Source organism: Coloeus monedula, assembly GCF_965178545.1.
Source record: "Coloeus monedula genome assembly, chromosome: 10".
Classification (NCBI taxonomy): domain Eukaryota; kingdom Metazoa; phylum Chordata; class Aves; order Passeriformes; family Corvidae; genus Coloeus; species Coloeus monedula.
The window spans coordinates 25,277,644-25,420,172 of NC_138790.1; the positions used below are offsets into that span (position 1 = coordinate 25,277,644).

Genomic DNA, 142,529 nt, shown 5'->3' on the forward strand with positions numbered 1-142,529 from the left:
GGAGTCAGTGAGCTCAGCCCTTTCCCGAACCTCCCTAAAGGGACAATGAGCTGGGATGAGCTGGGGGCTGCTGGGATGTGCTGGGATCAGCTGGGACATGCTGATGAGCAAGGGTGTGCTGGGATGTGCTTGGAGATGCTGGGATGTGCTGGGATCAGCTGGGACATCCTGGCGCCTGCTGGGATGAGCTGGGATGTGCTGGGATGAACTGGGATGTGCTGGGATGAACTAGGATGTACTGTGATGACCTGTGACATCCCAGCACATGCTGGGATCAGCTGGGATGTGCTGGGATGTGCTGAGACATCCTGGCACATGCTTGGGATGTTCACCACCATGCTCAGCTCCCCAGTCCACACCAAAGCTGGCTGCAAAGGTCAGGGGCATGGCTCTGTCCCAGCATCCGCTTTTCCCACCGTCTCTTTATTCCCAGTCACACTTCCCACAGGCACACACAGGCATTAGGGTCTGACTGCTGCTCGCAGATTCCAGGAAAAGGGAGGGAAGCAGGATTCTGGCAGAGCACCTTCATTTTGGGAACTCCTACATCGCCATCAATCACAGCACACGAAACGTTGGAATTTTATGGCAACAACAATTTTGGAATTGTTACCAAAAACACTCTTGAAGGTTTTCCCCAAATTTCTCTGAAGATCCATGGGATCAGGCTCTATTTTCCAAGCAGGCTGAGTTTTACTGGCGTGCTCTGCTCAGCAAACGAGCGAATCCGATAGCGCTGGGCCGGGAGGATGTATTGATCCCAGCACTGAGAGTGCCTTGGCTCCGGGTGGATGAGGGCATGCAAAATGCAGATTGATTTTAGAAAGAGCTGCCAGGAAGAGCTGGGATAGCTCAGGGATGGCACAGGCACCTGGTTCATTCCTCAAATATTTGTCCACAACCATGGACATGGCCAGAGGACGCCACTCCAGGGGAGGGATGAAGTTGGGAGATGCTGAGATGCGTGGCCTGAGCACCCCTGGTGGTGATGGGACCAGGGAAGGGGCTGATTCCACACATCCTGTAAGCTCTTGGTGGGGTTGGAGCATCCCCGTCCCTCCTTGGGGTCTCCCACACCCTTCACTGCTCCAGGCCCAGGAGCTGGACTTGATTCTTGTGGGTCCAACTCAGGATATTCTGTGATTCTGTGATTCAGGGATTCAGGGATTCAGGGATTCTGTGATTCAGGGATTCTGTGATTCTGTGATTCTGTGATTCTGTGATTCAGGGATTCTGTGATTCTGTGATTCTGTGATTCTGTGATTCAGGGATTCAGGGATTCTGTGATTCAGGGATTCTGTGATTCTGTGATTCTGTGATTCAGTGATTCAGGGATTCTGTGATTCAGGGATTCTGTGATTCAGGGATTCTGTGATTCAGGGATTCAGTGATTCTGCGATTCTGTGATTCAGGGATTCAGTGATTCTGTGATTCTGTGATTCAGTGATTCTGTGATTCAGGGATTCAGTGATTCTGTGATTCTGTGATTCAGGGATTCTGTGATTCAGGGATTCAGTGATTCTGCGATTCTGTGATTCAGGGATTCAGTGATTCTGTGATTCTGTGATTCTGTGATTCAGGGATTCTGTGATTCAGGGATTCAGGGATTCAGGGATTCAGGGATTCAGGGATTCTGTGATTCTGTGATTCAGTGATTCGGGGATTCTGTGATTCAGAGATTCAGTGGTTCTGTGATTCAGGGATTCAGTGATTCTGTGATTCAGGGATTCTGTGATTCTGTGATTCTGTGATTCTGTGATTCTGTGATTCTGTGATTCAGGGATTCTGTGATTCTGTGATTCTGTGATTCTGTGATTCTGCGATTCTGTGGCTGACTCCCTCATGTTCCATTAAACCCCTCACAATTCCCAATTCTTGCTCTTCTCCAGGCCCTGATTTGCTTTCTCTTCCTTACATGGATACTGAAGACATCCCAGGGAGATAACATGGAGCAGGGGCAATACAAAACCCAGACTTTGAAGGCAGCACAAACCATATTCCTCCTGACACACACTCATCACACTTAATTTGCATGTGCTAATTTCCAGTGCACACAGAAAACGTGGCGAGCAGGGCACCCTCAAAGCTCAGGTCTCCATCCAGTCTTCCCAGACTGCTGGGAATTCTCCTCTGGCTACAGGGACCAAAGAACCATCAAAACCCAAGGGAAACAACAACAAAAAAAGCCATGGCAGTTGTTAAAATGTCTTGTGTTTCTTTCCTGCATGAGAGAAACTATTTAAACTGGCACAAAATAAATTTAAGGAGCATATTCTTGGAATTACATAGAAAAATACCCCATACATTTTGGCAGCAGCTAAACATATCCTTAATGGAATTCATATGGGGCCTGGAGTGATCACAATGTTTGGAGAGGAGCCAGATAGTAAGTAATTTAAACATCACAGGAAATTAAATTTTAGAATTCAATTTTGCATAAAGTTTTCTGTAATGAAAATGTCACACATAAATTATGAAGTCTGATTATATTCTTTTTTGACTTTTTAATAAAATAATAGAGGCACTTGACAGTCAAGAACAAATGCATATTTTATGTGAGGAGCATTACGTTAAAGCAACGTCCTGTGGAAATAATGGAACAGATGTTAACACTGCTCTATCAGTTATCAGGTGCTCTGTTCAACAGCTTCAAACACAAGTATTTATTAAAAATGCTAACGGGATTGTCTCCCAGGGTTTTCTAATTGTGGGCTTAAAATGGAGGTCTTTAATGTAATTAATTATAGCTGTGGAATTATAGAGTTAGGCCATAATTTATTGGATGTGTGGATGTGTCCACATATAAATTATATGCTGCTGTTAATAGAGAATTAATTCGGGGCAGGGGGAGAAGGACCTTGGTGAAAACACAAAGTTGGTCATAACAGAGCCGTAAATCAAAACTAATCCAAACTGTCCCTTCGTTTCCATGGAGGGACTCAACACTGGCACGTTTCAAACTTCACCCACCCTGGGGGCCACCGAGCTGGGCTGGGCTGAGACCCTGGGGGGACACAGAGACAGCCCTGAGACCCCGCTCCACTGCTGGTCCTGCAGGGCGGTGGACATCCCAGTGGGCATCCCGGTGGGCATCGTGGTGGGCATCACAGTGGAGACTGCATGGGCATCATGGTGGGAACTGTGGTGGGTGTTACAGTGGGAGTCTCAGTGGGGACATGGGGGACATCATGATGGGCGCTGCTGTGGTCATCATGTTGGACATCATGGTGGACATTGTGGCAGACGTCGTGGTGAGCATTGCTGTGGTCATCATGGTGGACACGGTGGTGGACACTGCAGTGGGCATCGCAGCAGGCTACATGTCCATCTGTAAAACCCAGCCCTGCCCGAGCCACCAGAGGCAGCTTTAGATCAGCAAAACCGTATCGATTATCAACAAAGCCGATTTTCGGCCAAGGACATTGCTCTGCAGCCTTTCTATAATAACACCAGCTTGGCTTTGTGGGTTTTTCCATATCCTGACAAAGTCCTTGGTGGCTCTTTCCGCCCAGCAGCACCGGATGGGTGTTCTGGCTGGGGCTGGCACCTGGGGCTGGGTGGGATCCTTGTCCTCCTCCTCACCTTGGGGTCAAAGGGATGCAATGTTCTCCCAGCTGAGAATGTTGGGAGGTATCAGGATGCGACCCCAGTGCTGGCTGTATCCCAAAAAATTATCTTTGCACGGAGCAGACAGAGGGATATCTTCACTCCTAGCACGGAGATGTCAAAAAAAGCTGCATCCCTCTGACAGGGGATGTTAAAAGAAGCCGGGCTCAGCAGCCACGGGAGCTGACCCAGCCTTGAGGATGGCTGGAGATTCCAGAGGGAATGTGCCAGGGGTTCTCCTTGGGCTTCCCATACCGTCCCCCATGCATCCCTGTCCCTAAGAGGTTATAAATGTGCCAGGTACAGGCTGAAGGAAGTAAAACAGATCAGTGGGTTTGCAGTTTGTGCTCAGACCCAGTTCCCAGTCCCTGACTCCTTACTGGTTGGGAATGGGATGTGGGATGGGTGGTAGGGTTGGGGACACCTGCAGCAGCAGCAGTTGGGGGAACAGGAGTCATGCAGGTGGCTGTCCTGAGGAGTTCAGGGTTCAGGGCTGGGGTTTTGGGGGGCTGGTGGGGGACAGGAATACCTTGGGGAGAAACCTCTGCTCCTCTCAGAGATTGCCTGGAGACGCCTTGTCCCCTCTTTGGGTGTCCCTGGGGCACAGAGGGCTTCCAGCATGAACCAGCACTAAAGGCTGACAAACCCCCACTCCCAGGGTTGGTGGCAGAGACATTTTGTCCCTGCAAGAGCAGAACAACCCCCTTCCTGCTCCCACGGCACAACCACACCGGGTGATCCCAGTTTTGGGACTGGTGTCTGCTGCAGCGGCAGCTGGGACCATTCCCACGCTGAATCCTCCTGCCAGTGTGAGGAGAAACTGGGGGCATGTGTGGCATGTCCCTGGGGCATGTCCCCACTGCCATCCCCATGAGGGGACCTGGATTCCTGCAAGGAGGATCCCCAGCTCCTGCAAACCCACGGCCGCAACAGGCTGCAGCCTCTTCCAAACGGCTTGGAAAAATACAGTGGGATTTGTTTGCTTGGATTTAAATGGGTAAATTATTTGAATTTCTCCACCCCCAGGTGAATGATTTAGATGGCCTTGACCCCAGGCTGACTGCAGGGATTAATGTGGGATAATGATTGCTGAGGCTATCATTGCAGCAGGCATCATTAATTATCCTTATTGATTGGAGCTTTCAAAGATAAAGCATTATGCTGACTGGAAAATACCCTCTTCCTGCAAGGTCAAGGCTAAAATAGGGCAGCTAAATAATTGCATTAACAAACAAAGAAATAAAAATAACCTCTCGCAGAGTTGTGTAATTAAGATCCAATTACAGCATTTGGCCATGCTGGCGGAGCGGCCTTGCCTTGTGTGGGATGTGGGATAGAGGATGGGGGACCTCATGGGATCCTGCCAGGTTCACCTGCAGCCCTACACGGCTGGGGATCCCTTGGAAATACTCCTGGGATAGGAAATTAAAAGGGTCAGATGGAGAAAATGATAAATGGCCCCAAGTCCTATTACATCACTTTGGGGTCAGGGAGTGGAGTTCAGAGCTGTCCCGGGGATGTTGCTGCTGATGTCCCTCACTCCCCCTTTCCACTCCTGCAGCATTCCTGACCACACCGAGCACCTGGCTGCAGTTTGCTCCCATGTTTGTCCTGCATCACTGGGCACCCATTGCCCCAAAAATCTCTGGCTTCCCCTGGATCCCTGGCAGTGTCCAAGGCCAGGCTGGATGGGACTTGGAGCACCCTGGGACAGTGGGAGGTGTCCCTGCCCATGGCAGGGGGTGGCACCGGCTGAGCTTTCAGATCCCTCCCAACCCAAACTGTTTGATGATTCTGTGATCCCAGGCCACCACTCCAAAGAAAAAATCATCCAAATCCAACCCTTAAAACCACCTTGGGTGGGAGGAGAGCAAACCTTGGTCTTCGGTTCCGTGTGTGCTGGGTGAGAGTGAAGATTCCCATCTCTGGCAGCTCACGTGGGCTTCAGATGCTCATCAGTGTTTGGCGAGAGCCAGGAGAGCTGAAACCCAAAAAATCCACATGATGTCAGAGTTATTAAAGCCCCAGAAGTGGCTTTGGTTTGGTGCAGGTGACTCCTGGCCCTGCCACCCCTCCGGCTGCGAATTACCGCTGCTCTTTGAGGAACATTTGCCTAAAGGTCTCAGTTTATTTTGTGTTTTGTCATGTGCTCCGCTGCCTGATAGGATGTGATGTGAGGTTGTGAAGTGCGTTTCGAACTGAAACATTTTTTTGACATCCATTTAATTAGAATTATTTTAATTCAAACATTTGTCATTAGGAAGGCAGACGATCTGGCACGCGCTCCAGCAGCCCTCCTGCTCCTCGTCATTAGGAATTCTTAAACCAATAAAATAATTTATTTAAACACGAATATCAATTTCCATTTAAGGAATTTTACAACTTGGTTTTGAGCTGAGGGAGCCCCGTCTGTATCAGCAGGAAAGATCACTGGAAAATTGCTCTGGACGTGGGGTTACTCATCCCTTACAATGGGTTTCATGAAAGCCAGATTCCCGAGGATGGGAGCATGGGGTTGAGCACTGCCAGGGGGAGGTTTCTCAGGAGCGGGACCAACTCCTCAGGGTGTTTCCCCACTGCTGGAACAGGGATGGGAACTTGACCATAGGTCATAGGAAATGAGTGGTGTGTTGGTGCAGGGACCTGCCCATCCTCCGCCCTCTGGCACCCAGGCAAGGGATCCTGCTCCTATCCCTGGCACAATATCAAATTCATTCCATGTGTCTTCTCCAGAGCCCCGCAGGAGCACACAGAGAACCTGCAGGGGCCTGAGGTCACACCCTGCAAGGATCAAAGCTCTGGTTCCTCCTGTTGCAGGTTTAACCTCAAGGATTAATAGATGAGACGGAATAGTTTTGATTTCCAGCTGGTTTTTTCGCTGAGGCAATCCAGAAGTGCTGGAAGATGGTCCTGTTGAGGTGACAATGGGAGCAACGAGGGCTGGATCCTGTTCCTGTGCTGCCATGGGATCGCTGGCTTGGGCTGGGAGCAGCAGGAGCTGTGCTGGCCATGGGCCAGTGCCCACGGCAGGGCGGCACCAGCACGGAGCCTGCCCTGACAGCTTCATTAGCCAGAGACGATCTTTGCAGAGTTAGAGATGTCACGTTGGGTAATTAATACATCCCCAGATATGCAGATTTTCCTGGGCTTCTCGAGCAGAATAACCCAGCGAGCAGCATGGTGTGAGCTGGGGGGGAATCTCTCCAAGAATTGTGCTGTTCTTCAGAGTTATCACTCATTATAGGTTGCAAAAGGGGGGAACACAGTGAAAAGGCAACTCCAAGAGCAAAAAGAGTTTGCATTATTGTTCACCCGGTGAAAAGCAAGGTGCAGGATGTAAAGCACTGGGGGAAAGCTGCCAACAATAGACCCCATGGCAACAACAACTTCTAAGGGGGAGCGGGTGGCTGCACATCCCACTGCCCATTCCTTGATCTTGGTGTTCCAGCCCCGGGAGCCACGCAGCCCCGTGGGGACAAAGGCTCCCTGCTGCCGGCAGACAAAGGCAGCTCCTTCCCCCAGCACAATGCACCCAGCACGGGGGGCTGGCACACGGCACAGCTGCACCCCGCACCCCAGAACCACCGCACCCACACCGGGGGCACCTGGAGGGGTGCCTGGGCAGGAGCAGGGGGCTGCAGGGCGTTGGAATGCAGGGGAGCCCATGGGGGTCCTGTTCCAGTCAGAACGGCCGTGGTGCTCATCAGGGTCCCATCCCAGCTGTCGAGGCCCATGGTGTCTGTCATGGGGGTCCTGTCCCAGTTAGCACGGATCATGATGCCCATCAGGGTGCCCGTTGGGATCCCATCCCAGTTGGCACGGCCCGTGATCAGCATCCTGGGACATCACCAGCAGCATCCTGAGCAAAGGCACAGCCGATCCCTCACTCGCTCCCCCCCCCACCATCTCCTCCCCTGCCCTCCCCTGTGGGAGCTATTTTTAGCTTTTGGGGGCCTGCTGGTGCCTTTGAGCACAAACCATGGGGTTCAAACCACATTTCCCTCGTTGCATTAGTGAGAAGCGGAGTAATTTTGACTCAATTTTTGCATGCAAAGGTCACCATTAAAAAGTCATCATTCAGCTGCTCCCAGAGCTGGGTTGTGCCTGTGCTGTCATTAGAGCAGAACTTCAGGAGGTTCTGCCTGAAACGAGTGGGTATTTTTAGCTGGCAGTATCAGAGAGGGAGCTGGGGGTGCGTGGGGAGATAAGGGCATGGTTTAGATTTCTGCCTTTACGCTCACTGTCACATTCAAAAAAAATAAATCATAATTTTGATTTTCCACGTCCCTGAGGGAGAGATTGACAAGAGCATCCAGTGCTCGTAATTGGATCATTCCTCTGGGAAAGTTGGCTCCTCCGCTGAAATCCTTACATGCTCTAAGGAAAATTGCTCTCAACGTTATTGAAAATATTTTAGGAGACTGAAGATTGTGGGGCCTTTCCAATTCGAGTGCTCCGGTCAGTCATGCCAAAGGAAGACAATAATGGGAACCAAATCTGGAGAGCATTGCACTTAATTGGAGCCCGATCCTGTGAGCTTGGAAGGCCCAGCACCCCCGGGGGCTCTGAGCCCTCCTCTGGTGGGGACTTGCAGGAAGGAGCCGTTCGGACGCGTTCCAAAATAGATGCCTGAAATAAATTCTTGAAAATCTTTGGGGTTTTTTTTTTTGATAATGAAAAATTCGAGTGTTTTGACATGGGTAAGTGCTGGAGAACGGGGCTGCAAGAGGCTGGTGCAAAACCTCTCCTGTACAATACTTTTCCCAGCTGCTGTAGGATTTTGGAGACAAAGCTTTGGGATGTGTTTGAGCAGTGGTTTGCAGCCCCTGTTTGCCTGCTCAGGGTGATGAAGCTCCTTGTAGAGACTCTCTGTCATCCTCACCCTCCAACTGAAGGACACTGAAGCCAGGTGGGGGTCGGGCTCTTCTCTGAGGGAACAAGTGACGGGACAGGAAACAACCTCAAGTTGCACTAGGGGAGGTTTAGGTTGGATATTAGGGAAAAATTCTTTGTGGAAAGGGTTGTCAAGGCCTGGAACAGGGCAGTGGTGGAATCCCCATCCCTTGGGGGGATTTAACAGCCCTGGGGCTGTGGCACTTGGGGACATGGGCTAGTGGTCTTGGCACTGCTGAAGGAATGGTTGGACTTGATCTTAGAGAGCTTTTCCAACCTAAGGGATTCTGGGGTTCTGTCGGCACCCGGCACCGTGGGGGCCGTGCTGGGGACTCTCCATCATTCCCGGTGGAAACAATGGTGACATGCACAGTTTTACCCAGCTCACTTTTGGAGGACGAGGCTAAAAGGGAAGGTTTTGATGAGATATAGCCTTCCCTGCCTCCACATAAATGAATTGCACAGTTTAATAAACTAACAGGTGGTTCCACTTCAGAGTGAGCAGATGTTACCCTGAATGAGCCGAGTCCCCCCTCGCCATCCCCTCGTCCCCCAGCTATTCCTTCCTTTCTATCTTCCCCTTTCTCCTCACCTCTTCCCTTTCCCCTTTTTCTCCCTCTGATTTATGAGCAGCTCCAATATGAAATGTTTTGTCTGGGCTCTATGAATATTGATGCTGGGGCTGTGCTGATTTGAGCTGTGTTCATAACTTCCTGTGTTTCCTGGGAGCATCCCTTGTCCCCGGCTCCGGTGCTGCTCTTCCATCCCAATTTATTCCATGGAGTTTTCGGGAGGCAGCCCCATTTGTTAAAGCTGCCTCTTGCCTGCACATTTGTCTTGGATTATCTCCCGAGGAGAAGACGATAAGTACTTACACAAACCTACGCCGAAATTAAACACACAAAACAAATGAGCCTGGCGTGTTCACATTCTTTCATTTCCAGGGATAATGCCCGGGAGGAAACACTTGTGTGACCGCAGATGGAGGATGGGTTGGGAGCCCCAGGAGGATCTGGGCTGCCCTCTTTAGAGGAAAGCTCTCCTCTACTTCCCATATGGAGAGAAAAAATGATAGCCCTGCTAATGGCTGGGGCATGGCTGGGCACCAAAGGGAAGGAGGAGGTAGCTGGGGATGGAGGGAAGACTGGAAAATAATAGTGGGAAATGTTTTGATAAGAAGCGTTGTGGTCTTATACAAATATTCCAAAACTTCTGGAGCCCATTTATGCCTCGATTGAACCCAGATGACAGCAAGCTGTTTGCATGGGCTGGAATGTGCCTCCAACAGACACCCAGTTCTCCAGGCTGGGGACCCAGGGGGGAACGTGGGGGCAGCCCTGGGTGGTTCATTCCCCCCTCGCCTCCTCCAGAGCCCCAAACATCTCTGTCCGACCATGGCTGGGTGCTCCCGCTCCCCTGGGAGCCACCTGCAGTCACTCACATCCCTTCTGTGGTCAAAGGAGAGGCCCCAAATAGGGGCACAGTCCTGGAAACTGTGAATGGCACATGGAAAGCACCTTAAGCTTTTCAAAGGTTGGAGAGGGCCCAGCCCACTCCAAAAGCCCACAGTAGCCTGGCACATCCCTGTGCCCTGGGGAACATCTAAAACAGAGCAACTGAGCATTTCCACCTCTCCCTTGGCCACCCTCCCTTTTGCCTCCTCTTTGTCTAGCAGGCACCACCACTGAAATTTCCTTTACATGCCTCCTAAGCTGCTTCTGATGTCGAGGAACAAGTGGCAATAAAAAACGTTAAACACTAATCACTAATTTCCTCCTGGAAGTTTAAAGTGTGATCCTGGTGTTTATTTTCCCTGGAGCAGCCACAGGGCTGGGAGCATCCAGCAAGGGCCACAGCACCGTTCCCTGCTGGGGTTTGGCTCTTTACCTCTGCATGGGCAAAGTCTGGAACTTGCAGTTTTAGTACGAAAGTCAGCAAGAAAATCCAGTGGCACTGCAGAAGATCCATTCCTTTGTCAGCAGTCAGCACTGGCTTCTGCCTTCAGCCTCTGCAGAGCATTTGAGAAGGATGAACTCTAAACATTGCAGCACTCCGGCCATTTCTTTGCTCCATCCAGGGAAAATTTCCAAGGAAAGGATTGTCCAGCCTGGCACAGCTGCCCAGGGTGATGGTGGAGTCCCCATCCCTGGAGGGATTTAAAAGCTGTGTGGATGTGGCACTTGGGGACATGGGTTAGTGGTAGCCTTGGCAGCACTGGGGGAATGGTTGAACTCAATCTTAGATTTTTCCAAGCTATACAGTTCCATGGCTTTATGATTTTGTGGGCTGGCATTGGCCCCAGAGGCTGGGGCTTGTTGCACAAACAGCGTTGGCTGATGCAGAGCAGCTCCTGGAGAGCATCGATAGCGATCGGCAACAGCAGGAATGAACTGGGGATGTGTAATTCCCATCCAGCAGGAATAATCTTCAAAGTCCTGCTGGGGTGCTTTTGGACAACAGCGGAGTTTTCCCTGCTGTAAATAGGATGCGAAAGAATTAACTGAAGTTGGAATGTTATTGTTTGTGTCAGACTCTGTTAACCACGTTAAAACTATATATAATACTTCAATTTCCTATGTCAAAACTCTCTAATGGGCAATATTCCGAAATCAAAGTCTTATGGAGCGGTTAATCTTCCACACGGACAACGCCAAGTTTAAATCCAGTCCAAATGCCACTTCTCAGTCACAGCTTTAAAGGATTATAAATGATTATAATGGTATTTGTCTACTTGCCTGATACATAAGTTCACGTCAATGTTATCTCGAAAATTGACATTCGGTTTCATCTCGGAGGTGAGAGAATAAACTGTTGACTACCAGCTTCAGAGAGGAAAATGGATTAGCTCTAATGTAATTAGGGCTCCATTCACAGATGATTATTTTCGGCGGGCGCACAAACGGCGCTGATAAGGAGCGCGCTCGGCAGGGGCGACCAGGGGAGGCTGGGCTGGGTTTGCTCTTTATCCTGCACAGGGTGATGGGTCCCTGTGAGCAGCTCCTGCTTCAGACCTGCACGGTGTTTGTGCAGTGCCCAAAGGCAGCTGGGGCTCCAGGACTTGAATTCCTGTGTGGGTGTTGATGGGGATGAAGGTTTGCTGCCAGTCTCGCTCTGACAGGCCAGGTCTCACGGGACACGGTCTCTGTTCTGGTGCCTCTCTTCTTCCTGGGTCCTACTCAGTGTGCCAACACCAACACCAACATCAATGCCAATGCCAACATCAACACCAATGCCAACACAAACACCAACATCAGCATCGGTGCCAATGCCAACATCAACACCAAAGCCAAAATCAACACCAAAGCCAAAATTAACGTCAACATCAACGCCAACACCAATACCAACGCCAACATCAATGCCAAAATCAACATCGATGCCAAATCAACACCAATGTCAACATCGATGCCATAGTCAATGCCACCACCACCACCACCACGGTGGCCTGCTCCAGCTCATGGTTTTTAACTCCTTCCAGCACTCTGAACCCAGAGACAACTAAAGCAACTGCACCTTTTTAATCCATTATTTGTCCATATGAGTCTTTAGCTTTTAGAAACACATGAAAGGATAAGGGTTGTCCCCAGGATAATGGAACAATGGGAAGCAGCGAGAAGTTAATAAAAATAAATAAATGAATCTGTATACACTGGTGCTAATACAAATGATTTGTGAACAGCATGAAAGATTTTGCATTATTTTCAAAAAAAGCACAAAACCCTTTTCTTTTGCATTAAAAACTCAATTTAAGTCACAGGATAAATGGTGGCAAATTGAACTTTATTACAAATTCATGAAGGAAGTTTAATACAATTGTTCTTTCTGGCCTCTGTGCTTTGAAGACAGTCCCTTCTGCCACGATGTTATTTTTCAATGTGCCACTTCAGCAGTGATGACCTGTGGTCTCCGTGGCCCGCGGGGTTCGGTGCCGGCAGAGCCACGCTCCGTGTCTGGCAGGATTCACTTTGGGATCGCTGGCTGTGGAAGAGCTTCTGCTGCCTTCCCATCCCCTGGCTTGGCAGGAAAGACCCTCATGTGGAGAACTATGGGGGAATTACGGAGCGGGGATTATTTTCTGAAGACAATGCAAACTCGGAGGCATGAATGTCACTGCAGCGCCGCTCCGGTGCGGAGCCTTCGCCGCAGCAGCCTTGGCAGCTGGATAATGGCACAGCCAGCCCAGCCTCCAAGCCAGGCTCCAGGGAACCATCCCAGAAAACGCTGAGACGTCTTGTTTTGGGCACTGAATTGTTCTGTTCCGGCGTCAGCCTGGCCAAGTCCTCCTTATCCCCCGCCTGCCACCCCTCAGCAAGGGGAGCTCAAGGACAGGCCTGAGGAGTTTGTCCCTCCTGTCCCCTCACCACTGCCCTGCGCTGTCACAGTGTCCCCATCATGGAGCCACCAAAGGAGGTGACATCTGCACATCCAGTATTCACCTGCTATGAGGAATATTAAAACTCCCACTCCTTTGTGTGATTAAAAGGAGCCATCGTGCCGGCTTTTTAACAGCATAAAAAACGGACAGATAAAAATTATTAAAATCATTAAATAGATCTGTGCAAACAACAGAAGTGCAATTTGTAGAAAAATCTGCGTGTACACTCTGGGTGTTTCTGTGGGCAGAGCAGAGCAGAGTCTGTGCCTGCAGGAAAGGAATGCCCAGTCCTAACACAGCCCCAGCTCCAGCGCTGGGCTGAGATTTCTTGCAGAGACTTTGGCAGTAAAATAACCACAGTTACTTAGGAAAACTTTTCCTCTTCTTGCTGGATACTGTCTAAATTTAGAAGAATTTCAGATGGACAAATTAAAAAGTACATTTGAGATAAAAATACACAGTCAGATGCAGATTTGAACTCCAGATCTAACTCCAAAACCACTTGCAGCCTGACACGGCAAAATGATTTACTGTGCTCATGATTATATCCTGTAGGTAGCAGCTCTGCAAGTGGGAAATAATTCAGGCAGGGATGTGGAAAGAGAATAACTTCTCTTCTGAGTGTGGGACTTCAAGAGGAGCGGCACAAAGCCAAAGCCCCACAGTTTCCAGTACTTGAAGGGAGCTTATAAGAAAGAAGGAAAGCAACTTTTTACACAGGCAGATAGTGATAGGATAAGGGGGAATGGCCTTAAAATGAAGGGAGTGAGATTTGGATTAGATGTTGGGAGAAATCCCTCCCTGGGAGGGTGGGCAGGCCCTGGCACAGGGTGCCCAGAGCAGCTGGGGCTGCCCCTGGATCCCTGGCAGTGCCCAAGGCCAGGCTGGACATTGGGGCTGGGAGCAGCCTGGGACAGTGGAAGGTGTCCCTGCCCATGGCAGGGGTGGCACTGGATGGGCTTTAAGGTCCTTCCAACCCAAACCATTCTGGGATTCTGAGTGATTCCAGCAGCAATTCCATCGGAGGCTGCTCCATGGGATGGAGGAGGTGCAGGTCCCTTTGGCACCCCTCAAGCTCCTGGGCTGAAACCTCTGCCCAGTGACTGTGGGGTATTAAAGAATTAACCAGCAGCTGTGCAGGGTGGTGATGATGATGATGATGATGATGATGGTGCTGATGATGACAATGATGATGATGATGATGTGCATTTGGGATCCTGACCCCTCAGAGAGCTTTTTCCCTGTTGTGCACTGAAAATGGTATAACCATATATAAAATAAACTCTCCTACCCCCTTCCTCCACACACCAGGAAACGTTCTGTGAAGGCCCTTCATAAACAGCCTGTCCCACCTTCTCAGATTTAATTATAAAAATACTTGAAACACAATAGTCCTTCACATGCAGGGCTCATTTTCTAATTGAGTTTTGATATGGATATGCACCCAGGAGACCCTCGGCTGATGCACACAACAGATGGAGGGACCGAGCCCTCTCTCCCCTCTCCCTGAAGCAAAGCCACAGCAGAAGGATGTGTCAGATGTCCGGGCTCATCTCTCCAGCCCCACCTGCCCAGCAGAGATGGAGCTTGTTCAGGTGCAATGGACTGGTCCTGAAACGTCCCCGCAGTGGCCAAGGGGGAACGGGGACAGAGTGGGGGTTCCTGGGCACTGCAGCACCCGCTCCTCCCTGGGAACAGTGTCCTTAAGCCTCTGTGAGAGACCTGTCACCAACACTTCCCTGCCTGGTTAGGCTACACTGGCAAAATTAATTCTGAGCAAAGGTTCAAACACTAAATTAGAAGCTGAGCCAAGCGGAGCGAGGAGTCCCTGACTCGCGCCGGCGCGGTGCTGGTGGGCAGCACATCAAGGGGGGGATGACACCCCGGTGATGAATTACTCACTCCTCTAACATTGCCCAGCTGGAGTGGCTGGAGCAAGCCTTAATTTACTATTTATAAACCTCTGCAGCTGTATTTTCCTAGGCAGAGCAGCTGGCTCGTTGCGGGAGTGTGAAGGAGAGGATGTTAACAGGTTGGCTGGCCGGACTCTGGAGAGCGTTTGCAGCGGCACAGGGAAGGGGTTCATGTGCAGGACAGCACTGAAAATCCTCCTCCAGCCAGGCCAGGGCTGCAACCCCCCCGGGGCCAGCCTGGCGAGGGGGATCTGGACAGTTACTGGTTAAAGATGATATTCCTGTGATGATTATGGTGAGAAAACAGCTCAGGAAGGCTGAGCCCAGGGTTGGGGGTGCCAGCCTGGTACCCTCCATGCGAATGGGGGAAAACCCCTCGTTTTGTCACCCTCACTGTCCTGCTGAACCCCAGCCTGGGCAGCCTCTCCCCATCCTTCTCCTGCTCTCCCACCTCACTCACTCCTGTAGCACTTAACCCCAGCAGGGACTCGTGGGACTGGGAGCTCCCACACACCTGGCCCGTCCCACTGGGGAAAACCCCACAGAGGAGCAGCAAAACCCAGTAGAAATAGAGGCAAACCCCACCCACGGCCCTTCCCTGTGTCAGAGCCACCCGAGGGTGTGCAACTGCTGAGCTTTGTGCTGGGTGACACATCCCCACACTCTGCATAGGCTTCTCCCGCCGCTGCTAATGCAAACATTTAATTTTGATGATTTATAGCACAGCTATAAAATAACTCTGGATTACGCTTTGGAGTCGAGGTCTCAGCTCGAGAGCACATTTTTATAGAGTCAGCATCTCTGTTTTTAAAAGTTATACTTCAATATTAAATATGACTTTTTTTTTCAGCAAGTCAATAAAATCCCTTTAGAGCAGATAATAAACTCATTTCTTCTGGGCTGGCTGTTGTTTCTAGCTTGGGTCATATCCTGAAGCCTTTAAGGCTGTTCTTTAGCCTCTCTGATGAGGAATTTTGAGTTCAAACCCTCCCAGGCACTGCCTGAGCAGGCACAGACTCCCAAACCAAGCCTTCCCTCAGCCAGGCTCTGGTCCTCAGTGCAATGTGGTTTGCAGAAGAAACCACCAAGGTTTGGTATAATCAGCTCTCCAAGCTCTGATCCCTCTCCCATGGCTGCTCCTGGGCCTAAAACCCCACCTAGCCCAAGGAGCAGCAAGAGAGAGGGAGTTATGGACTGTGGGTCCTGCCTTGCCTGGGCTGAGCCTGCTCCTGCAGCTGCTGATGCTCACCCTTGTCCCAGGGCATCCCCATCCCATCCTCACCCCACCCCCCATCCAACCCTTCCCCATCCCCTCTCTGCCGTGCCTGACAGCAGAGCTGGGCTGGGAATGGGGCTGGGATGCAGCCCAGAGCTCCCTGCACCAGGATCGTGGCCCTGGACTGCAGAGAGATGCCCATGGTGGGGCAGTTGATGGTACCAGTCCCTGCAGGAGGCAATCCCATGTCTGGGAGCGGATGGAATCACTGTGGAAGTGCTGCTCAATAAAACACAACTTGTGCCTTTAAGGGCAGACAAGTGTTTTATGTTTTTACAGCTCTCAGAATTACCCTGTAATCTTATTTATTTTCTAATACAAGTTTCTGTGGAAAAGGGTATCACAAGATAAATAGAAATTAACTGATTATGAGGATTGTCATTCTTTAAGTACATATTTATCAGGCCATTTGCTCATTCTCTTCTAATATCTTGACATAAGAGTGTCAAATTAAACACTCCCCAGATGAGGATAATACCCAGCACTTTTGTAGCTTTCCTATCTGATTTGCAAAGCTTTCTTCTCCACAAATGCACTTGAAGTTGGTGCTTTACAGGGCTTGATAGAATTAATTTCAGGATTAATAAGTCTTCTCTGAACCATTTAACAAAATCTCTGCAGCATCCTCGTCTTGAATGGGGAATAGATTCCAAAGAGCGCTTTAATTAATTTGTCTAATTAATGGAGGGAAATGGAAGTTGGTTCTTTGCTGCAAATTGGTTCATGTTCACGGCAGCAAATGTCAGCTCAGTTCCAGGGGTGGCCCAGCCCCAGCTCCCAGCACACGGGGTTATCTGGGGGGGTTCAGCTGTACACGGAATTCGGCGTCTGGGCCCACGTGAGGCTCTAATTACTTTTGCCACGTTGCCTTTGTGCAGTCATTCATCCCCAGCCCGTCCTTATCTTGTCATCCCCGGTGTCATTAGCGATGTTCGAATGCATTAGTGACCGAAGGCAGGTTGGGCAGGCAGCGATTAGAGCGGCGGGGCCTGAGTGATGTTTGAAATATTGGAATTGTTCTGCTCATTTCTATCCAAACAGGAGAGGGAGGCGTCGGCGGCCAGCCCGGTGCTGCTCCGAGGGGGAAGCGCTCCCCGCTTTCATCGCGGCGCGATCGCTCTCCCAATTACTCTCCCAATTACTCTCCCAATTACTCTCCCAATTACTCTCCCAATTAACCTCGCGCACCGGGGCTCCGGGGCCGCGGTGTCCGGTGAAACGGGACACGCGGTGCCAGGGCTGCAAAGCTTTGTTTGAACAAGGAATGTGCTCAGGAAAGCAGCGTTTCCCCCCCTTCACGGCTCCCTAAAAGCTGCTTCTGCTGCTGCCAGGGTGTGTCTGCACACCCAGCACCTCCAAATGCACCCCAGCCTCGCCGTGTGTGTCACTGATCCCAGAATGGTGGGGTGGGAGAGACCTCAAAGCTCATCCAGTGCCACCCCTGCCATGGCAGGGACACCTCCCACTGTCCCAGGCTGCTCCCAGCCCCAATGTCCAGCCTGGCCTTGGGCACTGCCAGGGATCCAGGGGCAGCCACAGCTGCTCTGGGCACCCTGTGCCAGGGCCTGCCCACCCTCCCAGGGAACAATTCCTTCCCAATCTCCCATCCAGCCCTGCCCTCTGGCACTGGGAAGCCATTCACGTGCAGCTGTGGCAAGCCCTGCTCAGCTCAGCATCCTCTTCAAGAGATGTCGTGGTGGAGGAGGAGGAGGCATCAAGGGCTGGGTGTGGAGAAGAGCTCAGGAGACCACACTGGCTGTGCAATCCCGCCAGGAAATGGAGCTTTCCAGGCTGAAGGACATCCTTAACCCAAGAACAAGTCTGTGGAGTGTGTACGGACAGAGTCTGTGGTGTTCTGATTTCTGTGGTGTGCAGTAGTCCTGCAGCACCCGTCCAGACACTGGGGAGCATGGGGGAAGGAAGGGGAAGCAGCCTTGGGGGCTTTGAATAGGGCTCAAATTTATGGAATGGATTCTATCCCATGGCTGCCTAAGTACAGAGCATTCTCCTGGCCCAAACTCACAGTGAAATCCCTGAAGTAGGAATTCTGTGCTCCTTGCTGGCTCCCACGGCAAATTAAATCAAATACTTGGACAATTAGTACAATCCTCGTGTCAAGGGAACAGCCTCCAGACACAGCAAACACACTGGATGTCTGATAGATCTGAAAAATCTTTATAGTCAAGATATTTTACACTGAGCCACATTGATTTCCCGTCCATTTTTTTTTATATCAGTGTGTGCAACACCAGTCCAGCAAGGAATACAATAAATACCAGCAGTGATTTATCCAAATGGCATTCAGCAGGCACTTTGCAGTCACTCAGTTCATAGCCTCAGCATAAATAAATCAACACGCAAACAAAAGCCAGCACGTAAATCCAATGTACAACCTGCACCCTTCTTGGGATGGAAAATCCAAGGGGAAAACAGAGCCAGCATGAGCTGTTCCTGCTGGAGAAGCTGCACATCTGGCTCCCCTTGCTCAGTTAAGAATTTGCTTTTCTCCTTTCATTAATTTTTGCAAAGATATTCCAGCATTTCATCTGCCAGTCCTAATAGCAAAGGGCCTTTTTCACCCACGTATTACCTGGGCCCTGTCTCCTGGAAACTCAGATGAGACCAGGCAGGAGCAGCTCCAAAGAGGCACAGAAATGTTCTGTGCTTGGAGTCTGGTGGATGGAAAGGGGCAGGAAGAGATGGGAAGGAGGAATGGGAAGGCTGGAAATTAAAAATACTGATACAAAGGAGAAGAGGAAGGAGAAGAAGGAGAAGAAGGAGAAGGGGAAGAAGGGGAAGAAGGGGAAGAAGGAGAAGGAGAAGGAGAAAGAGAAAGAGAAAGAGAAAGAGAAAGAGAAAGAGAAAGAGAAAGAGAAAGAGAAAGAGGATGAACAAAATCCTCTACATCTCTGTAAAATACAGAATCACAGGATCACTAATACTGGGAAAGGCCTTTAAGACCATCAGATCCAGCCATTAGCCTAACACAGACACATCCATACAGGTACACTTAATTAATGCCGTGGTGGTGCATTTTAGCTGAGTTTAAAACCTCCACATTCAGTGTTTCATTTAACCTCTTGCAATATTTAAGATGTTGCAGGTGCCCCGTTGCAGCAGATGTTGGTGCTCCCACAGTTTCCTGCAGCTGTGCATGGAAGTTACTTCTTCCAATTGATTTTCTAGTTAATTTAAAATAGCCAGACTAACAGCCTGTGTGCTAAATTCAGTGTAAAAGTGCATACTTTAAAATGGACTTAAAGCAATTTTAACTGGAGATATTTCTTCAGTCTGCCCGTAGGAAAAAAAAATAAAATCAATCCTAACTTAATTGGAGGCCACAAACCAACTTCCCCGTTCACTGCTTGCTGTGAGGAACATGAGAGGCTGGATTTACAAACAGGATTTGGGGCAGGGAGCCTGAGAAACCTGTTGCACATCAAGCAATTTTCATTTTTGCTCCTTTAAAAGCCCGATGGCTCTGATGCTCCCACAGATCCAAGGGGATCACCAGAGCCAGTTGCTGTTTCAGGGCTCTGGATATGAGCAGCAGTCCTAGAAACACTGGAGAGTCCCTAGAAGCCCTGTGGAAGTGTGAAGGATTATTAGTATCAGATCAGTGCTCGTATATCTGCTCCGAGCCATGTTTATTGTGCAGCGGCTGCGGCGGGGCCGCAGGGAATCGGGATCAATGGGTCAATCCCGCCCGCCCAGCACCGCCTTCCAGGAGAATTCAGGATCCCCAGGCTCAGCAGCACCTCGGGGGGCTCTGAGCCAGCGTTTGCACCCCAAGCCACAGCCCACGAGCCAGGAGCGTGGGCTCAGGCAAACCCCTTGGAGTGCTGGCTCATGGCCGGGGCAGGGGCAGGGCTGTGGAAGGACGTGCTCTCCCTCTTCAAGGAAACAAATATTTTCTTTCCCAGTTCTCCTGAACGTGGGAAGTTTCTCCCCGAGTGCTTTCTCCCCACCTGCAGGGAGGGAGGTTAATCCTCTCTGCATCCTGAGGCAGGGGAGCAGAGCGGGGCTGCCGGGTGCTGGGGCAGACGCCTGAGCCCGAGTTTCTTTCCTCACCAAAATAAACCCAAACAGAGATTACAGGGATGGGGCGTGAAAACCTCAGTCCGAGAGGCAAAACTCTCCACCTCATTATATCATTATATCCACCCTCACAGATGTTGTGTTCCGGTTTGTGGAGCACGAAGTGGGACGAGGCTTCTCCCTTTCTCCGGGGGAGCGTGGCGCCAGCTTTCCCTGGTAATGAGGAGCCATCAAACCTCTGTTTGAAATGAACTCACAATATGAGTGTAAAAGCCACCAGGCTGGGGGGAAAAGAAAGAGAATAAAAATCATATTAGTGCTGGAAACTCAACTTTCTACTTTTCTTCCTCTCGCAGAATTTAATAAAGCCTTGTCCGGGCCCAGCGCCGCTGAAAGCCACACAAGCCCCAAGCAGGCAACCTCGGGGCGCAGACACCACGGCAAGGCTTTATTAAAGCCAGGCCTAGAGAAAAACGTGTGTTCCTGCAAAGGTGAGTCACAAACAGTGCTCACAGAAGCTCCAAACAACGCCCCCTCCTGAGCTGAGAGGCTTTTTTAGCAAGGCACATCCACTGACGTGAAACTCTGAGGGAAAAAGGGGGGAATGGCTCAGGATGGAGGTGGCAGCAGCCACATCTGGGGTTGGGTGTGGAACCTCTGCTCTCATGGTGGTGTTAGAGTGGAACTGACAAGAGTGACCAATAACCAGAGACCACTCCAACAGGGTGGGTATTGCTGATGCCAAAATTCAGGTTTAAGACAAGCAACCCCCTTCTTCTTAACCTTTTGGGGAATTTTGAGGGTTTCTTTTCACTTGTGTGAATTTAATTAGTAGAGGTTCTGAGGCTTTAATGGGGAAAGCATTCTCCTGCAGCCACAGCAGCCTGATGTGCTGGGCTGAGAGGCTGTTGGGGTTTGAGACTAGATTTGGGTTGGGTTGAAGTTCAGGTTTGGGTTGGGTTGGAGTTTGTGGAGGAGCTTTATTGGTTTGAGTTTGGGTTTGGGTTTGGGTTTGGTTGGAGGTTAGCTTAGGGTTGGGTTTTAGTTTGGGTTGGGCCCAGATTCTGGTTTAGGTGTGGGACTGAGTTAGGCTCCGCTTTGTGTTTGGGTTGGGCTCAGCTTTGGGTTTGGTTTAGTCTTGGTGTTGGGCTGTGATTTGGGTTTTGGTTGGGTTCAGGTTAGGACTGGGTTGCTTTCAGTTCAGGTTCAGGTTCAGGTTCAGGTTTGCTTTGGCTTTGGCTTTGAGCTCACGCTCATGTTTTGGTTTGAGCTCATGCTGGGTCCCAGTCCAAGCGTGAGTTCAAGTTTGGGACAGGAGTCCAGGCCCCTTTCCAGAGCTGCCCCCAGCTCCAGAGGGTCTGGAGCTCGGAGTGGGAGCAGGACCAGGGCTGAGGATCCCACTCCTGCTGGGATGGAAGGGGTTTGCAGTCGGAGCAGGACTTTCCCAGGGCACTCCTGAAGCAGAGCCTGTCGGAAGATGAGTTTTGTAAATGACTTTCCTGACTTCTCTTTTGGCTCCCGTTGGTAATTGGTTCATTTCCAGGTACTTGCAAGAATGTAAATATGGAATGAATCAACTTTTTCCACATTTTCTTTAGCAGCCCTTTTATGAAGAACAGATTTTCCACAGAGGAAATTAAAAAGTACATAAAACTGAGAAATCATGGTGTTGTTGAGAACAGCATCAGCTTTCAATGTCACTTTGTAACTGGCAGCACATACTGTATTCCAATGGCATTAATAGAAACTACAAAGTTTGTTTCAATTAGCTTCGTTTTTCTTTCAGAAAAGGAATTATCATAAATCCCTGAAATAACATTTGTCCAAAAGAGATGTGTAGCGTTACTTTAGAAATCTTTTATGCCTGTTTTTAAATTACACTTCCTTGTAAAAATGATTATACATTGATTTAATAAATGCACTTGATTTGTGTATATTGCTGAAATTAAAAAAAGCCACGACACAGCTCTGGTTTCCTGTACAAGGCTGTCAAACAGCTTTTCTGCAGTAAATTCTGAGAGAAGGCGCTTGGCAACTTGTTCTGTGCATGGGCACGTTAGTGAGGAGAAGATGGGGCTGCATTAGGATTTGGACAGATTCTTTTGGAACACTTCTAAAGCAATCTTCCTTCTCAGTGCATCAGTCCTCGTGGGAGGCCCTGGACCTTGTGGAGGGTGATGGGTGTGGACAGCTCAGAGGGTAGGACTGACCAATCCAACCCCACACCTGGATCCTGGAGGGTCCTTCTGCATCAACTTCGCAGCTGAAGCACCATTTATCCCACACAGGTCGCCAGGCTCTGGGCCAGAGGGTGCCCAGGCACTGCAGCACTGGAAATAATCTGCCTTTAAGAGTCTAAACAAACCTTTTGTTGGGGCTCTGTGCCAGGGAGAAGCTTACAGCACAGTTAGCCAGCTAAAGGTGATTTTTATATCTGATTATCTCCGTTGTGGTGATGCTTTGCTGACAGCTTTGACAGAGGTGGTGCCCATGTAAAACACAGCATTTTGTGGTCTTGTTTCACACCAAACAAATACAGGCACTAATTTTGGGGTGCATGAGGGAAACCCTGAATCTCTGTGGTGTGGGAAGGAGGTTGGATGGTTGGGGAAGAGGTTGGATGGTTGGGGAAGAGGTTGGATGGTTGGGAAGGAGGTTGGATGTGGGGGAGGAGGTTGGATGGGGTGGTTGCCGTGTGGCACCGGTGCTGATGGCTCCAGCCCCGCTCTGGGGAAGATTCACTGGGGCTGGGGTGGGGCTGGTCTTAATTAAAATATCCCAAAGGTCTCTCCATGCAGCTGACAACAGATATAATTTATCTTGTCAGCTGTGCCCACATCAGAAGTGCACTCTTTGAGCAATAGTAATAATAACATTAATAAAAATCATCCCTGCCTACAATGTGGAGCAAGTTGTGGCTGCTCCCCTGCCTGAGCCTGCCTGGGTGGTGGAGCAGCTCCGGGCTCTGCTCCCGGGGACCCCCTCGCTATTTCTGCTCCAAGAAAAATGGATTTTCCCAGGCATTTTGTGACTTTTCTCAGGAGACCATCCCATATTCCCTGGGCTCACCCTCACCACCCCAAATGGCCCCGCCCCGCGCTGAGATGTTCTGAGGAAAAGAGCAATAATTGTACATTTGCTGGGAATTACTCAGGATGAAGACAATTATAGGATGAAGACAATTAGGGCATGAAGCAGATCTGATCCTGTTTCCGCTCCCCAAATCACATTTCCTAGTTTGCTTTCGTGGTGCTCAGAGTCCATCTCATGTGTGAAGTGCTGCTCACGGTGTGCCCTCCACCCGGGAGCAGAATGAAAACCTCACCCAGGGCTCTCCAAACCCAACCCCTGCTTTGGGTTTCTCTCCCTTTACAGTGGGAGAAGACAAACTCCTCCCATCGTCAGTGCCTCAAGAAAGTTGTAGAATTTAAATCATGGCTGAACTTTTGGATTTCACTTCCAGGGGAGCAGGAGGACGAACCCCGCGGGCACTTGGGCTGTGTTCCACGTGGGATTTTCCATAATCTCCCCAACTACCCAGGGCCGCGGCAGTTCCAGCCCGGTCTCCCTTCCCCTGCCTCCATCGCCTCCTCTCCAGCGCGCACCGCAATTATCATGCAAACCAGCACCTCGCACCTCGTTAATGCCTTTCAAACCTGAACTTCCTTGAAGTTCTGAGGGGTTTCAAAACCCTGCTCCCCATTAGCAGCGTTTTTGCCCGCGCCACAAACGCGCAGGGCGCGCTGGAAGGTTTGCTGGAGCAGCAAACGCCACGTCGGGAATGTTTACACGGCTGTTGTGGAAAACGCCGCCGCGCTAATTTATTCCTGTTCCTTAAATTCTGTTAGCAGTTGTAAGACAGTCGGATCCCACCCATGGGAGCGTGTGCCCTCATGAAACACAATTACAATGAGAATATCTCATTATCTCATTGGCTTTAGCTTACTCTTCTGTTACCATGGTTTCAAATACACAGAGGAGCCTGAAACTAAGCGCGCTGCTAACAAAGAACATCTCCTTGTACAATGACATCAGATCGTGTCAGACAGAACAGACTTAATTAAATACCCCCCGACGCAGGGCAAATGCAGAAGTTGGGGGCACTTTTAAACCCGGCATCTCCCGGGTGCTGCGGGACGCTCCGCCGAGGAGCAGCCGGGTGGTTCCTGTCGGAGCGGCAAACACGGGCAGCTCTGGCAATAAAATTGGTTATGAAATGATCTCTGTCCACCCGGAGCCCTCTCCCACCTCTCCACGGCCCCTCCCCTGCCCTGCCACGGCGCTGTCCCGGTGCGGGTGACGCCGAGTGACTTTGGGTGATGCTCCGGGAAGGACGCGAGGGGCACCGGGCCGGCCCAGCCCACTGTCGGTGACCTCTCCCCGGGGAAGGGCAGAGCCGGGCAGTGCCCGGACCCCCGGCCAGCCGCTCCCACCGCCCGGGTGGCTCAGCCGCGGCTTTCCAGCGGCGGCATTAAAAATTCCACAAATCATTTATTTACCCTGGAGTATATCCGGTGACATAATGTGACAATAATGACATCCCTGGTGGTGTTAATTGATTTTGTCCTGGTAGAGGAGGTAATTTGGCGTCCACAGCAGCTTCTAGATCACGGACCTACTGATTGTCTGCCGAGGTAATATTACTGTTAATGAAGAGAAAACACGCTTTCCTCTTTAAGAGACAATATGCTAATTAAGACAGACAATAGAGAGTCAGGGGTCATTTTTTATTTTTAAACAGAGACTTAATGCTAAACGACTGGCATGGAAGTGCAAAACGACTGTAAATTAATAAGTGCAATTCCTGGCTCATAAAATCCATCGTCGCTGTTAAATAAAAAGAAGGGCATTCATGAAATATTCCGACCATCGGAATACTTGAAGGTGTGAATAATTAACAGCCACAAGTTAACATCCACCAGCTTGTAAAAGGTCTGATTAAAGGCAGTGTTCATCAGCCACCAAACTATCACAGCTCGTCGGGTCAACATCTCCTAATTAATGATTTCTTATTAGAGAGATAAAACGTGTTTTCTGAGGAGAATTATTTTTAAAAAGGAATGAGTGTTTTCAGTGCAATGTGTGGAATAATTAAAACTCGTTTAATGGGGCTGAGCTGGCTGGGCTCCTCAGGGGGTGTTGCTGCGGGCACTGGCGGCTCTGGTGACACCAGGGGCTGCTGGAGAGGTCCCTGGGCAGATGCTACACCTGGAGCCTCCAGCTCAGAGCTGAACGCTGCTAAAAACCAACCCCAAAATCCGTATTTTCAACTTTCCCAGCAAATACATCACAGCAGCACCCAAACCAGCAGGCAGCTCTCTCCCACAAGCACAAACTGAGTGAGGCAGGGGCAGGAGGAGAGGTTGGATACAGGAGCCCAACCCTGCAGCCTTGGCTCTTTCGCTGTGTTTGTGCCATTTCAATGAGTTTAATACAGAATTAGTGGAATACAGGGGAAGGGACCCGACCTTTGCTGCTCTTTGTTGGAAAATTTTGAAAAATTCTTTACAGGCCATGGTTGAGGTGCCCCTGTGACCTTCACCTCACCCTGCCTCTCCTGCTCCTGTCACATCTCACTGAGGCCTCATGTGCAGAACCAGAGCTCACCTGGAGCTGCCCCCTCCACTCCAACTCACAAGGTTGGATTTTAGCTCAACCACTCTGAAAACCAAACTGCCCTTACCTTTCTCTATATTTTAGAAGACCTCCTGGGCACTTTCTTTGCCATTTTACAGTGTTTTCTTCACAGGAATGAAGGACACTTTTCTTGCTCTATTTTAACCTGCCCCACTGAATTTGTGCATTTATTTCTCTCCAGAAACAGGGACTCTTTGCTTTCACCTGTTGCAAAATTCTCAGCAGCAGAAAGAACTGTCATCATCCCAAACTCAGCATCACCACTGAGCTGCTGTTTTCTTGACTTCTACTCCTTTTGCTGCTACATTAATATAAAAAAGCTTATTTTCAAAAATAATTTGGTTAATGGCTCCGGGAATGGGTTTGGAGTTGGGGATTTGTGTTTAGACAGTGGTTATAGCACTATAAGACTTTTTTTTAAATTAAAAAAGTATCCCTGGAAGGGTGAAGGAAATACCCTATAAATTCAGAGTGTTGGTCACTGGGATGCTACAAACCATGGCAGCCTGAACACTGCAGTTGAGGAAATACCATTTTAGTGCATTAAAAATCATCACAGGGTGAGTAACTACCTCACAGGATGACCATGTCCTGTTGCACCCCGTTCAGGGATTTTAGGGTGATTGTTTTCCCATAAATACCCAGCTTGGAGGGCTCTGCTCCAGGGGCCATCACTGGGGGGAATAAACAGCCCCAGTCTGCCCAGTGAGCCACATCCATGGGGTTGGACAAGCACCGGGACTGGGATGAGCTGCTGCCTGCACGGCCACGGGAGCCTGGCTGCAGTGACCTCGGGAAGAGGAAAGCCAGGAGGATCCCAGTGTTCCCTCAAACCCTCTGGTGCCACCCATGGTCCTCACTGGACCAGGATCAGAGGAAAATGAGTGGTGGCAGAGCTGGGAATTCAGGCCTGAACCCCCCCGGGGGAGGGAGGTGCAGCTTTATCACCACATAAACAACAACAAAGAGCTCTGGTGACAGCGTGGCCCCGGAGCTTTGGGGGTTTGGGCTTTAATTTACCTTTTAAACACCGATTTCTGAGCGGGGACCTGCATTAAAAGCATCTCCTGGCGCTCATTTGCATTTAAAGAAGAGAAGTTCAAGCTCTCAAACCTCCAAATTCTGCATGAAGCAGGGGCTGGAGAACCAATATTTACTCTGGCTTCATTTTGGGGCCTAAATGGCATTTTAGGAGCTGTTTTAATGAGGGAGCACTGCGCATGCCCCCGTGCTGTTTTGGACTTGCTCTAATGATCTGGAGGTGTGGCTTTGCTTTAATGATCCGCTTTAATAATTTATCAATAGAGTTTGTAAGTGCTAATTTGCACTTTTAGGTGCACATTCTCCTTTTGAAGCTGCCACACAACCCCCTATTAATGTTAATGGGAGTTGTGCTCACATTAAAAGGAGATTATACCCCTAAGGTGTTGAACATCTGACTTAGCCAGGTCTGAAATTGCATTGCTGAATGTCACTGCTTTCATTTCGGGAGATGGCTTGTGGTGGGGCTGTCACCACACGAGCGCAAAGGCAAAGACGACTTCAAACGAGGACAAAAACTGGGCAGTGGTTAAGTCAGTGCACCAGCCCTGACTTCTTAGGCTTGGGCTTAAATCCACCAGCAGGGCGAGGTCAGCGATGAAGCAGCTCCAGAGGGTGCTGGTGTCACCCAGCGCTGTCACCGGAGCCACCGAGGTGTGTGCAGGGGTTAATTTGTGCCCAGGAAAGAGTGGAAGGGCCAATAGTCTGGGAAACAGATTTCCTCCACCAGTTTAAGAGAGGCTCTAATCACTTCTGGGGGCAATTTTTTGCCGTGGCATCAAATTCCGGCGTTTATGAATTGACATCTAATTAACGGGAAGGAGGTGAGGGCCTGTATTTATCTCCTGACTTAACAAATCGCTTCAGCAGAAATTTAAATCCTATTTACTGCGCTGGAATTAATTGGGTTAAATGACACGGCCAAGGATCGATGCAGGAGGGTTTCACCTCTTAACCCTTTCCTCAGCCCACAGCTCCCAATAACCGGGGTCTGGGGAGATGAGTGGAGCAGCCCCGAGTTATTTGGGTGCAGCGAGGTTTGCACAGGGATGTGCTGGCTGACACAGAGAGGAGTGTGTGGACACAGGAAAGGGGGATATTTAATTACGAAAACCCATCTTCTCCCCCAGAAATGGTGGAGAGCTGTCCCCAACTCAACCGCTCACCTGCATCCCCTCACTGAGGTTTTCGGGTTCACTCTTAGCTCCTTCAGAGGGATTCGGGGAGGGATCAAATGATATCCCTGGGGTCAGCCAGGGCCAGCTCCCCGGGCTGGGTCCCCCCAGCTCCTTGTGCACCCCCAGCTCTGCAGCAAAGGCCTCGATGCTGTGTGAGCCCCGCTCAGCAAGAACAAAACCAGCCCTGGGTTATCAGCAGTGCTCCCAGCACAAACCCCAACCCCAGCCCCATCGCAGCCACTGCGAGGAGAATTAACCCTCCCGCAGCCAGAGCCGACACACGTTCATCAGGAGCGAGGCAGAGGCAGCCTGCTGATGAATTATGCATCTGCCCCACCTGGGAGTTCATATTTACCATCTCTTGCTGAAATCCATTAGGAAGAACAAACACTGTGTTTATCCAACACGCTCCAAAGCCGCTCCTTTGCACCCCTGCTGTGAGGAGAGGGAACCAGGGCGGCTGCAGGCTCCGAAGGGCCCTGTCCAGCTCCAGGCTCAGCTGGATGGGATGCTGAGGGTGCTGGAGGTGCTGGAGGTGACTCTGGATGCAGGTGACGGGCAGGGACGAGGGTGGAAGGGCTGAGACCTCGGTGCACCCCGAGCTGCTGCACCCCAGCACCCCCAGAACCCCCAGAACCCCCAGAACCCCCTAGGCATCCTCAGCACCTCAGCATCCCCAGCACCTCGAGAATCCCAGTACTCCCAGCACCTCCAGCACCCTCAGCATCCCAATACCCCCAGCACCTCCAGCACCTCCGGCACCCCCAGCACCCCCATAACCCCAGTGCTCCCAGTGCCCTCAGCACCCCCAGCACCCCCAGAACCCCCTAGGCATCCTCAGCACCTCAGCATCCTCAGCACCTCGAGAATCCCAGTACTCCCAGCACCTCCAGCACCCTCAGCATCCCAATACCCCCAGCACCTCCAGCACCCCCATAACCTCAGTGCTCCCAGTGCCCTCAGCACCCCCAGCACCCCAATAACCCCCAGCACTGCCAGCACCCCAACACCCAGCGTGGCTGATGCCAGCCTGGGGAGCCCCCCAGCTCCCCCAGCCCGCACAGGCGAAGGCCGGGTTTGGGAAGCCAGGGCAGCAGAGGAATCCTGTTTTGAAAGGACCGATGGCGGCGGCAGAGGAAGGGGAGGCCCAGGCTTTGAGGAGAGGAGCGCATCTCCTGCGTTTCATCTCGGCTCCCGGCCCGTCCCTGCAGGACCGCGCCTCCCACACCCCGGCGTTTCAATCGCTCTGCCAGCGCCGTGTTTGAAGATGTCAGGGGAGAACGGGGCTCTCTCTGAAGCGAGTTGCAAGAAAAGAGACCGTTCGCTGTCCCTGCTCAAAGAAGAGCTCTTTAAAGCCTTCAGGAACGCCCCAAACCGGCCCCGCTTCCCTTCCCGGAGCGCTCCATCCCGGCTCTCACCTGCCTGCATGCTCCAGCAGGGGAAGGAGCGGTGGTGGGGAGGCTCGGGAGTCCACAGGAGCACTCAAATAACCCTTTCCCGTCTTTCTTCCTACTTAATAACAAAAATAAAAAAACCAAACCCAAAAAAACAAAACAAAAAAAATCCCACAAAAAAAAAAAAAAAAAAAAAAAAAACAAAAAAAAACCCCACCCCAAAAACAAAAAAAAAGAAGAACTTCTTCCTTTTTTCTGACAAGGTATCAAAAGGTGTTTTCTGCAAAGCAGGAGCTCCAGCAGCCCCCAGGGTCTCCTCTGCCCACCCAGGCAAATCCTGGGCAGGAACATGCTGGGCTGAGATGATCCCCATCCTCAGCAGCCTGGGGGAGCTCTGCAGTGATGGAACGCAGGAAGAAAGTGGGAAAACTCCTTCCTGAATACCTGGGATGACCCATGACTGAGGTGGGGTCTCTGTAGAGCAAATCCATGAGAAATGGGAATGGCTTCACATGGAGAGAGGGCAGGGATAGGTGGGATATTGGGAAGGAATTGTTCCCTGGGAGGGTGGGCAGGCCCTGGCACAGGGTGCCCAGAGCAGCTGTGGCTGCCCCTGGATCCCTGGCAGTGCCCAAGGCCAGGCTGGACATTGGGGCTGGGAGCAGCCTGGGACAGTGGGAGGTGTCCCTGTCCGTGGAACATTGGATGAGCTTTAAGGTCCCTCCCAACCCAAACCCTTCCATGATTCTGTGATTGATGCTGCTGAAACAAGAAGTTAAATATTGATATAAATATTTAAACTTCACTTACGGCCTTCAGCGTCTATTTACTCCAAAGCATCCTCTTGGAAAGTTTTGTCGACATGATCTGCAAGTTAAACAACTTTTCAAAAGACACTCCAGGGGCCGCACAAAGGCCCCAAACTCTCTGTATTGTCACGGGCCTGTGCTTTAAGCCGGGTTTAAAAGGGGCGGTGAGTGCGGGGCGGGGCAGCGCCGGGCTAGGGGCCGGCGGGCCGGGGTGGCCGTGGCCGGGGTGGCCGTGGCCGGGCTGCCACCAGCGCCGCGGTGGCTCCCGGCAGGGCTGGGCACTCGCCACAGCCCGCGGAGAGAGGAGCACATGAAAGCCGGGCTGGATTTGCCTTGCAATGACAGCTGCATATTAATCTAAAGAATTTCTGAAAAATCAAAAAGACATTTTTCAGCAAAATACACCCCTAGAGCCTCAATCGTAAAGCAAGGGAATAAACTTGAAACAGGATTGATTTCATCTTAAAGGGAATAGCTCTTTGAAATGCTACCAGCTGCAGTTGTCTTATTTGGTTTTCAATACTATAACAAAATTGTGCCATATTGTGTCAAATAAGGAGATAATATAACAGCTTTAAACAAATTTTGTAATTATGGGATCAATCAGAAACGAATTAAATCCGTGTGCATTAGGTAAGTGGTGCCACTGAATACTGAGTAGCTCCAAACAGCAGCTCCGAGCCCGTCTCCAGCGGCAGCCCCAGACCTGAGAGGGTGGTGGGACACCAGCCAGGGGACACGGGGGACGTGGCAGCCCCCAGCCAGTGCTCGCGGGCTGGGGAAGGAGCACAAGGCCCCACGGTGTGATTAAAGCTAAAAGAGTGAAAAGGGAACTCCCCCCGCAGCCTGTGCCGACAGAGCAGTGCCCAGCAGCAGCAGCTGCCCCCTGAGCCAGGGCCTGGGAGCACTTGGGGCTCCAAAAGTGGGGTTTGTTCCTGGGAATGGCAGCGCTGATCCCACACAGGGGTGGGTGACACTCGGCTGCCCAGGACGTTCTCCCTGCCCTCGTCCAAGTGGTTCAAGGATGGGTTGGCATTCCTGCAGCCAGCTTGGATGGCAAGCCACTCTCCATTAAAGCTGCGTGCCCCACACCACCCCGAGCTCCTGGGGATTCACCTCTGGCTGGTTGGAGTTACACCAAAGCAGAAATCTTCCCCAGGGCAGCCGGTGCCAGTCCCATCCCGCGGGAAGGGCCGGGGCCAGAGCTGCTCTCCCGTCCCAGCCGGGTCTGTGCCGTCACTCCCAGCCCCTGTGGCCAAGGCGCAGCACCCAAACCCTGCTCACTGATAACAGGACTGATAAGAACCTACAAACCACGGTTCGGGTGCATCACAGAGATGGTTTGGCAAAAGCACACATCAAACAGGGTCAGGGTTACCAGGAGAAGCTCTTTGGCTCCTCCACCAGACCCTGCCCATCCTCAGCCGCTCAGGGGTGTGGGGGCCCTCACTCCTGCCATTTAATTACTTGTTAATGAACTTCTTATGCAAATGAAGCACCAAGTGGCCCTTCCAGCTGTGATGTCACCCCAGGACCTGTGGGAGAGGGGTCCCGGATGCTGCGTGGAGCAGGATTGGATCCCAGCGGATCAGCGTGATCCCACCAGGGACTAATAAAACTATTATTTGGAAAAGCTTTTGCATATTTAATATTCTTATATAAACTGGAGCATTCCAAATCAGGCCTTTCTGCTCTTTCAAAGAACGAGGAATGCTGTTAGGGAATAATACATTAATAGCTGAGATGCTGCACACACTCTTTTCTGAGGCTGTTTCTGCACCACTTGAATAATTCTGTTGATTCCTCCACTTGAACATCAAATTTGTATTTGAGCCGCTCTCTTGGAAGCTGCTGCCACAGCTGGAGCTACAGGATGAGTCAAAACAAGAGTCTGTGAACACAGGCAGCACAGGAGGGGGGGACTGTGTGCAGGAGTGCTCATCATCCCTCCCCAAAATCAGGCTCTTCATTTCTTTGTACTCTGTTTGATTTCCCTTTTCCCACACTTCCTTCCAATTCCCGTTTTCCTTCAGGGCAGCATCGAAGAGCTCGGCTGGGACAGGGTTTGTATCGAGTATCAGGAGCCTGAGTTTTGTGTGGCTGGGAAATGCAAACCCCGTTTTCTCTTTTGGAAAGCAAACTCCAGCAGTGTGGGGGATCAGGAGCTGAGAAATTTTGCAAACCCTGAAATTTTCAATACAATTATCCAAAAAATGACTCTCCTAAATGCATTGCTCCCCAGCCCTTCACCCCAAGCAGAATCCAGTGACCCAAACTCCTGGAGATGTGGGGACCAAGGGAGCACTACAAGCATGAAGAGAAGCAACCATTCCCCTAGAAACTGGAAATTTAATGTCTTAAAACCCCTCAAAATTATCTTTTTGTTGTTGTTTTTTAAAGGATTTAAAGGATTTTTTCCTTCCTGGGCAGGCCTGGGCTCCTGGGCACAGCACCCCCCCGTACCTCTGCAGCTACTCCCCAGTGCTCCAAACACCCTGGAGGAGAATTCTGAGAGCAGCTGGATCTTTTCCAAAGGAATTTCCAAATCTCCTCCTCTTCTATGTGTCTTACTGATAGTGGCCTTATTATCTAAAAGGCTTTATGAGGAGCTTGGGCTGATGCTCCTCTCTGAGCAACACCTTCTGATGGTTTAATTACGGCTTTGAAGACAAACCTCAGCTCTGACCACTCTCCTCTGGCTGGTGGCTCCACATCCCCATTTTCAGTAAAAAACTGGGAATTTTCAGGAAATGTGTATTTGAAGTGCTCCTGAGCAGGCTGTCAGTAATGGAAAGGCTTTTCCTCTGGAATACCTGCAGGCCTGGTGGGTGTCCCTGCCCGCGGCAAGGGGTCAGAACGGGACGGGATTTAAGTTCCCTTCCAACCATTCCATGATTTTCTGGCATCAGCCGGGAGGCAGCAGAGCTCGCCAGCCATGGAGGAACCTTGGCAGAGCAGATTGGCTTTGTGAGGAGCTAAACTGGGCTGTGGGGATGGACAGAGAGCGAGTGTGCCCTGGTTTGGCACAGATGGGAGACACGAGCAGCCTTTGGGGGCTCCTCTGCTCGTCGGCTGCGCTCCCACCAGCCCTGCTCTGCTGCTGCTCCAGGGAATGAGGGACAGGGAATGAGGGGCAGGGAATGAGGGACAGGGAATGAGGGACAGGGAATGAGGGGCAGGGGATGAGGGGCAGGGGGTGAGGGGCAGGGGATGAGGGGCAGGGGGTGAGGGGCAGGGGATGAGGGGCAGGGAATGAGGGGTGGAGGATGAGGGACTGGGAATGAGGGACAGGGAATGAGGGGCAGGGGATGAGGGGCAGGGGATGAGGGGCAGGGGATGAGGGACAGGGAATGAGGTGCAGGGGATGAGGGGCAGGGGGTGAGGGACGGAATGAGGGACTGGGAATGCAACTGCAGGAATGCTGTGCAGGGAATGCTGGGCAGGGAATGAGGGGCAGGGAATGCTGGTGCAGGAATGCTGTGTAGGGAATGCTGTGCAGGGAATGCTGCGTAGGGAATGCTGTGTAGGGAACGCTGTGCAAGGAACGCTGTGCAGGGAATGCTGGGCAGGGAATGCCGGTGTAGGGAATGCCGGAGATCCACACATGTTTTGGATGAAGGGTGATCACGTGCAGCTCGTGCTCACAACATTTTACATCGCTCCGGATTATCCGTCTGTCACGTTGGGCATTAAGTCACCCTGGATTACGCTGCATTCCCACTTAACTCAGGGATGTACGGAAAAGCAGGAGAGCGCCCTCCCCACCGCAGCAGAGGACCGTGTTTTCCCATATTTGCCCTGGAAGATCACCCATTATAATCGCTGTGTACACTGCACCACGTAAAATGATCCCCATTTATTCCGTACAGCAGATCCGGTGTCGTTTAATTAATTTCGGCTGCAGAGGAATAATCAAACATTTGCCAACAACTTCACCTTTGGGACCGTCAGTGAGAAACCCTCGTGCTGTGCAGCAGCCAGAGCTGGGGCAGCATTCCTGGAGGGAAGTTTTGCATGGAGAGGAGACTGTCCCTGTGCCCCTTGCTGCCACCAGGTCACCTTAGGGACACCAGCGAGTGTAGACCAGCAGTGCTGGGCTGGCAGGACAAGTCTTTCTGTATCAGAGCAGTGGATTTATTAAAGCTAACAAAGAACTTAAAGAAAAGAAGTCCTGGACAGCCCCACACCGGGCACGGGACAGACCCATGGAGGAGCCACACACGATTCCAGGAGGAACCAGCAGAGCTGGTAGCAGCAGAGCTGCTTTACTTCCCAACACCTGGACTGTTCCAGGCTCTTTTTTGTTCTTAAGCGGAGTACAACAGGAAGGTGTAAAGAGACAGTGCAGGGAGCAGCCAGCCCAGCTGCCTGCAGTGCTGCTGCCTCCCCTCAGCACCCCATCCCTGCGGGATCCAGCCCTGCCTCACGGACACTGCTGCAGACTCAGGCCAGGAGCGCTGCCCAGCGCTCACCTCTGCAGCTCCTCACTGACCCGCAGCACCATGCAGGCTGCTTTGGGACATAAAGCACCACTGAGAGCCCTGTGTCACTCCAAGATGTTGGTCACCCCTGTGCTCCAGGAGACTTTTAAACTTGCCGCTAATTAGGAGCGTGCTAATGAGGCCAAGGCCCAGTCAGATATCACAGCTCCGTGTTCATCGCTCCTGTTGGAGGCTTTCCCTGGATCCTGCCTGAACTGGGCGTGGAGTGTTCACATCCATGTGGATGTGGCCACTGGGACCACGGGTCAGTGGTGGCCTCAGCAGTGCTGGGTTGGACTCGGTGATCCCAGAGGGTTTTCCCAGTCCCAATCCCAATCCCTGGCAGGTGCTGTGGTCCAGCCTCTGCTTTGTCACTGATTGTTCTGCTGGCGCACAGCCCCTGCCCTGCCCAACGAGGTGACACCACCACAGACCCCAAGACATGACTGCAAACCTCTGTACCTTCTCCCTCACTCTCTGCTTCTCTTCCCACACTTCCATCTCTGTGCACTTTCTGCAGGAACTGTTTCCAGCATCCATAGTGTGAAGTACCTTAATCACAACTAGCAGAGCTCCTCGCTCCGAAATAATTATTCTTGGGAGAGATGCTGTGCCCTGGATCAGCTCCCACCACGCTTCTGGGTGAACCAGCCATGGAAAAGTCCTTCCTGCAGCCCTGAGCAGCTGGAGCAGCTACACACAGCCACACAGCTCTCGCTGGGTGCCACAACAGATCCAATAAAAGATCCTCCTTGCGCTGCTGGGTTTGACAGGAATGGTTTCCTCTGCCGTGGATCTCAGCTCCTCTCATGCCTGGCGATGCAGCGACAGCCCCAGCTGCGCAGGGAGGTCGAGGACAGCCACTGATTGCTTTAAACAAATGCTGCTGTTAATTCGAGGTGGGCTCACCCTGGAGTTCCTGCCCTTCCTGGGCACGGACACGGCCCAAAGCCGGCACCAGCAGCTCTCTCCTGGAGCCATTGGTCACTGGGGGGGATCCCAGGTGCCCTGACCACAGGATGAGGAAGGGGTGGGGGATCCACCAGGGGACACCCCCACTGGGCTTCCCCCAGCTCAGCTCCAGCCAGGACAACCTCAAGGACAACCTCAGGACAGCCTCAAGGACAACCCCTGCTGTCTCAGCACCTTCGATCCACTTCCCATCAATCCCCTTCCCACATCTTTTTCTCCTTTCCTGTTTCGAGCCTCGCCAATTCCTTTTACAGGAAGATTTCCTAAGTCTCCCCGGCCATTTCCCATGTCTATAAATGGTTTATTAATGGCCAAAGCACTCCCTTGTCCCCTCTCCAGGACCTCAAACACACCAAAACAACTGCCCTCAATCCTTTTCTCCCAGGGTCTCATCACACTGAAAACCTGCTGGGGTTTGTGACAGCACTTTTACATTAAGATACAAGAATTCAGATTTTCCGTGTGACGCAGCACCAAAAATCACATTAGCAGAGAGCTGGAGTGAGAAGATCAACACTTATTCCATCTCCATCATACATCTGCTTCTAAGTATGAAATGGAATATTGGATAAAGAGGGTTTAAAATCAAACCTGTCTCCAGCTTTGTGCTTGGGGCAAGTTCCTGCAGCGCCGGCACCGCCGGGGTCATGTTAAATTTGCTGTGGGGATCCAAAACACAACTCAAATCATTTGTCTGTTGTGGTTTGGGAGAGGGAACTGATACGTGTGGGCATGGGGGAGACTGGGAGGAAGGACATGCCCCAAGGGCTGATCCATCTGGATTAGATATCAGGATCTATTCCGAGTGCTCTGTGTGAGCAGCAAGCAGGGTCGGCACCCACAATCTGCACTGGGTGCAATGCAGACCCTTCCCAAGCCCTTTCACCTCACACTATTTCTAAACCCTAAATGTCACTTCCTTTCAGGAAGACGCAGATTTTACCCGGGGTGTGGGTGGGATGCACTCTCTGGGCTGTGGCTGCCAGCAGAGCACAGCCTTGGCTCACTGTGGGATGCTCTGGGGTGTGGAATCACAGAATATCCTGAGCTGGGAGGGACCCACAAGGATCATCCAGTCCAACTCCTGGCCCTGCACAGGACACTCCCCAAATCCCACCATGTGCCTGAGAGCATTGCCCAAACACTCCCTGAGCTTGGAAGGCTGCTGGGCAGGGAGGGCAGCAGGGAAAGCGCTCCTGCTGCAGGTTTCTGGTGCACTGAGCAGCAGGAATTGTACTTTGGCTGCAGCCAGATCAGGATTTTCATGCCCAGGCAGCCCAGCAGGAGCCTGGGGGTGATGCTGCCTGCCCTGCCTGCACTTCCACTGCCAGGAAAAGGCAGCAGGCAGGCACGGGAGAGTTCCCTGCACAAGCAGTGGTGGCGTTTGGTGTCAACAGCATCTTTTTGGGGCATTTTTTGTGGTACTATCAGCTCAATATCCAAGCATTTCACCTTCTAGGACAAGCCGTGGCTACTGAACTCACCCTTTGCAGAAGGTCCTGCAGTTTTTTAGGCACAAACAGGCAAAAAATGTTGGTTTCCTTTGGGAAGCCTTCAACCCATCCCGTCCCTCCAGCCCCCGGCTCCCCACCCATCCCACAGCACCTCCCACAGCCCCAGCAGGAAAACCATGGGGATTATCCACCAGGAGAGAGGGAGAAACATCCACATCTGTGCAGGGAGAGAAAGCAATAAATAACAAATGAGCTCTGGTTATGTAACACAATCTTATTTTCGACGTAGAGACGAGTGATGCAATAATAAATCCCACCTTTGTGTCTCACCAGCTCAGAGCCGGCTCCAGACTGCAACATCTGGAGCTCTGGCTGAGCCTCCCAAATCCTGGGGGTACCTGGACCCCAAGGTTCACCTCCAGCAGAGCAGATGGAAAATTCGTGGGTTTTAACTCTCCTGGTTGTCACCAGCACACAGGGAGAGGGCATCTCCCTCCATGGCAAGGGGCAGCCAGGACGGGGGGGTGGGAACAATTTCTTTATAAAGCAGTAGGAAAGTCAAGGAACAGACTGATGGAATTGTTCCCTTTGGAACAGCCCGCTAAGGTCACTGAGCCCAACCATCCCCCAGCACTGCCAAGGCCACCGCTGAGCCACGTCCCCGGGTGCCACATCCACAGGGCTGGTCAAGCCCTGCAGGGATGGGGACTCCACCTCTGCCCTGGGCAGCTGTGCCAGGCTGGAGAGCCCTTTCTGGGAAGAGATTTCCCCAATATCCACCCTGAGCCTGCCCTGGCCCAGCCTGAGGCCGTTCCCTCTCCTCCTGTCCCTGTTCCCTGCGAGCAGAGCCCGACCCCCCCGGCTGCCCCCTCCTGTCAGGGGCTTGTGCAGAGCCACAAGGTGCAGCCAGCGGCTGCCAGAGCTGTGCCAAGGGATGGGGATGAGGATGGCTGTGTGGGCATCCTCCGCTCCCCCCTGGGAAAGACGCCCCCAATCCACACCTGGAGCACATTTCAGTGTTAGGTGTTGCCTGGTCTTTAATCACCGGTTTGCCGTTTTGGCCAAACCACGCAAAAAGAGTCCGCTAAAACAGCAGCGGCCCCGTGCCCAGCTAAAACCTGGCAAAGTCAGGAAAAACACGGGCAGAGCTTGGACGTGCTCGGGAAGCCGAGGCTGCTGAGAGGAGCGAAGCAAAGGACTAAAGCAGCAGGGGCTGAAGTTTGTTTCTCGTGGCTCCGTGAGCTCTGGGGCAGATTCACACCCGGCAGTAGCGAGAGCATCAGCGGGTCCCGGCTGGAGCCGGAGCTCCGCAGGGTTTGGGATTCGCGGCCCGGCAGCGCTGGAACAGCAACTGCTCCATCTGGTGGGAGCGGCTCCGCCCGGGATGGGATGTGGGATGAGGGATGGGGGACGAGGGATGTGGGATGAAGGATGAGGGCTCGCGGCTCCCCCGACAGAGCGGCGGCGATGGCCCGGCCGGTCCCGGCATCCCGGGGGCTGCCAGCATCCCCGGGAATCCCGGCTGGAGTGCGGGGTAAAGAAACCGGGCTGAGCCGGGCCAGCTGCCCTCGGGTTATAAACGAATCACTTAAAAGAAGGGGGATTCGGATCAGATATGAGGGGAAAATCCTTCCCCGTGAGGGTGCGAAGGCCCTGGCAGAGCAGCTGGGGCTGCCCCTGGATCCCTGGCAGTGCCCAAGGCCAGGTTGGACATTGGGGCTTGGAGCAGCCTGGGGCAGTGGGAGGTGTCCCTGCCCATGGCAGGGGGTGGGATGGGATCATTTTTAGGGTCCCTTCCAACCCAAACCATCCCAGGATTCCATGAGGTTTCCCGGGAGCGTGGCTCAGCCCGGCACTGGGCAGGGGTGGGAGCACACAGGGCTGGGCTCTGCCTGGGGTCCCAGGTTCCACTTTAAAAAACAAACACAGAAATGCAGGGGTGTGGGGGGGAAATCGATGTCTCAAACTTTCCTTTCATGTGAATTTTTGCTTCCTCACTACCCAGGGAGAGCCCTGAGAGTCCAGGCTGGACTGCAGCACTCATCCCCAAACTAATGATTGTGGATCTGCTCGGACATTGATGGCTCCAGGCATTTATATATCCATGGCCAACTTGAATGAGCCCCCACCCCAGAAAGGATCAAACTGCCCAAGATGGAATCAAACCACTCCAGAAGAGATCAAGCTGCCCCCAAAGAGATCCAGTTGCCTGGCTGTGGGTGCTTAGATGTGTGATGAGAGAGATGGCCCAAGCCTGGCCCTGTGGCCAGGGGCTCCCAGGGAGTTTCTGTGCTACCCAACATGCCTGATGGATATGGAGACACCCGGACAGATGTGGACGTTGGAAGAAGAAGGGAAGAAATACTTCCTTGCTTTCTAAGCGTGGCATTTTTGTACCTCAGCAAATTGGCGTCGCTACCACCGGCAGTCCTTACTTTAAAATATGGGCATTTCTCTGCTGAAAATGCTTTCCTGCATTATTTCCTTGACCTGAAAGCTGGGAGCATCAATACATCAGCGCTGAAGTCTGCTGAGTGCCTAGAAATAAGGGGATATAATCTCCAAAATGAGTGCCCACCAGGCCCTGTCAGCTCTGCCAGTGCAGAGCAGCTCTTTGCAACTTTGATTTACTGGCAATTGTTGGAAAAGGAGCAAGCAAGGAATGAAAACCCAATATTTCCATTACCGTTTACTTAATAAAAAAATATTGTAGGGAAGTCAGACATCATAAAACGCCCATCCTCGCTCTGTATTTACAGGGTCATCCAATAACCCGAGCCAGACCAGTAATCAATTTTAAAAAGCCCTTTGCAATTGAAGGCACAGACAAGTGAGTGCTCGATATCAATATTCCCACGGCAGAGCAGCAGCCACGCCGCTCTGGAGCACCCCGAGCAGCCCTCACAGGGGATGAGGTGGCTCACAGGTCTGGAGAACCCCGAGCAGCCCTCACAGGGGATGAGGTGGCTCGCAGGGAGCACTGGAGAGGGAGGCTCCGTTTCCAAGGAGCCTTTTGGAACACTGAGAAATTCCCTTTCTAACGTGCCCAAGAGCTCTTCTGCATCATCCACTCACAGAACACCTTCTCTCATTGATGTGGAGGGGATTTTTACCATCGAGCTCTGGGGTTCTGGCCAGTCCATGGGGCAGAAGTGCTGCCTGTGGAAAGAAAAGATCAGTTCTGAGGAGGTGGTTTCTCCTCTGCCCCAGCATCACGTTCCCTTCCTTGGCTGCTTCTGGTCCTTCCCAGTGTCACAGGATCACAGAACAGTTTGGGTTGGAAGGGACCTCAAAGACCATCTGGTTCTGACCCTGTGGGCTGGTGGCTTTAGGGCTATCTCGTGTCCAGCCATGTTCAGCTCAGGCTGTGCTCGTGGGCAGCTCTGGATGTTCAGCTGCTTTGGGCCACAAGAACTCCCTTTAAGAGGAGAAACCTCAGGCTGCTGCTGAAGAAATCACAGCTCAGTTCCCAGAGAGGGCTGTTCCCTCTGGATGTGTTCCCTCCCTGGAAGATGTCCTCTAGCAGAACAAGGTTGGGCTCCAGGCAGGAGCAGGTGGATCAAGGCAAAACCACGCAATCCTTTTCCTTCCTGCTGTCTGCAGCCACCCTCCAAAGGCATGTTAAGATAAATTGTGCTGTTTCAAGAGTTGCTCATTGTGAGGCTTGTGGAGAACAGTGCCTGGCCCCTGAATCCCCAGGGAGAAGCAGAAAGTTCCAGGGAGCAGGAGGGGCCCTGCTGTAAAGTCAAAGCAGCTCTTCTGCCAGAGCCACCCAGCATCTCTCGTTTCTCAGTCGATTGTTTAATCTATTTTAATGATTATCAATACTGATGGTGAGTGTAATCACCTTGTCTGATACAATTGCTGGAATCTAAAAGTCAACTTGATTTTAATGGTTTATCATTAGGAGTATTATTTAGTCGGATTAAACTGGTCTTAATTCCTCCGCAGTCATTATTTAAAAGCTGTTTGGAGCACATTAGTGCGACCCCCCTCATCCGGGAATGAATCAATGCCCTGTCTCCATCCCATATATTTCCAGCAGCCTCTCACAAGCAGCCACACGATGGACACCAAGGCACTACAAGCTGTTAATATTCATGAGTCCTCCCTCCTGCCATTAAGATTCCCTTAACACCCCCAGCAGGGTTGGATTTAACTCTCCTGCTGTGATGGGGCCCCTTAACCCCACGCTGTCAGCAGGAGGGCTGGGAAACACTCACGGACTGGGATTTGGAGAGGCTGGAGCAGCTTCCAGGCGACAGGTCCAGAGCCTTTGGAGCAAGTGCTGTGCTGCCAGGGAATCTCTGCGTGCGTCCCTGTCACCTCCCAGGGCCAGGGGACACAGCCCAGCAGCAATTCCAGCTCAGCCAAGCACGGAGCAGGGACCTGGGCTTCTCCAGCAGCATGGATGCTGTCCCAAGGCTCCCTGAGCCCAGGGATCACCATTCTCCTGCCTGCCCAGCCACTGCAGGGAGCAGGGCCGTGTCCACCTGTGGCTTTGGGAATAAAACCTCTGGATGTCACCCAGACCTTGGCTCTGGAGCGGGAGGTGGTGCAGCCTGAGCGAGGCTGGATCCTTCGCTGCCTCTTCCTGCTGGATGCCAAATCCAATCTCCTCCCAGGGACCCCCAGCCCTGCCCTCCCTCAGCCACAGAGTTCTCCCTGTGCAGGGCGTCCCCTCCCAGCCTCTGCCCCAGGAAAACAGGGCAGGGTTGTACTGCTGGGGCCTGCGATGTGCCCGAGGAGCCGCAGTGACCTGCTCAGGGTCGTGGCGTTGGCTCGCTGCAGCCACTGGCCCAAGCACATTCCATGTCCTTTCCACATCATCCATTAAGGGGTTTTGCCCCTCTCACAGGGGTTGTACCAAAAAAATGGTGGGAGCAGCTTTTGTTGCTTCCAGAGGATGCTGAAGAGCTCGTTAGTAGGAGCCAGAGGGAAGGAGACACCGCAGTGACCAGCTGTGGCCGTGCTGCTCCACACTCGTGCTGGACCAACTTCCCCTCCCAACAGCACAAGGCTGGGGACTGGGAACACGAGGAGGAACTCAGGAAAACCTCACATTCCAAGAGACAGGCAGAAGGTGCAAACGAAGCACAGTTTTCTTATTTTAGACACAGTTTTCTTAGTGAACAAGGGATCAAAGCTGGTATGTAACAACTAGGAGCAACTCCAGTCCTGGAGGAGGCTTCTGAGGACAACAGAGAGCTGTGGTAGCTCAGTGATGGGATTAATTTGTTTAAAAATAAAGCCCTGGAGACATTTTAGATGTTTCCTTTAGTTAATGAGATTTCCATGATAGTTAAAACAATAAAATTAGCAAACAATGCTGTTAATCTCGGATTACAAGCAGCACCAGGGAAGAATTAGTAAAATAAATCAAGAAGATTTAAGGCACTTTGCTCTCCAATAAAATAGCTGGCATGGAAGCTCTATGCTGTGTTTTCCTGGGATTAAGAAAGGGGTGATCAGGATCTGCCTTTCAGCCTTTAACCTGGAATATCTGAGCATGGAAACATCATTTTGCCAAGTCTAAGCCTTGATTTAAACTGTACACTAAATATTACTTATATATGACCTATCAGTAAATAACTGCCACTGCTTCACATTTAAAAATTCAAATTATTTTCAAATCAAAAGCCTCAAATTAAATCACAGCAACTTTATACACCCCACATTTGGCGGTTCTAACCAGCAGTATGAAACGGGGATAAAAGACATCCCAAAATAGGATTACATAGAGCAGCAATAAAAGGGGAAATAATCTTTGAAGAAATGATGGAAGAACAAATTCTAAGGGCATTAAGAAGGAACAAGTCATGGTTTCAATCACAGCCAGGCAGAAGATTGCTAATCTCATGTGTACAGCAGATAAATCTGGGAGGACAACAAATTGCATTTTAATTTATGGACTGAAAAGGTTAATTTTCAACTCCTTCTACTCACTCCAGAAATCAGGGAAATGAAACTAATAAAGCAATGGAGTTCTCCAAGGTGGATCCTCAAAAACACAGGGAAAACATTTCATTTTTAGTGCGTGCTTTTGGCAGGAATTTAAATACAATCCACTGAATCCATTCGTTTGTTATTTAAAAACAAATTTATTTTTGATTAGTTTTTATTATTTAAAAATAAAATTTACATTGTGTTCCTTTAAGTTACCTGAAATCAAAGGAGCTTTGTGATCAGCCCACAAATGTATAAAAGACTCATATTGACCTATCTAAAAAGTCTGTTTATTCATGAGCTTCATGAATGAGACACACATTCAATGAAATATAACATTTCTCTCTGTTGGAAACAACACAGTATATATTAAATATTATTGGCAGGTCATTTGTGACACGTTAATGGCACAATAAATTAGAAAAGAAAAGTAATAAGTTTGGTCCCCAAGCAACTGCAGACTTAATGGTTTGCCAAAATTGTCCAAGAGCAAAATCCGATGAAAATTCCTTCCTGGAAGGGGCTGTGAGGCACTGGAAGGGGCTCCCAGGGAGGTGTGGAGTGCCCATCCCTGGAGGTGCCCAAGGAAGGCCTGGACGTGGCACTCAGTGCTCTGGGCTGGGGACAAGGTGGGCATCGGGCACAGCTTGGATTTGATGATCCTGGAGGGCTTTTCCAGCCTCAGTGACCCTGGGATTCTGTGCAAAGAGGAGCCAGATCCCGCTGGACACTGGGCAGGATCCTCGTTCTCCAGCAGTGGCTCCCCTTCCAGTGCTCCCAAACTCCTTGGGTTTCCCCTGTGCTGCTGGTGCAGGGTCACCTGGCATTCCCAGGTAAGGAAGGCACTGATGGGGACACAGGGGGGGCACTTGCAATTCCAGCTTTCCATTAAACCCCAAACCAGCCCCACAGAACAACAGCAGCACCCCTTCAGTCCTGGCTGCAGCTCCCAACGCTGCATTCCACAGAGGAAAGCTCAGAACCCGCTGTGCCTAATTCCTGCACTGGGATCCATTTATTTAATCCTGACTGGGGGATTTTCTACATTAGCCCAGCACCTTTTCCAAATCCTACTCAAGGCTCATCTTCTGTACTCCTTCAGGGCAAAAAGTTCCATCATGTTTTACTTGTAACTCTGGAAAAGAGAAAATGGAGAAAAATTCCAGCTCCAAACTTCAGACCCTCTTGGATATGTGGCTCAAATATCCATGAAAATGTCCTTTCTACCTCATCCTTGTGCTTGCAAGGGTCCTAAGTGAGAAATAGAAGGATAAGAACCAGGTTAATCTAGGAACAGCTGTGGGAGCAAACACATTGCCCTGCACTACTCCAGCACCAGTGCTGTAAATGCTGTGGGCTGGGCTGAGTGGGGAGGCTGGTAAGGAGAAAAAGTTAGTAAAAATTATCAAAAAACTCTTCTTAGCAATAGCTCAGCAGGGCCTGATCACAAAACACAATTATCATCTCCTGCAAAACTTCCAGGCAATCAAATTTGCAGGCACTGACACTCAGACAACAAATGGCTCAACATTTAGGGCTGTTTTCAACACAAGTTGTGCAATTAGACAATTATTTATTCCCATTGTAAACCAGACCATTGAAACACAATTCTCATCTAAAAAGAATTAACAAGTGTGTCCTTGTCCTTTTTCCTGATGGTGTCAGCTCTCAGTAAATTATTGACTTGGAGCACAGACAGCCCTTAAATACAAAACAATCACAGTTCTCCAGAAGTTTTGCTGGATAATCGAGGACTTCTTGTACTTTTCTGAACTTGGTACAAACCACTTGGTTTTCTAATAGAGGCTTCCCTGTGAACTGGGAAAATTTGCTGAAGTCCCACCATGGATCATAAAATGACAGAATCATGGAATTGTTAAGGCTGGAAAAGTCTTCCCCAAGCTCCTGGGCTGTAGCACTGGGCAGCACCACCCTGAGCCATCAGGCTGGTAACAGCACCAGAGCTCTGAAGGTGAATAAATTATAAACACAGGTTATATGCAGCTTATATACTGCAGAAAATACATCAGCTGCTTCTTAAAAAAAAAAAAAAAAAAAAAAAAAAGCTAAACTGCCAAAATACTGAATACAGGAACTCTGAGACCTCAAGAGTCAGCCCAGAGTGGAGGAGACAACCAAAGTGAGTTCCAGGGTAAACTTCCTGTAGCCACCGAGCCACTGCAGCAAATTTGTTCCATGGAATGAAACAATGTACTGACAATTTAAAAATCTGAGATGAATTTAAAAGCTGAGTTTAAAAACTGGAGGCAACCCCAAGCATTTACAGGAGAGCAGAGAAGTTGAATGTCTGGCTGGGAAGCTCTGCTGGCTCAACTGTCAGGCCAGGTTTCTATTTTTAGCCCAGTAATTAAATTGCAGAGCCCAATGCTTTGTGGAGGGATAGAATGGATTCCAAAGGTGCAGGAGAAGTCTGTGTACAGCAGCTTGACTCTTGCTGAATAAACTCTGGCTATCCTGTAACAGCCTGGCCACGTTCAATAAAAAGGAAAACGTGGAAGAGCTGAACACAATTCTCTGACAATAGGGTGATGTCAAAGCAAAAAAAAAAAAGGAAAAAAAATCTCAGTGAAGGCTTTTGTCTGAACTAAACACAAAGCAGAGTTGTTTGGGTTTGGAGGGAGCGGGGGAGGAAGGACACAGGGTAGGAAATAAGAGGAAAGGATGAAGCTTTCCAGAAAAATTTTCACAGGATTCAGGCTGTTAGAAACTTCAGGATGGTGCTGCTCCAGGAGCAAGGGCAGGACTGATTTAGGACTTTGAAACATGTAGGACTGCAGCCCTGTGTATAAGGGAAACATTAAACAGTCGTGCATAGAACATAAAGCTCTAATAAAATCCACACCTGGATTTCACATCTCTGACAAGACCCAGAGTATCTCGAGGAAGCCCAACCACCTCCCACGGCAAAGTGGGAGGAAACACTGACTGGAAAAGGAAATGATGTCCAATTTATAATTCAAATGTGCAGTGATGAAACTCCTTTCCAAAGGAACAGGAGGACAACTCATGCTTTACAGACAACTGGACACTGCCATAACCATGGGAATAACTGGCTTCTTGTGCAACCACACACCTTTAACTGCAGCCACCAAAGCACTGGGATGAGCGTGATGTGATCCTGTTAAACCAGGCTGAAACGGCTCCAGGGGAATCCTGCACTGGAGCTGCTGCTCCAGCCACGAGCAGAGCCCATTTGTTTCCAGAATTAGTCCGTGCCAGCCGTGTCAGATGGAAGCACAGGAATAGTGCAGCAGACACAGAGTGAGTGAACTCTTAATCCTGCCTTGGACCTTGAGAAATGAGGGTTTATTTTCCATCTAATGAAACTCTGGACACAATCAGGAATAAAGTCGACCAGAATTAGGCAATTTCTCCTCAAAACAGACTGTTACACAAATAGCAATGATGAAACACCTCCCTCTTAGAAATTAGGACTTTTGGGGTTAATTCCTGTTTTCCAAGACCCAGGTGAGCCCGTCTTTTGGTTTCTGGACTAAAGTGATGGGTAAATTTGTCAGATCTTTATTTTCATGCTTGGCAAGAGGCATCAGTGAAGCTGTTTTTAAAAGCAGTGCCTTCCTTACCTTCAGGGCTCTCCAAGCAGGAGGTCTGCTTTTGTTTTCTCTTGATTATGAATACTTCATCCATTCCCAACCAACACTATGTACTTGACCAGATTCCTGTAAGCTCCTCAACCTGATTTGGAAGCATCTGTTTCCAATACAATTTGAACTGGAGGACTATTAACAAGATTGGATTCAGACCCTAATCAAGCCCAGAACCCAGGAATTAATGCCATGTGCAGGCTGGCACTGCAATCCCGGGGCAGGGAATGGAGAGGGGGAGCTTTGGGGGCAATGAAAAGTCGATTTTCAGAGTCTATCACAGGAAAGCATCTGCAAATCTGTACAGAACGTACTGTGAGGGTCATCAAGATCAAGTTCAAGAGGTTTTTGGGTAAATAAATACTGCCTGGTTTATGTTTCCAGCTGGGGGCTGGAGCATAAGAAAGTCAGGACTTAGTTCATGGACTAAGCCCTGGATCCCACAATCTGCTCACAGAATGCATTGTCCGATAAAAGATAAAACCAGAATTTGTTTCAGAACAGGCCAGGACCCACAGTTCAGCCTGCCCACCTTAGTGGGGGATTGTGTTCCATGATGCACGTTTTACCCAATCCACAACCAGGGGTTGGAATGACACTGGAATTTCAGGGCCCATCCCGAGGCCAGGGCTGTCTGGTCACTGCTCTGATTGCAGAGCCTTTTGAAATTCCTTTAATCAGAAAGACAACACTGATGCCTGGGAATCATAACTTCTGGAAGAGCTCCAGGTAAAGCTGGTGAAGAACTTGCTTTTAATCTGGAATGGATTAACATAAAATGCCTGAAATCTCTCCTCGTTCCATCCTGGTTTATGGCTCCAGTTCATGGAGTTAAGCTCCAAGATGTTGTCACACACAAACCTTCAATTCTTCCTGCAGAAAAAAAATCCTAAAATCTCCTTTTTATGCTCCTTTAAGTGCAAATCCAAGCTCTGGTAACAAGACAGGTGACTGTAGTGCACAGTCCCAACCCATCCCTGTTTACCAGGTTTAAAGCCAAGGTAGAGAAGTTTCTCCAAACATTTTGCCTTTAATTTCTTGAGCACAAAATGCCAGTGCTCCACCTAGAAAGAGCATGACTAACAATAACTACTACACTGGGCATGAATATATTAAATATAAAATCACCCCAGCATGATGTGCAACCCCTCCCAATTTTTATTGTCTCCAAGTTATAAATTAACCTGTTCAAAGCAGATTTAATGTTTATATTTTCTATAGACTTGCTATTCTTGTAAGAATTATCATTATAGAAAAGGTACAAATTATCATTCAGCAAGAAGATTTTATTATCAGGTTAGAAAAAATGTGATTTAAAAAAATCCACTTTATTTCTGATCTCTTTATTAACAAGCCTGTCCTGAGAATCTTTAGCTGTAATGGGAGAATGATACAAAAATGTCAAGGAACAAAACCCCAAAGCTCCCAACAGGCCATGAAAGGTGGTGAACAAAGCAGAGAGCCTGGGAGGATTCGGGTTTTGGCACCTTTAGAACAAGGCTCAGTACACAGGTGCAGTTTCCCATCATGGCCAAGGCAAAGAGCAGGAAAAAGGTACCTTCTGTGCATCTTCTCTGGAACTAAATACAAATTTTATACACAAATCAAAAAAATAACAGTTTTATAAATACAAAGAAATGTTAAAATGTACCGCACAGTACGCAGTTAGAGATAATTTGGGCATTTTGTGATAGAACACATTAAAAAAACTTTCAGTCATTCTTGTCCCTGTCTTCCTGGGGCTCTGAATTTCTGAGTTTCAGCACAAACCACTGAAAATTCAGGAACTGTTACAGTCCTTAGGTCTCTGGTTAATGCCATTTTTGTGGGAGTGCAAACAGCAGGGATAATCTGCTTCCAAATGGTAACTAGTTTTTAAGGAATCTGTTGCTGTAGCAGTGTATTTAGTAGATCTTTTTGAAAATATTGTGACGTTCCAGGTAGAGAGGGAATATGAACAGGCTTAGAAATTAATTAGTCACTTCCATAATGAATTAAAATTTCTGCATGTAACTGACAAAGTAAAGCCTTCTACTCTTTTGATGTGCTTGTTGGGTTTTTTAAAATATACTGATAGTGAAGAGGCTGGGGGGAAAAGTAATGGTACCTTGGTGAAAAGGGGCTAAGATTTAAAACTAATTCTAACTTTTATTCCCATGATGGAATAGTTTGGAGACAGAAAAGGGAGGATGCCACTTGCTCACGACAACAATCATACAAAGCAGATTTCCGCTGATAAATCCAGCTGTAAATAATTCCTTCCTCTTCCCCTGCCAATCAATCTTTTTTCCAGCAATCAAAGACCAGCATTTTCCAAAATTCTCATTGGCATTCTCTGAATGGGAAAAAAACTCCATTTTTTTCAGTCGCAAAAGCGAAGTGGGGGTTTGAGTTGAGGAGGGCTCAGTGTGAGGGAGAATCCAACACTGGAAGGAACAGAAAGTTAAATAAACAAGTGCCAAAAACTCACTCACATTTTTATGGAACTGAGGGAATCTGCTGCCCAGGTAAAACACACAGGACACACATGCCACAAATGAAGCCTGACATTTCAATCATATCAGGAGAGTCCTGGAAAAGAAAAGCACATGGATTTTGGCAAGAATGCTCTGAGGCATTTTAGAGGATTAAACTGGGAGTCCACAGGCTGAGTTTGTGGACAGAACTCCTTTCAAGCAGTGCAGTGCAGCTCTTCAGATGACCAAAGAGGGCTAGGAAGGGTTTAATCTTCATCTCACAACAATGCAGATCAAAACTGGTGCCAGGCTTTGGGATATGACACTGATATCAATCCAGTCCTCCTGCTCAAAAAGCCTGGGCACAATAACTCAAACCAAAACTAAAAACTGCAGCTCCAGCCACGAAAAAAAATGAATCATCCTGTCTGGAGAAAGCAAAATACTCATTTTTCACAGTTTAAGAGTTGCTGGTTTTCTCACTCTGGCTGTGTTTTGAAAATAAGCTGCTTCCCTGCTGGGCCATGTTGCTGGATTACAATTATTTCCCTGGCATTAGTAGGAAGGCCATGAAGCTGCTGGAATAGGCTGTGAACTTCCCTGCTGGACTGACAGCAGCAGGTACAATGGTGATTTTCCACTTTTATTGATTTTTGGTGGTCTCCACGTGGATGTTTACAGCATTTCCCACAGGCACAGACACAACATTGGTGTTCTGTTAGTTCAGAGCAACACATCCTCGGGACCCAAAGGACACAACAAGCCCAGGATGCTGGTGAAAGAAGCAATTCTGTAACTTCTTTATTTTGGGATGTGTGGGAAAAACCTTCACACACATGATTTCTACATCCTTGTTAAAAAATCCTCCAGGTTTCTTTAAAGCACACAAACTTTTCAAGACACTTCTGAGTGGGATTTTTTTTTTTTTTTAATGCAAACAGGTAAGAACTTACATTATTCCTCGGGATTGCTGGACTATGTTCCTGGTTCCCGAGGAGCAGCTGACAGAGGGCAGTGACCCTCAGAGCTCCACACCCCACAATCCAGGCTGTGCCCAAATTCCTCAGGCTGGGACTGCCTGGAATGACACACAAACAAATTAGCTGAAAAATAACATCTGCTGTTGATTTGAGGTCACTTTCTGTTTGCAGTACAAATATGCAAATGTAAAGGTAGAATTTCATGTCTCTTTTTCTTGGCAGCAGTGGAAGTTTCACCTCTTTTTTCTGGGCTCTGTGCCCACCCCTGCTCACTGTTGTAGTACTGATTGTAGCAGTACTGCTGGGGAACCCCTTGGTGGACATTGCTACTGAGAGGAAATGTTCATTCTTACCTTCTCTCTTACATTATAATTATATATTATACTTTATAATTTATGATTAAATAACAGCTAATAAACAAAACTGCTGAGTAGAATAGAATGCAACTTTTTTCCACACATCTTGATTAAAACCTGCAAAAGCAAGGATATTTGAAATGTGAATGAGTAAAATCTCACTAAGATATTGATGACTCTATCATGGTGGACCAGGCAGTGGCAGCTCAGTGCACCAAAGCCTGGGTCTGTTCCCAGAGGAGGCAGCAGGAAGGAAATCCCTCAGCACTGCCCTATCTCCAAGTTTATTATCAGTTCCATATTGAATCTGCTTTATCCCTATTTAGTCTGTGGGGAGGCATCTGGTTTACTTCAGCTTTTTGTTACCTCTGCTGTACCATGGATTTTCTTTCACATTTTTTTTTAAATTGATGAGTTAATGGTTTTGATTTGATACAATATGAAGAGAGCTGTCTTCCATTTCAGACAAAACAGTAGTCCATGGGCAGGCTGAACATTCCAACCACTGCCAGGATTTTCTCAAGTACAACTCCAATAATTTCATTCCCTGGAATATGTGTTTTTAAATGCAGATATTGAAACAGGACACATGAAGATGTCAACATATTTTATGCTATAAGCAAATAAAGCCCAGTTTCAATCAACGGGGAGGAAACCAACTGAACTCCACAAAGAAATAAGGCTGGGTTTCAACTCCCACATATTTCCACAAAAACCATGGAATTGGTTAAAATATGGAACCAGATTCCACAAACCTATTGCATTTTTTATGTCTGTATCAACTGAAAGTACTCCATGGAAAATATTCACAGATGTGTGTGGGTCAGAAGCAAGAAGGAAGGGAAAACGGGAGGCAATAGGGAAAACAGGAGGCAACAGGTCCCAGAACTCCAGAATTTGTACACTCTATTTTTTGATCCCTCTGGAAAAAAAAAAAAAATTAAATGCTGTAGGAAAATCTCTCAGTAAAGTCTGTACTACATCATGGAGAACATTTTAATTGCTGTAAAAACTTACCTTTTGTCACCTTCTGATTCTTGAGCTTACAGTAAACAAATTGTGAAATCATAATTAGATCCTTGTTCACATAAAAAGCAGCAGTGACAATCTGAAAGAGAAGAGACATTTGCTTGTTCAGTAGGCAAATAGTTTGAAATACCTCAACTGCACGGAAATGCTGCTTCACAATCACAATGTGAATGACAAACACCAAATCACTGCCAGAAATAAACATCAGTGTAAATATTTGTGCAATTATGACTTGGTTTATAGATGGCAGATCAGTGAACTGAATACAAAACTCTTCTCTCTCCCAGTGTGTATTTGGCTGAGCAATGTTAGGTTATCCCAGAGTCTAAAGGGACAGTTCTAAAAGGATAAGTGAAAAAGCAGGAATATTAACAGATCACCTGGACTGGCAACTGGTTTGTTAAAAAGCAGCCTAGGAAACTGGTCAGGTCTCCAGCCACCCAGCACAGCAGGAATGCTCAGGACAGTGCTTGCTCCACTCTCCCACTCTGGCAGGACATGTGAATTTGACTGGAACAAATTCCAGAAGGAATCATAAAACAGTGTAAGCAGAACAAGGTTTAATAACTCAGAAGTTTTTTTCAAAATAAAGAAAGATGAAAGCTGCAGCCACAGGGACCTCCCACAGCAATCCCCCCCTCACCTTTGGAAGAACTTGGCATCACCACAGCTCAGCCAGTCCTACCCCAAGTGACAAAGGCACAAACCACAAGTTCCTCACTGCCTCGTGCTCCCTTTAGTGACCTGCACTGAAACACCATTTTGTTGTGACCAGAACTACATCACAAGCATTTGACACTCACCTGCTGTAAATACCAGCCTTTCAGTTACTGAGATAAGAAAACCCTCTGTTGTTTAACACAGCAGGGCTCACAACTCCACGTAAGCCTATTAATTGGAGAGCTGTGACTGACAGTGAGGACTAGGGAGCAGTCCCAAACCTGCACCCACTGGACATATCTTGCTGAATTCCATGCTCACAAACATGACAGTTTTAACGTAAAGCCCCTCTCCAATTAATATTTCAGCTCACATTTCTGCAGCTCAACAGCTGAGCAAGCATGGTTTTATTTCACTTGATTTCCACAGCCCTTTTACCAGGTCAGTAAATTATATCCCCCTTATAGGGACAGACTTTGGAGTCAATCCCATTTTTTTCCAGGCATTTTTAGCTGCTGAGATCATTCCCACTTTTCCTTTGTCATCTCCTACCTGCATGTCTGAAACCTGAACCCAGTGACAAAGTGATTCAGCACTGTGCAAGTGCCAACTCCAGTGCTGCTCCTGACCTTTTCCCAACCCAAACTGAATTGGCAGGACAGGACTGGTGGGAGAGCATGGGATTTATATAAACCTTGAGCCAGCTTGTGCTGCAAGTGCACACACAACTCAGGGTGGAGAAGATAAGAGAGGAAAGGTGATTTATTCTCATTTGCTCTAAGTGGCAGAGATTAGTGTCAAGTCAGTACAACAGCACAGTACATCAAGCTCATTTGTCAACCACCAAATATTTTTGCAAACATGAACAACATGCTTCTTTCTCTGGCATATTATTCTATCTGTATTATGCAGATAGAGGAACATATCCAAGATAAAATTAAAAAAAAAAAAGAAAAAAGGCAGCTTTTGCAAAAGGCTTCAGGCAAGATTACTCATGTTTGAGTCTGAGAACTGATTAAGACTTTCAACTTAGGGGAGTGCAGCAAGCAGCAAGCAGACAATGGAAATGAGCCCTGTGACAACGCTCCAGCACTCCCACACAGCCCTGGCACATTCTTCCAGGAGGTGCCAAATCCAGGGCGCTCCATTCCTGCACCATCTCCTGTTCTCTGCTGGGCAGATACTGAGAGTGTGTGCATGCAGCTGAGGAGCCACCACTCCTGGATGGAGATCCAACCCCAGAAGTTGTTTCCTGCCTCCATTCCCAGCCCGTGCAAATCCCCAAATCCAGTTATGGATGCTGAACATCCTCTGTGCAAAGCCCTGTGCATCCAGACAGATGCAGCAGCTCCCAGTCAGCCCCAATCTCCTACAGAAACCTGCCAAATTCCAGGGGATAAATACAGCCACTGTGAATGAGGCATTACCCACACAATGCTCGTTCCTATTCACTGATTACAGACACGAGTTGGACTTCCAAGAAAGAAAAATACTTTGTGGATCCAATATGTAACACTCCAAATGTATCACTGCAGCATTTTAGTCTGAGCTGTGTTGGATGAGGCCGTCAGTGACACTGAGGGAGCAGAAATCTGCTACCGGATAAGTTAAACCAAGGAACTTATTGGAATTTAAGACCCAAATTCTGATTTTTCATGTTCAATGTGATGCTAATAAAGTGACAGTACTTTTCTTAGAGGTGCTCACCCAGATTCTGAACACGCTACTCACTCTTACAAAACATGCTTATATAAAATATTTATCTATTTGTTGGTTCCATGCAATTAATTTGAAGATAATGCTATGAATAACAAGTAATTTATGACTCAGATTCCAGGTGAGCTTCAGAGTCTACTAAAATCCACCCAGCCTAATCAGTGACTCAACACAGTGTCACACAGTTTGTGTTATTTAACACGCCACAGGAAACATGGGAAGCATAAAAAACTTGCAGAAGGCAAATGCAGGGTGATCCTGCCCCCAAAATTCCTCAAATGATGCCATCATGATGCATCAAACTATTCAATTCTTGAAAAAGATTCCAAGTTCGTTTTCACAGAGCATCATTCTCTGTAAAATTGGGACTTACTTTGCTCGTTGGCCAGAAACTCCTTTTTCTTTCCACGAGACTTCAGGTTTTTGTGGCTTTAAATGCTGGAACAAGTTTCCTGCAGGAACTGGCTGCCTCTCCAGAGAACTGTCATCATTGGACCTAAACCAATTAAACAGTAAAAATACAGCATACATTTATACACTGAGAAATCACCTGAGCCTGGAGGATATATTCAGTTTATTCTGCTTATACTGGGGAAGTTATTAGACTTTGTAGCCATCTTTGAAAATAACTTTTAAAGTTAAAAAAAAATGTTGCCAGTAGTATTTCAAGTAATTTTTATCCCATTCTGGCACTGTGCAGCTGAGCAGACTCACTAAAATGGGACATGGTATTTAAATCTGATTTTTTGGGTTGTTATTATTCAATACTGATGCAGCAGAATATTTGTGTTGCCAGTCCCTAAGACTATAATTTTGGTATTACAAAAATTGCTACTCTTCTTAAATCCCTGGCAAAATATCCTGTCCCAGGAAGAGCAAACCCAGGAATTCCACATGAAAAGAGGATAGGGAGACTGCCAGAACATTTCTTTGCTTCCTGTAGTATTGAAGTTGTCAGTGATGAGAAAAGCATGGAATGATTTGGGTTGGAAGGGACCTTAAAGATCATCCAGTTCCAACCCCCAAATAATAAAATTATATTAAAAATGGTTTATGTTCCTATAACAATTCTTTGCCTGTAATCTCATATTCTTTCTTAGATTGCTGCCCAAATACTGGTTACTTCCATTTGGAAAAGTTCCAGGGAAGGTGTGAACTTGGATCCTTGGCATCATCCCTTTCTGCAAAGGTTTAGTGCTTCTCCAGCTACAAATAAAACTGTTGTGGTCCAAGACATTTAGGAATAAGGAATCAGTAACCTGAGCCTCTTGTTTGGACACTTCTTCTCATTTAATATCTTACTCTGGACTAAGTAAACAGAAACAGACAATGGTTTAGAAGTGAAATCCACTTGCTTAGGAAAAGCCTCTCAGTGCAGACAAGAAAAAGCAAGTTTTCCCTGGAATTTGGGAGATTTGCCACAGCTCCTCTGCCTCTCCAGCTGCTGTGAACATCCCTGTGCTCCGGATGTCAAATAACCAGAACTGCAAGTGATGTATGAGGGTGTCAGATGTGTGTTTGGCTGATGTGCAAGTTCTTTAAACTGCGGTTACAAACAGCTCAAACCCCAAAAGGGATTCATTTGTACAGTGTTCATCATTTAATTCCTGCTAGGGAAGGAAAAGGTGGAGCTGGGCTATGGAGTAACCAGGGCTTCTGCAAGCATGTCCCAGTATTAACCTGGTCACTGGATTTTGGCTTAAACTGTTCTCTGAAAGCATTTTAGACACTACTGGTTGTGAATTCTGGTTGGCCAGATTTCACCTGGGAACCAAGGCCAGTTCCCAGAGAACAATCCCAGTTTACCTTCACCTGGGATAGTGGAAGGTGTCCGTGTCCATGGCAGTGCTGGAACGGGATGAGCTTTAAGCTCCCTTCGAACCCAAACCAGTCCGGGTTCTTTGCGTCTGTGCTCTATGATTTTATGGTCTTATTAACAATAATAAACCAAACAACAAAACTGAAGGAAGCGCCTTTCAGGAGAGCCCAGCATCCCACCCCGGGGAGCCGCATCCCTGCGGGAACGGGGGTGCCGGGGCTGCTGTTCCCCTTTTCCCTGCGGAGCCGGGCAGCGCCGGCGGTCCTCGGGGGAGCCACGGGATCGGGGGAGGCAGGACACGGCAATAACAACCGGGAACGGCGTCGGGAGAGGCCCCGGGCACCGGGAGCGAGGGACACGGGCCCGAGCGGGGCCGGCACCGACCTGGAGGGCTGCGGTTGCTGCTCCGGGATCCGGCGGGCTCGCCTCGAGGGAAACCCTGCGGGCGGGGAGGGAGACAGGGGAGCACCGGGATGACCGGGATGAGCGGGAAAAGCGGGATAGCTGGGATGCCCGGGACAGCCGGGATGCCCCGAGCAGCACGATGCCCGCCGCCCCTCCCCTTCCCTGCCCTCCCCTCCCTCCCCTTCCCTGCCCGCCCGCCGCCATCGCCTCAGAGCGCGGGCCCGGGGCGCCCCCTGCGGGCGGGCGGGCGGCGCTGCGGCCTCAGCCCGCCTGAGGGCCGGGAGCCGCCGGGAGCGCAGCGGCTCTGGGGCCCTTCAGCCCAAACACCCCGCGAGCCTGGGGTTTGATCCCTGAATCCCAGCCTGGGGAAGGCTGGAAGGGCCCGCAGCGGGTCATCTGCTCCCAGGGTCCAGAGGTGCCTCTCAAAGCTGGGCAGAGGGGCAGGAACACCCCCTGACCTGCTGGAAGTGCAAGAGCATCAGGAGACCTTCCCGCTGCGGCACCGGCACCCACCTGCTCGCCTAAACACATTTTAATCTGATCGAGAAAGACCACAATACAAAGAATTCCAATTAACAATCCTGGGATCTTTGTAGGGATTTTTGCCATTTTAGAACCATAGAATGGTTTGGGTTGGAAGGAGCTTAAAGCTCATCCCATCCCACCCCTGCCATGGGCAGGGACACCTCCCACTGTCCCAGGCTGCTCCCAGCCCCAATGTCCAGCCTGGCCTTGGGCACTGCCAGGGATCCAGGGGCAGCCCCAGCTGCTCTGGGCACCCTGTGCCAGGGCCTGCCCACCCTCGCAGGGAAGGATTTTTCCCTAATATCCCATCTAACCCTGCCCACCTTCTGCTCAAGGCCATTCCCCCTTGTCCTATCACTCCAGGCCCTTGTGAAAAGTGCCCCTCCAGCCTCTTTGCAAGCCCTCTTTAGGTCCTGGAAAGCCGGACATGAATATTTTAGAATATTTTGATAGGGAAGAGTGCTGTATAATTTACTGAATTTTTAATAGAGTTTTACTTTTTATTCTCATACAGGCTCATCATGTCAGTGGTTGCTGCAGCCTAGCTAATTAACACAGGGCTGGGAGAATGATTAAAGGCAGGCTCTGGGTATCTGCATTGTTCCAGTTTAATTGCTGCTCAGGCAATGATTCAGTGTTGGTTTTGGCAGTGGAGCTGCATTTGTCTGGCTCAGTGAAATTCCCTGTTATGTCCATGACACTCATCTGTTGGGGATGGGAAAAAGCAGGAGGATTTGTAACAGTGTTAGAGGCAGGCCTGTGGAAGGAATAGGTTTTGTTATGTGCAGAAGACCAGGCTGGAGTGGAAGGTGTCCCCTCCATCCCAAGCACTCCAGGATTCTGTGGCTGTAGGAGGGGAGCTCCTGGATGGGCCCTTCATACAAGCACACTGTCCTACCAGCCTGAATCCCTGTTTCCTTTGGATCTGTGCTGTAGCCTTGCTCACAGCTCCTCTTTCTCACCTTCTCGCCTTTTGTTCCTGAATATTTAAAAACCCATGTTAATCATAGGGGGGAATAAGCAAAAAAAGTAATTTATATGTAGAAAAACACTGTAAAGATACCTCCAGAAGCCTTCCAGAGACTAAAAAAAGCTTTCAGAAACAGAGGTTGAGATTCCTAGGTTTATCCAGGCTTGTTGCTGTCCCTGTTCTTGAATAAACACATCTTGGATGTCACGAGCTGCATTTCATGACACTCCCTTAAAAAAGAAGTGACTGAAGAGAGGATAATATGGAAGACAGCCAATTACTCCATAAATGTAAACGGCATTAAAAGTGGTGTATAACATTATATATTTATGGCTACAATTTTGTTCTGCTGTCACATAACAAAATGAATAATGCATCAGTCCAAGAACTTGTCATTAAGTGAATTTCTTTGTTGCCTTGCTATTAAAAGATAAAACCCCTTGGTGTGTGTATATGCGTGACATTAACCCTTTTCTGGGAGCAAAATGTAGGCTGGGTGAAGGCACTGTTAGAGTGGAAAATTGAAGTAGATTTTATCATTTTACAGGTGAAATAATGTTAGTGATATTCATCAGAGGGATTTGAAGACATTCAGGAAGGAGTTTTCTGTTGATGAGAGGAGATAAATGCACTTCACTTCTAAAAGACAAACAGCTCAGTACAAGAAGGACAGGGACGCACTGAATCCAGGGGAGAGCCATGAAAATGGCTCAAAATCCAGCTGGAGGTGGCCCTGACCACCCTGCTGGGCTTGGACTTGATGATCACTGCAGGCACCTCCAAAATCCCATTCTAAGAGATGGGACATTGAATAATTAAAAAGATGAACTGTTACTCCTATGAAGAATCTGCTGAACTGAGATCTGGTGCCTCCTAAAAACATCTCTGAACTTCATGGTTTCCACCCCCAGTTCCTGTGGGTTTCCATCTCTTTTCCCTGTTGTCTTCCTTTAATCCTTGTCCTCCCGAGGAGAGAGGGGAACATCTATTTACAGCCTGACAAGGGAGACTAAAGGGCCAATCCAACTCCTGATTAGGAGAAAATTGCCTTTATGGTTAAAGTCAGTTAAACTGGATCTGGAATTTCAGGCCCCAGCTGAAATCCTCGTCCTGTCCCGTGAGTCCTGCTGACAAAAAGGAAACCCTAATGCAGTTAGATGAGGGTGGAACAGTTTTGGTGTTCAGCCTTCCAGACTCCTCCATGTAGATACACGTGATAAGTTTGCACCTCTCAAAAGTAAGATTAAACTTATCTGAAATACCATTTATCTCAGAATGCATTAATCTGATTTTTTTTCTATTTTCTCCTATTTCTCCCTAACGTAATTGACAGCAAAATTGAATCGGTTTCCTACCGAGTTGGACTTGAAAGGTGAACACTGAATTTTCTATTACTTGGTTTTAATGCAATGTGTACACCTCACGATTTGATAAATTCAGACCTGCTGGGGAAAAGCCAGGAACCACATTTTGGACACAAAGGATCAGATCTTGTTTTATTTCACAGGAACTATTGGTTAAATTTTGAAGTTATGAGAGAAAAATGGTTTCTCTGCGAAATGTGTTGAAAATTCAGGGAATTGGTTTCTCGAGCAAGAGGTTCTCAGATTAGGGAGGATGTTGTAGGAAAAACAAAACAGATACAGTGATACCACCCAAAAAACCCCAAAACAACCACCCCACAAACAAACCCAAACTAATAAAACCCCCCAAAACCAAAGAGAAACTGAGGAAATGAAAACTTTGTGAGAATGGCTCAGGATAAGGATGGGACAACATGAGGAGAGTGAGAAAGAGATGAAAAGAAAGAGATGTTTGTTCAAAAGGAGACGTTTGAGAGAGCAATCAGTCATTAATCCAAACACCAGGACAAACCAGTGATCTGGTGTCCTCTGTTCCTAATGGAGCACAGAAAAGTCTCTGGCTAATGAGTAATTTCCTAATTGTGGAGTGTTGAAAAGCTTTGCTTAGGGAAGCAACATCAGGACAAACATCAGGTGAGCCTAGACCTGACAGCTCTTGCCTCAACAGGTTTGGTAACCTCGAGGATGTTCCAATCCAGCATTCCTACAGTTTCATGCTCATTTATTTATACAAAGACTTCCTTCTATAAATCTAGTGAACAAAACTTTGCCTGCCAAGCCACTTCCACATCAGTGCTAATATTAATTAATTTAAATCACTTTTCCCGTGAGGTGCTACCTCTCTTCTATTTTCCCTGCCTGCTTTCCTTAAGCTCCCAAGTAACTGCTGCTGCTTAGCCCTGCTGCCATTGTGAAATGAGGTGCTGGTGGCAGCGTGTTCCCCTTTCAAAGCCCTCTGAGGTGCAGCATTAACGATGGAAAGCTTATTAAGCATCTGGGCAGATGTTTTAGGGTTTTTAGTGAGGCATCTCTCCGCAGCCAGAGGGGGAACCTGTGCACAAGCAAGGTGTGAGCACCTTGCGGAGCACGCACCGCTTCTCTCCTGTGTAACTCAGCACAAATCCCTGTGTTAATTTTCACTGCTATGGATTATCTGGTTTCATTAGCAGCTTCAGAGGCTGGGTGATTAATATTAATAATCCCTGTTAGCCTATAGACTTAATTAGGGTGAGAAGCAGCTGGATGCCGTGCGGAACCAGCCCTGGCTCCAGACGCGGTGTCTCTGCCCTGATTGCTGAGCTCTTAACTGGGGGCAGCTGGGAACAGCACGTCCTCACGGTTACTTATCAATACCGCTCCTCCTTCCTGCTTCCAGGACCCTTTTAAAGGCTTCTGGCTCCTAACTAGGACCTGGCAGCGTGGTTGGAGCAGTCTTTGTAGTCAGGCGGGTTTTCCTCTGTGTGGGAGTAGCTGCCTTTGCTCTCCTGGGTAAGTTTTCCTCGCTGCTGCTCTCGGGGACAGAACACGAGGGTTCCTTGGGCTGTCAGCAGCAGCTTCGTTCACTTGTTGTGGCTCTCCTTAAAAAAAAGAACCTGTGCGAGCCGAATGCGGCTTTTGCCCCCTTGGGGCATTAGCAAGTAGCCAAACCCTACAGCAATGTTAGAGTGAAAAGTGCAGCGGAGCTGCGAAAGGGCTCCTCACCTTGCAGAGCTGCGGCTCCAGTGGCACCGACCCAGCACTCGATATTGGGTCGGGCTCAGGGTCTGAAACCCCGGCGGCAGCGGAGTTATGCAGCTCAATTAGCACAGTTCATAAACTATGCAGCTCAATTAAGGAAGCCCTCTGTCCGTGGAAAGCAAAGCCAGTGGAAGGAGATGCCTGAAGTAATAAAATACGCGGTTCAGTGGGAAAATGATGCAGGTGGCTGATGAAAATGTTACCTGAGATGTGAATGTGTGTGGGGATGTAAAAATGAGGCTGGGTGCATTTGGGTTTGTCCAAAGAGAGGCTGAGGTGACTTTTTTTGTTGCTTGTGAGTATTTTGGAGACATGTCTGAACCTGCAGTGGTTATAAAGAAATGAGGATGCAAAGTTTCCCTGTTTGTGATAAACTTTATCACCACGATGGCGCAGCAGGTGTTGGGTTTGTGATGTAGATGAGTCTTTGGAGAAGGGCAGCTGTTAATGAGCTCTGAGCGTTGTACGAGGCAATACCCACCTGCGAACCTCCCTGAACAGCAGTGCCAGGGCTGGGCAGGGGCTGGCTCCTCCCGGACCTGGGTCATAACCCCAGAGTTTTATTCAGGGAGAACCTCTTTTAATTTTGGCAGGAGCTGTGACTGTGCCTGATACACAGTAACTGGAGAAATAAGCAAGACTTGGTATGGAAAAAAATCAGAATTGTTGCCCAGAGAGGCTGTGGATTTCCCATCCCTGGGAGTGTCTAAGGCCAGGTTGGAGCAGCCTGGGATAGTGGAATGTGTCCCTGCCCATGGCAAGGGTGGCACTGGATGAGCTTTAAGATTGCACTTCAGCCTAACTTATTCCATGTTCTATGACTCTAAAACAGCTTTAGCAATAAATACAAAATTTGATTGAAATATGAAGTTGGCGGTAACACTTCTTATTTGGCTGTGGTTACAATCCTGAATAATGCACTTAGTGTATAAAACTGTGCAAATACACTGAATCTTGGGCTACTGCTAGTCAAACACATGGCCCAGAAATGCTTCTTGTTCCCTTCTTCATAAAAGTCTGTGGCATTATCTCCTTTTCTATCTGGGGCAGCATAAGGTAAAAGCACAAAATACTTCCTGGGAGGATAAAGGACTTCAGATCCTTGTAGGGACAATGAGAATCTCTCCATTAATTTCAGTGGGTTTTTGAGAAGCTCTGGTATTTTTTAGAGTTAAATACTTCATCCTCTCTGGGATGGAAAGACCAAGATGTATTTTCTGAAGAGAAGAAAAATCAACCCCAAACTGTGTATCTCCTGTTATGATAGAGGAAATATAGCATCCAGTTCTACAAAATTCTTGGATGAAATTCCTGATATGTCTGTAAAAGATGTGAATTGGCTGTGCATTAGTGATGTTTAGGGTGTGGGATAAAGACCTTGCTTACAAGGGAAACCTTTACACTGTCCTAAAGATGTTTGTGCCCTGGCTGGTTCCATCAGAATCAGGGGAATGTTGCCTGATTTTAAAAATGAATGGATTAGGGGAACATTCAAGGGTGTCCTGTTTGGCCAGCCTTGGAGTGCACATATTTAAAGGCCATTAATAGGTGGTGCCCTGTCCTGGATCTGTCCCCTGCCGAGGCCACCCCAGTGCAGAGCAAGATTTGAAAATCATTATTTATCCTATCCTGGATTTCAGCCTCAAACCCAGACAATTATTAGCCAAACTGAAACGCTTTGGAGGTGTGATGTGTGAGTCCTGCACAATTCTCCCTGGTTTTCCATGGCTGATTCCTGGCGTACAACAGGATTTTGGTGTCAGGACAGGCTGCAGGGACATAAACATGATTTTTGCCATTAGCCTTTCATGTTGGGAGGGGAGTGGGTTCTTACAAAAACCCGAAATTAAAGAGACTCCAGCCTGACTGTGAACTTAATAGAGCTATCAACCCCCCCTCTGTCATTATACAACAATTGTTAATTATTTACAAGCAAACTTCTGCAAGATGGTATTGTAGCTGTCAGCATTGTCATTATTAAAATTAAAATATTTTGTCTGGGTGGAAGGTAACATGACTCGTTTTGGTGAAATGTAATGAATATGGAATATTCTGTTGCTTTTCCCCAATTAGTTGGAGGGAGAACAATAGCCTGTCTCTTCCCTAACAAGATGTTTGTTTTTAAAAGTCCAACAAAATAAATATTTTCAGGGCTTTGCTGAAAAAGGGCGTCATTCACTGTAGCTGTTATAATAAACATTAAAACCAATTTATTTTTTTCCAGGATGGGGGGAAAACCTATTTTCATAAAGTAAATTCTTTTTTTTTTTTCAGCTGGTGAAAGATGTGTATGAACCTTTTTGCTTTATTGCCACAATATCTTGGTTTGTCCTATTGTTACAGCAAAGACTGTAAAGCTCATCTTGTTCCACCCCCTGTCATGAGCACCTTCCACTATCCCAGGCTGCTCCCAGCCAAATCCAGCCTCGCCTTGAACTCTTCCAGGGATGGGGAATCTGTGATCTCTGGGTGATTTTCGTTGCTATTAGAAATCAAAACTAGGTTCCTAGTGAGCAAAGGAACCTCTGAATTCCTGCTGTACCATGAATAAAGTAGTTATCAGATGCAGAAATAAAATCCAACCCCCTGTCTGTGCTCTCCTAGTCAGACCACCCTGTGCTGTGAAATTTATTGTATTAAAATCTCTTTATAAAAATTATTTTCAGGATAAGAATATTTCTGTTCTGCCATCATCTCACAAGCTTTTTTACAGTCTCAGAGGAGTGGGAGAGAAGCCAGCTGTGTTCTTCATGTCCTTCCTGAGCTAAAAGGAAGATGCAGGGAACATACAATTGCATTTCCCTTAAAAAACAACAACAACTTTAACATCGTTAAAAGAATTGTGTTCACCCCCCATTAATTTTGTATTTGATTGCCCAGGCTGTGTGCAATGAACAGGAGCAAAAAAGCCATTAGGAGGAATTGCCATCAAAATCAAGGACCTGTATGACTGAATGTGGATTCTGGGGAGCAGGTTTATTTTAAAAACTATAATTTATAAACTCCTTCAGTGTTGCAAAAGCCCTAACAAGAGTCGTACAAATGTTTCTACTCATTATCTTTGGGCAAACAGGCTTTCCTTTCTCCCAGCAGCTGCCCAAGGGTGCTTGACCTTACACTTGGCTGTTCCCAGTTGGTTCCTTTGCTATTTCTTTGGCTGTTATTAGAAAAACGTCCTTGCTGGGACACTCCCAGTGGGGGTTTGCTCCTGTGCTCTCCCAGGAGAGGAGGACACAGCCTGGCTTGGATCCATGGGGTTGGCCTGTAGGGTAGGTTTTAGTTAAGCTTGACTTGGTGGGAATCTGGAATGCATTTATCAGAGGGAGGTTAAGGGGAAGAGTATGGACATGCTTAATGTGGAAGGATCAGGTGTGTGTGTGGAATGCCTCTGGAATGCTTTGGGAACCATTTCTGTTGCAGCTGCCAGGCTCTGGAGGTGCTCAGGTACGTCCTGGGCACGGGTCCCACCTGGGCAGCTCCCTTTGGAAGGGCTGGCTGAAGCTCAGGAGTTGGTGAGATGCCACAAGTGTCAGCTGAAAGGCTGCATTTCCTCGGTGTCCTGCTCTCCCTTGACTTTCCTTTTGGCTAAAGCTCCTCCAGAGGCACTGACAGGCTCCAGCCTCTGAGAAGAGGCCCCATAAGTAATATTAACTTCTGCGATTTCCTTGTTACTCTTAAGCAGGTTATTAATTAACTGAATGTAACCACTGGCTGTTGATAAATCCTTTTAACTAATTCAAATTCCATATCGAGCTGGGAGCATTTTCACTCAAGCTGCTGCCCAAGTTAAGCTGGGTGAGGAATTATTCCTGATGTGTTTTCCAGCGCCGGAGTCGGGGCAAAGGGAGAGAAGATATTTGTTTGCTTGATTCCACATGACAACTCCAGGGTAACTGAACAGACTGTACGGTTGGGTTGACAGGGCTGAGCACCCGCCAGCAGCCTCACTCACATACCAGAGCCAGGGGGATGGAAGGGGCACCGGCAGCTGGGATGGAGCCGATCCGAATTCCTCTAAAGAGCGCCAATTTGCCATCAATTATTCATGTTTTTCTGAGGTCTCGCTTCTGAGAGGTATGAATAACTTAAATATGTGTTCATGTACCAGTTTGAATAATGAATAAATTACTGTGAGGAGAGGAGTTGAGGAGCAGAGCTGAGTGTTAAATAATGGAGGAGGTTTTGGAGGCAATGTAGTTGTTAATGGTGTGGCTGTTGCTGGTTTTCTCGGACTGCAGGAGCTGTACTTATTAGATGTAGAAATGTATTACAGTGATGCCCGTGAGAAGTGGTGTGAGCTGGCTGGAAGTGCCAGGGAAGGAAAAAAGCAGTGTCTGTGTGTGGGACATGCACCTGCAGCACTCCTGGATCCTCCTGGGGCTCAGCTGTTTCCTTCCCCTCGCCGTGCTCAGGGGGCACTTTGTGCCTGGGCTGCAGAATTAAAGCCTTGCTTTAGGGGAGCTCTGGCAGACTGGGGAGCTGCTGCTCCTATTAAATCACGAGCTGGAGAGACACTGGGGTGGATTGCCAGGTACCTGGGAGGAACTTCAGGACATTCAGTTCTTGTCTGGTGACTGCTGTTTCAGGAGACTTTGAGGTTCAATGATTTTTGCATTTATTTACTGCTCCAGTCCAATTTTCCCTTCCAGAGTGGCATTTTTCATGACAGGGTTCCTGTATTCCAACCCTGTGGTCCCTCATGCTCTGCCCCATTTCCTCCTTCACTCTCTTTAGATAGAAATTCACATTATTCGCCTTGTAAAATTTTAAACCAAATTCTTTTTCTGTAACATCACTGCAGTCTTGAAAATAAGTCACAGATGTAAAAGCTTGTTAAGCAACCCTTGCAAATGAGCAGCTTTTGACAGCATCATTGTGACAGTGATGGAATTGGTGTTTGTTATGAAGCAATTTATTCCATCTTAGCACTGTGTTGAGTTTAGCCTAATATTTTAATATTATGGGGACATTTAAACATGGAATTCTTACAAATCTGCCTTACTGATGTTAAAAATGCTAAGTCTTATGAAGTGTTACACAAAGCATCAGTGTGTGCTGAAACAGCAGCCAAATATGGTTTCTTATAGACTGAAAATCAGAGAGAACTGTCTTGACAGCACCCAGATTATCAAGTAATTTATTTATATAAAAAATTGATCAAGCTGTCTGTTTGCAGCAGCAGAACCTGGCAAGTTCTTAAGTACATTCTTACCCCTCTGTAGCAGTGGGCTCTGCATGGGTTGTGCAGCCAAAGTTGCCTTGGAGTTGTGTGAGATCTGGTTCACCTCAAGCTGCTTCTGACCCATCAAACCTGCTGATTAAACCAGTTCATCACAGGGGAGAACATTCTCACATCTGGCAGGACCCTGAACTGCCTGCAGGCTGTGGGCAGTGGCACAGCCCTGGAATTCTGGTGGGAGAGATCTCTTAAAAGGCTCTGTAATTCCTGATGGTCCTGCAGTGGCCTCCACAGGGACACAGGTTCCTTGGGTACAAGAGCTGGATGCTGAGAGCAGGTCAGCTCCCAGCACTGCAGCAAGGTGTTTTATTAGTAAAAACCAGTTTTAACCCCAGCCTAATTTGACAGACTTCTTAATTTATTGTTTCATCATCTGGTCCAGCTCAGCATCCATGGGATTTCAAGGGATGTGAAGTGTGGAAACCTGTCCTGACAGAAAAAAAGAGAGAGGCTTGTAGGAAACAATGGTTGTCTTGTGGGAAGATTTTAAATATATGCAGCTGATCCCATGGGAACTGCTGTAGTCTATTCATCCTGTGTGAAAATGATGCTCTCTCAATATAATCTTTAATCCTTTTCTTTCACTGAAAAATGTGAGGACTTTATTTCCAAGTTTTGAAAGAATGCTCTGTTTTAGGGAGCAAATGCTTTCCAAGCATAAAAATAAAATAAATTGTTATTAGTGCAACACAGAGGGGGAAGACTCTCTGAAATCTCTTGTAATATTCCATCCATGAATTGCATATGTAGATGTTCTTGGAAAATGTATCCAGGCTTTTTTTTTTTTTTACCCTGGGTGGGTACAGGGGGGAAGGAAGTATCCAGCAGTCTTGGCAATATTGCAAACTTCTGTAGCTCTTTGAGACTGAAATTCCACAAAAGTTCTTCTTGTAAGATGGGGAAGAGGAATTTCAACAGAAGGAAATTCTACCTGAAATTCAAAGTTTTCTTTGAAGGTGATTGTAATCCTCCTGCTATTCATGGAAAAGGAACATAAAAGTAAATATACAGTTGTTGCAAACATCTATCCCCAGTTGCAAACATCTATCCCCAGTTGCAAACATCTATCCCCAGTTGCAAACATCTATCCCCAGTTGCAAACATCTATCCCCAGTTGCAAACATCTATCCCCAGAGCATGGAAGTCCAAACCTGCTCTGTCCACTGCATGTGTGTGTGAATAACATCGGCCCCAGAGCTGCAGCAGAGCTGCTCTCCCCCACCTTTAAGAGCCCAAATGATGATCAAACCCTGTTTGGTGAAAGCCAATCATTCCTGGAGGTGTCCTGAGGGGCATTTTACAGTCTGGAAAGGCAAAGAATCACTAACACTATTTTCCTTGTTTTCCTCCAGTGCCTTTCATCCGAGGCATCCAAAGCACTCTGCGTAATCCATGTGTTAGGCATGGCAGCATGGCTGCAAGGTAAGGAAATGGAGTTTTGTTTCCTTTTTAAGGTTACTCAAAGCTCTGGGCTGTGTCGTGCCCCAGATGACCATGGTAAAGCCACACCTCCCAGTTCTCTAACACAAGCCTCTCCAGTTCAAGGGAATTCCCAGAAATTCCCAGATCACTTTCCTCTCCCCTGTAATTTACTGGACACTCTAAGTCACATCTTTGAACCAGATGCTCGTTCCATACCTTTTGGATTTTTGACAAGTTCAGAAAATGAGCATGGCCTTGTGTTTATCAAAGAGCTTTGGCACCTGTGGTGGCTCAGCCCTTCTGTGGGGAATGAGAAATTCCATGTGGGAGCTGTGCTGCAGCATCTGAGGAGAACCAGGTGTGGTGCCCATGGCAAACTGGGTGTCACAGAGGAGGGGGGGCTCTGGTAATTAATGGGATTCCCTTGGTAGCCCGGGCTGGGCTGGGTTGGGTTGGGAGTGTCCCTGTCCTTGCTGCAGCTCCAGCAAGGGAGAAACCAGAAAATCCTGTAAAGATTCACTTAACATGAACTGCAGTGGCCTGAGTTCCCTAAAAGTTCTTAAACAGCGTTCCCTAAAAGTTCTTAAACAGTTCTCTTAAACAGAAGGCTTTCCTGCTGCGTGTTGTGTAGCACAGAGGTAGGTAAAAAATGTTATTGCACAATTCTTTGAATGCTGTGTTTCTGTTTTCAGTGGGATAACACCCAGAAAATCAAGCAGCTGGATTTACATTCCAAGTCTTTTGGAAGTTAAGGAAATTATTTTCTTGCAGAATTTCCTTCACTGTAAATATATATATATATATAAATCTTCTCCCTTCCTCTTTGGTTTAAAAGATTTTTTTTTTTCTTGTCCTTCTAATGTCATTCTGCAGAAGCTGAGCTCCTGATGAACTGCAAGGCTCAGCCTTTCAGCTCAAGTTCAATTGGCTTTTGGATGCCTGTAGGTCCAACTGCCCTTTTACATGGAATTTTTATTGTTAATCTTCTATTATTGGGGGAATTATTTTGCAAACAGACCAATTCAGTAGCTTCAAGCTCTGAAACCTGTCAGGCTGGCTTTTATTCTGATTGCTTCTGATAAGGAGCTTTGGTAAGAATGCTGTGCCTGCAGCAAGTGGAGAGACTCACCTTGGAGGGGAACAGCTTCAAGGTCCCAGGGAAAGGGTGGCTCTTTCAGCTTGGCATGAAAAGGGAAATGAGGTGTTGAAAATCAGATCAAACCTTGGAATTAATGTGGGACTGCACCAGAACCAGTGGAAGTGGTTTGTGTTATAAGCCGAGGCTTTTTTCCTGCATAACGATGACTTGAAGCTCGTTACAAGCGCTGGAGTTCCTGCTTTGTTCCCCATGTTTTTGGCCTAGGAAAGGTGTGGATTCCTGCTGTGAGTCCCCTCAGATGCAGTTCTGGGGGGGGTCCAGGCAGGATGGACAGACTTTGGCAAAACCCTTTGCCTTTTCCATTCCTTCAGTACATGGGACACAAATATAGTGAGTGAGAAAACTGAGGGGTGGTGTGGAGTCGAGGTGATGTAGGCTCAAGGGGATGAGATGCCTCAGGAACTATAATCCAAAGCAATTCTATTGCCCAACCTGACCATTTAAAAAAAAAAAAAAAGCCTTTAAAATGACATCTTATAAGATGTGATTTGTTTTCCCTCTTGCCCAGTGCTTGCTGCCTATCAACAGCAAATCTTGTAGTGAGCAAGGAAATGCTTAAGGAACAATTCTCTTTAATGCTGATGCAAGGAAAGCATTTCCAGCACTGTTACACAATGTAAGCATTAAGAGGATTTGCTATGATTCCATTTCAAAGAGCTCACAATAAATAACTAAATGTTTTTCTGCGTTATCCTGAGTGTTGTCTATAAAACTCACATAAAATTGTCTGTTCAGGTAGAGCTCAGGACCTCTCTGAGAAACTCCTCTGCACGAGCACACCCAGGGGAGGGAGGATCATTTGCAACGGGCCAAGGATCAGGGAATATCCTGAGCTGGAAGGGATGCAGGAGGATGATGAAGCCCAGCTACTGCAGAACGGGCTGCTGTGTTTCAGAGCAGCTGATCCAAGGGAGGGCTCAATGGACCTTCCTTCCTGGAGCACTTTCCTACATTATGTTGGGCACATTTTGTTGTGCTGCTCCTGAGGGTCATGTTAAAAGCCGAAGCAAACCTCAGACGCTCTTTTGTGCTCATGTAAAGGCTACAGAACGACAGCATTTATTCCTTTGGCCAGGAAATCTCCTCTCCAGCAAGGCTGTTCACTTGTTCTCTTTCTTTCAAACAGTGGGAGCTTACTGAGGGCTTTTTCCCCTCCTTCCCAGGGAAGGATAGCTTTCCACTAACACAGAGAGTTCTGTTTCCTCTATTAAAAACAACTGCCCTCAAGTGGAGCAGGCTTTGTATTTTTCCCTGGAAACAGAGCAGCTCATTCAGAGATAAGGCCTCCCTGCATTTGGGTTCCTTCAGTCACCTGACGGAGCCGTGGGTAACTTTTAGGCTGCTTTAGTCTGCATTCCTGGGATGCCTTCCCCGTGGCACCGCAATTAACAGCTCCAGGATCCCTGCCTGCCTCCCGGCTTGCTGCTGCCTGTGCCCCTGGATGCTGCTCGGGGGGAGAGGAGAAAAGGGGCAGGCTTTGTCCCCGGAGCACCTGTGCCCATCCCTGAGGATGGCCTGGGGCAATCCCGAGCAGGTAAAAAAATCTGGAGCTTTTTGAACTTTTAGTTTTGAACTTGGCAATGGCTGAGTGTGAGTAGGCTGTGGGGTATCTGAGCTCACACCATCCCTGTGCTTCAGTGGTGGGTGATTTGTGCCTTGTGTGCCTTGGGGTTTGCAAGCTTAGCTCCTTCCTGCCTCTGCCTGATGAAATTGGGAGTCCTGTGGAATAATGGTGTTGATAGAGCTGGGGAAATTAAAACAGCCCTGTCTTGTGGCATTGTCAAGTGCAATGTACTGTCTATTCAAGTAGAGATTCTTTCAGGGACTTGCTTCCAGGAGGTTCTCAGTGTTTTGCATTGGTTTTGCCCCTTCTGTGGATGCCCCAACCCTGGCAGTATTCAAAGCCAGGCTGGATAAGGCCTCGGGCAACCTGGGCTAGTGGGAGGTGGCCCTGCCCATGGCAGGGGATTGGGATTGGATGGGCTTTAAGGTCCCTCCCAACTCCTTAACGTTGTCATTCTGTGGCTATGTTTGACTTTTTTTCCCCCTGCAAAACAGCACGAAATAGAGCAATGGGGATTAAGGATTCTCCTTATCTCAAATAGTAATTAGAAGTGATGTAATTTGTGGCTTTGTGTGTCAAATCAAGAGAAGAATCCAGAGGAGCTGACACCCAGAGTGAATCCACATGGGACCTAACTCTAAGCAGAGTTTTAGGACTCAAGTGTGGGACACTTCCCAATGTGTGACCCTGGCCCTGCCTGGCTCAGCCTCTGCTCCATTCCCCAGCCAAGGAGAAGTGCAGGGTTTAACTTCAGCCAAGGCTTTGCTTTACATGAGTTGAAAAGGCCCCAGGGATCATTTTGGCAACAAAAGTGATGTTTTTTTCAAAACAAAACTCGTTTTCTTCTCAATCTTGCCAATAACGTTTTTCTGGAGTCAAGACACAACAACCCAGAAAACAAAGGAAGAGGCTTCACCTTCCTGCTCGAGCTCAACTCCTGACCAGGGAAAGGGGTTTGCAGCCCTCATCAGCTGGTCCAGTCACCAGCCTGCCCAGGTAACATGCACTGAAAGGAAGAAAACCTTGGGTTCACTTATTATGTATTTTTTAATCTAATTTTAAGCTATTTAGTGTTGGAAGGTAAAAATTCACACAGTTCATGAATGTGCTTAAGGCTGTCCCTGGGTCAGGGGGTCCTGTCTGATGCTTTCACACCCATTTAAAAATCTCTGCTGAACTGGAATACGTCAATCAATGCATTTGCTAATTTTTCTTCTTTCTATTTGTTATTGTTTTCTTTTAGACTGGGGCCAAGGAAGCCTTGAAATACAGCCCAGATTGATCCTTCATATTAAACTGATTGCTCCTGGCCAGGATTGTTCCCATTTTGTCCCCACCTGAGCGCTCCGTGCCCATGGTGCCTGCAGAGGGTGGCTGAGCAGGGCCATGCATCATCTCTTCAGGCTGGTTTTGGCACAGAAGGACCTTTCCCGGGCAGGGGATCTCTTCTCCCTGGAGGATGCTGAGATCGAAGGAAGCCTCTCCGAAGCTCTTGAACAGATCAGAATCATTAGTTCAGCTGCAGTGAGTGAAATATTGTCATTAATAATTTTTCATGAGATTAAATATAATGTATAAATAAAGGTGGGGACATAATTTAAATTTCTGATAAGACTTGAAGAGCAAAGTGTAAGATATAAAAATGTGGTGACAAAATCCAGTTCCCACCAGCTGGTTTTCCTTGAAAGATATTTCAAGTTCATCTTTAATATGCTTTAAATAACTACTTAATAAAAATTATTATAAAGATTAAATGAGACTTCAGGGGTCCATACCTTCACAGTAATGAGAATTAAGTTCTGTGGGATGACAAGTTCCAGAGCTTAATCGCGCTGAGCATTTGTTGTAAAGGTGGGTGTGGGAAAATGGACATTGGACTGCTTTGAAAACTGAATTTTGTGGAGTCCTGGCAAACCAATTCATTGCAAATGTCCCTTCCTGTGCCCCAGGACTACCAGACCAATGACAACGACCAGGCTGTGGTGGAGATCTGCATCACCCGGATCACCGCGGCCATCCGGGAAACCGCATCCATCGAAAAGCACGGGAAAGCCCTGGTGGCCCTCTGGGAGTCGTGTCTGGAGCACAACCTGAAGCCCACTGGGAAAGACGAGGATGCCCCACATGCCAAAATTGCATCTGACATCATGAGCTGCATCTTGCAGGTAGAACTGGGCTGGAAGCCAGCGAGTCCGGTGCACTCATTGCCAATTCAGTTCTACTTTTTAAATGCTTTTGTAACTCTTTTTTTGGGTGCTTGTGAGTGGTTGTGTTTAAAATTGAGAGCTTGGGGAATTGCCCTGTTACTGATTCCTTCTGTCCTGAAGCCACTGAGGTAGCTCATAGAATCATGGACTGGTTTGGGTGGGAAGGGACCTTAAAGCCCATCCAGTGCCACCCCTGCCACGGCAGGGACACCTTCCACTGTCCCAGGCTGCTCCAAGCCCCAGTGTCCAGCCTGGCCTGGGACACTGCCAGGGATCCAGGGGCAGCCACAGCTGAGCTACAAAAGTACATTTACTGCTCCCTGAAACAGAGCTGTTATTGGCAAGTTCCTTTGCATTAAAAAAAAAAAGGTATAAAATGAGGTTTTACAGCAGATGTGGGGGACAGTTGGAACAATAAGGAATATCTGCCAGCTGGGCTGGATCTCAGGCAGGTCTCTGTTGATAGCAGCAGCAGGGAGGTCCCCAAGGTTTGCAAACATCACTGTATCACTTTATTGAAATCTGCTCTTCATTGTCACCTCCACATTTTCTAAGTGTGCCTTCCTGCCCTGATGTTTATCATGGATCAAATGAAACCTTTCTCCTTCCCTCTGAATTCAGACCTTTTCTTAACTAAGGATTTTATCTTTATTGGAAGAGGGGGGAAAAGAACTGTTCTTTGGAATTCTCTTAGATCTTTTAAATGCTAGTCAGAGAGCCAAGCCTTATCTTCCCATTCTTTGTGTGGAGTAGCAGAGCAATAACTTGGAGCAGCATTTGGCTCCTGCTCAGTGGTGTCTCAGCCAAACATAACGAGGCATTATGTTGATTTAAACATGCTGCTGCAGAAAGCTCCATTTATTTGAAGGGCTTTTCTCATTAAAGATGCAGCTCTCGGTCATATGGCAGCTGCCAGAATTATCTGTCTTGACACCAAGGGGTGGCTGCAGCCCCTTCTTCCTCAGGGGTCTCTGGAAGGGAGTGGTCACTGCTTGGCAAGTCTCTGCTCCAAGGAAAAACCCTCAGAGCCACTTAAACTCTGTGGAATAACAGATTTGGGGTTTTCTCAGTCTAAATTTATTCTGTTCAGAGCTGCTCCAGAATGAAAGTCCAGAAAGTCTGCTCTGCCTTCCTTTGCACTGTTCTGTTGCTGTCTGAAATGTCTGGGTTCCAGGGGTTGCCTGGGATTTCAGCTGCTAATTAAACATAATCACATTGCAGGATTATTTTCAGAAACAGGGATGTGCTCCAGTTTCAGAGAGCTGCTCAGAACTGACTGGAGAGCAGAGCACTGGTTAAGGAGGCTCCAGAGGGAATCGAGGTCCCCAGTTCCACACAAATGTGTCCTACTGGTTTGGGAATTTAGCAGGCACTGGGTGTGTGTGGTTTGTACACATAATTTGTTGTATAAACAATAGCAGAAGACCTATTCTGACCTTGATTCAAAACCCAAGTATACACTCAGGGACCCTGAGGTTCCTGATGCTTGGAGATATTTTAAGGAGAGGAGTTTGCAGTCCTGGAAAACCTCAGTGTTCAGAGAAATTGGCTGGAGTTTCCCAGAGCAGCTGGGGCTGCCCCTGGATCCCTGGCAGTGCCCAAGGCCAGGCTGGACATTGGGGCTGAGAGCAGCCTGGGACAGTGGGAGGTGTCCCTGCCATGGCAGGGGTGGCACTGGATGGGCTTTGAGGACCTTTCCCACCCAAACCACTCTGGGATTCTGTGAGTTTAAATAACAAAAAGAAATCCTAATGATTACAGAATAATTATTGATCAATACTAAAGCTATTACATTGTGAGCAAGTTCCCAGGGCAGTTACTGGGAATGGCTGCTCCAAGGTGTTTCCTGTGCTTTGGGGCTGATGGATACAGCCTCTGTTTTCCCAGGGAGCACCAAACACAAAATTTCTTGCTAGAAATGTTAATATTTAATTAGTGCACTTCATTTCTTATATATCTTATTTATATTTATTTATATTTATGCACCACATATTTTATTAGTGCACTTCTGCTTCCTCTAGCAGAAGATAAAAATAGGGCCATTATTAACATTTCCTGCTGCAGTAGTTTTAAATTTCTGCATGTGCACTTTCTTTGATGCCTTCCTTCACTGGTGGTACCAAAACATGGCCTTTCTGGACAGGTTTTTTGCTCTTTTCCCCTTGTTGCTTTGACTTTTGTTCCCCTACTCTGCCCAGCACGAGACTTTATATCAATCATTTTTTTTTCCCCTGTGTTTTTGCAGAATTACAACCGGCCTCCAGTGATGGCCTTGGCTGTGCCAGTGGCAGTGAAATTCCTGCAGAGGGGCAATAAGGAGCTGTGCAGGAACATGTCCAGTTACCTGTCCTTGGCTGCCATTGCCAAGGCAGAGCTGCTGGCCGAGCACACAGAAACCATTGTCAGGAGTGTCCTTCAAGGTAGGCCCACCCCAGAGTTTGGGTTTAGTCCAAGTGTGTGACCATTAGATCAGTGAGGCTGTGTTGGGCATGCACAGAACCATTATCTTACAGCATCAGTCAATCACAAAGGGTGGGAAAGGCTCCAGGATCAATCCAACCATTAAACAAATCATGCATAAAAATGTATGAGATGTATAAAGCAGACCTATGGAAATATCTATAAATGTGATCAAATGTATTAATCACATGCTAATAACAGACTGTATCAAGGAATATGTGAATTTACTGCACCTCTGGAAGTTTTGGTATGGATTGGCTGACCCACAGGGCAGGAAATACATCTGTTCTCATTAATATTCCCTGCTAATGGACTCCAAAATACCAGCCCTGATATGAGGCACCAGCCTTGGAGCTCTTATCCTTCCTCTTAGTGTCACTGGCAAGGCTCCAAAAGAGAAATGGGAATGAAATTAATCCCATTCTGTGGTGAAATAGTCAGATGGAAGATATAAAAGCTTTGTAGTGGTTCTTTAATTTTGCCTGTGTTATTACCTTTATATAGAACAATGTTGCTAAGCTCTTTACATTTTATTTTTTGTGGTTTAAAAAGCCAAAAGTATTTGTTCCTCTATAAAAGGAAGTCCAATTGAATTGGAGTAATAAAGTTCACAGTGTTTGTTGCAGTACAGTGCTACTGCAGTGGTAAAATCACTGTTCCCCTTCAAGTAGGGGCAATAGCAGCAAATAGCAATAACTAATTATTAAAAGAACGTCGTTATGAAGATGTTCAGCCCTCAAATTAAATGAGTGCATGCTGTATTTATTAATTTATAAATTAATTGATTAATTTATTCTTTCAAGGCTTACTATTAATGTGTTAACGCCGTGCGTTGCCACTTGTAACTCTGGGGTAGGAACAGAAAGAAACAGTGAATATATTCACAGCTTTGGGAAAAGCGATTCCCGCTCACATCTGGAGGTTCCAGCACGGCCGAGCCGTGTACTTCTGTCCTTGCACCAGCAGATGTTGCTGTGGATAGCAGGTTTGGGAATTCCAGCCTGGAAGAGGCCGCTTTGAACGGGCAGAGTGATGCGGTTTGTGTAGCGGCTTCATGGCCCTGCACACAGTTCGTGTTTGAGGCGTGAAAAGCTGGGTTCGCAGCAGGCTGCGAGCTGCCCTCAGAGTGTGTTTGTGCAGGGGCACGGGGAGCAGGAGGCAGAGCTGCTGAGGATGGATTTCCGAGGCTGTTTGTGGAGACAAAGCCGCGTTGTGGGGCTGCACAGACGGGGCCCAGCCTCGTGGCACCAGGCACAGCAAACTTTGGCCCCTTGCCTGCAAATGTTGGAGAGGAACTGGAGCTTTTCATGACTTGGGGCAACTCTTTGGCTGCATAACCGGGTTCTTATCTTCTTAGCTAAAAAGGAGCTCTTTAGAAGGAGTTTGGGCGCTCTGCTCCAGCGGGTGTGGGCTCGGAGCACGCCTGGGCTGCCGGCCCTGCGCTGGCACCGGCCCTCAGCACCAGGGCTCACCCCGATTTATTCCCATTCCCAGGGGACAGCAGCAACTCTGCCCTGTAATCCAAGAGTCCCGTGGCTGCTCCACCTTCCAAAGGAGTTCAGGCATCCCGTGGTGCTGGGCTGTGGCTCAGCCTCGCTCCTTCATTTGTGTTGGCAGTGCAGGAGCCGGATTGCAGGGGCTTGTCCATAACTGGAGCCCAAATTCCCCCCAAATACTGTTTCTTTGGTGTTTTCCAGACTGTTGACTAAGGAAGGTGTAGTTGAGGAAGGAAGGAGAGAAGTGTGCTGGTGGAGGTGAGTTGTGGTTCTGGGCTGTGGGAAAGCTTTGCTGGTCTTGGGAGGTGATAAGGGAAGAGCACAGCACTTGGGAAGAGGCAAGTTTTCCCAGCGAGTCAGTGAGGATGGAAGGACTGGCTTTGCCTTGGCTCCTCTGCCAAACCTGAGCACAGATAGCCGAAGGCTCCTTCCAAAACAAAGCATTTCAGGTATGAGCTGCAGTAAGAGAAGCAGCCAGGAAGGATTTCTGGGGATCTTTCTGAGGATTTTCCTTTTCCTGCTGCATTTCGTGGACATTTGTTTTCACTTAATGGAGGGCACTGAACAGAGGGAGGATTTGAGAGTGGTTTTGCCCTTGCACAATGTTGGGACCCCAAGTGTTTTTGTAGCTCTGAAGATCTGGGTTTTGGCTGCCAGAGATGAACAGAGGTAATATTTCATTGTTCTCTAGCTAAGGTTATTTGCAGATATTACTTAGCGAGGGATTTTTGTCAAGTTTACTGCCAAGCGTTTATAACTTAGATACATTTTTATTGCTGGGTAACAGGAGAAATTCCAGCAGTCAGGGCAATTCTTTTTCCCTTAAATAAGCAGTGCTGCCAAAACTTTGGAGCAGGTCGTATAACTTTAGGTATGAAGCACAACCCCCTTGAATGGCACAGGAAAGGGGAATTTACCTTTTTTTACTACTTTTGTATCCGGGCAGCAAGGATTTGTCATGGTCAGGAGGAAGCGTAGCAGCAACATGTCAAGAAATTTGTCAAAGTGTGTTCTTAGGACATCTGTAGAGAATGAGAGAGACGTGGAAACATGGGAATAGAGAAGAAGGATGGGCTGCTTCCAGGGGGAATAGGAATTGCTTTGAATAAGACATGCCTCATGATAACTTGTTCAGAGGTTTGTTTCAACAGGTAGCAAGTAATGGTTCTTGTTAATGGTTACATATCCAGTAAGCAGCTATTCATCATTCTCTGCTTGTGCTCTGTTTTCTACATGAAAATCATCACCAGCTCCTCAGCTCTCTGCAGCTGCCATTGTGCTCTGTATCCAGCCCTAAGCTTTTACTGGATTTGGGATAAGTGTGTGTGAGAGAGAAGAGAATCACCGGCAATGAGCAGAAATTCTGTCTTGTGCAAGCCCCCTGAGGGCAGCAAACAAGCTCAAATGTACCTTAAAACCTGGCCCCAGAGGGCTGGGATTGTGCATGGGGTCTCTCTGCTCCTGTGAGATGTTGCTATTTATGTTTTCTCTATCAGCAGCTAAAACTTCATGGTTCAAAACATGGAAAAAGTCCCATTTGGGACTTGGCTCAGAATTTTGGTTTATGAGACCAGTAGAGAGTTTTAGTCTAGTAAAGTATCTTTATTTACAAAACAACTTTACAAAAATAATTTCAATAAAATTATCACAAAGTCAATGTACAATATAATACAGCTGCATTTTCTCCCAATGTAGCATCAGATTATGATGGGGAATATTATTTTTATATCAATCTGTGGCATAAATAATGCTGTAAACAAGGAGCTAGCTTTCTTAAGAGTCTACAAATTACTAACAACAACTAATAGACAACACATCCCTTGACTTGGGTTCCTCTGTAAAATTCACATTTTAACACTATAGAACACAAGGACTGGAAGAGCCTGGAATGGTTTGGGTTGGAATGGACCTTAAAGCTGATCCCATCCCACCCCTGCCATGGGCAGGGACACCTTCCAGTAACCCAGGTTGCTCCAAGCCCCATCCAACCTGGCCTTGGATGCTTCCAGGGATCCAGGGGCAGCCACAGCTGCTCTGTCTGTTCTCCAAAGCTCAGCAGGGATGTCAGGAGCACGGTTTGGCTCCTGAATGTCCATGGTGACCCTCACTTTATACATCAGAAAACCCTGCACTGGAGAGACAGAGCTGCCTGACCCCAGGAACAGCTTTTCCAATGCCATGCCTTGATCTGTGGGTGTGTTTTCAGTGTTTTTCCAGGACAGCAGGCAGAGATCGAATCCCATCTCCGCAGTACCTCGGTCTGTGAACTTGCAGCGCTGATATTCTTTGGGAATTCCAGAGACAGGGGCTCCTGCAGCTCTGGTCACTGTAATATTGACGTTCAGCTCTGTGAAGTCCACGCCCTGGGCAGAAACCAGGCTTTAGGACACGTACTGGGCTCCTCCGTAGGGCAGCACCTCCGTGACCCCCCAGCCCACGATGTTGCCCCGGGTGCCACAGGTGTCCCCAGCGCTCTGGGCTGTCACCTCGGCGGGGCTGAGCACTCGGTCCCACAGGTTAAAGCCAGTCAGCTTCCCCGAGAAGGCCAGAGCTTCATCAAACCCCCCTCCCACGCAGCAGCCGTTCTTCTCCTGCCCAAGCTGCAGGATGCCTCCGTCGGGAATGGTGTGAGCACCAGCCAGGTCCAGGGCGCTGGCTGCGAGCTCCCCCTGTGCCCACAGGGCTGCAGATCCGTTCTCCGAGCTCCAGGTGCCACAGAGGTGGAGCCACTTCCCAGGAATAACCACATTTCTGGCAGCCAGCTTGTGCTGGGCACCCCCCACAGCGAGCAGGGCCGAGTCCCGGCTCAGGTACAGCTGGATTTCGTAGGGGTTGAACTTGGTTCCATAGGAGAAGACGATGGTTTTGTCCAAGGCCTCGGTCACCTTGAGCCAGATGCAGGCAGTGAAGGAGCGCAGGCTCATTCCAGCGGTCGGGTGGACGCTCCCAAAGATCTTTCTGGAGCGCATGGGGAACAGAATTGCGGTTTCACAGCCTGGAAAGGTTTAGAATGTTGTGAGGTAAATAAGAACTGGTTTATTTGTGTGTGCACAGCATAGCATGGAATCATTAAGGCTGGACAAGACCTCTACAATCACCAAGTTGTGGCTGCCCCAGGATCCCTGGCAGCGTCCAAGGCCAGGTTGGACAGGGCTTAGAGCACTTGGGATAGGGAAAGGTGTCCCTGCCCGTGGCAGATGGGATTGGAATGAGATGATCTTTAAGATCCCTTCATCCCAAACCTTCCATGATTCTGTGGAGTCCGACTCCAGCCCAGCACCACCATGTTCATCACTAAACCAGGCCTTCAGGTGCCACATCCACCCATTTGAACACTTCCAGGGATGGGGACTCCATTACTTCTCTGGGAAGTCTGTCCCAATGCCTGATCTAGTGCTTGCTTCCAGGCTTCCCAAAGGGAGCTGAGAGCTCAGCTGATCCAGTGGGATGCAGGAACCCACCCCAGGATGCTGTGAAGGAGCTGCCAGAGCTGATGGAGGAATTTGCTGGACACTATGGCAAGGGATAATCCGGCTGCAGGAGTCTCTCTGCTCTTCCCTGCCTGCACGGGTGGGGCACTGTGCAGTCCTGTGACATCCAAGGCATCTCCAGGGTTAATGCAGCCTGCCTGCCCTGCCACTTCCCTTGGGAAGGCCAGTTTCCTGAGGCCCTGAATGCAGCACCACCTCCCGGGAGAGGGACTCCTTTAGCCCTTGAAATTGGGTAATTATGCCAGGTAATTGGGTAACCTTCCCTTGGTGCCACTGAGGTCTTGATTTATCCTCTGTTCTAAGTGCGGAGTAGTGAAAATACCAACGCTGTGCTGAGGGAAGGGGGTCAGGGATCCCCTCAAACAACAGGTTTGGATACTGTGGCATTCCCAGCATAGGGTGGGAGGCTGTGCCATGGATAACATCATGGGCATCAGGGCACAGGAGCTTCTGAAAAGCAGAAAATGTTGGCAGGAACATGCTGAGCTGGGCTTGCTTATTTAATTAAGATAATGGCTCCCTTTCCTGGCCCTGCCCTTAGGATTTCTTGGTCAGGAACATTCATGGGCACTGGTTAAACAGGGGAAGTTATGAGACAACTGATACTTTTAAACTAGTTCTTCTCTCATGTCCGATTCATCAAAGGGTTGATAACAGAAATTAGATCAGTTAAAATCACTAACAGAAATTTATGCAACTTGGGAAAGCAACTGGTGGTCACTAAAGCCAAGACATTTCTGGTGGTTTCTGTGCTGTTCCCTGGTTGTACCTAAGTTAATATCCAAGGTGACAGGAGGGAACAAGCAGCCCCTTCTCCAATTAAGCTGCTTCATTTCCTGTTTAAAGAAGCTGGAGGATCTGAAATGTCTAAAACGTGTGTGGAAATTTCTGCTCCAGGGAATGAAGGATTCTTTGTGCCCTCCAGGACTGAGCTGCTGTGGTATTTCATGGGCTGCTTCCCTCCAGCTTTGAGCAGATTTTACATCTCCTATTTGACCCTTTTGAGGAGGGGAAGGGTCAGTGAGCAGCTGCTGGGGAGTCTCCTTAAAATGCTATTTAGGAGCACTATTGTGAAAAAGCTTTTAATTAGCAGGCTTTCAGGCTTTATTATCAAAGCTGAATCAAAATTAAAACCAGCCTCAGTGAAGAACAAAAAAGTGTGATTAGAAAACCCCTCAAGAGTATGGCTGGCAGTAAGTCAAGATGTGAGAAATTAAAGTCAGTTGCTAAAAATTCCCTTGAAAAAAAATCTGGAAAGATACTCTGGAAGTACTTAAAATGTAGCCTTTAAATTAAGAAGTATGGTGGTTGTATGTAAAATCATGTAGGAACCAGTGGAAATAAACTGAATTTCCACTGATGATCCTCAAAGCAGATCGAGTTTGTTGCTCTCACCTAGAGCAGAGTAGCGCTAGGCTGGCTGGGTTACAGGGAGATAAGGAATGAGATCATGCTCTCTGCGAGGTTTGTGTTTGGGGAGAAGAGGAATATGCTCAAAGATCCACTCCCAGCACACAAAGATTTCTGAGGTGTGGTGATAAAGCAGTGAAAACAATTGACTTCTAAAGCTGAGTTGGTGCCCGGCATCAAAGGATGGATTTGGGCAGGCTGTAAAAGCTTTGATGTAAACGGTGCTGTGGCTGTGTTGTTGCCTTGGCTTTAGCAATTACAGGCTGCTCCTCTTTGCTCCCTGCTGTAAGAGTTCACTCTGGAGATGCTGCACCCCCTCCTTCCTAGGCACCCACCCTGCGGGGGTAGATTTTGGGGGGGGGTTTAGGTTGCAATAACTTATATTTGTGTAAAACAGAGCCATTAATCAGCACTGGGAAGCCAGGCAGTGACAGCTCGCTGGTGGGCAGGGTGATACCAATGCAGTTTATCTGGCACATGCTAATTTGGCACCCACACTTTAAACAACTGAGGGGCTGCTCTGCCACACCCAAGCTGCTGCTTTTTGGGGTGTCTTGTTGCACTGCACAAAAAAGCTGAGTTGGGATTTGAGGTCTGAGCCCACCTTTCTATGGCCACATCACTGAGCAGAGCAAATGTTTTGGAAGGGGGAAAATCCCCCAAGCAACAGCAGCACGGGTTACTGGTTTCTCTGTGCCAGAAGGAATATTCTGCCCTGACCCTGCATGCAGGGAATGTGCCCTCCCTGCTCTGGAAGTGTGCTTGGCTGGCAGCAGCAGCATGTCCAGCTCTTGGGCACTGGAGTTGGTGAGATGTTAGTTTAGGAAGAGGAAGGAGTGGCAACAGGAGAGCCCTGTGGCTGGTGTGAATGCACAGGAGTCACCAGCTGGGAAGGCAAAGGCTGAGAGAACATAATCTGGATGTCTAAAATACATTTGCTGCTCTCTGACAATGGCTTTGATCTCGGAGAGCCTGGAGGAGGTGGGATCCTGGCTGGCTCTGCCCTGCACAAGGACTTTGATGAAACCTTTCTTTCATCCCACGTTTAAAAAGCTCAGTGCCTCTTTTCCCACAAGTTCTGGGGTTCCCCCCTTTATGCATAGCCTGTTCAAAGCTGCCTTGCTGCTCCTGAGGTTGCTTTGGAGGAGTTTGTGGATCCCTGTTTGGAAGGGCCCTCCCCAGAGCTCTCGGGTGGAGCACACTGGACTTACCCGCTGGCAGCAGGTGCTGAGCCGCCCATTGCTGCGATGCCCTCAGCTCAGCCCGGGTCTGCTGCAGCTCCTTCCACACCGAGTTCAGGATGAGATTGTCCCCTCTGCTGGCATCGAATTTATCCTGCTGCAGAGCTGTTTCCTGCGCCTGCTCCTCGGCCCTCCTGTGCCAGGCGCTCTCCAGCCAGCCCAGCCTCACGGACACGTTGTGGCTCAGCTGCAGGACGTGCTCCAGAACCTTCCCTTGCTCCGACTCCTGCAGCCTCCTGGCCTCCTCGGCCTGGTCCCTGCTCCTCACCAGCACCTGCTCCACCTGGGCCACCACGTGGGAGGTGACAGTGGCGAAGGTGCCCGCCAGGGTGGTGGTGAGCTGGCTCAGCTCTGCCTTCAGGGTCTGCAGGTCCGCCCTGGGGAGCTCCTCCAGAGCCTGCAGCATCATGTTCTCCTTCATCTGCGAGTTCTCCAGCATGATGAACAGCTTGTCCCACTTGCTGTGCTCCCGCTGGCAGTCGCACGAAGCAGCTGGAAGGGAACATACGGATGTCACTATTCCTTTGTACTGAGTTTTAAATGGCAGCGTTTGGCAAAATCTGGCTCTGTGCAAGGCTTGTGCTCTCCAGCCTGTCACAGAACCACGGACTCACAGACTGGTTTGGGTTGGAAGGGACCTTAAAGACAATCTGGTTCCAGCCCCTTACCATGGTGGGGCCAGTGCCTTTCCCTTTGTATCAGGACAGAACAGTGCAGTGGTGTGGCTACAGAGATCCTAAACCTCTGTGCCAGCAACACCTTTTGCAGAAAAACCGAGAGATAAAGAGTCTAAAGCACAGTCCAAGGCACCCCATCCAAGGGCTTTACCATTATTGCCCAAAAGAATCTGCTGCTACAAGCACGAGCTTCTCCCTCTAAAAAACAGAAAGTATGTTTGCAGTAATAACTCGTACAAGAGCGAGGCAGCAACCCAAATTCAGTTTGAATTTACTGACCTTCCTCAGTCCCAGGGGCAGGACCTTCGATTTCGTTATCCAGGTTCACGTACATGAGCTCGTAGTCATTGTCTTCATCCAGCACAGAGCCAGAAGCCCTGAAAACACAGAACAGCGTGAGCAGAGACAGGAGTTCTTGGGGCAGCATTCTCGTGGCCGCTTCCTGACAATCGCGGGGCTGCGTGGAGCTGCTCGGGCTGCAGCAGAGCCGGGACTGTGCGAGCGTGGCGAGTGCCTAATAAAGGCTGCGAGCCCCTATAAAGGCTGCGAGCGCCTCGGGCCGAATGAATGAGCGGCCGCGCTGTAACCGGAGCGCTCCCGGCCGGGAGGGGCAGGGGGCGGGCAGCGAGCTCGATCCCAGCCCTCCGGGCTTGCCCGGGGATGTTCTGACTGGTCGGGGGCAAAAACGGGGGGAAGCTGCTCTTGCCCCAGGGTGGATTGGAACGTGCAGCGACGCGAGGGGCTGGGAGCGCTCGCACTGCGCTGGCCGAGCCGGTTGCGGTGTTTTGTGTTATTTGTGGAAAAGAAGGCGTTCCCTGCAAGTTCAGTTTGTGGTCGGTGTGTGCCAGGGCTCTGGAGGGGATTGGTAGAAAAATAAACATACCTGGAGTTGCTTTGGATACACGTGTCTGGTTTAGCTAAATAGTGCAGCTTTTTTGGAGAGTTTGGGCACTGTTATATAATAAATTCTGTTATATACCAACAGTTTATTGCTTTAAGCAATAAGGGAGAACTCTTAAGGGTTCTGCTAGGGTTCTGCTTTTCCAGCCCTAATTAGCACTTACACCACTATCACTCCGTGGATAATTTGTTAGTGCTGTATCCCGTTTTGGGAAATGCAGGTCTGCAGCTGCACGATCAGAGCTGTGTCTGTTACCTTTGAAAAAGCAAAGCAAGGTGCTTTTGGATGAGACATTGATTTAGTCTAAGTATTATTGGTATTATTCTGGTTTAAATTCTGTAATCTTACTGGTTCAACAGGCCATTAATCATGTCAGAGATGCTTTGCATGGGTGAGATTAGGGGTGATCTCATACAAGTTATGTATTGGCTATGAAATATCCAGAGAACAGCAAAAAACTCCTCCTGTGATTACATCTAACTTGGAATCTGTGTTTCCCTTTCCCTGTGTTTCTGGTTTTGCTTATACAAACCTGCATTACCTGTGCCTTGGATATTGGGGAGGAATTCCTCTTTGTGGGGGTGGTGGGGACAAGGTGGGGATTGGGCACAGCTTGGACTCTGATCCTGGAGGTCCTTTCCAACCAAAATGATTCCATGATTTTCAGGTAGATATGTGCCTAACCTGAGTCATCCTGGGGGGAAAAATTAGTGTTTGGGCTTTTGTCTTTGGAAACTCCCTTCAGAGTGAAAATCCATCTGCCCATGGGGCACTGCAATGTGCTCCAGGGCCCTTGTTCTTCCCAAGCTCTCTGTGCTGCTGGATGGCAGAGCTGGAGCTCGGGACAGCCTTTTCCACGAAGGGTGCAGGGCTGGCACCACCCAGCCATTCCCCTGGGGTCCCTCCTTGCCTGCCATGCAGCCGTGGAGTGTCCCCAGCTGCAGCACACTTTGTGCCGGAACTGTCTCTTTCCCAGTGTGAGGTCTGCTTGGGAAATGTGCGGAAATCTAATCTGGAAAGTATTGGGGGTCAGGGTGGCAGGGGAGGAAGAGGGAAGGAAGGTATTTAGGGAGTTGTGTGGGATGTTTTTCCGTTCTCACACAACAAACATATTTTCAGGCTCTTAGTTTAGATTGAGGCAGATGAAGCAAGATTGGGAAAAAGTGAATTATTCGTAATTCCCAATATTGCCTCCGGCTGTCTGAGCTCTGGGAATCAGGAGGTTGGGGAGCTGTGTGTGCATAAATCCCCGTGGAGACCGTAAAGGTGTGACAAACAAACAGCTCTGAGGATCCCTTGCTAACTCAAACATGAAAAGACCAGAAAATGGCCAGCTGGGTTGTGCCTGATGACCTTTCTTGAGGTCTCTGAAGAACAGACCTAAACTGGGCTATCGGGGATTATTTACACGTGTGCACACAGGTTCTTCACTTAAAAGCAATTCCATGTCAGTGAGGTCACTTCAATCTCGATGCAGAGGGAGGGGATTGCTCTGATTGCCTTTGCTTTTCATTTATCTTGGTTAGGGAATATCAGCCCAGCGGTGTTTGCTGCAGGAAACTGCCCAAAGCTGCACTTGCACAAAGTATTTTTTGTTCCGAGAGGTTTGGTGGCTGCAGTCCATCGTGTGATTGCATCACTCCTCTGATACACCCCACGCTCCAAATGCTCGTTTGCCAGACTAAATAATCAGTCTTCCTTCCCAGATCCCTTCCTATCCCTGACATCCCAGCTTAGGCAATAGCATGGCTCAGGCTGGTGTCTTTCCTTGCTTAAAGCTGTTATTTTTATTACTCCCTCTTGGATTCCTTCCCATCACACTTCCATAGCTGAGAGGAATTTTGCCTGTCCAGGAATACGGGGATTTTGTCTTTTGCAGTTGTTGCTGAAATTTGACTGGAGGGTAAGGGCTCTGCTCCATGTGGGCAGAAAACTTCCAGTGGAAACTAAGCAAGGGCAAGTGCAAAGAAAGGACTTAGTGCTGGAAGCACGACGTCATCTGGAGAGGAAATAATTTTTGGTGTAATCAGTAGGAAATGTTTCAATTTTGAACTATGACATGAGTCTAGAAAAGTTCCAGTGAATCCATCCTGTCACCTTTTTATCATTGAGAATCCCAAGCTGGAAGGGACCCCCAAGGATCATCCAGTCCCACCCCTGGCCCTGCACAGACACCCCAACAATCCCATCCTGTGCCTCCCTGGGAGCGGTGTCCAAACGCCCCTGGGACTCCGGCAGCCTCGGGGCTATGCCCAGCACCCTCTGGTGAAGAACCTTTTCCTGATGTCCAAGTTCTCCCTTTGGGGGGATTGGTGCTTGGCATCAATCCCATGGAGTGTTAGTGGTGACACTTTTTATCCACATCCACTGGGAACATCAGGAAGAGCCCAGGGAATGTGGTTAGAAAATGGCCAGAATGGAGCAGCTTGCTCATCTTTTCAGGGTGATTCATCAGCAAAATCTCTTTCTGGTGCCCCTGGCCTTCGTGATTGTGTAGAACAGAACAAGATAAATTTGCTGTGGGGTGGGAGTGGGGTCTGACCTCGCCTTTGGCACTGCTGGGGCTGCACAGGGGGCTCGGAGTGGCCTTCAGGCAGCAGCCAGGGATTCTCCAGGCAGGAGAAGGTGCAGAAGTGTGGCTGGCTGGAGTGGAGAGACACTCCTGCGAAGGATCAGGACCCCTCAGGGATCATTACGAGCTGTTGGGCTCAGAGCTGTCTGAACCTGCAGTGAGTTATGTGCTTGTTTCTTGGCTCGGGGGGAGCTTGTGAGACCCAACCGTGTCCTGGGGTGTATTTCTGTATCCTGCAAGAGCCCCACGTGCTCCAGCCTGAACCCAAATATCCTTTTGCTACCATCCATGAACAGATCTGCTTATCTTCCAAAGTTATCCAGCTCAGATTTAAATGGGAGAAAAAGCAGCAGGCCAGAGAGCTGATTCCTCTTGGAAACCAAATCCAAAGAGACCGTGAGGACTTCCAAGGGTTTACAGAAAGGAGCCATGCTAGGTTGAAATAGGCAGATGTTTTCCATATGTTGCTCAAGTGAAACTTAAATCCATGGAGGCAGGCATGTACTGCAATGTGAAGTTATATATTTTGGTATGAGCCTGGGCTTCAAATTGCATTATGCACAGACATCTTAAGAAAACGTGTGAGAGAGGGTTTAGCATATCTCTGTCTGTCTGCAGTTGGCTCTCTCTGGCTCCTTTCTATTCCTGGAAATGGCATCCTTAACTATTTCTGTTCAAATGTGTGTTTAGTTCTCTATTAACCAACTATTCCTTTCATATGATGCTTATTTAATTTGAAAATCTGCATCTCAGCAAAGAAGAATTATAATTTTTGTCTTTTGCTGGTTTTGTCGTTTTTCTTTGTAGTTTCTTTGTCATTTCTCTCCTTCTTTCTCTCTTCTTTTGTTTCTCTGTTAATTGAAATCACACTTAGTTTGGCCTAGGACTCAACAGAGCATCATCTAAATCTGAAAGTTTATTAAGCAGTGTTCTCATGATATTCAGAAATAAAATGATAATTAATAGGAATTAGTGGGGATTTTTTACACAATGTTGTTACGCCTGCAATGATTTGTTCTATTTTGGTAATTTATTTGGCTTCTTGGCCAAATATATAATTTCCTGCAGCTTTATGCCTCCCTGGTTTTGTACTGATGATCCTTCAAAGCCAGGTTGGAGCAACCTGGTGTGGGGAAGGTGCCCAGGGCAGGGGTGGAACGCGATGAGCTTTACGGTCTCTCCAACCCAAACCGTTCTGTGACTGTTCTAGCCGGTGTCTCCAGGGGTGTGCTGGTGTTGTGGGGCTCTCTCCAGTGCTGGGCATTGCCTGACAGCTGGTCCCTGTCCCTGCTGTGTCCCCAGGGAACTCGATGCTGCTCCGCGTGCTGCCCGCGCTCTACGAGAAGCGGCCGCAGCCGATCCGCGCCTGCCTGCGGGAGCTGGTGGCACCCATGGCCCAGCTGGACCCGGCCGAGCAGCTCCACCTCCTCAGGCTCCTGCACACCGTGGCCAGGAAGAGAGAACTGGGGGTAAACCACACTGGGAATATCTCCCTGCTCAATGCTGCCCCTCCTTTGGAGGGGTTTGTGTTTCACAGGCTTGGTGAGGGAGGAATCCCACAACACGCAGGGCAGTGCCTTCCTACGCTAATTCCCTGTAAATGCTTTAACCCCATTCCAAGTTTTCCACCTAGTCGTATGGAGAACAGAACAATGACTCTGCTGGACCAAAAGGTTTGGGTTAAACCATTTGTCTCAAATGTTTTTGGCTCTTCCTCTGTCAGCTGAGTGTGAATTCCCATAACTGTGTTTCTGTCGGAGTACATGAACTGTATTAAAATCCATGTCAAGGACAATTAAAAGGATTTAGGAACTGATGAGAACTGGTAATCCTCAAAAATAAAGAACAGAAGAACAGGTTGTTTTATGCCCTGTGTCTGTGTCTGAGTGTCTTTTCCACAGATGCAGCATTTTCCCTGAATCCAAGGTGCATTTGTGTGCCTGTGTTTACCCTGCATTAATCCCTTGGGGGGGACTTGTACACACTGCATCCGGTTTGGCAGATGGCTCCAAGGACTACACCCTCAGCCTCCTGAAACTGGGTTCTTACAAGAAATGACAACTTACCTACAGCACATTTGTTATGCAATGATGGTCTTGCCCCTTGTTTTTCCCTCTGTTCCAGCTCCTGACCTTGTCACATTGTTTAGTTTCTGGTGGAACTCAAAAATTTCTACAAGTACTTTAATTTACTCTGTCATTGAAGAAGGCTGAGTCTTACATTGTTTTCATCAATAAAATATAGACTGGCCTAGAGCAAGGAAAATATTTGGTAAAGGGGGTTTTTTGGTCTTCTTTTATTTTTTAATTGGGCATTTCCTTATTTATGCATAACTGCCATATCTTAAAGCAGAGCTTACCCTTATTCCATATGTTCAATTGAACTTGGATTGACCTCAGCAACAGCTCCATGCAAAGGTCACCAAGGGTGGAAAACTCTTCTATTAACTCAAAGTCTAGTGGTTTATTTTTATCACTCTGCTGGTTGTGTCTCCTCTGGTTATAATGTTCACAATTCAAAATAGAGTTTCACTTTGTTTCTGATTTTTAACAGGTGCTGAAGGAGTGTTTGCCATTTTTATTTGGACACCTGAGAGACCCCAACCACAGTGAAGTGGTTCTAAACATCCTTCTGGAAATATCCAGCTACGAACCTGCAGCCTTGGCCCCTTTCCTTCCCACGCTGAGGGAAACTGGGGAGAGTTTTCCCACTTTGATTGGGCAGATGGCAAAGATCTTTGGAGCTGTTGGACATCTTGATGAGGTAAGGTGGGATACAAAAGGGCTTGGTTGGGTTTGGGATTGGGTTGGTTGGGGTTGCTTTTAATCCTGTATAAAGTAATACATCCACGTATTTCTTTCTTCACAAGTAACCAGACTGCCCTGCCACAGAATCATGGAATGGTTTGGGTTGGAAGGGACCTTAAAGACCATCTTATTCCAGTCCTTACCCCTCTGGCATTTAATTTGGGTGTGTATTGGCTGGGCCTCGGGTGTCTGAGCGCTGGGGGTGCAGCACAGGAAGACACCATCCTTGCTGTTTCTACTGATCTGGAGCTTTATATTAATGTAAAATTAAATTTATCTCAGAAGAATCAAAACCAGATTTGGTTTGGCTTTGTAATTCTTATTTCTGTTGTGTGGGAAGAGGAGCCAAAATCCCATTGAGGCCCTGGGAGCCAAATGAAGTTTGTTGTTCTCTCCTTGTTTACTTCCATCCCCCAGCAAGTTTTACTTTTGTAAGATCTGCAGGTGACCACATTTAATTCTGCATTTAGTACTTGAGAGTCAGCATTTTCTAGAAGCTTTACAGTTGCTAACCAGCCAATCCTCAGCTGAGCACAGCTGGGCTCAGAACCGAAGGATTTAATTCGGATTCTGTTTTGGGGTGTTGAACCAGCTCTCCCCATCTGGGTGTCTCTGAGGCTCCGTTTCCACTGAGTTCTGCTACTTCAAAGGGGCTGAATTTATTTATTTTGCCTTTTGTTGCTGTGATTGTTTTATACCAATACCAAGAATAAGCGAGGAACCAAGTGGCCCTGTTGGATTTCATGTAGTGCTGGAACTTACAGGCTACACAAAGTTTACAAAGACAGGATTCCAAGAATATTTTCTCCTTATATTTTTAACCTGTTGGTTTATGTGGCTACACCAATCTACTGAGCGGAGCACACACAGCCTGCACTAAACAATTAATCTCCAATCTCCCTGGAGTAAGTGTTGAGTGGCTGGCACCGTGTCCCATGTCATGAGTCTGATTTTTTGGGAAGCTGCTGACTCAGCAGCATCCCAGCCCACGGGGAGGACACATTTGTCATTTGTTTGCTGTGTTTGTCGCTGGTGTCCGAGGACCCTGCGCTCCAGATTCACAAACAGGGATAAAAACAGCACGCAAAGGGCGGCAGAGGTGGATGTTCCAACAGGAGATCAACGGCTCCTCTCTTGCTTTGCTCTCTAGAAAGTGTGAATAATTCTGAATTATGGAAGATCTTAAAATGACAGAGTGGTTTGGGTTGGAAGGGGCCTTAAAGCTCATCCCATTCCCCTGCCATGGGCAGGGACACCTTCCACTATCCCAGGTTGCTCCAAGCCCCATCCAACTTGGCCTTGGAAAAAGAATCATCTCACCTGAAAGGAGAAAGAAATGCCTCCATGACTGATTCCTGAGCATAGGTGAGCTCATGGAATCATAAAATCTCCCAGGCTGGAAAAGACTTCCAAGACCATCAAATCCAACCATCAACCCACGTGTGCCTCTGATGGTCTCATCCCACAGCCCCTCATGTCAAGGCCTTCCCAAAACCCTCCCTCATCACTTCTCCCCCTCTTCCCTTTCCTGTCACGGAGCCGTGCCATGGATATGCTGCCACTTCTCAGATGGGAATCAGCATCCCCATCCCGGCCAAGCAAAATAAGCGGGGAAGGAAACATCAATGGCCGTGCTGGAATTTTATTTGTTGATGTTTTATTTCACTGGAAGGCTTGCCTGGGGAAAAGAGGTGGCAAGGATTGAGGCTTGGCCCTTGACAGTCGGGACTGCGGATCTGAGCAGCAAATCCTTGCTGGCTCCTAGAAGCAGCCTCTTGTGCTTCCAGGGACTCCAGGAGAGAGGAGAGCTCTGGATTTGAAAGGTTGCCCCATGTTTACACACACCACTTCTGTTGGTGTCAGCAACACTCTCAGGGGGCAAGCTGAAATCAGAACTTGTCCCTTAACTGTAAATTTGTGCAAAGAAAAAACCATCTTGGGGCTCAGGGCAATTGGACACTTAATTTTTTTCCCTATGTTTTGAACCACGTCGGAGTTGGAGTTATTCCTGAAAGCCTTGGGATCTTGTAGTAGCCTCCTGAACCCGTTTTTAAGGGAAAAGCACAGCACTTTGCCACACCTCATTGCTTGTGCTTTAGCTCTTCACCTTCTGGCAGATGTAATGCCATAAAATGCAAGGGCTGCTTATGAGAAAATACACGAATCCATCCAATAGGCACTGCTGAAATAACAAGGGGCTATGTGCATCCAAATAGGCTTTGTGAAACATTTTGGGTAGGAATTGTGGCAGGGATAATGGCTGCTTTCATGTTGAGCTATTCTGCTGTAATTTTGTTTTGTATAACAGTTACATATTATATTACTCAGGCGAGTTTATTGTTCTTTTACCTCACTCCAGGCGAGTAGCAGCATTTCAGCATGGCTGGAGACTCTCCAGCTGGATCAAAGTGACAGGAAAATGGTCAAAACTGCTCCTCCATTTAGTCTGCTGCACAGTTTGTTTAGAAAACAAAAATGTGTTTTAAATGTTAATTGAGCCTGTGTTTATCTCTTGGAGGAAGGATCAGCTTTCAAATAAATGAGTGACTGTGCACCAAAAAGTCAACCTCGTTCAAGCCATTGAGGAAAAAGCTCCTTCGTCACATCAGCCCAGCCCAGGGTGTAGCTGGAGTTTTCCCCATATGGCTGAAGGGAAGCAACTGGTCTGATCCACTGTTCCCATTTATCTCTGTCCTGGCACAACGCAGCAGAGCTGCTTTTCCTTCAGTTACATTGACTTGCTCTTCACAAAAAGCCTTGCCCGTGATGCTCGGGCCATGTCCTGCCAAAGTCTCCTGGGTATTTTTATGGCCCAGCTGATTTGGAATCAAACTTCCAGCAGTTTTTGCTCTCTGGTTATGAGGTCCCAGAAGAGAGGAGGAAATAGGGCTGGGGCCCTGCAGAGCCTAGAGCACGTGCATGGCACATGAGCTCCCTGCTGGCCCTTGGGAAGAAGAAAACTGTTTATTTTTGCCTTTGTTTGTGTTTCAGCACAGGCGCTGAAATCCAAACATCTCCCAATTTCTGTATCCATCTGCTGAGCACCAAGTGGGCTTCCCTGAGTGGGGCCATGCCCAGTTACCCCAGTGAAGGATCTGATGGGAGTTCCTGAGTTAGTGGCTGGGTTTTCCACTGCTTTTCCCACTTGGGTATTTGTAGGACTGTGGAATCCAATCCAATTAGGACAACTGTAACAGAGGAACCCTGATCTGGAGATGTTCAGCTCCAGGCTGGATGTTCTGCATTCCTGGAGGTGTTGATGGGGCTTGGAGCAACCTGGCCTATGGAAGGTGTCCCTGCCCATGGCAGGGGTGGGACTGGGTGATCTCTAAGGTCCCTTCCAAACCATTCTCTGGTTTTATGAAGTAGCTGAGCCAGGTGCATCACAGGTGAAAGGGGAGCTCAGTGCTGCTGGGGCCCTGATCACTGAGCCAGGCTGATCTAACAACCCAGAACAATGTAGGGCCCTTAAAGAGCCTTCAGGGATCTGGCTCGAGGCCTGAGGAGGAGACAAGATGTCCTGAGTTAGGCTGGGTTAGGTAACACCAAGAGGAACAAAAGTCACTTCAGTGTAACCACAAATAGACCAGGCAGCTGCCTCTTTGTCATCATGGGGCAGCCACTCTTCCCCAGGGACAGTGACTCAGTCCCAGCACACAAACCCCTGCAGCAGCAAACAATGAATTCCTGTGTTCAGCGCTGTTCTTATCTCCTCACGCTGCCCAGGAGCGAGCCAGAACGTCCCTGCTGTATCTGGTGAACCAGCTGGCCAACATGGAGCACTCCTTTCACCACATCCTTCTGCTGGAGATCAAGAGCCTCACCGACACCTTCTCGAGCATTCTGGGCTCCCAGAGCAGGGACATTTATCGCATGAGCAACAGCTTCTCTGCCATCGCCAAGCTGCTCGTGCGGCAGCTCGACACCGACGGCGCGGCAGGAGCCAGGTACTGTGGGTCTGACAGAGCCTCAGCCCTCTCCAGGGCCCTGTGAGGCAGCGAAATTCCTGTTAAATATATTCCCATTGCCATGAAGAAAGCCATGACCCAGATAAGTAGACTTAAGCAAGCTAAAAAGCCTCAGTTAAAAATAAATCAGTGAAGTCAGGCCTCACAATTATCATTGAGTTTGTTCTAGAAAATGCCCGCTGAGGGTGGTGAGAACAATGGCTGGCGGAGCTCCCTGGTGAAGATTTGCCTAAGAAAAGTCTGAAAAAGATTTCTGAAGCATCCAGAGCGAGATGTTCTGCTCACTCAGCTGCTTCTGACTGTGCATCCTGAAGTTAAAGCGTAGTGGTGTTCGTCACGGTGAGGATAGAAGTGTTATTTAAATACATGGTGGCAGCCACTTCTAATTAGTGAGAGACTTCTAATTAGAGTTGTGTGTACTGCAATAGGTCAGAGGGGCACAGAGGAATAGTGATTCTTTGAAAAAATGGAACACAGATGTCAGAAAACTCCTAAAGGTGAAGGACAGTGCTAGAGCCAGCCTGGGAGCGGTGGAGCCAAAACATTGAGGTCAGTGGAGAGACAGTTAATTGGTGTCCTGGAGAGAGGTAAAACTGAAAAAGGAGAGGAGCCCAGATAGAGCCCCTCATCTGACTACAAGGCTGTGAGAAATGTCCAAGCTTCACCTGGTGGCAGAACCTCAGCAGAAACCAGCCCTTGGCATTCACAACCCATCGTAGTCCCTCCATTTATGGCTGAAAAGTTACTTTATTTGTTAAAATACTGTGATATTCCTATTCCTTATTGTATTCTGTGCTTAACGTTTATCTCTAGAGCTGCTAAAAATACCCAGTTAAAAACAAGAAAAGGTTTTCATCAAAATCTTGCTGCTTCCCCGTTTCTCTAAAATTCCTTTGTTAAGGACTGACTGAAGAGCAGAAGCCTCACTGTCTGTGTGAGTGTGGTCACAGATTATTTTCTCTCTCTGCTCCTTGATTTTATTTATTTCTTTATTTCTTTTAAATTTCATTCCCTCCCTAGCCCTGTGTGCCTTTGTTATCTCAACATGGCTGTCAGAGATCACAGCAAAATACTGATTTTTCAGTTTTTAGCTATTTGGTGTTACATTTCAGGCCTGTGTCAAGCAGAGTATCAGCTAAATCAGACAAGGCTGAATCAGAGTTCTCTGCTGATTTAAGCTGAGTTGATTCTGACTCGTGCTTGGGAAGTGGGACCAGTCCAGATGTGAACATGGAAGTGCCCTCCCAGTTCTGGAGCTGCTGCAGTCACTGAGCTGCAGTGGTTTCTAAAGAGCAGCAATCCAGAGTGTTTGTGCTGTGAAAGGAAAACAGGATTTTAATCTGTGTGCCTGGATTATAACCATTCCTTCCAAAACTTGTGTGTTTACACAAGGAGAAGCTGATTTCTTCAGAGCCATGGCTGGCCCGGCGTTGTTTGACACAGGGAATTTTACATGCAGGGACTGGGGAGCATAATTAAAACCAGGCCATGCTCTGCTGCTCCTTACTGTCCCAAAATTGCAAGTTACTCCGTCCCAGAGGGGCTTTTAAAGAACATATATGGGGTTTTAATGGACTTGTCCAGCCTAGAGGTACAGTGTAGTCAATTAAAGGGAAAGAAAGCTTCAAAGTCCTCATTCTGGGCAAGAACTGAGCACAACAGGCTGCACCAGTGCTGCTCCTCAGTGCTGTGGCTGCTTGGAATTGTCTTTTACACTGAGGAAGGAGGGATTTAAGTTAAGTACAAGGAAGTTCTTCACTCAGAGGGTGGGCAGGCCCTGGCACAGGGTGCCCAGAGCAGCTGGGGCTGCCCCTGGATCCCTGGCAGTGTCCAAGGCCAGGCTGGATGGGCTTGGAGCACCCTGGGGTAGTGGAAGGTGTCCCTGCCCATGGCAGGGGGTTGGAATGGGATGGGCTTTAAGGTCCCTCCAACCCAAACCAGTCTGGGATTCTGCTGACAATTCCATTATTTTTTCCTCACCACTTGCCCTCTTCAAACTTTCTTGTCCATCCTGTTTGAGGAGGTGATTTTCTCTCCCTTAACAAACCACAAGCACCCGATCCATCCTTGGGGCATCCATATGCACGGAGGTGAAGCCCAGGCCACAATCCCAGGTGTACTTCCATCAACCTCCCCTTGGGATGTTCTTTTTCCCACTGTGAGCACCCCACTGGTGATGTGCTGATGGTGCTGCTGCTCTGGAGAAATGTCCTTTACACTGAGACATTGAGGTGCACTTGTCCAGAGGATTTAAAAGCACGAAGCCATCACAGCCCAGCACTATCTTTGTTGTTATGGTTTCTCCATGAGCTCATGCATCCTTCTCCTCTTGCAGCCAGCTTTGGTGTAAACTGATCCTGCTCCACAGCCTCAGCAATGGCCCAGTGCCTCTTGCCAAGACTGCAGACAGTGGTTGGTCTGAGTGGAGCTGGAAGGGGGGCCCAGCAGGAAGGGCTGCCAGGCATCCCAGTGGGGTGGGATGGAGCCCTCACTGAGGGTTTTGTGTGGGGTTTGTGCTTTTGGCTTCCCAAGGAACTGATGTGAGCACAAGGTTGGTGCACAGGAGAGCTCGTGGTGCCCAAGGACGGGCATTTGGAGTTCCTCTGCTTCCCACTTGGAAATCCTGGCACCAGCAGGGCAAAAATGAGATGGTGGCTTGAGGAGCCCACCCTTCACACCCTAGGAGTGACTTTTTTCTGCTCTACATATGGAAAATAGGATTAATCTGCATTTCTTTTCTAAGCATAATGATTTTATGGTTCTTTAGGAGAAGTATTCCCTTGTATTCCCTTCACAAAGCCACAGGAGCTCAACAGGAGAATGCTGGACAAAGAGGTGCTGTTTGAAACACAATTTTTAATTCCAAACATTCACCAAGGCTCCCTGGTTGGGGTCTGTCACTGCCACAGCCCATCAGTCCATCAATCCCCTCTCTGTGTCCCAAGGTTTTGCCTGTATTTACACAGGTAACAGAAGTTTTCCTTAGAGCTGAGCTCCCACAATGGGAGCAGTGTTGGGAGCTGTGGTGGAGGGACTGCTTTCCAATAAATTAAATCTCGTCCTACATCCCCAGAAAGATTTGTTAGGAAAGGTCACATCAAGGCTCTTTATTACAGAATATTTTTCAAGTGCTCCTCAGTGTTAATATATTATGAGATCTTGCTTAAATTAAAAACAAAGCAAGACAAAACTTGCCAGCTCCCCTGAGAAAAATCCTGAACTGCCTTTATCAAAACAAGTGGAAAAGTGCATTTTGTGATGCCGTGTTTCTGGTTGTTTTTTAAAAACCTGGCTTTTTACAACTGGTAATCTGCAGTTTGGGGAGTTTTTAATGGGCTTCCCCACTGCGAGCGTGACTTGTGAGACTCTGCTGCTTTAGAAGGGCTGTGTTAAACCCCTCACTTGTGGTTTTATGTATCCATGTTTTACAGATTTAGCTATTCAGATGTTTGTTCATCAGGGGAAAAAAAAGAAAGTCAAACAAAGAAATGGTCAGAAGCAAAACAAATTTGTTTTAGAGCTGTGGGCAGAGTTTAAAAAGTAAATACTGTCCAATCCCCCTTGACTCTCCAAGAGATTCCTGGTTGCTTTGTGCTGCCTCCGTGATTTTTTGTGCCAGTTACTCCCGAGTTGCAGGAGTGAGATGGGAGCCTGCACGTCATCCCAGCAGGAGAGGGAGAGGGGAAGGAGCAATGATGCACCTCCTGGGAAATCCAGTCCTGCTGCTGCTGCAGCATCTTCAAGGCAGGGTAAAGATACTCAAAATTCAGGTTTTGGGCAAATGAACACATATTGAGAGGAGCTGAGTCTCTCTGCAGGCTCTGAGAGATGAAGGAACCCAGAAAAAGCCATTTTCAAATCTGTTTGAGGGAATCCGGCACATTTTTACCAGCAGTGTCTTCTCCCAGCAGATTTCTTTTTGTCCTGTAAGATCAACAGCTTCCCTTCAATTTATGTGAAAGTTACCTTTGGATTTTGCGTTTAAAAGTTATGTATTGTGGCTGCCCATCCCTGGCAGTGTCCCAGGCCAGGCTGGACATTGGAGCTTGGAGCAGCCTGGGACAGTGGGAGGTGTCCCTGCCCGTGGCAGGGGTGGCACTGGAGGGGCTTTAAGGTCTTTTCCAACCCAAACCATTCCAAGGTTCCACCATTCTGTGATTTTAAGACTAACATAACAAATCCAAAAGAAAACTGCTTGTCCTGCAGTCCTACAGGTTCATTTTAACTCTTCATTTTCTCTTTGCTGAACTGGAGTCACATTGCTCAGAACTTTACCCGAGTTTTAAAAGATTTTTTTCTTTCTCAGAGTGCAATAATTCAGTAAGAACTGCATGTACTTTGGTCAAAGCTTTAAAACCACAGAATTCTATAAAGTCTGCAAATAGCTTGACTTTTGCCTTGTGAGAATAATGCAATAAGTCAGCGTTTAGCAATTTTGAGAGAATGGTTTGAGTTCAGATGAAAAAACTTTGCCTATCACAGAAAGAGTTGTGATTTGCTTGTGCTTGGCAGTTTCTAATCCAGGGCTGTCAGAGGTGTTCAGTGTTTCTGATCCATCAGAGACATTGATCTAGAACAAGTTCCTGGAAATAATCTCAGGGAATCTCTGTTTAAACATAATTATTTTACCAGATCCAAAGGACAAGTCCCAGGCAGAAACACAGCATCAGCACCATGAACAAAATGTGCCAGGGTTAAACCTCTGCTTTCTGCTTCCTCAGGATGGAAAACGACCCTGAGGCAGAATGTCCTGTACCACGGGATGATTTAAAATCTGTGATGAATGACAATGAAGAAGATGAAAAGCTCCAAGTTAAAATCCAGGCTTTTGAAGAGAAAATAAATGTGGACAACAGCACCCCTGGCTCGGTGAGGAGATACAGCCTGGGCCAGGTCTCTAAAGAAGAAAGGAAGGATATGAGGTTTAACAGGTATGGCTCTGGAAAATGTGTGAGGGGCTCAGGGAGATCAATTTTGTCATAAAGCTTTATCCAAACATGGAGGGTTTGGTCTGCTCATGCAATACCCACAGGCAGCATCAGCCTAATTTTAACCAGTTTTTGCATCCATTAACTTAAAGGCCACATAAAATCTTTCTGAATCCCAGAATGGTTTGGGTTGGAAGAGACCTCAAAGCCCATCCAGTTCCACTCCCTGGCAGGGACACCTCCCACTGTCCCAGGCTGCTCCAAGCCCCAATGTCCAGCCTGGCCTTGGGCACTGCCAGGGATCCAGGGGCAGCCCCAGCTGCTCTGGGAAACCCATTTAATCTCTCTGTGCCCTAAGGCAGCACAAGGGGCAGGAAAATAACTGCACTGAGATATCATGGAAAGGAAGGTACCACAAGCTTTTCTGGGGTTTTATCACTAACAGTATTTATCAATGACAGCAATGTGACCCACAGGGTCCTCAGGCTGTCCCTGCCCCACAGCTCCACACAGAGCTCTGCTCTTCCTGCTCCAGGATTTGCCCTTCCAGGCACTTCTGCCCTCTGTGCTCCCACAGAGGCTCCCTCCATCCCCAGCACGCAGATCCAGGGCAGGAGGAGCTGGAGGCTGGGGCCTGCTTCAGTGCAGTGCTGGTTGGCATTTTTATGATGTGATTGATAAAGCAGCCACGCCACTCCTGGGGTTATAAGATCCTTGCAGAGGGGCTGCCTCGCTCCCCCCGTGGCAGATGTTGGGATATGTGGATATCATTTGGATATTATTTCATTTCACTTGCTTATTAAAGCTGTGGCTTGAGCTTGGCTTTTGAAATGCAGATTTCCCAGAAGGTTCTTGCCCCTGGCTCGGTGAGCCCCACACTCAGCTCTCTGAGGCAGCTGCACAGAGCACATTTTGGGGGGATTTTTGTGCCCTGCATCTATTCCAAACCCTTTCTCCCTTCCTTCCTCCCCCTGCAGGTCCAAGAGCCTGGCCCTGCACGCGCTCCGGATGAAGGGGGCGAGCTCGGACGGGGGGCCGGACGAGGAGAACGGAGAGATCCCTGCTGGCATCTCCTTCTCTGAGATCTACCTCAGCCAGGACCATGACAAAGGGCCTTTCGGGGTCCCCCCCGAAGCAGCACACGTGGGGAACTCCCTGGTTCCACACCAAAGTGCTGATTACCTGCCAGCAGCTGATCTGCCAGAACCAACCCCGGGAAAGGCCGTGGAAGGAAGGGCAGAGGCAGCCACGGGCCCTGTGGAATACCAGGACAAGCTGTACCTGCACTTGAAGGAAAACCTGGGGAAAGTGAAAGAATATGTGATGGAGATGGGGAGGAGAATCCCCATCCCTGAGCAGTGTGTGATCGAAGGTAAGTGGGATGAGCCTTTCCAAGGGCTTCAGCAGCCCACCCAGACTGCCCTTGATGCCTTTTCCTGGTCTTAAAATCAAGAGGCAAACACGGTTAGAAGGGGAAAAGGGATTTTACCTTGGGATTTATTGTAAGGAACCTTAGGTGCACACATCCAGGTCATATGCACCAAAATGCACCCTGCCAAGTGTGTGTGTGCCTCCCCCAAGCATCGGGTATAACATTACAGGTTTTACTAATTAGCATATCTATCAAAGATTCCCTAATGAGAGGCTCGAGTGATCCCCCCTCCCCAAGGAACCTTCCCTGGATGGTTCTATCTTGGTTTACAGAATGTGTTCTGGACAGGACCTTGGGCTCTGGGGCACACTGATCCCCAGCTACGAAGCTTCTAAAATGTTGAGTCTCTCAGCTTGACAAACAAGTCCAAGAATGTAGGGAAAAAGCACCAGGAATACAGAAGTTGTAAAAAAGGTATAACAGGGGTATAAAAGAAAAGGCAAAAAATCTTCATGGCATCACCCTCAGGGCTTGGGCAAAGGGGAGCAAAGGCCCTCAGCACAGCCCCCACGGGCAGGGAGGAACATCAGCTTTAGAAAACAACGTCTTTCCCAAATGGAATCTTATGAAACCTTCCAGGATTCATTTCCTTCAGGGTCACTCTGCATCCCTTGCCTCTCCCAGACTGCTGTGAAGGCTCATGTGAAGATTTCCTTTTGGGTGCCATAGAGAATGAACCCTGAGGGGTGGCAGAGCCTCTGGGCAGGGCAGGGGGACATTCCCAGCTCCAGGCTGGAGTTATGGAGCTGGACATCAGGGATCGATGTGTGCTGGACAGTCCACATGCCGTGGGCCCTGTGCTGATCCCTGAGGCTCCTGCTGGTTGGTTTGGGGCAGATCTGGGTCTCCTTGCTCATTATCATGTTATTAAATTAGCTGCATTGTGACAGTGCAGGTCAGGACCCTCACATTCGTCACAAAACTCCCTGAGGGCACAGCAGGGTCAGATCCCTGGTGGGATGGGTTGGATCCCATCTCACCAATCCCTGGGGTGCTTTAATGTTTTCTGCTTTCATCCCAGGTGGGTCTGTGATCTGCTTCTCTTTGAAGTGAATACTTTGGGCTGGGTTGGGTTGGGTTGGGTTGGGTTGGGTTGGGTTGGGTTGGGTTGGGTTGGGAGTCTCCTGCTTATTCCCTTTGAGGTGAATTTGGGTGCATCCAACCCCTCACTGGCAGCCATGAGCTGTTCACAGCCCAAACCTTCCCTGGGCCATGTTGATCCCAAAGAGCAGCTGCCTCAATATATTTAATTTAACTTAATTTAATTTATTAAATTTTCAGTCACTTCAAACATCACCTTCTAACGTCACTTTAGCTCCAACAGGTATCAACTGAAGTTGATAAAAGATTTATTTCTTTCCTTTCTCAGTGGTCAAGAAGTAGAAAAGCAGTTTCCACTCAAAAAAGGGATATAATTCCTTCTCTATATATATTTTAAAGGCTTATGCTTCTGAAGAATCTCCTAAATACCTTAAATTCCAAGTTTAGTAGTTGAAATAGTTATTTGGTAGAATTAAGGATAAAACTTGTGTTCCATAAAATTCCAGTGAAAACATGAGAGTGAACAATGTGGCTTTTGAAGTGCTGAGTGCTCTGACCCCGCGTTAATGAAATCCCATATATTGAATATTTTTAAATGTATTGCTCAGTTTCCTTTCTGCAATACCTATTATGATACATCCCAGGCATATGACTACTTCTAAATTCATTCAAACTATTGTAATTTCCTGAAAACCCTCAACTAGCATTCCTAGGGAAATTCCTTGAGCAGGGACACATGTGCAGAGCAGAGATTTATGGGACTCGTTCAAAATCTGTTGAAGAAATGCAGCCCAGCTCATTCCACAGGGGACAGCTCTGTTAATATTTCAGATATTGCAGAAACCTCTCCAAAAACCTGCAGTTATTGCACTTCAGAGAGCTCCAAACTCTAACAGGGCCCACTCAAAGGCGTGTTTTACATTTCACTAACGTGCTCAGAAGAAAAAACAAAATTAGAAAATATTAATGAACATAGTTGGCTGGTTCTGTGTTGGCTGTGTGGGAGTCTGAACTGGAAATGTAATATGTAAGATGTGGAAGATATGAAGAGATAGGAGCTTCAGAGCAACCCCTCACGACACAGAGTATTTGAAGGAAATAGTGGCAGAATGTGTTGCAAGAACACAGCCCCGTGCTGAGCAAACCAGGACACTCCACATTTCCCAACCTTTCCTTTCCCTGCTCAGGCCTTTCCCAGGCTTTCAGGTGGCAGCTTCGGGGGTCAGCAGGGTGTTAATGGCAGTTAGAAGAATTTCCATGGGATGATGGGCCAAATTCTGCTCTCTTAGCCAGAATTCCACCCCCTGCTTGCATTTCTGCTGGTGGTGGTGTCTGGCCTGGGGCAGCCTGTCTGGGAATGGGGTGAATCCCTCATTGCTTCACCCCAGACTGGAGGCTTCTCCAAAAGGTGACGTGCTGGTGAGGACAGAGCCTTGGGAATATCCCAATTCTCCTGTAGGACCCCTCAGATCTGGCACTGATGACACAGGGGAAGGTGTTCCTGCCCAGGAGCTGGAGGGTCTGTAAGGTACCTTCCACTCCAAACCATTCTGGGAATGTCTGCCTGAATTAGAGCCTCAACTTGAAGGGTAAAGGAGAGTGGCTGCAGGAGTATGAGGGAAATCAGAGACCTCCATGTGGAGATAAATGGGCTCTGCAGCCTGGAAAAGAGATTTGCAGTATCAGGAATGACTGGGAGGATTAACTGAGTGTCTGCCCCGATCCAGGTGCTGGAGAACACGCAATGAAGTTGTAAGAGGCGAGTTCAAAATACACAAAATAGGCACCTCTGCTCTGTTAAATTGTCTGTGATTTGCAAATTGGTTTTCTTGCTCTTGAGTCAGATGTTTGCTGTGTAGGTCTTACCCCTCGCAGAGTATTTTTGCTTTACAGGGTGTGATTTGCAGGCTCCTTGTTGACTTATAAGCTCATTCAATTTATATTCCACGTCCAAATGGATGCAGTATTAACTGGAGTGTCAGATTTTACAGCTGGGGAGGGCTGCAGGTTAGGAAGTGTCAGGGTGGATCCATGAACTGTCTGTGACAGTTTGAAGATGCCTCATACAGACCTTGAAAAATTGCCCTGTCAGCTCTGTTGTTTAATATTTACTATTTTTGGCTGGCTGTGCCTTGGGCAGGGGAGAGCTGTGAATTGGGTGATGATCCTACAGCAGGAGCAGTGCTAGGACTGGGCTGTTGGCCAGAAGGTTTTATCCTAAAGAAAAGGGCTGAGCCGGGGGCGTTTCACAGAGCAGACAAGCTGCAACACCAGACTCGTGTGCATGAGGGAGTTTTTTTGGAATAACTCTGCAGCCAGAGAGGGGATTTGAGCTGGGGCAGAAAAGAGGAACCCAAACCCACAAAAATCCATTTACTGGTTCAGTTCCTTGTTAGTGTGAAGCCCTGTGCCCTGACTCACATCTGTGACATACCTAAAGCAATTTGAGGCATTTTTTTACATCATGTTCATCACTTGAAGCCTCTTAATCTTGGGGATCTTTTCCTTAAAAAAAGGCAAAAACGAAACCACCGTATTTGCCAGGCTCTTCAGCTTTCATGGACCTCAGCAGAGTTTTCCTCAGCCCATATTTTTCCAGGTGGGTTGGGATCCTGTATCATCCTGGTACCACCAGGATCTTGCTGATGGCAGCAGCCCAGGCCCTTCCAACCCAAACCATTCCCAGGTTCTGGGATGATTCTGTGGTAATTGGTGTTATGATGTCCCAGTGCTGGTTTTGGGACAGCCACAACATCCAGCTGGGATTGAATCCACTCAGTTTCTCCTGGCACCACCCCTGATTCCTGCACGGAGCTCTGGAGCCACTGCAGCCCCACCTGCTGCAGCCTTGCTGCTCCCACCTTGTGCCCCCTGCACGCTGGAGGATTTCTGACTCGCTCTCCTTGTATCCCAGAGCTGCCAGAATGGAGGATCAGAGCCATGGCCATGTGTATCCTGCCTTTGGGAGTGGTTATAACAAGGGCAGCTCCTTGTTTTCCACTCTAATTCTGCTTGATTTTTAGGTGATTTGGATAAAAAAACCGTCATTAATGCTCAGAGCTCAGAGCTTTGAATGTCGAGTGAGCTGCTGGGAAGAAAGCATTTGATAATATCTGTGTGCCAAGGATGCTGAAGGATTTGCCACCTCCAGGCTCCTTTTGGAAGGACAGAGCCCTGGCAGACCATGGAATCATTCCCCCCTCGCTCACTGACACCACATCCAATGACAGCCAGTGCAAAATATCAGAACCACTTTGCAGCAGTCACTCCTGGCTCCTCGGTGCCATGCAGGAGGAGATCCATCCGGCACACATTCCGTGGGATTGCTGGCAGAGGGCTGCAGGACGAGGAGCAGCAGGGGGAGCAGGTTGCAGCGTGCTGGCCCTCCATGTGGTTGTTATTATGTTTTATGTGGTACTGAGGGGTAATGGGGACCAGATGCCGGCGTGGATGGAAAAGCTCATTGCTCCCCTGCAGTGCTCACCCCTGCTCCGGCCTGATAAATTCCAGCATTCCATCGGCCAGACCCTGATTGGGAACAGATGGGCCCCGGCTCCTTCAGCGGGATCACAGAGCTGGGGAGGCTCAGGGGAGCGTTTCCGGGGAGCAGCGCTGCTCTGCCGGGACACAGCAAACGTGAGCTGGCATTTCTTCTGCAGGACTGGCATTCCAAACGCATCCCAGAGGTGAGGGAGGCAGTGGCAACGGGAGTGCCACCACTCAGGATGGCCATCGTGCTCCTGATCAACGTTGTCAGACCGTGGAGGAATCCCAGTGCCACAGGGAGGGTGTTGGGAACGTGACCAGCTCTTCCGTGGCTGCCCTCGCACAGCTGTAACACATCCTGGGAGCTTCACCCTGCCCTGGGAGCACCCCTGGGAACAGGCTGCTCTCCAGGTGGGCTTTACCTGGCAGCTGGGACACTCCTGATGGGTGGTGGCATCAACAAGAGGACTTGGACTTGGATGGGGCTTGGAGCAACCTGGTCTAGAGGAAGGAAGCGGGGTAGAACAGGATGAGCTTTAGGGACCTTCCAACCCAGTCAGTGATTCTGTGATGATTTTATGACTTCTGAGCCTCTGGACTTGCCCCTTGGATGTTCAGTCTGTGCTGAGTGCCTCCCTGTTGGTGTCCACCCCCCGTTACAGCCCTGTCTTCTCTGTTGGTGTTGGTGTAACTCACTGGAGGTGAAGCCTTTGGACTGAGTTATGCCCTGCACACAAAGTCAGTAGTGTTAAAAACAATATAAAGCAGCATTTCTTGAAGCTGCCTGCTTTAAAAATTGCCCTCTCCTCCCATAAATGTATTTTGTTTGCATACTTTTTGTAGCTCAAACTGAAGGGGTCAGGCAAAGGAAACTGAGGAAGCTGAAAAAGCTTAAAACCAAAATTTAAAAAGTTGCATCCATTTCCTATTGGTTCCATGTTTATGTGTGGGTTTGATTCTATTTAGGAAATTTATGAGCATACTTTTACTCCTATTAACAGATTTCATTTAATAGTAAAGGATTACCGATGTAAATCAAATAATGCATGAATTGTTCCCAGAGCCAGTGACTCTGTACCCTCCTGGTTTAGCCCAGCATGTTGAGCTGGAATAAGTAACAATTAACAGCTCTACTGACATTCTTCTGGTTATATTTTGTTCCTTCTCCCCAGGCACAGCCACTTGGTTGTGAACTTTAAAATTGCAGCATATATTCCCTTGTTTCCTGCAGGAGAAACAAGTTGTTGTTTATCCTTTGCTGGAAGGCAGGGACTTGCCAAGGGATGGGCTGAGAAATGTTCCTTCACTGGAGGAACGTTTCCTTGGGGTCTCAGTCTGTCCTCTGGGGCTTTTGGTGACTGTGTGGGGTGGGTTTGTGGTGCTGTTCACATGTTCTCATGCTTTAAAATCCTTTCCTTGTGGTACTTGGCCTCTCCTGCCAAGCCAAGCCAGGCTGAGGAAGGAGGAGAACTCGACAGACAATGAAAGGACAGGGGAAAAGGGTCTTAAACTGCCAGAGGACAGGGTTAGGTGGGATATTGGGCAGGAATTGTTCCCTGGGAGGGTGGGCAGGCCCTGGCACAGGGTGCCCAGAGCAGCTGGGGCTGCCCCTGGATCCCTGGCAGTGCCCAAGGCCAGGCTGGACATTGGGGCTTGGAGCAGCCTGGGATGGTGGAAGGTGTCCCTGCCATGGCAGGGGTGAAAGGAGGTGATCTTTAAGGTCCCTTCCAAGCCAAGCCACTCCATGATTCCATGATTCGCTGACATTGGAATAACTGATATTCCCTGTTATGAATGGATCCTGGTAATTCATTGCAAGCCGCTGAAAAATGCACGTAGCAAACGCGGGCTTCTTATCAGCCAGTGCCAAATTCAGCACATCAAACACAACACAAAGGCCCTGAGTAATGGCTCAGCTCATTCCAGAGGCTGGGAGATTGTCTGGGAAGGAGCTTTCTGCAGTGGGTAGTGACAAAAGAATGCTGCAGTTTTCCAGGACCGTTCTGCTCAGCCAGCAAGGACTCTGGTCTAGAGCCGTGTTGATTTTGGCACGTGCCTTCAGCCTCCGTGTGCTCCTCAGTGGCACCCACAAAACCTTGCTCAGCACTTCCTCAGGAGTTCCTGTCTCTCCAGAGATCCTCTGTCATTTTTCAGCCTGCAGCATTCAGGAATGTCCTTCACAGCCCATCAAACATGATCCTACCTGGGTGCCTTTTCTCAGCTGCTCCCCAGGGGCGGGAGCTCTGCCCCTTCTGCTCCCAGGTTTCTTGTCAATCCATATGTTTGGAACTGGAATAATACTGGCTGTGTTCCAGGGAAGAGGAAGGATGGACTGCCTGCTCCCCTTCACCAGGGTTTAGGGTCACTTTTAGCCAAGAGCCATTTCCCATCGTGAAACATCAGCTTTTCACACACATGGCCCAAGGCCAAGCCTCGATTTCTGGTTGAGTGCATCGAGTGAAGGACTTTTAGCATCTGTGAGGGGTCTGCAGTGTGGAAGAGCATCTGTCAACAGCCTCCTTGGAAACATTGTCGTGTGCTTTCATGTGCCCCAGGACTTAGGGTGGCTCTAATGAACCCCTTTGGCTTCCCAAACTCCTCTGTTATATTGAACATGAGCACTGGCAGGTTTGGGTAAGAACCAGTAGGATTGGGTAATTCAGCTCAAGTTTTACCCCATAGCCAGTAGTCCAAGGGTGTGGATTTTATGCCATGGATCCAAGAGAAGAGGATTTTATGCCATGGACCCAAGAGCAGTGGATTTATGCCCTGTTTTTTCCTGCTGGGGTGAGCGTGTTGCCCATGGCCGTGGTGGGAGAGCGCACTGGGGAGGTCCACACGGGCCAGCTGTGCAGGGATGTGACTCAGTCTCGTGCTGTCCTGGTGAGTCACCGTGGGGAGAAGGGGGAAGGAATAAAATGCTCCAAGAAAATCTCCTAACTGGAAAAATGAGCTGTGGCTTTTGAGAAAACGTGACTAAGTGGAGACGGTTTCTGGATCTCCTAAGGAGGAGAGGCTGAGAGCAGAGGCAGCCTGTGTGTCCAACAGCAGACCAGCTAGAAATGTTTGTTTTTAACATTTTTCATCTTATCAAGACGTGAACGCATGGGAGGGAAATGTAATAAATGCAGAATTTCACCTGGAAGTGCGACATGTGAGGAAGGAGTTTACCTGAGGTACAAAAGGAGGCACTTCCAGAACAAAGTGTCAGTGGTCAGATTGTCACTGAAAATGCAGGAAACCTAAAAGTGGGCTGTTGGAATCTGCCAGAAATGCTACAGAGAGGCCAGATGGCTGTGAGGCTGGGAGCAAACCCTCCAGAAGCTGGCAAGGGGAAACCATTTTATCATCCTTTGACAAAGCTGTTTGAGTTTGCTGAGGAAATGGCTTCACATGGAGAGAGGGCAGGGATGGATGGGATATTGGGCAGGAATTATAATTCCCTGGGAGGGTGGGCAGGCCCTGGCACAGGGTGCCCAGAGCAGCTGGGGCTGCCCCTGGATCCCTGGCAGTGCCCAAGGCCAGGCTGGACATTGGGGCTGGAGCAGCCTGGGACAGTGGAAGGTGTCCCTGCCACAGCAGGGGTGGCACTGGATGGGCTTTAAGGCCCCTTCCAACCCAAACCATTCCATGATCTCAAGGCTTCATTTCCAGTTAAAACCATCACCTCAGCAGGGATCCCACAGGTGTCAGCCCCTCATGGCTGGGGCCTGACAGGGCAGGGGTTTTCCAACAAACCCTTTAAATAAGGATGAGGGACGCACAGTTTTGATGGATCTGATGGTTTGATATCCCAAACACACGGGAAAGCACAAAGACAATGAGCAGCCTGGCTGGACTGTGCTGCCCCTCGTGCATTTGGCAGTGAAGGGTTACTGGGGAAGATCTGAAGCACTGAACACTGAATTTCTCTCCTCCTTTAAGGGTGCAGACACATCAGTGCCCTGCTGACCTGCAGGAGTGTCCCAGACCCCCAGAGTGGGAATAGTTGCCCCCGTGGCTCTGGCACCCCACTCCTGGGCACTGAGTTTTCTCTCTGGTTTGCAGCTGATTTGAACATTCCATGTGTTTCCTTGCAGACACTGTTCAGAGTTGCATGGCAAAGCTCTTCTTCAGCTGTCCCCTGAAGGGCCACTACTGCCTGTACAGCAAATCCAGCTTCACCCTGGTGAGCCAGCAGCCTCTGCTCTGGATCCACATCATGTTCCTGTTCCAGCAGGTGAGGGGGACACAAACCAGGGCCACCTCTGGGCTGTGCATGTGGCTCTTGGAAAAGAATGTTTCATGGTTAAACTCATTAAATACACCTCTAATTTGCAGTGGTTTGTGACCCTTGCAGCCCCTCAGGAAGTCGCTCGATGGGGCTGAAGTTATTTTGTGCTTTAAAAGTTTTTATATTTCTGGTAAATGCCCCAAATTCAAACTGGCTCAGGAGATTACAAAGTCTGGGGATAAAAAAGTGGGACCAAACCATGTTGTCCTCATTCAGGCAAAACTTCCAGCAAGTGCCAGGTGCCTTGGAAGCAGCCAGGAGTTGGCAGTGGATTTTAGGGGAACAGCACCAACCCCGAGGCTGCAGGAGGAGGGTGGAGGGGCAGAACCCACTGGGGTTTTTCCTGCAGAAATTTGGACTGAGCAGGATTTGTAAATCTGCTCAGGGCTGTTCTGCCAGCCCTAAAGTGATTTTCCCATGTTTAATACTGTTCCCAAGTACAGCCCAGTATTTGGACATGTGTGGCATTTCCTAACAGGTTACAAATAGTCTGAAACTAAGAGAGAACCCCACTTTCACACTTCAGGATGAAACAGGTGGGTTTGAATTAAAACACCATGTTCAGTTTCTTAACACACGTGGGCCTTTCACTGCAGTTTATCCCATCCTAAGGCAGCCTTGGAAACACCCAGGATTTATCCAGAATGCAACACAGGGAGGGATGCTGTGGATGTAAGAGCCTGAATCACTCTGCCCTGTGTGTGTTCCTAGAAATAAATACTTTTCAAGAACACTGGTCAGGTAATTAAAAAAATATTAATGGAGAGTCCTACTATATTTCAAAACCCTTGGATGGAAACTGGGAAATGATTAGTGCAGGAGAGCAGGATTAGGCTTGATGGGTTTGCTCAGAAAGAGGAGACAGAAAGTCCATCCAGGAATCCCACGTTCAAAGGACATTGCCCATATTGTGCAATCAAATAGCTATAGTATGGAAAATCGGATTTGTTTGCGCACTCTTAGCTTGGCTCCTGCATGCAAATGCATTCTTTAATTGAAAGATCACATAGGAAATACAGGGAAGGAAGAAGTGTTCTCTCAGCCACAGTGTTCCTGTACCACTGAGCAGTTGATGCAACAAAGAACTTGGTGCTGTTGAAATACCAGGATCATTCACGGAGGTGGAAGGTTGGATGCTCATTGTCCTTTGGCTCAGGGAGCTCTGGGGGTGACAGCACCCACCCCAACAAGGAGTCATCTTGTCCTGCGAGTGTCCAGGTGCTGAAACCTCCTGTACTCTGTGGTGAGAGTGTCCTGGGGAGTTTTCCCTCCTGTGTTTCATCCCACTCTGTCCAGCACAGTCACAAACTCTGCTCTTGCTGCACAAGGGCCGAGAGCTGAAGGAGCTCCCAACAAACTCACACAAACCCACAGGGGGGTGAAGCATCTCCTCCCTCTGGCTGGGAATGCCAGGTTTTCCCAGCAGGATGCACCTCACCCAGGCTGGTTCACAGGGGCCAGCGCTGCTCTCGTGGTGATAAATTAACATTTCACTACAACCCCAGGTTGTGTATGGTCATCGGAGGGCAATCCTTGGTGAGCCACAGACCTCAGAGATGTGGGATGTGCAATAAACTTCAAAAACCCCAAGGGAAATGAGATATTGTGTGCTGTATCCAGTTGTGAGCCTATTGATCCATCGGAGCTCCTCACAGAGAGCTGGACTAACCCCTGGCTGTTCTCATGGCTGTCCCCCTGGGAGAACAAGATGCTCTCTGGTAATGGCCAAGTGAAACAATGCCTGAAATAATTTTCAGCATTTCCTTCAGAGCCTGTTTGCAGAACCTTTGTCCATACAAAGCGACTCAGTGCAAGTCCTCAAGGCCCTGTGGGAGAAGACACAGCTCAAGGGGACGCACAGCTTTGAGACTGCCATGATCCAGTCCACGTTCCCACACCAAAAGGTAAGGGCTCCTTTTCCTCACAAATGAAAATAGGAGAAGGACTCTGCCCTGCATTTTGGAACCTTTGCAATGAAAAACCAGGGATGCTGCACGTGGGTTTTTTCCTGCTCACAGTCTCAAGCTCTAGACTCAGCTTAGCTGCTGCTGTGCGGTGTTGGGCAGCCCGTGGAAGTTCACCTAGTGAGACACAGCCCTGGGTTTTATGGAACTGTCTGTCTGCACATGTGCCACTAGTTACCCCCATGAGCTGAAGGGATTACAGCCCAAAGCTCTTCACTGTCCCCAGGATTTCAGTGAATGCTGTTTCTAGGCTATTAATCAGCTTCCTTGGAAAAGGCCGCTGTTGGATTGGGAAACAAACATCTATTTATTCCTGAGCATCTCCATCCAGCTCAGTTGGATGAAAAGGGTTGTCAGACATGATTTTAAAACACTCTTACTCGGAATATTGTGGACATGAAGATGTCTGGTGGAATAAGATTAAATTACCAGGTTTATGGCTGATTTAAAACCCGAGTTTTGTTAGGAACAGCTTCTGAACTCCCAGGATAATGTGGTGATGAAGTGGGAACCCTTCCTGGGGCTCACAGGAGCGGGGGACCCCCACATCTGAGAGCAGCTTTGGGGCCAGTTTTACTGACACACAGAGGAGCTGTGCTAAGGATTTGAGCTGCTGTTGAAATCCAGGCCTGGCTCATGCAGGGGCATTAGAGCAGCTTTGCTGCTCAGCACGGGCTTAACTTGAGCCACTGCCAAGCTCCGCTCATCCAAAGTCAGAGCTGGTGCAGCATGAAGAGTTTGGGGGGAATAAGGAGCTTAGGGCAGAGGATTCCTCCACAGACAGATGGGATGAGGGGCACCAGGCACACACAGCCTGCAGGACAACCCAGCACCCTCAAACAGGATTTGTCTGCAGGGGGTGCATAAGCCTGGAAGTGCTCAGATCCGGGAGTCTGCCTGTTCTGGGAACTTTCATCGCTCCATGACAGTATCCCAGAGTTCCCAAAATAGCAGAGCTGGAAGGGAGATCCTGATCTCTGCTGGGTTGGGGAATCCAGCAGTGATTGGAGCTGGGGAGCTGCGGCTGCCCAACAGCCCTGGGACAGCTGGAACACACCCGACCTGCTCAGGGTCCAGTCCTGGCCGTTTGCTGCGGGATTTACTTTCTGTTTTGGTTTTGTACATGAATACAGAACCAGAGTTTGTTCTGGTTTTGTTTACTACTAAGAACCCAAGTTTGTTTCTAGTGCAATTTCCATTCAGTTTTCTGGGAATGAAGCTTTTGCATTTCAAAAAAATCTGCCTGGAACATTTCCTGCTTGACCTGATCCTTGTTTTCCTCATCTTCTGCCATAATGGGAATTTGTTGTCTCAGAAGTTCTTCCCATTGCTAACAGGACTTCAAATATTGTGAATTATTGGACAAAATTATTGTATTTGTTAATATTATTTCAGGAAGCAAAACTCTGAGGGTGTGGTTGCTTCATTAAGCACAGCACTTTTCATTTTAAATGGTTTGAAACATGTTGATGCAAATGCAGCATCAGCATTGTCTGCTGTATTTGATACTAAGTTTTATGCATTTTCTAGCAGAGTCTGAAATGCTTTATCAGGGTGGGATGGGATATTGGGAAGGAATTGTTCCCTGGGAGGGTGGGCAGGCCCTGGCACAGGGTGCCCAGAGCAGCTGGGGCTGCCCCTGGATCCCTGGAAATGTCCAAGGCCAGGCTGGACATTGGGGCTTGGAGCAGCCTGGGACAGTGGAAGGTGATAAACTTTTTTCCAATACGGATTCTAAAGCATTTTTCAAACCTGGAGACTAATGTTTGACATCAGTGCTCTACTCCAGACTGAATTCTGAGCAGTATCCTCAGACATGCAGCACTGTGGTGATCCCTGAGCCAGCCAGGAGCTGCAGCGAGGACCTGGCTCCCACAGAGCACACCGTGTTTCACTGGGCAGCCCCTTCATGCCACAGAAAACATTTATTCAACACGGCTCGAGACGTGCCAGGAGCAAAGCACTTCCAGATGTGCATCCTCCCAGGTTTCCGGCGGGTTCTCCACGGCTCCTTATCAAAGTCCCGTCTGTGCCCGGGCTGGGCTGGGCTGTGCTGGCTCCCCTGTGGCAGTGCTGAGATGGTGACTGCTTTATGAGCCCCCCATGATGCCCTCAGAGCTCCTTTGTTGCTCAGCCTTGCAAGAGCAGAATGAACACTTTGGAGCCGTGGGCTGCTCTGTTCTCCCCTTTCCCCGTGGCTGCCTCGGTTCACGTGGCAGAAGGAAGGGCCACGCTGCCACAATGGACTCGAGGTTTTCAAGGTGATGGAGCAAGGGGGTGAGATAAATCTCTTCTCTCCAATTAGGCTTTCCCCCAGGCTTCCCCTCCTGAAATAAGTGGCCCCTTGCAGGTTATTTCAAGCGTGCTCGAGTGCAGAGTGGAACAGGCAGATTTCTGCACTGATATTTCAGTGGCATTTGCTCTCTTTCAGGCTGGAGTTGGCTCCTTGCAACCATCAGCAGATTTTTTCACGGGATGGGGAAGCTCCCAGGCTTTGTGTGCAGCCTCATCCCTGTGTCCTGTAATGTCCTGCCCAGGCCAGGGACTGCAGTGCCATTGTTTTGCCCATCTTGTGTCCCCCAGGGTGCCACAGCAGGAGCTGGGGGCAGGACAAGCCACTGACCGTGCTGTGCTGCCTCTCCTTCAGTACAGCTGCTCTGGAAAGGCTGGAATCCTGCATCCCTCCACAGCCTTGTGCAGTGTGATGGACTAAGAGCCGTGGCAGGGGATGGTGTCTCCCCCCTGACTGCGTAAATCCGTGTTTTCCTTGGATGCAGGGCGGTGTTCGGCTCTGTGAGACCCCACACCAGTACACGGGAGGGGTTCTGAGGGCTGGCAGTGTCCCTCCCCAAGTGAGGGACTTGGCTGCTGTTACTGAACACCGAGGTTTGTTTAGGTGTGAGATCAGAGTCTGGTGTTACATCAAATCACGGGCTTTAAAACACACTGAATTTTGCAGTGGCGTGAATTACCTCACAGTGAGAATCCTCTGCCTTTCCCAAACTCAGGGGTGTTCCTTTGAGCAAGCCAGGTGTTTGTCTGTGGGTACACAGTGCCACTGCCCTGGCTCATCACTCTGCTCTGGTGGGGATCCCGTGGGGCAGCAGGGTGTCAGCAGAGACCCTTCTGGGGCACTGAAACACCCCTGGGGGAGGGCTGGGGTAATGGAACCGTGGAGTCATTTGGTTGGAGAAGCCCTCCCAGACCATCGAGTCCAACCATTCCTCAGCACTGCCAAGGCCACCACTGACCATGTCCCCAAGTGCCACATCCACACATCCCTCCTGTGACTCCATCACTGCCCTGGGCAGGCCTTGCCATGAATAAATTTTCCCGATATCCAACCTGAACCTCCCCTGGCAGAACTTGGAGCCATTTCCCCTTGTCCTATCATTTATTGCTTGGAAGAAGAGCCCGACCCCCCCGGCTGCCCCCTCCTGTCAGGGACTTGTGCAGAGCCACAAGGTCCCCCCTGAGCCTCCTCTGCTCCAGGCTGTGTCCCTTTCCCAGCTCCCTCTGTCTCTCCTCATCACACTCGTGCTCCAAGGTGGTTCAGCTGCTGGAAAACAGGCCTGGCTGCTGACAGCAGCGTGGGAGAGGAGAAACAAATCCCAGACCATCCCCTGCCTCCCTAATCCATTATTTATGGCTCAGCTGCTGCTGCTAGTGGAGAGACAGACCCATCCTGCCCAGCACATTGCCCTGGCAGTTGTCCCTCTGCAGGAGATGTGGGAAGGAGCCTCTGTATCCCTCTGGATTTGGGGCTCCGAGCAGGTGGCTGAGCAGTGCTTCACCTCACGAGTTTGGTTTCTCTCCTCCTGTCCCAGGACCTGGAGAACGTTCAGATGCACCTGGAGGAGGTGAGGTTCTTTGACTTATTCGGGTACAGCGAGGAGGCAGGAGCCTGGCAGTGCTTCATGTGCAACAACCCCGAGAAGGCAACAGGTACAGGGCTCCTGCCTCTGTCACAGGTGGGCTGGAATGGATGGGGTGAAGCTCACAGGTCATGCTGGGTGTCTGGTTACGGTGGGGAAAGGAGAAACCAAACTTTCCAGTGTCTATTTTAATTGGAATTCTCCATTAAACTCATCTTCAGTGAGAGTCAGGCCCAAACCTGACTTGGTGTGTGCTTAGAGGGACACAACCCCAAATCTGCACCATCCCTGACCCCTGGCGAGTGGGAGGGCTCTGCACCCACCCTGTAGTGTCCAGATAAAGGAGTTGCATCTCCTGGACCACATCCCAGGTCCTCTGGAGCCCGCCCAGGTGCCACAAGTCAGGGGATGTTGGCATAGAAACAACAGCTGCTTGCTGCCATCTTCACTCTCAGAATTATTTGCTTTAATATAATTTAATCCGCAGTGCCCATCTCCTTAGGGACATGGTGATTAAGTGTTTTTAAGGCATAATGCTTCAGCTGTATTGGAAAACAGGGTGAGTGGAAAATAGGAAAAAATAACCTTTTTCCCAGGTGAAATATCCTGGTGCCCTGCTTTTGAAGCTTTCTGGCACCCATGTGTTTCAGATCAGTGCCCTGGCAGGCAGGGGAATGTCTTGTTCTTAGATGCTTTCTGCCACTCTGCAAAAGTCTGACCAATCCTGGCCAAGAATTTTGACTATTTTGGCCAGGTTTTTGAATAATTGGCTGTTTCAGCTGTTTATTTTAACAGTTAGTGTCTCTCTGGACTGCATCTACCCCGAAGTCTTGCAGGAGTGGCCCAGCTGCTGCTGCAGGCCAGGCTGCCCGTGCTCATTCCGTGAGGGTTTGAGCACCTCCTCCCTCCCCAGCTGCCATGGGACTCCAGGGCCAGAAAAGGAATCTTGCTCTGAGTTAGAGCTTCACCTCCACAGCGCTCTCAGCGTGGTTTCTCCACCACATCAGTGCTGTCGAGCTATGAGGAACATGAGTCTCTTGCTTAAAATGTCAAAGCTTAATGAAATCACTTTGGTGTGAATTTCCAAAGACATTGAACCAGTCCAGCCTTGCCTCCCTATTGCTCTCCTGGCTGTGACTGTTCTGTTCATGAGCAATTGCTCTCTTTGTCTCAGTTTAAAAGGATTCTTGTAAGGCTCATTGTGAGTATCATTATTTCCTTCTGAGCTCCAAAGGCCTTTAGAAAACCAAGCAAATAAAGTCCTCGAATGGATCACGTGGAAGCTGAGGAAAGGAACGTGGAAGAGGGAGCTCAGTGGAATAAAAATTTGCAGAGAATGACAACTCCACCTTTGTATTGGTGATGCAGAGCTGTGGCAGCTGGGAAGGCTCGTGGCAGAGTGGGAGACCCTGCAGGGTCTCTCTGGGTTTGTAAGATCTGACACAAGAAAGGATTTGGGGGTCTCCTTGGATTGGCAGGGAATTTAAAGGCTGTGAAACATCTTTTATTTTCATTCCGGAGTGGGAAAGACCCTTTGAAATCTGAAATACTTTTGAGAGACAAGAAAGCAATTTCTTCCTCTCAGCAATGCTGTTTAGCAACCAAATTCCTGTTGAAGAAGGAATTCAGAGGCAAATTCTTTTTCTATTATTGTCTGCTGGGTTTGGTTCATGTGGGGTTTTGTTGCATTTTTTGGATGCCGTGTTGCAATTTGCCATTTATCCTCCAGACTCGGGCAAACACTGCCTTAAAGCCCTGACCTGGCCTTGGGATGGAATTCCCAGAGCAGCTGTGGCTGCCCCTGGATCCCTGGCAGTGCCCAAGGCCAGGCTGGACATTGGGGCTGGGAGCAGCCTGGGACAGTGGGAGGTGTCCCTGCCCATGGCAGGGGTGGAATGAGATATTTAAGATCCCTCTCAGCACAGACCATTCCATGATTCTGTGATGAATGATTCCTGTTTGGCTGTAGCTGGGAGGGTTTTTGGAGCTGGAAGCTGATCCTGTGTGGAAAGAACCAGTTAGGCTGAAGCAAAGTGGTTGATGCACCCACGGTGACAATTAGAGAAAGTTTGGCTCTTTCTCAGGCATTCTTCTGGTTCCAGAGCATGTCTTGTACAACCACACTTTTCCAGCAGTGCTGTTAAATCACCCTGAATTGGCTTTTCCTGCCACTGAGGAGGAGCATTCCCACAAATCCTGCTCAGCTGCCCACACACACGTAGGTGCCCTGCTCTCAGGGGGAGCAGCACCAGCTCACTCCATCGTGTGTTCCAGTTGTGGCCATTCCAGCACAGCCACGAGGCATCTGGAATGCTGGACAATGCGAGGATTCCTCCTGTTGGGAGCCCCATCCCGACACAACCCCCTGCACTGAGAGCTGGGCTTCACCAGCTCTGGCACAAAACATTCCTCAAAACCACCGGAGAGCCGGCGAGGGAATCACAGCACATTCCCCCTCTGGAAGCTCACAGAGCAAGGCAGGGATCCCAGGGGGCTGCACAGGAGGAATTGCAGCACATTCCCCCTCTGGAAGCTCACAGAGCAAGGCAGGGATCCCAGGGGGCTGCACAGGAGGAATCACAGCACATTCCCCCTCTGGAAGCTCACAGAGGCAAGGCAGGGATCCCAGGGGGCTGTACAGGAGGAATTGCAGCACATTCCCCCTCTGGAAGCTCACAGAGGCAAGGCAGGGATCCCAGGGGCTGCACAGGAGCCAGGGGCAAGAAGTCAGGATTTGGGAAAACTGAGGGTGCTTGCGACTTCCTCTGGAAAACTGCAACTCCATGGAAAAGCCTACAGCACATTAACTTGGGAATACATTTATCTCCCTCCAGCAGTGCCGATTATCCAAGGAAAGGAAGGAGCCCAGCTCTAATGCTCACTGGAAGATCATAAAAGGTGGCATCCAGCGATGTTTTCTTTCCAGGTTTTCAGCAAAACCCAATGGGGTGATTAATGGAAGAGAGTGAATCCATATTCCCCGAGGTTAATTGCATTTTTCTGCCACACATTCCATTCTTTCACGTTCATAGGAGTTTATTATCACTGAGATCATTCACGAATTCTTGTGGAGGATTTTATGTTTCATCAAATGCAAGATTTAAAGCTTTGGGTTTTATCTGCCTCAAGTTCATCTTGGAAGAGTTTGGAGGGTTTTCAACTTTTTATTCAGTACCCAACCTACTTAGAGCTGGATGTGTTGTAGTTCTGCAAAGAAAGCAAGATGGAAAATAGAAAATTCCAACAGACACATCAACGGGAACTACTCAGGGTTAAGCTGGAGTTAGTGTGTCTATATTGAGATGATTTAAGAAAAAATGGGTATTTCAAGACCTTTGGGTATTTCATGACCTTTTCAAACTGAAAGAGGAGATATTTAGATGGGATATTTGGACAGGAATTGTTCCCCGTGAGGGTGGGGAGGGGCTGGGATGGAATTCCCAGAGCAGCTGGGGCTGCCCCTGGATCCCTGGCAGTGCCCAAGGCCAGGCTGGACATTGGGGCTGGGAGCAGCCTGGGACAGTGGGAGGTGTCCCTGCCATGGCAGGGGTGGCACTGGGTGGGCTTTGAGGTCCCTCCAACCCAAAGCATTCCAGGATTTGATATTACAGTAAATAACTTTTGATGATTAAGGAGATCATCCAGGAGACAGAGCCAGGCCCTTGTCAGCGCTGTGGGTGAGACACAAACTGGAGCAGGAGAGGTTCCTGTTCCCTACAAGGGAGAGCTTTCCCACCATGAGGATATCCAGCACTGGAACAGCTTGTCCAGAGATGATGTGGAGATTTTTCATAAATCCATGAGCAACCCAGTCTGATCCCGTGGGTGACCTTGCTTGGAGCAGGAGCCTGGAGGAGACACCCCTCGAGCTCTCTTCCAGCTGAGTTATTCTGGGATTCTGTGAAGTCAACCGCAAGGAAAACAAGCAGAAGGACTTAGAAAAATATTGGAAAAGAGCTCCATTCTTATCTTGCATGAATATCTCTCTCCTAATCAGCCCCTCAGACATGCTGGCATCGGATTCATTACAGCCGCTCTGGAAGCTGCAACCAGAACTCCCCACAGGCTTCTTAGTGGATACCCAGGAGAAGTCCTCTCATAGCACTGCCTAAAGCCACTGGCTCCTTAAAGAGAGATCAACATTTCTTAGCAAATCCTGGGTTTGAAAGATTTTGGCCATAAAAATTCACTTTAGGCCAAAATTGCACATTCACTTCCTTTCTCATGTTGTGCCCCTGACCACAAACTATCTCAGTATCATCTGGCCCCTGAGCCTTTTGTGCTTTACCCCTCTTAGTTTGGTTAAAGCCTGTTCCTACTGCTCTGGAGTGGGATTGAGGATGTTCCTGTGGGACCAGGAGCCAGGCAGATAACAGTATTTAACAAAATTGCAACGTTTTTAGTAAGGGGGACACTAAAACGTGGCTCTGTCCCACTAAGGAGCGTGTGGGGAGAGGGTGCAGCCCCAAGCCAGCTTCCTGGTGAATCTGTCCCCTTTTGCAGTGACAACATTCATACAGGGAGAAAACAACCCTCTGCTTTACTCTGTCCCATGCCAGGTTGGGTGCTGTGACCCAGCACATCGGTGCTGGCACAAAAATGTGCAGAACAGTTGTGGGGTCAGGGCTGAAGTGGCGGCGTGGAGCAGAGCACGGCCCGCTCCTGTCGTGGAAATCCCAGCTGCAGCTCCCCCCCGGCGCTGAGGCTTTGCCAACCCCCTTTTCATTCATCCATCTCCTTCCAAACGCTCCCTATCTGCAGAGACAGGAATATTTATGGTCTTTCCTGAGGAAATTGCACGAGTCCCCGCTGCACCCCCCCCCCCACCCACCCCGCTGCCAAGGAAAACAAGGCTGGGGGAAGGACACATCCTTCATCTACAGCTGATGCCTTGTGCTGGCCTTGGTTTGCCCTCTTCCAGACAGGAGGTTGGTGCCCAAAAAGCCATAAAGCCTTTGGCACTCCCTTGGGTGGCACTTGGGCACCCCGCTCACCTCCATCCTCACCGGCCTTTGGGCCCAGGAGCTGCAGACAGCTTTGAAGGAAAAGCAGGGCTGGATGGACGTGGAGGCTGAGGGACAGGAGAGTGGCCAGCCAGGGATGACTGCCCCTCTGACACATGCTGGGATGGGCTCCAGGGCAAACATCCCATCCAAAACCATCTGTTCTCAGGTTGCCTATGCCTTGCACTGCAGTCTGTCTGGTCCTTTGTGACCTGGCTGTCGGTGTGAAGATAGAAGAGAAAGGAAAAAGAGACCACTAGGAGATGTCAGGGCTTAAACTGCCAGAGGGCAGGGTTAGATGGGACACAGGGAAGGAATTGTTCCCTGGGAGGGTGGGCAGGCCCTGGCACAGGGTGCCCAGAGCAGCTGTGGCTGCCCCTGGATCCCTGGCAGTGCCCAAGGCCAGAAATGGTTATCACAGGGCTGAGGAACAACTGGGAGGTGTAGTGGTGGGGAGAAGTTTGGGATGGCTGAGGGAAAAGAGATGGAAGAGGCAGCTGTCAGCTCCATCTGCTTGGCCTCCCCAGCAGGACATGGTTGAGGGCTGAGCTGTCTTTGTGACGTGAGAGCTGAAGAAAATGAGGAAGGCAGAATAACCTTCCTGCAGCACAGCTCAAGCCTCTGGCTGGGGCAAAGGGAGGGCAGGACTAACCCTGGCCGTGTGTTCCCCTCCCCAGTTGTGAACCAGGACGGGCAGCCCCTGATGGAGGGCAAGCTGAAGGAGAAGCAGGTCCGCTGGAAGTTTATCAAGAGGTGGAAAACGCGCTACTTCACCCTGGCTGGCAACCAGCTGCTGTTCCGGAAGGGCAAATCCGTGAGTCACAGCCCAGCAGCTGCACTGCTCCCTTTCCCTGCTCCCCAGCACCACTCCCAGAGGTTTTTACCCCCCAGTTTTGCCCGTGGTAATTCTCCCACTCGCAAAGTGCATGGCAGGGGAGAGCAAGGGACATGACAGCCACAGCCAACGTGCTGCACAGGAGCTGTCACTGCTGCGTCCCCAACTTTCAGGGGGCTTAAAGCCCATCTCATTCCATCCCCTGGCCATGGCAGGGACACCTTCCACTATCCCAGGTTGTTCCAAGCCCCCTCCAAGCTGGCCTGGGACACTCCCAAGAGCCCTCAGCTGTTTGTTGGCTGGTGGGTGACTCCTGCCCCAGGTGAACTCTGCTCTGTCCCCTGTGTTCCAGAAGGACGACCCCGACGAGTGCCCCATTGAGCTGAGCAAAGTGCAGAGCGTCAAAGTGGTGGCAAAGAAGCGGCGGGACCGGAGCTTGCCCCGGGCCTTCGAGATCTTTACGGACAGCAGGAGCTACATGTTCAAAGCCAAGGACGAGAAGAACGCCGAGGAGTGGCTGCAGTGCCTCAACGTGGCCGTGGCGCAGGCCCGTGAGCGCCAGAGCCACGAGGCCACCACCTACCTGTAACCACCTACCTATAACCACCTACCTGTAACCAACACCTGCCTGTAACCACCTACCTGTAACCAACACCTGTAACCAACACCTGCCTGTACCCACCTGCCTGTACCCACCTGCCTGTACCCACCTGCCTGTAACCAACACCTGTAACCAACACCTGTACCCACCACCTGCCTGTACCCACCTGCCTGTAACCAACACCTGTACCCACCACCTGCCTGTAACCAACACCTGTAACCAACACCTGCCTGTACCCATCTGCCTGTAACCAACACCTGTAACCAACACCTGCCTGTAACCACCTACCTGTAACCAACACCTGTACCCACCACCTGCCTGTACCCACCACCTGCCTGTAACCAACACCTGCCTGTAACCACCTACCTGTAACCAACACCTGTCTGTACCCACCACCTGTACCCACCTACCTGTACCCCCCACCTGCCTGCAGCCCTGGGGCCACCAAACCACACCTGCATGGCACCGCGGGATGGCCACAAGGCCACCCCCAGACCCTGTGGCCCCAGGAGCTGTGGGACAGCCACAGGGAGCAGGGAGAGCTGCCTGCAGAGCCAGAGGGCCGGCAGGGCAAGGACGCCTCCGGGGAGCCAGTGCCACCGGGAGCGTGCCCTGGCACGGGGACACTGCCCGGTGCAGGAGCAGCTGCCACATTCCCGGCAGAAATCCAGGGGTTTTTCTTCAGCCTGGTGGCCTGAGAGCCAGGGAACGTGGTTAGAAAGCCAACCCCTCGGCCTGAGGTGCACCAGGTCTCTGACACTGCCAAGAGAATTCCAGGAATGAGGACTTTCTGCTTTCCTCAAACACTTGGATGTAAAAAGTTAGTTTTCCTTATTTAATCCCAGTGGACTTTATCATTTTATTGTTTCTATGTGTCCATGCTGCTGCTTTCAGGTTTAAATTGGGCAATTTGAAAGATTTTTGTACAGCTGGAAAATAATTTTATATATTTAACTGGTTTGATTTCCCTTCTTTTTCCTGCTTTTGCTCTACTTTGTAACTGAATGTAATTTTTAGATTTTCCTTTTCTTTTTTCTCTTCTCCATTCTGTAACTTTTCAAAATTTCTGCAAATCTGGAAAATTCCCAGTTTGTTTGATTTTCTTTGTTACTTTCAAATGATTCCAAAGTGGAGGAAGCGCTGTAGAAGAGACTGAAAGGAAAAGAGGGGGGGAAAAAGGAAGGAGAGATCTGCAAGCAAAGAAATGAGCTCAGAGATCACTCAAGGCTGAGTAGAAATAAAATCGAAATTTTCCAACCTAGCAAAATGTATCTTTGGCAAAACATGGTTGTGGGAAATGTGGAAAAATGAGGAAAAAATGCTTTTTTCTGTACCTTCCACTGAGTGGGTGCAGGTTTGGAGCAGGGATGCTCCTGGCCTTACCCCAGTCTGCCTGTGGAGTGTGTGAGGAGGAGGATGGGCCTGAGGCTGGAAAAGGTGTGGAGGGAGTGGGATCTGAGGGATCCACCAGGGTGGTTTGGTTCCTGCTCCCTTGGTGAGGTTGCTCCACAGGTTTATGGCTCAAAGCTGGGAATCTTGTCCCATGAAATGCAAATGTTTGTCCTTGGAGTCAGATCCCTCACAAGCTCTGAGTGTTCCTGGTGTTTGTCTCTGCGGCTGCCAGAGCTCTGTAATTTGTTATCCTGACAGGTAAGATGCCAATGTTTGGGAATGAGCATTTACCCAAATTAGAATGAGGAAAAATGAGTTCCTGGCAGCACGGGAGTGCCCGAGCTCTGCTGCCAGGTCAGGGCCCAGGGCTGCCCGGGCCTCACAGGAGCTGGCAGCTCCACAGAGGGGGTTCTCAACCTGATCCATCCAAACACCCTCAAACCTTCTGGGGAGAAACACCCTGGACCTTGGAGCTGTGCCAGTGCAAGGAATTGCCACGGACAGGGAAAGGGAAATCAGGCTGAACTTTAAAGGCTGTTTGCTTCCTCTGTGTCTCCCTTTCTGGCTGCCTGCACTCCTGGGGATCTCTGTGTTCCCCTGCTTGTTTTTTTCCCATAATTTTTAATCATTTCCCATTGTGGTGGCCCCAGGGGACAGTGTTGCTCCAGGGGACTTGCAGGAAGATGCTGAGGCCACCCATGGGCTCAGCACAGGGAGTGTGGGGTGGGTAGTAAACCCAAAAGGCTCAAAACTGGCGCCAGACTTTCCAGTGCTCTTGGGAAAGATGTGAAATGTTCAAATTCCTGAAAATCCTTGTATCAGCTAAAACGTGGAGACAGATGTCAGATCCTGGAATGTGGCAAAGTGATCAGAAGAACCTTGTTAAAGCTAAATTTAGTCACAGAAGATACAGAAACCCACCACAGAACAGGCAGCAGGGCAAGGGTGAAGACAGACACACGATGGGAATTTCCACAGGAGACCTGGCAGATGAGGAAAGGAGATTTCATCCATTTAATTTTCAATACCTGGACCAACAAATCCTCACCTTGCCCACAGGACAAACCACTGAGTCTATGGAGAATGAAGTTAATTTATAGGTGAGAACTTGGGGATTTATGGCCTTGAGTGCCCAAATTACATCCTGTAATTCACCCGGAGTTCACCCACCCCGGGATGAGTTCAGTGCTAACGGTGAGTTGGCCATCAAAAACAACTTTTACACACAAAATACTCCGTGTTCCCTACCCTTGGAGCCAAGCCTCAGTCTGCCACCTCTGAAGGATGTCATCAATGCACCTCGTGTGGGGGACAAACACAGCTCTGCGTCCCCTGCTGGCCCCAGGCCGGGCACCAGCACTCGGCGGTCAGCGGGCACTCACATCCTTCCTTTCAACCTCAGTGTGATGGGAACAATATGGATTGCATTGCTCTGGAGTTAGAGACACCCCGGGTGCTGTGCCAGGAAATAATTCCCTAAAATAGGGAGCTCAGCCACACTTCTCCTGACTTCAATTAAAACTTGGAGGAAAATGAAAGAGAAATTCAGCTGGCAACTTCTTCCAGTCACCCTCTTAAAAGCAGAAATACAGAGATCATCAATCGAGTGTAGAATGAGAGCAGGGGACTTCTCAAGCAAATGTATAAATAGCTTTTATTGGTTCTTTTTCAAACAACACATATCGAGACACTTTGGATTTAAATATCCAAAACATTTTGGATTCAAATATCCACCAGGAACATGTTGGTAGCTCTGGTTGTGCAGTATTTTCTCTGTTGCTCGTTCTTGCAGAACCCATCCTGGTCCTTTGCAATGACAACACTGAGAGCTCACTGAGGGTCCTTGGGCACATCCTGGAAAAAGGACTGGATGCAAACACCCCCTCAGAGCCCACAGCTCCAGGACTCTGCCACGGAGGAGAGCTCCCAGTCCAAACCAGCATCCCCAGTACCTTCCACCTACTGGGGGCACAGACCCAGCTTTAGGATTTAACTTGAGCCCAACGCTGGAAAACCAAACCAAAATCCAGACCTGAGCACTCCCCAATGTGAGCAATTTCCAAACCTGAGTTTCACAGATCACCACCACTTCTCCAGGAAACAAATCCTTCAAAATACTGGCTCCCACTTCGATGAACATGTTTCTGCAAGGACAATAATCCATGTTTTCCTGAAGGAGCTGATGTGCCCCGTGCCTCTGGTGCCACATCCCGGTTACCCTTCAGGGATGCCAGTCTGGGCGAGTGTGTGGCCTCAAGAACACCCAGGAACAACTGGGCTGGGGCAGCGCTGCCTCGCCCGCCCGACGCTGCGGTGATGGGAACGATGCCAGGGCTCTGCCAGGGAAGGGCTGGCTCACACCTGGGGCTCGTCACCTCGCACTCCTGCACAGGGGACGGAACTCGGGCCCAGCCCTGGGCCAGGCAGCACGGGAGCAGTATCCCCTGGCAGGGTGGGAGCAGTGGTGGGACGAGCTGGCTTCCAGCTGCGGGCAGTCCTTGGGGAATCTACGGCGCTGGATCCCTGCTGCCAGTGGGAGTCGGGCTGGATGCCCTTCCCGAGGTCCCTGCCAGCAGGAATTTTTCTGTGATGTACAGCGGGCCAAGAGGGTTGCCAGGAATGTCTCAGCAGCCGCAATCACCACTCCAAAACAAGCTGCAAAGCACGGCCCCAGAGCCTCCCTGTGCTCTCCAGGGGTGGCTGTGGTGATTTCCTTCTGGGAGGACTGCTAGGAGAAGGGAAATGAGGAATAGACTGTCAGGCCACAGGCTGCTGGGGGGAAAAGGGGAAAATGTGATTCACTTCCTTCCTTCAGAACTCTGCGTGTCGGTGATGCCCAGAGCAACTGCCCCTGGATCCCTGGCAGTGCCCAAGGCCAGGCTGGACATTGGGGCTTGGAGCAGCCTGGGACAGTGGGAGGAGTCCCTGCCATGGCAGGGGTGGCACTGGATGGGCTTTAAGGTCCTTCCAACCCAAACCGGTCTGGGATTCCTGAAGGGAGAGCGGCGCTTGTGGCTGCTCCCAGGCCCAGTTACACCACGAGGAACAACACTGGTTTCTGCAGCTCAGAGGAACATGGAGAACGAGGCAGTTCCCTGGTAAAAGTTTGTAAGATAAATATGAAATGTAGTGATATTTAGCCAGGCAAATGATAGGTAATCACTGATTGCTGTAACAAATTTAACTACTTGGGCTAAACTTCTTTGTTGCTCACAAGCAAATCATTTGTGTTTCAAATACTCTATTTTGTTCTGTTATTCCCTGAAAAGTTCCTGTGTTCCTTCTTGTGAAGTGTTTGCGAACAGCTCCTTCTGATCACACCTAGGCCGTGCTGGTCAGGTTTTCCTGCCCAGACAGGCACATCCACGCCTGAATGCGATGGTGGGATCACACCTTCCGGAACCAGGGACAAACAGGAGCCTTCACCCACAAAACTCCTGCTTAAATCGTTGTTCCCTCCCTGGTGCTAACAGCCTGTGCTTGGAAACACAAATTCCAATTTCTCTGCCATTTTTGCTGTGCTGACTAAGGCCCAGGTGGGTCACATTCTCAAATCCCAGCAGGAATTTCCAAGGCCACATAAGGTGTGCACCCCCCAAGCCCCCTGCGCTTCCATGGGCTCTGCTGGACGGGATTGCCTGGAAACAGGAACCATAGGCTGTGCACCAACCCTGCCTTCCCAGGGCTGGTTTGTGAGAGCTGAGCCCAGCTCCGGGAAGCCTTCCAAGGAAATTTTACCCCACAATTCCCCCCGCCCCCGAACAAAGTGTTCCCCAGCGTGTCAGACAGCAATGGAACAGAGCAGGCGAGAAACGCTGAGGCATCGCACACAGGCCTCGCATGCAGCACGGGGAGAAATGGAATAAGCTGGACATTATTTTTCCAGCCATTCCAATTCCAAGCTCAGCTACCCATGGGACTAACCTTGCCTGCTTCTTGTTGACAAGTCCTCTAATTCATCCCAATGCTGATGACTAATATTCCTTGGGTAAAATCCTTGACCTTGTTGAGGTCAAACGCAAAACTCCTATTAACTCTAATAGGGCCAGAATTTTCCTTGGATCCCTGCATGTCCTGGTGGTACCTTTGCAGCTTCCTGCACTCCCCAGGCTTGGCCAGCTGCAGAACACAATGCCCTCCCTCCCCATGGACACCTGGTCAGCAGCCAGGAGTACTCCGGGGAGAAAAGCTGCATCCCGAACTTTTAGCAGCATCAGGAATTAGCTGTGCCTCCAGCAGCCTGCACTGAGGCCATCCCGTGGGAGCTGTGGGATGTGACCACCCGGCAACGTCGCTCCTGGTGCTTGGGAGCAACGACAGAATTCCTGCAGCTTTTCATGCTCCAGTGGCAGGAGGAAACAAGAAATGGGGTTTGACTGGGGTTTTTTTCCACAGCAACAATAGAGACATGCCTGCAGCAGTTAGGAAGGGTTTGTATTGCACCTGTGAAGGAGCAGGACATTGATTAATTAGATGTCGAATTACAGCTACATTGAGTTGGCTCAATTATTCCATAAATCTCCCCACTGTCTAATTAGGTGAAGAAAGAAGGAAAATCAGACTTGATTCATTTGACTGCTTCACTGAAATGACCTGGAGCTCTCAAAACAGTTTGTGCTGGGGTTGGTTTTGCCAGGACATGGATGTGGCTGGCTGGCCCTACCTGGGTCCCCCACCTGGGACCCCCAATGCCCCAGCCCAGGGTCTCTGTACCACCCCAGGGATCCCGGTCCTGGCCCCTCCAGGGGATGCCCCTGGGCCCAGGCAGCCCTGACAGCTCTCACAGTCTCAGGACATCCCAAGATTTAGATTGAAATCTAAATTCAATTTCTACAAATATGAACATTGTAATACAAATGTTGTGTCCATCTTCTGTGGATATTCACTCCCCATCCCTGGAAGTGTTCAAGGCCAGTCTGCATGGGGCTTGGACAAACCTGGTGTAGTGGAAGGTGGCCCTGCCCATGGAACGAGATGGTCTTTGGGTCCCTTCCAACCCAAACCCTTTTATGATTCTATGATAATCCTGGCATTTAAGTGACTGTAACTTTTAGGACACACCAAAACCACTTGGTTTTTTTAGGACAGAAATAAAAATATGTTTACACAATAGCTATTGTTTAAGAGCCAAGCTTTGCCTCCTGATCTCTGCCCTGCCCTTCCCTTCTGGCTCCTCCTCAGTAGGAAAATCAGCGTGGACACATGGTGGCTGTCTGTCCTAGAGGGGATGAATGGGTCCTTCCCAACCAGGCTATGCCTTCGCTGGGAGTGTCAGAGAAGGTGGCTCGTTGGGGTTGGTGGCACCACAGCCACCCCCGGGCACTGCTCCACCACTGCCTTGGATGTGGTTTTGCCACCCAGAGCGTGGGTAAAGATCATTGAAAATCCAGGATCACAGAGGGAACGCCAGTGCCTCCAGGTTGGGAGCAAAAACCCCTGTTTTTCACTGGCAGCTCCTCATGGAAAAGATGTGTCTGTAAGAGGGTCCTTTGTTCGTAGGGATTTTTTGTAAAGGATAACTTTGCGTAACACTCCCGCCAAAGGCTCCAGGCCTGCCTTTGGTGGAACAAGGCTTTCTTTGGGAGTAAACAACAGGAGAAGGCCACATGTCACAGAACAGAGCCATACCCGGAGAGCCCAGCCTGGCTGTGCTTCAGGGCCTCTAGCCCAAGGGAAAACATTCGTAGCCAGGGGTGTTGTTTTTGCTTTGAAGGATGCAAGTGTGAAGATCCTTTGCTCCAGTGCAGGTGGTGTTTAGGCAGCAGCAGAGTCTGTTTTTCCAGCTGTCCATGACTGCCTCAGCTCAGAGAATCACAGAATCTCAGACTGGTTTGGATTGGAGGGACCTTAAAGACCACCTTGTCCCACCCCCTGCCATGGGCAGGGACATCTTCCACTATCCCAGGCTGCTCCAAGCCCTGTCCAACCTGGCCCTGGACACTGCCAGGGATGGCTCTGGTTCCATGAATCCCTCTGTGTCCTACTGCCCAGACAGCAGGGACCAGGACAATGTCAGCAGCAGGAAAATGATGGAAGCACAGTGTCCACTAACACCTGACAGTCCTGTGATGGAGACATCTCTCTTTTATTTGGGCTCACCTGTGAGGTTACACAGCACTCTGCCCCTCAGCCATCGCTGCATCCCAAAATGTGGCTTGGGAAAAACAGCCCTGCAGAGTGGTCAGCTGGTCTTTGCCAGAACTGTCTGGAATTTTCCCATAAATCATGGAGCAAACAAGGCTTTCTGAATTCCTGGAGAGGTGGGCATAGAGAGGGCAGTGCCTGGGCTCCTGTGCTGACGGAGATTCAGCTGCAGGGGTTTACGCAGTAATGCACAGGTGCCAGAGTGATAAAATGGGCATGGAGAGGAAGAGCAGGATTTGCTGATGGAAGGAGGGGATTGTGGCTCAGGACTGCTGGGTGGTGAGATTTTTTGGCTCACAGGCCAAAAATGTTTGGCAGGAAAAATCCACCTAAAAGAACAAGGTGCTTGGCTCTGATCCATGAAGCTCCTGGATGTGCTGGAAGCTGGGTGGTGACCTGGAGAAAGCTGTGGTGTGGCCTGCTTGGTCTTGGACTCCTCAAGAGGAATCCCAGGAGCAAGATGAATGCTCATATCCAGATGTTTTGGGGTTCAGGAGGTGGTCCTAGCTGGTCCCACCTCCCTGTAGGTGCTGCTCTGGCTGCCCAAGGGAAGCAGGTGAGTGTCCAACACCTAGAGTTTGGTGCTATCCCAAAGGAGCAAAGAGCTTTAGGGACAGCCTTGCTCTGCTCCAGTGACAGAGGGAAGGGGCAATAATTTGGGGGAGCCCAGCCTGTGAAATCCATCAGCCTGAAACCCTGAATTGGGTGCTTTGGTGTGGGGGGGGGCATGGGACAGCCAGAACTGCTCCATGCATGGCTGAGATTCTGATGCTTTCAGCTGCCTGAGTCACTCAGCTCTTCTATTAAGCTCCAGTGCAGTAAAGATGACAATTATAGTAAATGGTGACTTTTCTCTTGATAATGATGTATGCAAATGGGCTTTAAGGGAACAACTGAATGATGCTGATCCCTTCTAGGGCTCCACTGTGACACCAGAGCAGGCGTCTGGCACAGTTTGAGTGTAGAATCACCACGAGTCTTGTTCTGCTGCACAACAGGGTCAGAAGGTCTTTCTTCCAGCCCTCCTGGCAATACCTGCAGGCACAAAAGGGCCACTAAATCAGAATTAACTCCTTTTGAACCCGACATAATCCTTTATTAGTACAGTCCTATTTGCAACTAGTGCAGGAGGAATTTGAATTTCTCTTCTAAAGACCCCTGAGCTTCCCACCCTCTCCCTGGAGGGGCTGAGCCCCTCGGCCTCCCTCCCCTGTTTGGGGGAGGATCAGAACTGCAGGATCCACTCCTAACTTCTGTACAGCCTCTGCCAAAGCTGCTGGAGACAGGCACCACACCGTGGGTGTTATTTTGATTTTTTCCAGTTTAATTCACCTCAAAATTGAGTTTTACCTGAGGTCACTCACAAATGTTGTGAAGTTTTGGGTTGTTTTGCAGTAAAGTGCTGCCTCCTGCTGGGTGCAGGGCCCTGTAAAAGAGACTGCTCAGGAATTTATTATAGAGGATTTCTTTCACCTGAACTTTGGAAAAGGCTTTGCAGAGATTGCTGAGCATTATTATTATATATACTTGCCAAAACCCATTCTTTAATAATTTAGGGAAATACTAGAAAATGATATTGTCAGTCTTTCCAGAAACTAGAGAAGGCTTAAAGCATCTTTAGGAATCTCAGAGTTCAGACTCTGATTTGTTCCAAAAATGAGTGACAGAATTACTCAATACTGTTGACTAAATGGAGACATAGATATTAAAGAAAAGCCTTACTCTAATACATGATACTGTACACTGTGGGGAGCATTGCTCATAAAGGCAGACATCCCTATCTCTGTCAATCCTTGAACAAAATGTCTTCCCACATCCTCATAAATGACCTATTAACATGATTTTTTAAAATTCATTTTATTCCCTTGCATAATTCCCTTAACTAACAGGAACTGAAAATATTCTGAGACATGAATATCCCAGACTAAATTTATACACCATTGCACCCTGGCAATGTACACCTTCGATATGTTTAAAAGCCAATTTTCTCTTGGTGTTCTGGGGACAGAGAGCTTATTGCTGACACCTATAACTAATTACTTCAAATAACCAATTTCTTTTATTTACAAATGGCTCACGGGCTGGCTGGCAATATCCGGGGGTGTTCAGTATTGCTGCTGTTATATCAGTAAGGAAAATCTTGCCCACACATTCTCACTTTGATTTCCCCTCCCTTTGCTGGGGAGGCTCTTGCTGTCCATGTTCCTTTTGCCCGTCCCGTGGCTGAGGGGGTGACACAAAAATAACCGTCCTGAGGCTGTTCTGCAAAATCCCAGCAACCCACTAGATGGCAAACAACCCCTTGAAAAGCCCACAAATACAGCTGTCCTATATAAACAAAGCCAGTAAAATTCACCACAGGCAAATCGCTAATGGAATTACATTTTGGCATTTAGTTAACCCCAGACCACAGTGAAGTCTGTCAAAAGATCATTAGTAAGATATAACAGTAAAAGCTGTTTCACATTCTGGAATGTTGAGGTACAATATGAGCTTTTATATGGAATGGTTTGGGTTGGAAGGGACCTTTAAAGGGACACTTTCCACTGTCCCAGGCTGCTCCCAGCCCCAATGTCCAGCCTGGCCTTGGACACTGCCAGGGATCCAGGGGCAGCCACAGCTGCTCTGGGCACCCTGTGCCAGGGCCTGCCTGCCCACCCTCCCAGGGAAGAATTTCTCCCCATATCCTTACAGAGTTCACCCTCTTCCTTCTGTCAGTGTGAGACACACCTCAAAGAGGTTGTGCTGCCTTCCTGCACTGCTCCGCTCCGCCCGTAAGGACAGAATTTCACACTTTATTGCAATCAATGGGAAATTCACCACTGACTCAGAGTTCAGTGGAGATTTCACTCAAATGCTGCAGGAGAAATAAAGTCCCTGACAGAGCAGTAGATGAAGAGGCAAGGACCTGATGGCCCTGATCTTTCTGCTGTGAATCATTCTCTGAGGAGGAAAAAATAGCATAAAAGACCTCTTGAGGTTAAGGAGACACTTGAAAATGCTTTAAAAGCAGAACAAATTTGCAAAGCTGTGAAAAAAATGCTTGAAGAGCTCACAGACCATGACAGGAATTCATTCCTGCAGGGAGAAAAGGGGCCAGCACCCCCAGCTCTGCACTCACTCTGCTCTGTGCCCTCCTTGCTTTGCCAACTGGTATTTTAGCACTTGGATGATAGAAGTAACCACTTGTTTAATATTAAAGCAGCTTTTTTCATTTATACACACAAAGAGCTCTTCCTCACTACCACAGCAGTGAGTTGTGGCCACAAAAACCCAGCAGCAGAGCAGGAGAGGGTGTCAGCCCCTCAGAGCCCTTCCAGAGCACATCTGAGCAGCCCTAGAGCCTCCCTGGTTCCTCTGACCATGCACACAGACAGCGCTGCTCTCCCTGCCCTTGCCTTACCCTCACCCTGTGCTGATCACAGCTCAGTAAATGCAAATATGCAAGTGGTGAAGTGGTGAACGATTTGCTGGGTATTTACATGAGGTGAAGCATCTCTGTACCGGCTGTGTCTGTGCAGGGGAAGCACCTGCTGGCACCGGTGGGCTGCTTGCAGCTCGCCGGTTCCGTCCCAGCGCAGCTGCTCTGCAGGCCATCAGATAAGAGGGTTTCGGTGACAGCCCTGTCCCCGCAGCAGGATGTGGCCTCGGGGTGCTCACACGGGGCCTCGCTGGGCTCGCAAACGCTGCAGAGCTGCGCTGTGTCCCAGCAGCCTGGCCGGGACAGGCACCTGTGGCTCCGGCTGCACAGAGAGGGGGCTCTGGGACTGGAACGCTGCAGTCGCTCCCTCAGGAGGCTGAGTGCAGGCTGAGTGCCACAGTCATGACAGAACCGCCCTTGGTGGCTTGTCCATGGCCACGTGCTCCTCAGCTCCTGGAGGTGGCTTGTCCCTGCTGGCACACACTCCTCAGCTCCCACCCCACGACAGCCAGGTGAGCCTCGCCAGCCAAGCCAGCCTCATCTTTCTTTTTCTGTCCTTCAAAGCTGCAGACTCATGAGGAAAGCTCTAAAAATAGTTTAGGCCTCTCACTGTAGTAACAACTCTCCTCCCGCCAGAGCCAGAGCTATATCTGTCCCTGACGTGAGCCTTGCAGGACACAGCCTGTTCTCGTCTGTCCCCTCTGTGCCAGTGGCTCTGCTGTGACCTGCTCCAGCTTAACCCCCTGACCTGCACCTCCTCGCTCCCTCCTGCACCGCTCAGCTGGGGCAGGCTGGGGACACCCACACCTGCACACAAGGACACAGGAGGGGACTGCACACAAGGACAAACCCGGGCACGTTCCCAGCTCAGGCCTTTCCCCATCAGGACGATCCAGGGTGCAAGAGCCTCTTGCTGAAGCAAAGTGGGTTTGGAAACCTGGTCCGTGCTTGATGTCATCCTCTCCCAGGTGCTGTTTTCCCAGTTTGTTTACCCCCAGCTGGGAACACCACCAGACCCATGGCAGCTTCACTGGGCCAGATGGGATTTCAAGTACTGGCAGGGATGTCACCCGGGCTGCTTGTGCGTTTGTCCCCGTTCTCAAAGGTGGCCAGAAGCGTTTGTGACCCCGCAGGACTGGCTGTGCCGAGGGATGGAGCTGTGCCACTGCGGGGACGTGAAGCAGCCTGTTTGTTTCTGTCACACCTTCACGGTTTCGGGCGTCACTGGCAGTGCTGAGTCAAACCCGCGGCACAGCAGAAACCACCTGCCCCCGGAGGCACCCGGCAGCAGAGATGTCACCACATCACCCTCATACTTCGGGGCAATTACCTACACCAGTGCAAAGCTCTCCTTCCACCTTCTGGATCTGCCCACACAGAATTCCAGCTGCTCGTGGCCAGGCCATGCACAAACACACCCTGTGGAAGAGCTAAAGCTGCTCACACCCAACCTCTCCAGGCAGTGAAGCCCAGGGATCCAGCCTTAAAGGTCATTACTGTCACTGATCTACACCTCAGTAGGATTGATAAGGTCCAATAAATCAAATTCCAAATGCTTTTCCTGGCATACCAGCGTGTCTCAAGGAGAAAAGCAGGGTTGAGTTCTAAATGTGCTGTAAAACAGGTTTGAACTTCAGTGACTTCAAGCCTGATGTTCAGTTTGCAAATGCATCAAACTGCTATATTTGTGTATTTATTTATATTAATACTACTGTTGCAGATAGGTGAGCTAGTGAACATCAGTCTGTAGGAAAAATTGACTTTAATACATGGTGAGTGTTCCTTATTTCCTTGTTTTCCCAATGCCTTGCACTGCTTTGATGGAAGTTCAAGCAATTTGTGTATGTTGTGATGAGAAACTTGAAGCCTTGAGTCCATAGACTCATGAACTGAAACAGGCTTAATTTAGGCACTAAATCTTCAGAAAAAGCTGTGTAACACTCACAGAAATGCAGATTTACTGAGAAAACAGAAAGCAACAAATGTTGCGCCTTGAGTATGAGATTTGAAGAGCAGAGATTTTCCAGTTAATGCAGCGTATTTTACATTCTAGATGACAGAATAATTGAAAAAAAACCTGCTTTCATACATGAACAATGTTTAAATCGTTTCTTGATAAAGACTTCAAGCCAGTCACCAGCTGTGCCTCCGCTGCAGTAAATAAGAAATGAGTGAGAGGAATTCCACTGAAACCAAGGAGGGAGGGATTTGGGGAGTGGAAGGTAAAGGCTCAGTTAACCTGAAACAGAGAAACATCTATGGCCAAGAGTATCCCAGCTCCCCTGGTTTCACACCCAGTTACTCACGGTGCAAACTGCAGGGTGTGACTCCCCTGCTCAGTTCCTCTTTTCTCTTTCAAAACCAGTGAGTAAGAGCTTAAAGAACTCGCCCTCTGGGAACGATTTCAAATAATCCTCCTTGTTCCTCTGAGCTGTTAATTCAGAGCCCAAAATTAGAGTCTCTGTGAATCTCTCATAAAGGTATCTAACGAATTTCTCTTCAAGTTATAATTTGGCAGAGCAACACACTGTTTATCCAGCTGGAATAAATCCCACTGCCAAGTTTTTTTGGCACCAAACTTTTATCTCAATGCAAACCCAGTACTCGACACATCCTGGGGCTGTACTTGCCATGAGAAGTCCCGTTCGAGCTGATAATGCACATTTTTATCACTGAGATGGAAGAGAATTCCAGATTCTCAGTTAATTTATCACATTCAGCATGAAGAATTAAAGTCAATCTCCTAAATTGTTTGATTTTTAAAAAAACCACACAACTTTCAACTAATGTTTTACTTGGAGATTTTAGAATTCAATGAGTAAATTGATCAGTAAGTTGATTTAAGCATATTCTGCATTGTCTGAGTCTTGTCTATTTGATATGACAGCAGAAACTTTTAGATATCAGCTCATGTCAAAATAGTTTCCTGCCTAAATTCCTGTCACGTTGTTTTCTTACAGCCATCATTCCTCAAGGAAATCAGATTTTTCCGTCGTCAAGGATTCTTATTTTCCCAAAATAATCCTTTCTTTTTTGTTAAGGTAATTGCACACTGTAATTTGTAGTAATTTGCTAAGAAACCCTTTGTATTTTGTTCCGGGAAACATTTGCTGCCAAGCCACTGAGGTGATGTCACTGACCACCAGAAGGAGGGTTTGGGATGTCCAAAACTCGCTTTCCATGAGGTGTTTTGTTTTTTCCCTTTTTTAATCGCTCACCTTTGGTGTCTCTCACTGCAATCAGACACCTGGAAGAACAAAATCAGTTTACATTTGTGTACAACTGATTTGAAGAGGAGCTTCCGTGGCCTGCAGAGTTCCAGGCTGAAGGGTTCCAGGAGAACCAGGCTCGTTAATGCCTCATCATGACTCAAGCAGCAATTATTGATTGATGCTGTTTTCCAGCAGTGTCCTGGCAACAAAGCAGTGCTCCTGCTGCCGAGGGGACAAGGCACTGCTCATCTTTATTGAGTTCAAAAATACCCACATAAAAACATCAAGGATCGTAAGAACGGTCAGGAGGGTTGAGCTGCGGAAGAAGAGCAAATACAAATCTCTTTTTGAGCTTTTTGAAATATCAGCATGTAACCTGGAAAACTGGAGCACATTAAAACCAATAAATGATGGGTGTGTGCATGGGGGGGGAAAAAAAAAGGGCAAATTCCACTGCGCTGACACCTGCTGCTTCCATGACTCGTTTTTCCTCCTCTCCAGCCCCTTTGGCACGCGGTGGGAGGGAAATGGAAAGTGCTGCTCGCCTTCTGCAAATACCACATAAACCCGGGATTTTCACTTCAGAATAATGTGAGGGTCAGAGAACTGACTCAACTTTTCCCAGCTCTCGTTTTCGTTACTATTTCTTTAACCTTCAGTGCATTCCGTGGGCTGTAAATTGCTTTTTGCCATTGCAGAGGTGTTTAGCACCAGTGTTGTGGGTTCACAGGACTTTTTTTGGCTCTGTTATGACAACTCCAAAGACTGTTCCAAGTTTCTAAAAGGCCGGTGCTCTTCCAGGTTGGTGGTGAGATTTTTTTTTTATTCCCTGTAAAATTGTTTTTAAAATCCCAGGGATTGTACAGCACACGGCTATAGGAGGGGAGCTTCTCAAAAGGGCCAGGAAAATTGGGTGAACTATTCCAAATAACTGAATAATAAATAGCGTCCTTTCCAAACAGCCAGAATCGCTGCTGAGTCATGAACCTGCACATGTAACTGCTCCCAACTAAATGCTTTATTTCCGTTAACTACTTTGGTGATAGTTACAGACTTTCAAGCCCCAAACTATAATTGGAAAAGGATAAAAATCACACTGTGGAGAGCTTTCTAAAGGACGTGCTTGTAAAAATGGAGAAGTTTATTAATGACTGTAACCATGACACAAAATAAGGCGCTGCTCCACACCCTGTGAGGAGGATGAGCAGACCTCGAGCACCTCAGCCCCCTCCTCACAGCTGATCCCGTGGATCCTGAGGGAGCTGGGAAAGGGGCTCAGGCTGGAGCAAAGGAGGCTCAGGGGGGACCTTGTGGCTCTGCACAAGTCCCTGACAGGAGGGGGCAGCCGGGGGGGTCGGGCTCTGCTCCCAGGGAACAGGGACAGGAGGAGAGGGAACGGCCTCAGGTTGGGCCAGGGCAGGCTCAGGGTGGACACCAAGAGGAATTTCTCCGTGGAAAGGGAGGTCAGGGCCTTGGCAGGAGCTGCCCAGGGAGGTTTGGAGTGCCCATCCCTGGAGGTGGCCAAGGAAGGCCTGGATGTGGCACTCAGTGCTCTGGGCTGGTGACAAGGTGGAGATCAGGCACCGCTCGGACTCGATCCTGGATGTTTTTTCCAACCTCTTGGGAGTCTCTGACCGTTCCCGAGAGACCCCCGAGCACAGGGGCGGGAAGGGGCGGGGCCGCCGCCCGCTCCCCACACAACATGGCGGGCACGGCCTCTGAGGAGCCGGTGCCACTCAAACCCAACGAGCCAATCAGAGGCCGCGGCCGGCGCGGGGGGCGGGATTTCCCAGTTAGCGCGCGCGTGCGGTTACGGCGGCGGAGGGATCTGCGGCGCGCGGCGCGGGCTGTGCTGCGGCCCTTCCCAGAAGTGACGCAACCGCCGGGGCTTTCCCGCTCGCCGCGTCCCCTGTGGTCGCGACAGCGGGGGATGTCGCGACAGGCGGGGCTGGCCACGAGCGCTGAGCCACCGCTGGCGCCGCCCGGGCGGCGTTCGGGCGCGCGGTACCCCGAGGCAGCGGCGGGTGCGGCCGCTGTGCTCTTCCGCCGTGAGGGCGGTAAGCGGCTGCTCCATGTGGGAATGTTTCATTTATTGTGAATTTATTACTCACAGCGTTTAAAACTGCAGGAGCTGGTTCATTTTTATTTTGCTTTTCCTTAATAAATGAAGTTGGAGGTAACTTTCCGCTGGACGTTTCCCGTCTGGAATGGCGCAGCCCACCTTTTGCCCACAATCACCTTTTTATTCAGGTTTGGGGTTTTTTTTGTCTATGTGACGTATTTCGAGCACCAAAAGCTCTAAGACAGGGCTTTGATCCAGGACACGAGGCCTGCTTAACCAGCTATGCGCAATTTCTGTGTTTTATGTACCTATTCTGTACCGTGTCTCCGCCCATGACACGGTTACAGTGGATTGACCCTGAACGATCCTTTTCAGCTGTGATTACACCGCAGTTTATCCAGCATCCTTCCCGCTCCCTCGCTGCTGCGGCGCACACCCAGTTACTCCGCACCGGTTTAAAGCCGGTCCCGTTCCCGATCCCTGTCCCGCTGCCGATTCCTTGTCCCGGTCCCTGTTCCTGTTCCCGCTCCCGGGGCGTGTCCCGCGGACTCTTTTTTCCCGCCGTCCCCCGCGCGCGCGGCGCTGGCGGGTGCGTCACGCGCGGGGCCGCGCAGTCGGCGCGCGGCCGCTCCCGGGAGCGGACCCAGACCCAGCGCCCGCTCCGCCGCCATGGCCGCCGCGCACCCGGGCCCCGCCGCGCCTGCCGCCCCCGTCCCGCCGCCCCCCGCCGCCCCGGGCATCCTCATCGGCGACCGGCTCTACTCGGAGGTGTCGCTCACCATCGACCACTCGCTGATCCCCGAGGAGCGCCTCTCGCCCACCCCCTCCATGCAGGACGGGCTGGACCTGCAGTGCGAGACCGACCTGCGCATCCTGGGCTGCGAGCTCATCCAGGCGGCCGGGATCCTGCTGCGGCTGCCGCAGGTGAGCCCTTGCCGGGGCTTGCGGAGGGGCAGGGGAGGAAGGGAAGGGAAGGGCGGGCGCCGCCATTGTGGCGGCGGGAAGGGCGTGAGGCGGCGCGGGGGGGCGGCGGTGCCTCACACAAAATGGCGGCGGCTGGGCCAGGGCACTGACTCGGCTCCTTCCCCCCCCTCCTCCTCCTCTGCCCTCACAGGTGGCCATGGCGACGGGGCAGGTGCTGTTCCATCGTTTCTTCTATTCCAAGTCCTTCGTCAAGCACAGCTTCGAGGTGAGCGCGGCCCGAGGGTACCGGGGGAGGGCGGATGGGGCGGCCACGCGCTACACAGGCCGCTCGCTTCCAGACTGGCAGATTTGCTTCTTGGTTATGTAATTCTGATTTTATCTGGGTTAAAAGCTATTTGCTTAACGGAAACGGGGCTTCCTTTCAGATTGTTGCTATGGCCTGCATCAATCTCGCGTCCAAAATCGAAGAGGCGCCTCGTCGGATAAGGGACGTGATCAACGTGTTCCATCACTTGCGGCAGTTAAGAGCAAAAAGGTAAGATCAGCTTCGTTATGAGCATAAGCACCTGTTACCACTAATGTACGTTGCAGTTCTCAATTCACAGTATTTTTCCAGGCTAAGTTCAACGACCTAAAATTGAGAAGGGAGTGCCCGTTGGCTGCTGTGTAGGCAGTACAGAGCAATCCCGGCTGCTTCTGCTTTTGTTCACGTGGTAGACCCGTTTTCGTTGTTGATTTAGCTACAGGTTATGGTTGACAGGTATTGTTCTAGTTTTATATTCATGGTTGTGGTTTCAGGTCTGTTTGTTGATTTTTTTGATGTCTTGTAGTTGTTGTGAGGTAGTCTTAGGTGTGAGTGGCCAGTTAGCAAGTTGCTGCTTATTCTCCAGATTTTTAAGCGTACTCAGCAGTTGTGATGCTTTTCTGTCATTAGTCTGTGGCTGCCCAAGTGTGGTTGTGGTGCTAAGAAAGTACCCGTTAAGAAGAAGCTGGATTTTCAGTGGTGATAGTGTTACTTTCAAGAAAAAGCCGTTTTAGAGAGTACCTGAAGAATGGCCTGATTTGGCCTGCAGTGTTTGCAACTTTAATGGTAGGAATGTGCCATTGAGTCTGGGAGGCTGAAGGCATTTTTAGGTGCAGAAAGTGTGAGCTGTGTTGTTCTGGTGCCGTGCGCCTGTGCAGGTGGTGTAGAGCTGTCCAAGTTATGAGTGCCTAATGCTGCTTTTCGTGTGTAAAGCAATATTTTTCATGTGTAAAGCAACATTTTTCATGTGTAAAGCAAATTAACGATGCCTTGAAAGGAGCAAGGAGTGGTTGAAGGGAAGGAGTTCTCTAAGTTGCTGTTAAACACAAATCTCCTTAATTTTGTCGGGCAGCAGTATTGCAGTCTGGGATTGGAGGCTTCAACTTTGCCTCTGGTGGCTGATTGCTTAAAGTTCTAGGTACTCTGTAGCTACAAAAGGATTTTGTTTTCAGCTACGCTGTTAAATTCACACTTTATTTCTCTGCCGTGTGTCACCAGGTTACGGCAGGAATTTAAACTTCAGTGTTGTTGAAGCTTTTCTGAGAAACAGAGTAGAAATCCCGAAGGAAACCAGCTGTTTGTTGGTGTCTTTATCCTGGTTATGCTTCTGTTGAAGCCAGAGCTTCGGCTTTTACTGCCTCCTGATGGTGCCGTTCTAGTTAGTTTTAGATCCAAGAAGAAAGAGTTGGTGTTATCCTTTGGAATTTAGCTTTGTTCTGTCTGGCTTTTAAAGCTGTTATCCCTGATGGCCCCAAGAGAGCTGTGTGAAGTTATGCCGGGTGTGAATTCAGTGGGATTGTCTTCGCAGTTATTAAGGGAGTCTGGTTATTGGAATTACTGGAGCAGGCTCAGTGATTAGTAACGTTCTGGCCTCCATCCAGGCAGTGAAGGTTAATTAATCATATGCCTTGCTTTTCTTTGCATCAAGAATACAAATTAGTTGTTTCTTTGTGCTGTGTGAAGGATCAGAGAAACTGAACTTAACCTGTGAATTTAAATCTTTCCAGCTAGCCTGTTCCAAATCCCAACTTGTGCATGTTACGTGGTGCCTAAAGTGCATCATGTCCAGAGAAATCGTGCACTGCTACCCATTATTTTCGGGAGAAATGGGTATTGTTGCTCTGCGATTCTGAGTGAATCTGCATGAAATGAACCTTAAAAATGCTGCAGTCTGACATTCAGACTTGCACACCCCCTCCCCTTTTTTTTTTTTAGCAAGCAGGATGTAAACGTTTTTCTGTACTTTTTACAAGCTGACAATTCCATCACCTGTACACGTTATTAACTTCAACTCTTTTTTCCCTTGCAACCGACTATACAGCGACCAGCTACATTTACCAAAGCCTGGGTGATGTGGAGTGGTACATAAAGATGAAGCTGTCGTCATGGCAACAGTGAGTGAAGTATCGAAAATCCCCAAGGAGAAGCCAGTGCTCTGAGCATAGGTCACTGGAATCGGGGGACTAACAGGTTGGCCGCTGGTGAACCATTTGGAAGAACTCCTGTATCTTGTTATAAGCTTTTTTCTTTGCTGTCCAGGTTTTTAGAATACTAGCTTAATCTTTTTTATTTTTTACTGAAGCTAACACTTAGGCTATAGTTAGTCTCTCACACACAACCCAGAACTGAAACAGGCTGCTGTACTTTCTTTTTCAGTCTAGCATTTCTGTTAACTGAAGCTCTTAACCTGCACACATTTGGGGTAGTTTGGGTAGGCTTTGCTTTCTTTCTTAACCAGTTTTGGGTTCTTAGTTCCACTTTCTGGCTCTGTATAATTGCAGTTTGAATTCACAGTAAAACAAGGGTGCGGAAGTCTTGAATTTGTACGTTTTTATCAATTATGATGTAAGCAGTCCCTTCTATGTACCTGTTTGCAGAACTGGGAATTGCATTGGAATTTTCTTTTTATGAGACATGTAGTCAACTGAGGTGGTATTTCTAATGCTGAGAAGTAAGAAAAAGCTAAATAAGTGTTTTGGACAAGCATATTTTCTTTGGGATCTTTGACGAGCATATGTGATGTAGAACTGCATGTAAAAATGTTTGTGTGCATGGAGAAAAGCTCGTACTATGGAAAAACTGCTTTTTAAATAACTGTGTGCCAAAACCTCTGTGTTCTGAGCAAAGTGCAACTGTTGTTTAACTTGTAGAATGTAGTTTGAAGTTGATTATATTTCTTTTAACTGTGCCTGAAAGCTGCAGAAAGTCCTGAGACTGGAAATGTGACTCGTGTGGTGCTGTAATCTCACATGGTGCTTTGAGGTGCTCAGTCAGCTGTTCCTCACTCAGGGGCCCTGCAGCGGGGCTGCGTTAATGACACACATTCTTAGTGCCTTCAGACTGTCCTGCAAACCTGTGCTGCTTGTGTTTGTGATCCTGGAGACAAACAGAGAACTGGTGATCTTTTGCTGACCAGCATAACAGATATCTGCTCTTTGAAATGAGGTGCTGGTGCTCTGCTGTACTTATCACAAGTGCTTTGCTCATTAGGAACAAAACTCCACACAGGGCACTGTTCCTCCAAGTATTAGTCACGTCAAAGCCATCAAAGTTTATTATTACACCAAATGAAGCTGCAGCTGTGTGGAGAACTTAGGTCTCATTTGTCAGAGTGATTTTAAAAAAAGGTATTTTTAATTTATTTACTGTTACAAACACATTACAGTGTGTGTTAATCTTTTGGGTTGTTACGGAATCTAAATCCCAATCAAGTTTTGCATCTTAAGTGTTTGATTGACTTCCCAGAGGGGCCACTGTGTGCTCTGTTCTTAAAGATAAAGTCTTGCCTGGAGCTCTAGTGCTGGTCTGTAGGAACAGATTCCAAGTAAGAATTTGCAAGACTCCTTGGCTGTACAGGGTTTGAAGCTTATATTTCATATATAAGTTTACAAATTCTTATTCTCTGGTTTCTTACTTGGCCCTAAGATAATTCTTGGACTGAGAATTAAGTGCAGCAAATGCAGTGGCAAAGTTCCTCTTTTTTCTTAGTAGAAAGCAAAGAAGTTTTTCAAAGGGGAATCTCTGAAGTTTCTGACTTGTAAATAATTATTTACCAGCCTTGCGGATTTTATGGCAAAAGTATTAAATTAATGAATCAATGCAGTGGAGAACTTGACTTTTGCCAGTAATAAGGTGCAGTAAACCACTTAAGCCTTCTGGGGATTTTTGTTTTTCCATAAGTGGATAAAAGGTTGCATTGTTTGGAAATCTTGTCTGGATAAACTGATGGTTTTCATGGCTTCCTTAGGGCTGTAGGTCTCTAGGACTTGTGACCAAAGGAATGTGGGACAGCAGAGTAAAGCAAAGCACACTTGGTATGTTGGGTTTCCTGTCCCTGTGCTGTGGAACATGTGCCAAGTGTGAGCTGTTGGTGCTGATCCCATGGCCCTGTGTGAGGACAGTGAAAACTTAAACTACAGTAAAGGCTCATGTCTGTCCTGCTGCACTTGGAGCCACCTTAACTTCAGAGCTCTCAGGGGATGCAGGGTCCTGTGGAAGGTGGGGTGTTGGATGGTCTGTGCAGTCCCACTGGAGATTTTTTCAATAGACTGGAAGTCATGGCTGTCCTAAGTGTTTAACCCAAGATCTCCTACCTGTGATGAAGTTTTCTGCTAACAAACAGCCTGGATGCCTGAACTCGCTCTG

At 49.0% G+C, this 142,529-nt stretch overlaps 3 protein-coding genes and 1 pseudogene across 4 annotated transcripts in view; 2 read left to right on the forward strand and 2 right to left on the reverse strand.

Annotated features, from left to right (window-relative positions):
- Positions 1–48,006: 48,006 nt before the first annotated feature.
- On the reverse strand, positions 48,007–71,393 carry LOC309576760 (lysosomal amino acid transporter 1 homolog; annotated as a pseudogene). The gene is made up of 9 exons: positions 71,375–71,393; positions 57,545–57,561; positions 56,037–56,091; positions 53,159–53,286; positions 51,838–51,945; positions 51,446–51,536; positions 50,046–50,170; positions 49,111–49,207; positions 48,007–48,216 (listed from the first exon to the last, which is right to left on the reverse strand). The product of its transcript is annotated as a lysosomal amino acid transporter 1 homolog (transcript).
- A 30-nt stretch (positions 71,394–71,423) lies between these two features.
- VEPH1 (ventricular zone expressed PH domain containing 1) lies at positions 71,424–120,693 on the forward strand (the record flags this gene model as incomplete). Its single annotated transcript, XM_082287975.1, has 13 exons — positions 71,424–71,561; positions 71,987–72,202; positions 74,490–74,664; positions 87,795–87,961; positions 89,046–89,255; positions 93,026–93,246; positions 97,989–98,198; positions 99,173–99,567; positions 108,234–108,373; positions 110,197–110,331; positions 114,219–114,336; positions 119,947–120,083; positions 120,457–120,693. 13 exons carry the CDS (start codon positions 71,424–71,426, stop codon positions 120,691–120,693), a joined length of 2,499 nt encoding a protein of 832 aa, XP_082144101.1.
- On the reverse strand, positions 78,582–83,446 carry PTX3 (pentraxin 3; the record flags this gene model as incomplete). Its single annotated transcript, XM_082287941.1, has 3 exons — positions 78,582–79,195; positions 82,313–82,834; positions 83,299–83,446. The coding sequence occupies 3 exons, from the start codon at positions 83,444–83,446 to the stop codon at positions 78,582–78,584; spliced, it is 1,284 nt and encodes a 427-aa protein (XP_082144067.1).
- A 16,869-nt stretch (positions 120,694–137,562) lies between the features above and the next one.
- Positions 137,563–142,529, forward strand: part of CCNL1 (cyclin L1) — a 12,576-nt gene continuing 7,609 nt past the window's right edge. Inside the window, exons 1-3 of the mRNA XM_082288432.1 lie at positions 137,563–137,860; positions 138,051–138,125; positions 138,286–138,395. Of these exons, the coding sequence (XP_082144558.1) occupies positions 137,606–137,860; positions 138,051–138,125; positions 138,286–138,395 (440 nt within the window). The 5' untranslated portion in view covers positions 137,563–137,605. The remainder of the gene's footprint in view (positions 137,861–138,050; positions 138,126–138,285; positions 138,396–142,529) is intronic.